Raw genomic sequence first — 141915 nt, 5'->3', positions numbered from 1 at the left:
TGGAGTGGTTATCTGGGTGACCGTGTTCAAGATGAAGAAAACTGCTTAACACTGTTTGGTTCTCAATCTCGCTGTGGCCGACTTCCTCTTCACGGCGTTCCTGCCCCTGGGTGTGACGTATTTGGCCTGGATAACCACTGGCCTTGGAAACTTCTTGTGCACTCAATGCCCTTGTACTGTCCTTGAACATGTTTCGCGCGCCTACATCCTGGTGGTGATCAGTGTGACAGATGTGTGTCTGTGGTGTGGTTCCGTCTGGTCCCAGAACCACCGAAGTGTACTTAAGTGGCCCTGCGTGAGTCTGGGTTTGGATACTGGCTCTGATTCTCGTGGCGCCCATCCTTCATCTTCAGGACACTGTCAAACCTCCTGACAATGAAGACATCATCTACTGCTACAACAACTTTGCCCTTCTGAATTTATTAAATGAAACACCATCAGTGAATCAGCTGCGACAGTTTCTGAAATCAGACCATGACCATCACCCGCTTCCCTCCTGGGATTCAGGGCTGCCCTTCACTGTCATCATGTCTTCCCTGTTATTCTGTGATCATCCATCGCCCAGGAGGAACCGCACTCTGGCTAGTGGGCCGCCAATCAAGTCGCCTTCAAGATCATCGCTGCCATCATCACCACTTTCTTTCCTTTGCTGGGCGCCGCTTTACTGCATGACTGTAATCTAGATGTTTTATCACATGGCGAATCGCCCGAGTAAAACATTGGGCCACGTCATCAGTATCGGCTTCCTATAGCAACCAGCCTGGCCTTTCAACAGCCGCCTGAACTCACTGCTGTATGTGTTCATTGGCAAAGATCTTAAGGAAAGTCCGGCAAGTCCATCCTGGAACCTGTTGAGACTGCCTTCCAGGAGAAGAGACACACTCTTACACTAACACAAAGTCAACAGACAGAGACAAGCTAGTATTACTCAAAGAAGCAGAATAATGATAAATTCTGCTGGAGAAAGCACATGTTTATCTTACAGAAAATAGACCTTATCACCAAACATCTTGAATTTCAAAATCACCCAGGAAGGTATTGCAAAATATGTATTCCATAAATTTATGGTTGAAAAACAGAAAACTGTGAGAAAAGGGAACTTAGTTTCTTCGTCCCTTCACATGCACGCGCGAATTCGTATGCATCCTGTGACAAATTCAGAAAATAGAGAATTATATTTGTTGTTTATGGTCATCATTTAGAATATATTAATAACAGTAAAAATAATATTTTGATGAAGAACACTATGTGTTTTTTCTGTACAATATAGTTATGGTTAAGTTGGAATATAAATCTTACAGTGTAAAATAGTGCTGTGAACAAACAGGTTTATAGAAAGTTAATTTCCCATCTTCCTCATACCCAACCCCACTCCACTGATGCCATTTTGTGTGTGTGTGTGTGTGTGTGTGTGTGTGTGTGTGTGTGTGTGTGTGTGTGTGTGTGTGTGTGTGTGTGTGTGTGTGTGTGTGTGAGTGTGAAAGAGAGAGATATTTTGACTGCTACATGTCCATTGCATGATTTAATAAACATGTTATTCAGCTTAAGGACTGATTCTGAGAGACAACACAGAAATAATGTACGTTACCATTAGATTATCATGAATAAAGTAGCAGCTGCATTGTAAAACTTGTATAGAACAGCTTCATTTGATCTTTAAATCACAAGCAAGTTGTTTTGGGGACGGGATGTCTTTTTTGGGTCTGTTGATGATGATGATGGCTGTTATTGTGACTTTGTTACCACCATTATTTCCATTAGCAAAATACTGTGACTTGACCACCTTTATCTCATCAATTTTATATAATATCACATTACACTGTGACAAATATGTTTTAATGCTGCAAATCACTTATTATAAGTTGATTTTATCATGATATAATAATTGAATGTCTTTTACATAGGAAAATACTTCAGTAGAATGGTTTTCGCATATGGGCAAATTTTGCTTAGTTTTAAAATTCATGTCAAACTTTTGACTCTTTGATTGCTTCATATTCTCCACTGATGCAAAGGACCACCTGTGAGCCTAATAAAGACAAATGTTTCTGACTACGACTTTGTCATTTTCTGAGGGTCTGCACCATCCTGAGAACATGTATGCTGTGTAAAATTTCTTTGATCTCTTTGTCTAGTGTCAAACACTACAATGTGCGTAGATTCAGGAAAATCCTCTGGTGTTAAAAGTCTTTTGATAAACTCTTCATAACATTTACTAGCAGAGGAGCCATTGTGGCACAACATCCAGTAATTTTCAGACAGGATAATTAACTGGAGGAGAAAATAAAGAATATCTTCTTGTATGTTTTTGCACCAAAGTCTGTAACAATCAGGAGGTTGTTCGCCTTCTTATTCCTGTAATGTATTCCCATGTGTAAATTCAAGTCCTGAAATGATTTTGAAGGTGAAGGGAAATAATGTGCCATTTAGACTTTACAATATATTGCTGTGGATTGGATAACTATTATAAAGTTGTGCCAGTAGTATTCAGGAAAACATCTGCACTCAGTTAACGAACTGTGGAATGTCTCCCTGAGGAGATCCATCGGGCTAACTCCTCTTTTAAATCTATTCTATTCTATCTATTCTATTATATAGAATAAGAATAAGAATAAGAACAAGAACAAAAATAAATATTGTGTTCAACTTTGTTGAGAAGGATATGTATTTTTTATTTTAATCTTCATATTTTGTAATTGTTTTTTTTAATTATTGTTATTATTGCCATTATTATTAGTATCCTTCTTTTTTTTGTCGTTATTATTGATTAATTCATATTGTGTTAAAGTTTGTTTATAAGGTGAAGTACTTTTTATTTTAATCTTCATATGTTTTATTATTTGGTATTATCATTATTATTGATAAATTCATGTTGTTAAAGATTAAAGAAGGGGGTATTTTAATCTTTATTATTATTATTTTACATTTGTGGAAAAAACGTGATGAACGTATGCAGAATGCGCCATGACGCCATTGGCGCTAACCAGTTTGATGTTCCCGTGGGACGGTCGAGGCCTGCAGCGTGAACAGACGGCGGCCCACAGAGTGAAATGTTTCGAGGGACAATAAAGTTTATTTGTGTGAAATAAGTGTCATAATCGGAGGGAAGTGAAAATTCCAGAAAAATCTAAGACAGAACAGGAGAAAATGCACACATATAACCGTTATACACATAAACACAAACATGCAGTCAAACTGAATGACATGTACTAAAAGCCATTCATTATACAGTAATTTCTTTTGTTAGCTGCAACATGACAGCTATAAGGGATGCACTGTGCCACTCATTGGAAACACTAATTTCAGAATAGGTATTACATTAGTTTATAGCTTAAATTTGTGCAACACAAACACGTATAGAGATGTTGTAACACAGGGTTGATAAAAGGGAACCCCGCTTCTTCCTGGGATTCGCCGTTCCCTTCACTGTCACTCGTCTCCTGCTATGCCGCTATCATCCATCCCAGCAGCAGGAACCGCGACTGGCCGGCCAATTGAGTCAGCCCCTTCAAGATCATCGCTGCTGTCATCAACACTTTCTTCCTGTGCTGGGCGCCGTATCACATCATGCACTTAATCCAGATGGTTAATCACACGCGATCCACTCGAGGAAACATTGGACCACGCTCACTATCGTGTCCCTATAGCAACCAGCCTCAGCCTTTCTCAACAGCTGCCTGAACCTACTGCTGTATGTGTCTATGGGCCAAGATTTCAAGGAAAAAGTCCTGCAAGTCCATCCTGAACGTTGGAGACTGTCTTCCAGGAGGAAGTGTCTCACCATATACATACACAAACTCAATGGTCACCAGTCGAGTAAAGAGTAGTTCATGTCTGATGCTGAGGTATAAGGTTGAACATGATATGGATAAATAAATACTCTAACTGTGTATAACATATATAACTGTATATAACAAATCATTTAAACAATTTTAATGCATGGACCTCAAGACAACCTGTATATATGATCTGAGACTGGAATATTCCTTATTATTTGATCGGTATTTGTTTTATGATTTGCTAGCAGTCATAGGTCTAAAGCAGATAGCTGTCTCCTTATGAAGCTGACACGTGGTGATACTGAACAACAGGTTGTGTGATGCTTTAGTGGGCTATGTATTTTGAAATGATGGAAAAGTGAAATGTTTCAAGGGACAATAAAGTTTTTATTTATGGTAAAATAAGTGTCATAATCAGAGGGGAGTGAATTTTCTCAGAAAAATCTAAGACAGAATAGAGAAGAAAAATGCACACATATAACTGTTATACATAAACACACACATGCAGTCAAACTGGAATGACATGTACAGTGCCATTCATTATACAGACTTTGTTAGCTGCACCATGACAGCTATAACGGATGCACTGTGCTACTTTATCGGAAACACTAATTTCAGAATAGGTATTACATTAGTTTATAGCTAAATTTGTGCAAATACAAACAATGATAAAGATGTTGTAACATGCTATAAAAGGGAACGCTAGTGTTTCTCATTCGTCTCATAAACTCCAGTTGCTGATTTTGATGTTCTCATCCGTATGTTGCATCAAAGACAGCATGCAATAAAACGAGGAGTTTATAAGCTACATCAGAGACTTCTTACTACAACACACACATGACCTACAAAACATAGTAATAAGGGACGTATGGAGAGGTTTAACTGGAAAATATCATCTACAGTGTTAAATAGGTGTTGGCTCATCGCTGAGGATTATACAATGTTCATTTCCTAACTTTCCTCGTACCCAACCCACTGACGCCATTACTTGTGTACATGATAAAATATATTCACAGTGTGTTTGTGTGTGTGTGTGTGTGTGTGTGTGTGTGTGTGTGTGTGTGTGTGTGTGTGTGTGTGTGTGTGTGTGTGTGTGTGTGTGTGTGTGTGTGTGTGTGTGTGTGTGCGGTGTGTGTGTGAGTTGACTTTTGACTGCTTACATGTCAACTGCATGCTTTGATAAACATGTTATTCAGCACAGGACTGGTTCATGAGGGCTTGACAAAGAACTATGTTACCATCAGATTGTTGTGGTTATTTTGAACTTGCATTGTAACGCTTCGCTTGATCTTTTGATCATTGTTAGTTGTTTTTAGAGGGGATACTTTAATGTCTGTGCCTCTAATTCTGAGTACATGCATGTTGTGCTAACTCTCTCAACTTTTAAAATGCATCGAGTCAGTTTACCTTCATGATGGACAAAAATACATATACTTACATTTCTGAAGCAAGAATCAATCTGTTCTCAAAGTTGTTGCAGATTAATTGAATGAAACAACTGTAATAGCACACTTTTCTATGTCATAATCTGAACCTCTGTATCAAAGATCAATTTAATAAACAGTGTGAATGATAAGTTTATTTTTACCTTTTTAACCCTACGGTGGAGAACCTTTTTACAAGTCCATAAACGATGATGATACCGTTGTTGATTCTTGTTGTATACCATTATTTATATTATTAACATATTATTTAGACTTATCCCCTTTCTCACTTTTAATGTTCATCTCATTATCACTTTAAAACGCTGTAATAATTATGTTTGTATGAGGAAAGGCTGCAAATCAGTGGCTACGTGGTTTCAGAAGTGGACAAATCATCAGGCATTTGTATAAATATTCTGAATCAGCTTTTTGTACTTTGATTATTTAATATGATTATCCTTTTACATGATGTTGTGTTATTAGTAATGAGCATATCATACATTTTTCTACCTAAAATGCAAATTATTAATGAATTAGTTCAGATATTAAGGTCAATTTTATTTGCTTGGAGATTAGTTTTCAATTTTTAATACACAAGGAAAACTTAACAGCTGGATTCTTCTGGATCCTTTTAAAATATTGTTTTATAGGTGTTTGGAGAGTATTGTGAAATCTCCATCATTATAAATTCTATGTTGGTGTAAGATATGATCTTAAGACATTTTGTAGCAGAGCTCTGGCTGCTTACAAGTAAAGTAGAGGAGTCAAGAACTGTGAATAATGGGAAGGTTTCAATCCGGTGCAAACTGGAGACCTAATTTAGTTAAGTTAACCCTTGAAGTCAGCTCTGTCATTAAATGAGGCAGTGATAGTAGTAGGTAAATTAGTCGGTTGAAATCCTGTGTATGTTCTTCCATGCATCACAAAACAAAAACAAGTGAAACAGTGCAGGGAATACAGGGACAGCAGGCAGTATTCATATCTGATAAATATAAAACAGGATGCATGACAACCAACACTTCCGTGCAGTTGCTCTCATCAGAATGTGTCAAATATAATTCTGACTTCAGATGTCATGAATGGATCTACAGATGGTCTGCATGTCCAGCTTCAGCACGGAGTCGGCTGCTGTTCCCAACTGTTTGGCAGCCTTGAGTTACTGACAGATGCTGATGTGAATTTCAGTGGTGCAGGGCAGGGTGAAGTGAGGGGATAGCAATGACAAGACTACATAGATGCTGTTTCACACTGTCAACACAAAACAACAAGGAGTATCATGTATTTTAAAGGCAGAACTGTAAGATTATCATAATATACATCATGCAGCCTGCATCATTGAAGACACTCATTTTGAAGACATGACATTTGCAATTACACAGTGCAAGTGTGAGCGTAGCATGAGATTTGATGGTGGGAGGAGTTTCAGGCGGCCACTTGTGGTTCCTCCCTCAGTGGCAGTGACATATTACAACACACAGGGCAGTTTTATATTGACTCCGTCAGAGTTTGATCAGGAAACTTCTGCTGCAGATTCATCCTCAGACCGCAGGGCTTAGAGAAAGGTAATGCTACATTTGCCAGATTACATGAGTTTGCTATGTGAAAAGGAACTATCACGACAAAATTATTAGACCAAGACCAAAATTCACGTTGGATTTGAAATAATAAAGCATTAATTATTTCGTAAATTTGCCGCCTTTCATTTGACAACTACTTCCAAAAAGATTTGTTTGTGAGCATATTACTTTATGTACATAGCCTGCTGTATGTGTTTGGATGTAAATGTGTTTACACAGTGACATCTATGGGGAATTGACATCTTATGAGACAAAAAAAAAAAAGATTCAATATTGAGGTGGAGAAATATGTTTCTAGTAGGGTAAAAAGGTAGAGTGTGTGTGTGTGTGTGTGTGTGTGTGTGTGTGTGTGTGTGTGTGTGTGTGTGTGTGTGTGTGTGTGTGTGTGTGTGTGTGTGTGTGTGTGTGTGTGTGTGTGTGCGCGCTCTAGGCTGCTTGTGAAGATTAAGAAGGATCCAGGTTATCAAGCTTTTTGACCCAGAAAACATCCCTGCAAGGTTTTAATTAGCTTTTTCATGTTGTTCTCGCATCAAAAACAATCTAAGTAATTACAATATGAAGTGATTTATTATCTGTGGTCTGGGGATTTTTTATTTTAAAGTTCTGTTGATCTGATGTTGATTTACTCAGGAAAACCCTGTGTGCAGTTTATATGTGGTGCAAGCTTACAGAGAAAAACGTTGTGTTTTCTTTCTTGCGTGTGGAAGTTGGTGTCGTATAAGATTTGTCTCATTGTCTACACAGAGTCATAAAAAGGCGAAGCAGCGGTCATGATTGTTGTTACCCCATGATAGAGTTCAAGTCATGCCCCGCAGACAGCATCCTCCCCAGGCCTTTAGAGGAACCGACATAAGTGAAGTCATTTTTTTTTGTGGAATGAATGTCCTGATTTTGAATTCCAGTTTTCAAATGAGGTACATTTTAATCTCATGTATTAATTATGGATTGTTATTGAACTCTAGGTTAACATTTAAATGCTTTGTTTTGATTCAGGTTCAAAGACAATGATGGAGCTAATGACTGATAATTCTCTCAACGCTACGAACACATCAGACATCACTGGAAGAAACAGCTCCTTGTACGAAGACTACGAAGATTATGACAACGAGGACGAGCACGCATTGAGCTGAGACAGTCCTCAACATCATCTCTCTCATTATTTTCTGCCTGGTCTTTGTTCTCGTGTGTTCGGGAATGGGAGTGGTTATCTGGGTGACTGTCTGCGATGAAGAAACCGCTAACACCGCTTTTTGGTTCTCAATCTCGCTGTGGCCGACTTCCTCTTTACGGCGTTCCTGCCCTGGGTGTGACGTGATTATTCTGGATAACCACTCGGCCTTGGAAACTTCATGCAAACCCAGCGAATTTGTACTATCCTTGAACATGTTTGCCAGTCTACATCCTGGTAGTGATCAGTCTGGACAGATTTGTGTCTGCAGTGGGTCTGTCTGGGCCCAGAACCACTGAAGTGTACGCAAGGCGCCTTGGCAAGAGTCTGCGTTTGGATACTGGCTCTGATTCTCAGCGCTCCATCCTCATCTCAGGGACACTACGCCTGGACAACAAACGCTTCATCTTCTGCTACAAATAACTTTGCCCTTTCCGACGACTATGAAACACCATCAGTGAATCAGCTGCATAGCCTCAAATCAGACCATGACCATCACCCGCTCTCCTGGGATTCGTCCCTTCACTGTCATCGTCTCCTGCTATTCTGTGATCATCCATCGTCTCAGGAGGAACTGCACCCTGGCCAGCCAATCAAGTCGCCCCTTCAAGATCACTTCGCTGCCATCATCACCACTTTCTTCCTTTGCTGGGCACCACTTACTGCATTACTGTAATCGAGATGTTTTATCACATGGCTAATCCGCTGCATAAAAACATTACCACGCCATCACTATCGGTCTCCCTATAGCAACCAGCCTGGCCTTTTCAACAGCTGCCTGAACCCACTGCTGTATGTGTTCATTGGCAAGATCTTAAGGAAAAGTCCGCAAGTCCATCCTGAACCTGTTGGAGACTGGGCTTCCAGAGAAGAGACACCTTTCCGCTAACACAAAGTCAACAGACAGAGACAAGCAAGCTAGTATTACCGAAGAAGCAGAATAATGTATAAATTCTGCTGAGAAAGCATGTTTACTTTACAGAAAATAGGATCTTATCACTAAAACATCTTGAATTTCAAAATCACCCAGAAGGCATTGCAAAATATGTATTCCATACATTTATGGTTGAAAAACAGAAAAACGCAGAAAAGGGAATTTAGTTTCTTAGTCTTTCACATGCACTGCAAATTTGGGCGCATCCTGTGATCTAATTCAGAAAGATAGAGAATTATATTTGTTGTTTATGGGTCATCATTTAGAAATATATTAATAACACAGTAAAATAATATTTGATGAAGAACATCATGTGTTTTTTCTGTACAATATAGTTATGGGTAAAGCTGGAATATAAATCTACAGTGTAAAATAGTGCTGGGACAAACAGGTTTATAGAAAGTACTTCAACTTCCTCTGTTACCCAACCCCACCCACTGATGCCATTGTGTGTGTGTGTGTGTGTGTGTGTGTGTGTGTGTGTGTGTGTGTGTGTGTGTGTGTGTGTGTGTGTGTGTGTGTGTGTGTGTGTGTGTGTGTGTGTGTGTGAGTGTGAAAGAGAGAGATATTTTTGACTGTTACATGTCCAGCTGTATGATTTAATAAACATGTTAATCAGCTTAAGGACTGATTCCCTGAGACTAACACAGAAATAATGTACGCACATTAGATTATCATGACAAAGTAGCAGCTTACTGTAAACTTGTATAGAACAGCTTCATTTTGATCTTTAAATCATTGCCAGTTGTTTTGGGGGATTTCTGGGATGTCTTTTTTTTGGGTCTGTTGATGATGATGATGGCTGTTATTGTGATTCTTTTTTGTTACCACCATTATTTCCATTAGCAAAATATCATCAGGACTTGACCACCTTTTATCTCATCATCACCTTATAATATCACATTACACTGTGACAAATATGTTTTAATGCTGCAAATCACTTATTATAAGTTGCTTTTATCATGATATACAATCATTGAATGTCTTTTTACATAGGAAAAAGACTTTAGTAGAATGGTTTTCGCATAAGGGAAAATTTTGTTTAGTTTTAAAATTCATTTCAAATTTTTGGACTCTTTGATTGCTTTGATATTCTCCACTGATGCAAAGGACCGGCTCCTGTGAGCCTAATAAAGACAAATGTTTCTGACTACGACTTTGTCATTTTCTGAGGGTCTGTAACCTCATCCTGAGAACATGTTTGCTGTTTAAAATCTCTTTGATCTCTTTGTCTAGTGTCAAACATTTCAATGTGCAAGATTCAGGAAAATCCCTCTGGTGTTAAAAGTCTTTGAAAAACTCTCTTCATAACATTTACTGTGCAGCAGAGGGAGCCATTGGTAGCACAACATCCAGTAATTTTCTCAGACAGGATAATTAACTGGAGGAGAAAATAAAGAATATCTTCAGTATGTTTTTGCACCAAAGTCTGTAACAATCAGGAGGTTGTTCATTTTCTTATTCCTGTAATGTATTCCCGTGGGTAAATTCAAGTCCTGAAATGATTTTGAAGGTGAAGGGAAATAACGTGCCATTTAGAGACTTTTTTACAGTATATTGCCGTGATTGAGAACTATTATAAAGTTGTGCCAGTAGTATTCAGGAAAACATCTGCGCTCACATAACGAACTGTGGAACAATCTCCCTGAGGAGATCCATCGGGCTAACTCCTCTTTTAAATCTATTCTATCTATTCTATCTATTCTATTATAAATAAGAATAAAAAGAATAAGAATAAGAATAAGAATAAGAACAAGAACAAGAACAAGAATACATATTGTGTTCAAGTTTGTTGAGAAGGATATGTATTTTTTATTTTAATCTTCATATTTTGTAATTGTTTTTTTTAATTATTGTTATTATTGCCATTATTGTTATTAGTATCCTTCTTCTTCTTCTTCTTTTTTTTGTCGTTGTTATTATTGATTTATTCATATTGTGTTAAAGTTTGTTAATAAGGTGAAGTACTTTTTATTTTAATCTTCATATGTTTTATTATTTGGTATTATTATTATTATTGATTAATTCATGTTGTTAAAGATTGTAAAGAAGGGGGGGGGGTATTTTAATCTTTTATTATTATTATTATTATTATTATTTTACATTTGTGGAAAAAAACGTGATGAACGTATGCAGAATGCGCCATGACGTCATTGCGCTAACCAGTTTGATATGTTCCTGTGGGACAGTCGTGGCCTGCAGCGGTGAACAGACGGGGCGCCCCACAGAGTGAAATGTTTCAGATGGACAAGCCAAAGTTTATTTATGTGAAATAAGTGTCATAATCAGAGGGGAGAATGCTTTCCAGAAAAATCTAAGACAGAACAGGAGAAAATGCACACATATAACCTCCGTTATACACATAAACACACACATGCAGTCAAACTGAATGATATGTACAGTGCCATTCATTATACAGTACTTTGTTAGCTGCACATGACAGCTATAACGGATGCACTGTGCCACTTTATCGGAAACTCTACTTTCAGAATAGGTATTACATTAGTTTATAGCTAAATTTGTGCAACAATAAACACGATAGAGATGTTGTAACATGTGGTTGATAAAAGGAACGTTGTGTTTCTCATCTGTCTCACAATTCCAGTTTTGATTTGATGTCTTCATCCGTATGTTGCATCAAAGACAGCATGCAATAAAACGAGGAGTTTATTAGCCATGATCAGAGACTCTTTATCATTAAATACGCCAAGGTCACATGACCTACAAAACATAGTAATAAGGGACGTATGGAAGAGGTTTAACTGAAAATAGCATCTCCAGTGTTAAATAGTGCTTTTCGGCTCATCACAGATTATACAATGTTCATTTCCTAACTTTCCCTCTTCGCACTAACCCACTGACGCCCATTACTTGTGTACATGATAAAATATATTGACAGTGTGTGTGTGTGTGTGTGTGTGTGTGTGTGTGTGTGTGTGTGTGTGTGTCTGTGTGTGTGTGTGTGTGCGCGTGTGCGTGTGTGTGTGTGGGAGCTGACTTTTGACTGCTACATGTCAACTGCATGCTTTGATAAACATGTTATTCAGCATTAGACTGGTTCATGAGGCTTGACAAAGAACTATGTTACCATCAGATTGTTGTGGTTATTTTGAACTTGCATTTTAACGTTTCGTTTGATCTTTTGATCATTGTTAGTTGTTTTTAGAAGGGATACTTTAATGTCTGTGCCCCCCACCCTGAGTACATGCATGTTGTGCTAACCTCTCAACTTTTTAAATACATCGAGTCAGTTTACCTTCATGATGGACAAAAATACATATACTTACATTTCTGAAGCAAGAATCAATCAGTTCTCAAAGTTGTTGCAGATTAATTGAATGAAACAACTGTATTAGCACACTTTTTCTATGTCATAATCTGAACCTCTGTATCAAAGATCAATTTTTATGGAAACAGTGTAAATTATAAGTTTATTTTTGCCTTCTTTTTTAACCCTAGCAGGAGAACTCTTTTAGTCCATAAACGATGATGATGACTGTTATTGTGATTCTTGTTGTATACCATTATTTCTATTATTAAAATATTATTTAGACTTAACCCCTTCTCACTTTTAATGTTCATTCTATTATCACTTTAAAACGCTGTAATAATTATGTTTGTATTAGGAAAGGCATGCAAATCAGTGGCTACATGCGGGTCAGGAAGTGGACAAATCATCAGGCATTTGTATAAATATTCAGAATCTATGGAAGCGTATTGCATTCACTTGAAAAAGAAAATGCCTGTTTTTCTGAGATAATTATCTCGGAAATTCCAACCATAACAATATAATAACGTTTTATAAATACTGCACGCATGATTATGTACAGTACCTATTATGAATTTTATGGGGATAAGATAGATAAAGGAAATATAGTTTTCATTTTTGTCCATAATTCAAATATTTCGTTTGTTAGTCTTTTGTAGTTCACTGTTATTTATACAGAAGGAGAGTCTGACAGTTTAAAGCGACGCTATACGAGTTAGTTTTTTTTTAAAGTGAATGCAATACGCTTCTGTACAGGCACAGCATAATGTATTCATATCTGATAAACAGTGCAAAACAGGATGCATGACAACCAACACGTGTGCAGTTCCTCTCATCAGAATGTGTCAAATATATTCTGACTTCAGTTGTCATGAATGGATCTGCAGATGGTCTGAATGTCCAGCTTCAGCACGGAGTCGGCTGCTGTTCGAACTGTTTGGCAGCCTTGAGTTACTGACAGATGCCTACATGCCTACATCAGATGCCTACATGTCTACATCTTGTGGTGGCAGTTTCTGTTTAATAATGATAATTTCATTGTATAATAATACATAACATTGTCCTCGAAAGTTCAATTTAACACCTGCAGGTAAATTCTACCCCACACAGCCACCTAGTGTAACGTGCATTGAATGAGCACAGAGCAGGAGAATCACTTCACTTATACAATCAGAAGCCCCTCCCTGCGAGGAGCCAAAAGGTATTCTTCAGCCTCTTGATGTCTGACCAGGTTGGGCAGAGTTCCTGTCTCAGATCACCCCAGACCCTGGTGTGGCTTCTGGGTGTGAGACAATCTGTCTCTGAGATCCTCTATCTTCATTTACAACATCAAAAGACCCAGTCCTGGGTATACAATGCAGAGTTCCCCACCCATCTCTATCAGACACACCCAAAACTCCTGCAGTGAAGCATTTGCTAAGACACACATGTGGGGGCCATAAACACTTCCTTCTGCAACTTCCGTAGTTAAGTCACAGAAAACACATTTGTTATCTACTTCTTCTAAATACATATCTGTTCTTCTATTAAACATTACACAAATGCAAAATCTGCCATTACAATCTCAGGTGATCTGGAGGAGTACAGGAAGCCCAGGTACGTGCTCCGGAGTGCTATTAGCAGTGCCAAGAGACTTTACAGGGACAAGGTGGAGTCTCACTACAAGGGCTCCAACACAAGGAACATGTGGGCTGGACTCAAAACCATCTCTGACTACAAAGGAAAGACCAGCAGTGCTGATGTAGTGTCTGCATCTTCTCCCAGAGGATCTGAATACCTTTTATGTACGCTTTGAGAGCAACTCTCGGCTGTGGAGATTCAAGAGGCCCAGGAGGACCGCTGCCCCCTGTAATATCCAGGCAGACGTGTGAGATCTCTTAACCGGATCAATACACGCAAGGCACCTGGACCTGATGGCATTCCTGGCCGAGCTCTCAAGGTGTGTGCAGATCAGCTGGCAGATGTGTTCATGAGACATTTTCAACCTGTCACTGCTCCAGTCTGTAGTCCCTGCACGTTTCAAGGAGACCATCATCATCCCTGTTCCCAAGAAAACTAAAATCCTCTGCCTGAACGACTACCGCCTGTGCAGCACTCCACCTCCACCATCATGAAGTGTTTTGAGCGGCTAGTCAAACCCTTCATCACCTCTCCCTCCCCTCCCTGACTCTCTGACCTCTTCAGTTTGCCGACAGGCCAAATAGGTCAGACTGCATGCCATCTCCCTCACTCCTCCTTCACACTGCCCTCCTGCACCCGGACCAGAGGACACAGAGAATGCTGTTCATTGACTACAGTTTAGCATTCACCACGTGCCCCCTGTGAAGCTCGGGTCACCAAGCTCAGAGACCTTGGGCTCAACATCGCCCTCCGTGAGTGGATCCTGAACTTCCTGACGGGCAGACCACAGGCGGTGTGGATAGGCAGCACCACATCCTCCACCCTGACTCCAAAACACAGCCCTCAGGCTGCGTGCTCAGTCCTCTCCTGTACTCCCTGTTCACGCATGACTGCGTGTGGCCACCCACAGCTCCAACACTATCATTAAGTTTGCTGATGACAATGCTCGTCACAGGCCTGATCACCGGCAACGATGAGAAGGCCTACACAGGAGGAGGTCAGAGCCCTGACATTCTGGTGCCAGGACAAATAAAACCTCCATCTCAACGCCGCAAATGAAGGAGCTTGATCGACTACAGGAAGAGACAAGGAGTAGAACACGCCCTCTCCATCAACGGGACTACGGTGAGCGAGTCAGCAGCTTCAGGTTCCTTGGGGTCCATGATCAGTGATGACCTGACCTGACCCATCACACAGACTCCATCAGGAAGATCGGCCTGACAGCTGCTCTTCTTCTTCCAAAGAGGTCAAGCGGAGGCTCAACATGATGCCAGGATCTCTGCAATTTCTACAGGTGCACTACAGAGAGTATCCTGACTGGCTGCATAACTGCCTGGCATGGCAGCTGCACCCGCCTCAACCTAAGCTTTACAGAGGGTGGTGAAGTCTGGCCCAGCACATCACCAGGACGGAGCTGCCATCCATGGAGGACTCCTCACACCCAGCAGTGTAGGAAGAAGGCCACCGGATCATCAAAGACCCCTATCACCCCAGCCATAAACTGTTTTGCCTGCTGCCATCCGGCCGACGACCGCAGCATCCGGGCCTGCACCACCAGGCTCAGAGACAGTTTCATCCCCAGGCCATAAGACTTTAAACCTCCAATCTGGCCAACTCCACTAAACCAGCACTCAGCATATTTGCACTATTGCACATAATTGCACGATTGTTTTTCTTTAGGTGTATATATATTTAGATATATATTTATTTTCTATTTTAAATTTTTTGATATTCTATTTTATATATTTATTCTATATTTTTGTTGTAATATTCTATTACATAAGAGAGTACTGTGACCCAAGCATTTCATTAGTGATTGCTTAATGTAATTGTTGTGTATTTGACAATAAACTTTGAATCTGAATCTTGAATCTTGAATCTGAATCTTGAATCTGAATCTTGAATCTGAATCTGATGCTGATGTGAATTTCTAGTGGTGCAGTGGCAGGTGAAGTGAGGGGATAGTAAATGATGTAAAGACTACATAGATGCTGCTCACTGTCAACACAAAACAACAAGGAGTATCATGTATTTTAAAGTTGCAGATGTAAGATTATCATAATACATCATGCAGCCTGTGGTGTCATTGAAGACACTCATTTGGTCAACATGACACCCCCATGACACCCAAGTGTGAGCTTGGTGCATGAGATTTGATGGTGGGAGGAGTTTCTGTGTGTGCGGCCACTTGTGGTTCCTCCTCAGTGGCAGTGACATATTACAACACACAGGCAGTTTATATTGACCTGTCAGAGTTTGATCAGGGAATCTTCACATGCAGATTCATCCTCACAGACCGCGGGCCAGAGAAAGGTATCGTTACTTCCACAGATTGTTGCTTGTTTTCAAGTTGTGAAAAGGAACTATCACGACAAAATTATTAGACCAAGACCAAAATCTTACATTGAATTTGAATAATAAAGCATTAATTATTTCCGTAAATTTGCCGCCTTTCTGGCTTGACAACTACTTCCAAAAAAGATTTGTTTGTATATACATTGTATATACAGAGTTTTTTTTTTTTTCAAGTGAATGCAATACGCTTCCATACAGGCACAGCATAATGTATTCATATCTGATAAACAGTGCAAAACAGGATGCATGACAACCAACTCTTTTACAAGTCCATAAACGATGATGATGACTGTTGTTGTGATTCTTGTTGTATACCATTATTTCTATTATTAAAATATTATTTAGACTTAACCCCTTTCTCACTTGTAATGTTCATCTCATTATCACTTTAAAACGCTGTAATAATTATGTTTGTATTAGGAAAGGCTGCAAATCAGTGGCTGTTACGTGGTCAGGAAGTGGACAAATCATCAGGCATTTGTATAAATATTCGGAATCTATGGAAGCGTATTGCATTCACTTGAATAAAAAAAAATGCTCTGTTTTTCTGAGATAATTATCTTGGAAATACCGACCATAACAATATAATAACGTTTTATAAATACTGCACGACATGATTATGTACAGTACCTATTATGAATTTTATGGGGATAAGACAGATAAAGGAAATATAGTTTTCATTTTTGTCCATAATTCAAATATTTCGTTCGTTAGTCTTTTGTAGTTCACTGTTATTTATACAGAAGGAGAGTCTGACAGTTTAAAGCGACGCTATACGTCATGGCGCTAATACAAGAAACGTTGCCAAACAAAAGACTGTCTAAGAGTGCAACAGTTACATGTAGCACGCTGAACAAGGGCTCTATGCGAAACCTCCATGCAAAATGTAACTTCATCAAAATACTAGATAACAATTATCTCAGAAAAACAGAGTTTTGTTTTTTTTCAAGTGATGCAATACGCTTCCGCACAGGCACAGCATAATGTATTTATATCTGATAAACAGTGCAAAACAGGATGCATGACAACCAACCCATGTGCAGTTCCTCTCATCAGAATGTGTCAAATATATTCTGACTTCAGATGTCATGATTGGATCTACAGATGGTCTGCATGTCCAGCTTCAGCACGGAGTCGGCTGCTGCTCCAACTGTTTGGCAGCCTTGAGTTACTGACAGATGCTGATGTTAAAGGGGACATAGCGTGCAAATTCCACTTTGTTAGTGCTGTTGTTATGGTTCCTCTAAGTCAGAAACGTCATGCTTGAGTGACTCGATTGAGCTTCCTGGGTTTTGTGTCGTAACAACACACTGGAAGTCTCCCTACATGGCCTTGGCCCACCCCCCACCTCCCCCTGTCCCCCCACACTCGTTACGCCGGGTTTACACCGGAGGCTGCGAGGCTGCGAGGCTGCGAGGCTGCGCAGCGCCATTCCCAAGCACGCAGCCGCCTGGCTGTTCACACGGGACGAGCATTTCTCCACGCTGGTCAGCCCGCGATTCATTCACATGTGGCATTTGTCTGGATCGTTGGGACTGGGAGGCTGCAGCAGTTGCTCGGGCGCGACCGCTCGCTCTTCCATGCGTGAGCTGGAATTTGTGTCAACGCCACACAGCCAGCAGTGTGGAAGACTTCCGCAGTGTTCAGCACTACTGTAACACTGACACAAACACACAGAGCCCCCCCACTCGTTACGCCGGGTTTACACCGGACGCGGAAGCGCCGCTGCGAGGCAGCGCAGCGCCGTTCTCAAGCGCGCAGCCGCCTGGCTGTTCACACGGGACGTGCATTTCTCCGCGCTGGTCAGCCCCATAGACTGTATATATAAGGTCAGCCCGCGATTCTGGTTTCTCCGCTTGTTGTTGTACCCGTTGAATGTCGGGGTTCGGGGGTAAATGATGGTCTTCATAGCCCCCCCCACCCCTCTCTTTCTCTCTCTGTACAGGCACTCAAAACAGGTCACTCTGTGGAGGGCTGTTTTATACAGGGTAAAAAGGGTGCTGTTTTAAATGATCCTTGTGGTATTTTGACCAAAGTATGTTACAGACATTTCATTAAGACCCCAAGGAACCATATGAACTTGTGGTAAAATGGGCATACAATGTCCCCTTTAATTTCTAGTGGTGCAGGGCAGGGTGAAGTGAGGGGATAGTAAATGATGTAAGACTACATAGATGCTGTTTCACACTGTCAACACAAAACAACAAGGAGTATCATGTATTTTAAAGTTGCAGAACTGTGAGATTATCATAATATACATCATGCAGCTCATGTATCATTGAAGACACTCATTTAGTCGACATGACAATTTCAATTACACAGCGCAAACAGTGCAAGTGTGAGCTTGCATAAGATTTGATGGTGGGAGGAGTTTTTAGGTAATGGGCTACTTGTGGTTCCTCCTCAGTGGCAGTGACATATTACAACACACAGGGCAGTTTATATTGACCTGTCAGAGTTTGATCAGGAATCTTCTGCTGCAGATTCATCCTCAACAGACTGCGGGGCTTAGAAAGGTATGTTACATTTGCCAGATTACAAGAGCTTAAGTTGTAAAAAGGAACTATCACGACAAAAATTATTAGACCAAGACAGAAATCTTACTGGATTTGAATAATAGAGCTTTCATGCTCGTAAATTTGTCACTTGGCTTGACCATTCACTTCCAAAAAAGATTTGTTTGTATATATGCTACTTATGTACATAAGCTTGCTGTATGTGTTTGGATGTAAATGTGTTTACACAGTGACACTATGGGGAATTGATATCTTTATGGAGACAAAAAAAAATCATTCAATATTGTGGTGACAACATGTTTCTAGTAGGGTAAAAGGTAGAGTGTGTGTGTATGTGTGTGTGTGTGTGTGTGTGTGTGTGTGTGTGTGTGTGTGTGTGTGTGTGTGTGTGTGTGTGTGTGTGTGTGTGTGTGTGTGTGTGTGTGTGCGCGTCCTCAGGCTGTCAGGAAGACACAGAAGGATCCAGGTTATCAAGCTTGACCTAGAAAACATCCCTGCAAGGTTTTTAATTAGCTTTTTCTCATATTGTTCTCGGCATCAAAACAATCTAAGTAATTAAGTACATGCATGGGATTTATTTTTGTGTTTATTGTCTGTGGTTCAGATTTTTTATTTTAAAGTTCTGTTGATTCGATGTTGATTTCACTCAGGAAAACCTGGTGTGCAGTTTATATGTGGTGCAAAAGCTTACAGAGAAAACATTTTGTTTTTTATTTTCTTGCGTGTGGAAGCTGGTGTCAGACAAGATTTGCCCTATTGTCTATTGTGGGTCAGTAAAAGGTTGTGAAGCAGCGGGTCATGATTGTTGTTAATTCCATGATTACAGAGTTCAAGTCATGCTCCCGCAGAGCAGCATCTCCTGTGCCTTTTAGAGAACTGACATAAGTGAAGTCATTTTTGTTTTGGTGGAATGAATGTCCTGATTTTTAATTCAGTTTTCAAATGAGGCATTTTAATCTCATGTATTAATTATGGATTGTTATTGAATCCCAGGTTAACATTTAAATGTTTTGTTTTTTTATTCAGGTTCAAAGACAATGATGGAGCTAATGACTGATAAATTCTCTCAACGCCACGAACACATCAGACATCACTGGAAGAAACAGCCCTTGTACGAAGACTACGAAGATTATGACTACAAGGACGAGCATCAGCCAGCTGAGATAGTCCTCAAATTCATCTCTCATTATTGTCTGCCTGGTCTTTGTTCTCGTGGGTTCGGGAATGGAGGGTTATCTGGGTGACCGGGTTCAAGATGAAGAAAACCGCTAACACCTCGCTTTGGTTCCTCAACTCGCTGTGGCCGACTTCTTCTTCACGGGGTGTTCCTGCTCCCTGGGTGTGATGAACTTGGCTCTGATTACCACTTTCGCCTTTTTGGCAACTTCTATGTGCAGACTAATGCCCTTGTACTTTGTCCTTTTTTGAACATGTTTGCCAGCATCTACATCCTGGTGGTGATCAGTGTGGACAGATGTGTGTCTGTGGTGTGGCTCGCCTGGGCCCAGAACCACCGAAGTGTACGCAAGGCGTCCTGTGTGAGTCTGCGTTTGATACTGGCTCTGATTCTCAGCGCTCCATACTTCATCTTCAGGGACACTCACAAACTCAACAATGAAGACATCATCTACTGCCACAGCAACTTGCCTTTCTGACGACTATGAAACACCATCAGTGAAAACAGCTGCGACAGTTTCGACATCAGACCATGACCATCACCCGCTTCCTCCTGGATTCGCTGCCCTTCACTGTCATCGCCTCCTGTTATTCTGTGATCATCCATCGCCTCAGGAGGAACCGCACCTGGCCAGCCAATCAAGTCGCCCCTTCAAGATCATCGCCATCACCACTTTCTTTCCTTTGCTGGGCGCCGTTTTACTGCATTACTGTAATCCAGATGGTTTATCGAACGATCGACTTCCGAGTGAAACATTGGGCCACGCTATCAGAATCGTTTCCTATAGCAACCAGCCTGGCTCTTTCAACAGCTGCCTGAACCCACTGCTGTATGTGTTCATTGGCAAAGATCTAAGGAAAAGTCCAAGTAAGTCCATCCTGAACCTGTTGGAGACTGCCTTCCAGAGGAAAGAGACACACTTTACACTAACACAAAGTCATTAGGACAGAGACAAGCAAGCTAGTCATACCCGAAGAAGCAGAATAATGTATAAATTCTGCTGGAGAAAAAGCACATGTTTATCTTTACAGAAAATAGGATCTTATCAACAAACATCTTTGAATTTCAAAATCACCCAGAAGGCATGTAATATGTATCTAGAAATTTATGGTTGAAAAACAGAAAAACTGCGAGAAAAGGGGAACTTAGTTTCTTCGTCTTTCACATGCACGCGAATTGTGATGCATCCCAGACGAATTCAGAAAAATAGAGAATTATATTTGTTGTTTATGGGTCATCATTTAGAAGATAGTTAATGGTAAATAATATTTTGATGAAGAACATCATGTGTTTTTTTCTGTACAATATAGTTATGGTTAAGCTGGAATATAAATCTACAGTGTAAAATAGTGCTTTGAACAAACAGGCTTAGAGTTAATTTCCCATCTCCTCATACCCAACCCCACCCACTGCTGCCATTGTGTGTGTGTTTGTGGGTGAGGGAGAGAGAGAGAGAGAGAGAGAGAGAGAGAGAGAGAGAGAGAGAGAGAGAGAGAGAGAGAGAGAGAGAGAGAGAGAGAGAGAGAGAGAGAGAGATTTTGACCGCTAAATGTCCATTGCATGATTTAATAAACATGTTGTTCAGCTTAAGGACTGATTCCTGAGACTAACAAAGAAATAATGTACGTTACCATTAGAATATCATGAATAAAGTAGCAGCTGCATTGTAAACTTGTATAGAACAGCTTCATTTGATCTTTTAAATCATTGCCGTTTTTTTGTGGGATTCCGGGTTTGTCTTTTTTTTTGGGTCTGTGATGATGATGATGGCTGTTATTGTGATTCTTTTTTGTTACCAATTATTTCCATTAGCAAAATATCATCAGACTCTGACCACCTTTTATCTCATCATCACCTTATATCACATTACACTGTGACAAATATGTTTTAAGGCTGCAAATCACTTTTTATAAGTTGCTTTATCATGAGGTACAATCATTGGAATGTCTTTTTACAGATTTTAGTAGAATGGTTTGTGCATCAGGGCAAAATCTTTGTTTAGTTTTAAAATTAATTTCAAATTTTGGACTCTTTGATTGCTTTGATATTCTCCACTGATGCAAAGGACCGGCTCCTGTGAGCCTAATAAAGACAAATGTTTCTGACTACGACTTTGTCATTTTCTGAGGGTCTGTAACCTCATCCTGAGAACATGTATGCTGTGTAAAATTTCTTTGATCTTGTCTAGTGTCAAACACTTCAATGTGCAAGATTCAGAAAATCCTCTGTGTTAAAAGTCTTTTGAAAACTCTCTTCATAACATTTACTGTGCAGCAGAGGGAGCCATTGTGCACAACATCCAGTAATTCTTCTCAGACAGGATAATTAACTGGAGGAGAAAAAATAAAGAATATCTTCAGTATGTTTTTGCACCAAAGTCTGTAACAACTGTGGAGGTTGTTCATTTTCTTATTCCTGTAATGTATTCCCGTAAGTAAATCTATCCTGAAATGATTTTGAAGGTGAAGGGAAATAACGTGCCATTTAGAGACTTTTTACAATATATTGCTGTGATTGACAACTATTATAAAGTTGTGCCAGTAGTATTACCAAGAAAACATCTGCGCTCACATAACGAACTGTGGAACAATCTCCCTGAGGAGATCCATCGGGCTAACTCCTCTTTTAAATCTATTCTATCTATTCTATTCTAATCTAGTCTATCTATTCTATTATAAATAAGAATAAAAAGAATAAGAATAAGAAAAGAATAAATATTGTGTTCAAGTTTGTTGAGAAGGATATGTATTTTTTATTTTAATCTTCATATTTTGTAATTGTTTTTTTTTATTATTGTTATTATTGCCATTATTGTTATTAGTATCCTTCTTCTTCTTCTTTTTTTGTCGTTATTATTGATTAATTCATATTGTGTTAAAGTTTGTTAATAAGGTGAAGTACTTTTTATTTTAATCTTCATATGTTTTATTATTTGGTATTATTATTATTATTGATAAATTCATGTTGTTAAAGATTGTAAAGAAGGGGGGGTATTTTAATCTTTTATTATTATTATTATTATTATTATTATTATTATTATTATTATTTTACATTTTACATTTGTGGAAAAACGTGATGAACGTATGCAGAATGCGCCATTACGTCATTGCGCTAACCAGTTTGATATGTTCCTGTGGGACGGCCGAGGCCTGCAGCGGTGAACAGACGCGGCCCTATGAGTGAAATGTTTCGAGGACAATAAAGTTTATTTATGTGAAATAAGTGTCAGAATCAGAGGGGAGAATAAGGCAGAAAACCCAGTACAGAACAGGAGAAAAAAATGCACACATATAACCGTTATACACATAAACACACACATGCAGTCAAACTGAATGACATGTACAGTGCCATTCATTATACAGTACTTTGTTAGCTGCACCATGGCAGCTATAAGGGATGACTTTAGCACTTTATCGGAAACACTAATTTCAGAATAGGTATTACATTAGTTTATAGCTAAATTTGTGCAACACAAACACGACAGAGATGTTTAAATATGGGTTGATAAAAGGGAACCCGCTTCTTCCTGACTATTGCCCTTCACTGTCATCGCCTCCTGCTATGCCGTCATCATCCATCGCCTCAGGAGGAACCGCACCCTGGCCGGCCAATTGAGTCGCCTTCAAGATCATCGCTGCCGCCATCAACACTTTTTCTGTGTTGGGCGCCGTATCACATCATGGCTCTAATCCAGATGGTTAATCACACGGCGATCCACCTGAGTGAAACATTGGACCACGCTAATGTCTATCGGTGTCCCTATAGCAACCAGCCTGGCCTTTCTCAACAGCTGCCTGAACCCACTGCTGTATGTGTTCATGGGCCAAGATTTCATGAAAGTCCGGCAAGTCCATCCTGAACGTGTTGAGACTATTTCCAGAGGAAGTGTCTGCCCATACATACACAAACTCTGAAGGCTACCAGTCGGAGTAAAGAGAAGTCTGTGTCTGATGCTGAGGTATAAGGTTGAACATGATATGGATAAACAAATACTCTAACTGTGTATAACATATATAACTGTATAACAAAATGATGTTTTTATTATTTTAATGCATAAGACCTCAAGACAACCTGTATATATGATCTGATATTGGAATATTCCTTATTATTTGATCGGTATTTGTTTTATGATTTGCTAGCAGTCAGGTCTAAAGCAGATAGCTCTTCTCCTATGAAGCTGACATTGGTGATACTGAACAACAGGTTGTGTGATGCTTTAGTGGGCTGGGTGTATTTTGGAAATGATGGAAAAGTGAAATGTTTCAAGGGACAATAAAGTTTATTTTTATGTAAAATAAGTGTCATAATCAGAGGGAAGTGAATGCTTTCCAAGTAGAAAATCTAAGACAGAATAGGAGAAAATGCACACATATAACCGTTATACACATAAACACACACATGCAGTCAAACTGAATGACATGCACAGTGCCATTCATTATACAGTACTTTGTTAGCTGCAACATGACAGCTATAAGGATGCAATGAAGCATTTATCGCAAACACCAATTTCAGAATAGGTATTGATTAGTTTCGAGCTAAATTTGTGCAACACAAACACGACAGAGATGTTGTAACATGTGGCTGACAAAGGGAACGTTGTGTTTTCATCTTCTCATAAACCCAGTTGTTGATTTTGATGTCTTCATCCGTATGTTTCATCAAAGACAGCATGCAATAAAACGAGGAGTTTATAAGCCATGATCAGAGACTCTTTTTATCATTAAATACGCTTCTGTCACATGACCTACAAACATAGTAATAAGGGACGTATGGAAGAGGTTTAACTGAAAATAGCATCTACAGTGTTAAATAGTGTTGGCTCATCGCTGAGGATTATACAATGTTCATTTCTAACTTTTCCTCGCACCCAACCCACTGACGCCCATTACTTGTGTACATGATAAAATATATTGACAGTGTGTGTGCGCGTGTGTGTGTGTGTGTGTGGTGTGTGCGCGCGCGTGTGTGTGTGCGCGCGTGTGTGTGTGTGTGTGTGTGCAAGGCACGCGTGTGTGTGTGTGTGTGTGTGTCTGTGTGTGTCTGTGTGTGTGTGTGTGTGTGTGTGTGTGTGTGTGAGCTGACTTTGACTGCTACATGTCAACTGCATGCTTGATGTAACATGTTATTCAGCATTAGGACTGGTTCATGAGGGCTTGACAAAGAACTATGTTACCATCAGATTGTTGTGGTTATTTTGAACTTGCATTTTAACGCTTCGCTTGATCTTTTGATCATTGTTAGTTGTTTTAGAAGGGATACTTTAATGTCTGTGCCCCCCCACCTGAGTACATGCATGTTGTGCTAACCTTCAACTTTATAAATGCATCGTGTCAGTTTACCTTCATGATGGACAAAAAATACATATACTCACATTTCTGAAGCAAGAATCAATCAGTTCTCAAAGTTGTTGCAGATTGTTCGAATGGAAACAACTGTAATAGCACACTTTTCTATGTCATAATCTGAACCTCTGTATCAAAAGATCAATTTTTATGTAAACAGCGAAATGATAATTGTTTATTTTTTGCCTTTTTAACCCTACAGTGGAGAACTCACAAGTCCATAAACGATGATGATGACTGTTGTTGTGATTCTTGTTGTATACCATTATTTCTATTATTAAAATATTATTTAGACTTAACCCCCTTTCTCACTTTTAATGTTCATCTCATTATCACTTTAAAATGCTGTAATAATGAGTGTTTGTATTAGGGAAAGGCTAAATCAGTGGCTGTTACGTGGTCAGGAAGTGACAAATCATCAGGCATTTTGCAACATTCGGAATCTATGGAAGCGAGATGTATTCACTTGAATGAAAAAATGCTCTGTTTTTCTGAGATAATTATCTCGGAAATTCCGACCATAACAATATAATAACGCTTTATAAATACTGCACGACATGATTATGTACAGTACCTATGATGAATTTTATGGGGATAAGATAGATAAAGGAAATATAGTTTTCATTTTTGTCCATAATTCAAATATTCTGCTCGTTAGTCTTTTTTGTAGTCTACTGTTATTTATGCTAGAAGGAGAGTCTGACAGTTTTAAGCGACGCTATACGTCATGGCGCTAATACAAGAAACGTTGCCAAACAAAAGACTGTCTAAGAGTGCAACAGTTACATGTAGCCCGCTGAACAAGGGCTCTATGCGAAACCTCCATGCAAAATGTAACTTCATCAAAATACTAGATTACAATTATCTCAGAAAAACAGAGCCTTTTTTTTTTTTTTTTTTTTTTAAATGATAATTTATTCCGGAATTTCCGAAATAATTATCTCAGAAAATAAAGCTTTGTGAATAAATTTTTTCTGAGAAAAAGATATGTTTAAACTTATCTCAGAATCAGATGCTGGATGTGAGTTTCTCGAACAGAGTTTTTTTTTTTCAAGTGATGCAATACGCCTGTGATAGGGACAGCATAATGTATTCATATCTGATAAACAGTGCAAAACAGGATGCATGACAACAAACACTCTGTGCAGTTCCTTCATCAGAATGTGTCTGAATATATTCCGGCCTCAGATGTCATGATTAGATCTACAGATGGTCTGTATGTCCAGTTTAGCACGGAGTCGGCTGCTGTTCCAACTGTTTGGCAGCCTTGAGTTACTGACAGATGCTGATGTGAATTTCTAGTGGTGCAGGGGCAGGGTGAAGTGGGAGGGGATAGCAAATGATGTAAGACTACAAAGATGTTGTTTCACACTGTCAACACAAAACAACAAGGAGTATCATGTATTTTAAAGTTGCAGAACTGTGTAAGATTATCATAATATACATCATGCAGCTCATGTATCATTGAAGACTCATTTAGTCAACATGACAATTTCAATTACACAGCGCAAGTGTGAGCGTCTGCATTAGATTTGACAGGGAGGAGTTTTGTGTGCGGGCCACTTGTGGTCTTCCTCAGTGGCAGTGACATATTACAACACAGGGCAGTTTATATTGACCTGTCAGAGTTTGATCAGGGAAACTTCTGCCGCAGATTCATCCTCAACAGACCGCGGGCTTAGAGAAAGGTATGTTACATTTGCCAGATTACATGAGCTAAGTTGTGAAAAAGGAAACGACTACGATAAATTATTAGACCAAGACCAAAATCTTAAGCTGGATTTGAATAATAAAGCATTAATTATTTCCGAATTTGTCACTTTTCTTGGCTTCACAACTTCTTCCAAAAAGATTTGTTTGTATGTACATTTATGTACACATAAAGCTTGCTGTATGTGTTTGGATGTAAATGTGTTTACACAGTGACACTAGGGGAAATTGATATCTTTATGGAGACAAAATGATTCAATATTGTGGTGAGAACATGTTTCTAGTAGGGTAAAAGGCAGAGTGTGTGTGTGTGTGTGTGTGTGTGTGTGTGTGTGTGTGTGTGTGTGTGTGTGTGTGTGTGTGTGTGTGTGTGCATGTGCGTGTGCATGTGTGTGTGCAGAGCTAGGCTGTCAGGAAGATCAACACAGAAGGATCCAGGTTAATGCTTGACCCAGAAAACATCCTGCAAGGTTTTTAATTTGTTTTTCTCATGTTGTTCTCTTGCATCAAAACAATCTAAGTAATTAAGTACATGAAGTGGATTTATTTTTTTGTGTTCTATTATCTGTGGTTCAGATTTTTTATTTTAAAGTTCTTGTTGATCTGATGTCGATTTCACCAGGAAACCTAAAAGTGCAGTTTATATGTGAAAGAAAGCCACTGGAGAAAAACGTTTTGTTTCTTTCTTGTTGTAGTTGGTGTCAGATAAGATTTGTCCTATTGTCTATTGTGGGTCATAAAAGGTTGTGAAGCAGCGGGTCATGATTGTTACCCCATGATTACAGAAACTAAGTCATGCCCCTGCAGACAGCATCCTCCCCCAGGCCTTTTTAGAGGAACTGACATAAGTGAAGTAATTTGTTTTTGTGGAATGAATGTCCTGATTTTGAATTCCAGTTTTCAAAATGAGGTACATTTTAATCTCATGTATTAATTATGGATTGTTATTCAACTCTAGGTTAACATTTAAACATTTTGTTTTTTATTCAGGTCTAAAGAATAATGATGGAGCTAATGACTGCTACTCCTCTCAAATGTCACGAACACATCAGACATCACTGGAAGAAACAACTCCTCAGACGAGCACGCTGGATCTGAGACAGTCCCTCAAAATCATCTCTGCGTTATTTTCTGCTCGGTCTTTGTTCGGGGTTCGGGAACGGAGTGGTTATCTGGTGACTGTCTAAGATGAAGAAAACCGTTAACACTGTTTGGTTCCTCAATCTCAAGGTGTGGCCGACTTCTTTACGGTGTTCCTGCCCCTGGGTGACGTACTAATTTGGATTACTACTGGCCTTTTTGGCAACTTCATGTGCAGACTCAATGCCCTTGTACTACCCTTTGAACATGTTTGCCAGCGTCTACATCCTGGTGGTGATCAGTGTGGACAGATTTTGTGTCTGTGGTGTGGTCTGCCTGGGGCCCAGAACCACCGAAGTGTACGCAAGGCATCCTGCGTGAGTCTGGGTGTTTGGATACTGGCTCTGATTCTCAGCACTCCATCCTTCATCTTCAGGGACACTACGCCTGACAATGGAACGATCATCTACTGCTACAACAACTTTGCCCTTTCTGGACGACTACAGAAACACCATCAGTGAATCAGCTATTAGCCTAAATCAGACCATGACCATCACCCGCTCTCCTGGGATTCGCTGCCCCCTTCACTGTCATCGCCTCCTGTTATTCTGTGATCATCCATCGTCTCAGGAGGAACCGCACCCTGGCTACAGGGGCCACAATCAAGTCGCCCCTTCAAGATCATCGCTGCCATCATCATCACTTTCTTCCTTTGCTGGGCGCCGCTTTACTGCATGACTGTAATCGAGATGTTTTATCACACATGGCGAACCACAAGAGTGAAGCATTGGGCCACGTCATCAGAATCGTTTCCTATAGCAACCAGCCTGGCTCTTTCAACAGCTGCCTGAACCCACTGCTGTATGTGTTCATTGGCAAAGATCTTAAGGAAAAGTCCGCAAGTCCATCCTGAACCTGTTGAGACTGCCTTCCAGGAGGAAGAGACACTCTTCCACTAACAATAAAGTCAACAGACAGAGACAAGCAAGCTAGTAATATCAAGAAGCAGAATAATGTATAAATTCCATGGAGAAAGCACATGTTTATCTTTTACAGAAAATTGACTTTATTTACCAAACATCTTGAATTTGAAAAAATCACCTAGAAGGCATTGCAAAATATGTATTCCATAAATTTATGGTTGAAAACAGAAAACTGGTGAGGAAAAGGGAACTTAGTTTCTTCTGCCTTTCACATGCACGCGAATTTGTGATGCATCCTGTGACAAATCTAGAAAAATAGAGAAATTATATTGTTGTTTATGGGGTCATCATTTAGAATATATTAATAACACAGTAAAATAATATTTGATGAAGAACATCATGTGTTTTTTTCTGTACAATATAGTTAAGGGATATTGGAATATAATCATATGCAAATAGTGCTGTGAACAAACAGGTTTGAGAGAAAGCCACTTCCATCTTCCCCTCATACCCAACCCCACCCACTGATGCCATTGTGTGTGTGTGTGTGTGTGTGTGTGTGTGTGTGTGTGTGTGTGTGTGTGTGTGTGTGTGTGTGTGTGTGTGTGTGTGTGTGTGTGTGTGAGTGTGAAAGAGAGAGATATTTTGACCGCTTAAATGTCCATTGCATGATTTAATAAACATGTTGTTCAGCTTAAGGACTGATTCCTGAGAGACTAACACAGAAATAATGTACGTTACCATTAGATTATCATGAATAAAGCAGCTGCATTGTAAACTTGTATAGAAACAGCCTATCTGATCTTAAATCATTGCCAGTTGTCAGGGCTGGGATGTCTTTTTTTGGTCTATGGATGATGATGATGGCTGTTATTGTGGATTCTTTGTTACCATCATTATTTCCATGAGCAAAATATCATCAGGACTTGACCACCTTTATCTCATCATTACCTTATAATATTACATTACACTGTGACAAATATGTTTTACCATAAGGCTGCAAATCACTTATTATAAGTTGCTTTTATCAAGGATATACATCATTGAATGTCTTTTTACATAGGAAAAAGACTTTAGTAGAATGGTTTCTCGCATAAGGGAAAATTTTCTTGTTTTGTTTTAAAAAATTCATTTCCAAATTTTTGGACTCTCTTTGGATTGCTTCTTGATATTCTCCACTGATGCAGAAAGGACTGGCTCTGTGAGACTAATAAAGACAAATGTTTTGACTACAACTTTGTCATTTTCTGAGGGTCTGTAACCTCATCCTGAGAACATGTTTGCTGTAAAATCTCTTTGATCTCTTTTTGTCTAGTGTCAAACATTTAATGTGCATTCAGGAAATCCTCTAAAAAGTTAAAAGTCTTTTGATAAACTCTCTTCATAACATTTACTGTGCAGCAGAGGGAGCCATTGTGCACAACATCCAGTAATTTTCTCAGACAGGATAATTAACTGGAGGAGAAAATAAAGAATATCTTCAGTATGTTTTTGCACCAAAGTCTGTAACAATCAGGAGGTTGTTCATTTTCTTATTCCTGTAATGTATTCCCGTGGGTAAATTCAAGTCCTGAAATGATTTTGAAGGTGAAGGGAAATAACGTGCCATTTAGAGACTTTTTTTACAGTATATTGCTGTGATTGAGAACTAGTATAAAGCAGCTAAGTCGTATTCAGGAAAACATCTGCACTCACGAATTTAACTGTGGAACAATTCCTTCTGAGGAGAACCATCGGCTAACTCTCTTAAATCTATTCTATCTATTCTATTCTAATCTATTCTATCTATTCTATCTATTCTATTATAAATAAGAATAAAAAGAATAAGAATAAGAATAAGAACAAGAACAAGAACAAGAATAAATATTGTGTTCAAGTTTGTTGAGAAGGATATGTATTTTTTATTTTAATCTTCATATTTTGTAATTGTTTTTTTTAATTATTTTAATTATTGCCATTATTGTTATTAGTATCCTTTTTCTTCTTCTTCTTCTTTTTTTTGTCGTTGTTATTATTGATTTATTCATATTGTGTTCAAGTTTGTTAATAAGGTGAAGTACTTTTTATTTTAATCTTCATATGTTTTATTATTTGGTATTATCATTATTATTGATAAATTCATGTTGTTAAAGATTGTAAAGAAGGGGGGGGTATTTTAATCTTTTATTATTATTATTATTACACACATATAACCGTTATACACATGAACACACACATGCAGTCAAACTGAATGACATGTACAGTGCCATTCATTATACAGTACTTTTGTTAGCTGCAACATGACAGCTATAACGGATGCACTGTGCCACTTTATCGGAAACTCTAATTTCAGAATAGGTATTACATTAATATAGCTAAACTTGTGCAAACACAAACACGACAGAGATGTTGCAACATGTGGTTGATAAAAGGAACGTTGTGCTTCTATCTGTCTCATAAACCCCAGTTTTTGATTTTGATGTTCATCTGTATGTTGCATCAAAGACAGCATGCAATAAAAAAACGAGGAGTTTATAAGCCATGATCAGAGACTCCTTTTTATCATTAAATACGCTGTCACATGACCTACAAACATAGTAATAAGGGACGTATGGAAGAGGTTTAACTGAAAATAGCATCTACAGTTAAATAGTGTTGGCTCATCGCTGAGGATTATACAATGTCTATTTCCTTAATCTTTCTCACACCCAACCCACTGACGCCATTACTTGTGTACATGATAAAATATATTGACAGTGTGTGTGTGTGTGTGTGTGTGTGTGTGTGTGTGTGTGTGTGTGTGTGTGTGTGAGCTGACTTTTTGACTGCTACATGTCAACTGCATGCTTGATAAACATGTTATTCAGCATTAGGACTGTCTATGAGGGCTTGACAAAGAACTATGTTACCATCAGATTGTTGTATATTTTGAATTTGCATTGTAACGCTTTGATCTTTGATCATTGTTATTGTTTTTAGAAGGGATACTTTAATGTCTGTGCCCCCCACCCTGACATGCATGTTGTGCTAACCTCTCAACTTTTTTAAATACATCGAGTCAGTTTACCTCTGCGATGACAAAAATACATATACTTACATTTGGAAGCAAGAATCAATCAGTTCTCAAAGTTGTTGCAGATTAATTGAATGGAAACAACTGTAATAGCACACTCTTTTCTATGTCATAATCTGAACCTCTGTGTCAAAGATCAATTTTATGGAAAACAGTAAATGATAAGTTTATTTTTGCCTTTTTTAACCCAAGTGTGGAGAACCTTTTACAAGTCCATAAATGATGATGATGACTGGGTTGTTGTGTTTCTTGTTGTATACCATTATTTCTATTATTAAAATATTATTTAGACTTAACCCCTTTCTCACTTGTAATGTTCATCCTATTATCACTTTAAAACGCTGTAATAATTATGTTTGTATTAGGAAAGGCTGCAAATCAGTGGCTGTTACGTGGTCAGAAGTGGACAAATCATCAGGGCATTTGTATAAATATTCAGAATTTATGTAGTTTTATTGGGTATTTACTTGGAAAAGAAAAAATGCTCTGTTTTTCTGGAGATAATTATCTCGGAAATTCCAACCATAACAATATAATAACGTTTTATAAATACTGCACGATATGATTATAAAAGAAAATTTTATTATGAATTTTATGGGGATAAGATAGATAAAGGAAATATAGTTGCCATTTTTGTCCACAATTCAAATACTTTGGTTTGTTAGTCTTTGTAGTTCACTGTTATTTATACAGAAGGAGAGTCTGACAGTTTAAAGCGACGCTATACGAGTTTGTTTTTTTTTAAAGTGAATGCAATACGCTTCTGTACAGGCACAGCATAATGTATTCATATCTGATAAACAGTGCAAAACAGGATGCATGACAACCAACACGTGTGCAGTTCCTCTCATCAGAATGTGTCAAATATATTCTGACTTCAGTTGTCATGAATGGATCTGCAGATGGTCTGCATGTCCAGCTTCAGCACGGAGTCGGCTGCTGTTCGAACTGTTTGGCAGCCTTGAGTTACTGACAGATGCCTACATGCCTACATCAGATGCCTACATGTCTACATCTTGTGGTGGCAGTTTCTGTTTAATAATGATACTCTATTGTATAATAATACACACATAACATTGTCTCTCGGAAAGTTCAATTCTAACACCTGCAGGTGGGCTCACCCCACACAGCCACCTAGTGTAACGTGTATAGAATGAGCACAGAGCACAGGAGAATCACTTCACTTATACAATCAGAAGCCCTCTGCGAGGAGCCAAAGGGTATTCTTTGGGGCTCTTGATGTCTGACCAGGTTGGGCAGAGTTCTGTCTCAGATCTCCGTCCCAGACCCTGTGTGACTTCTGGTGTGAGACAATCTGTCTCCGAGATCCTCTATCTTCATTTACAACACTCAGTATCTCAGTCCTGTATACAATGCAGAGTTCCCTCACCCATCTCTATCAGACACACTAAGTAAAACCCTGCAGTGAAGCATTTGCTAAGACACACATGTGGGGGCCATAAACACTTCCTTCTGCAACTTCCGTAGTTAAGTCACAGAAAACACATTTGTTATCTACTTCTTCTAAATACATATCTGTTCTTCTATTAAACATTACACAAATGCAAAATCTGCCATTACAATCTCAGGTGATCTGGAGGAGTACAGGAAGCCCAGGTACGTGCTCCGGAGTGCTATTAGCAGCAGAGACTTTACAGGTGTCACTCACCATGGCTCCAACACAAGGAACATGGGCTGGACTCAAACCATCTCTGACTACAAACAGGAAAGACCAGCAGTGCTGATGTAGTGTCTGCATCTCTCCCAGAGGATCTGAATACCTTTTATGTACGTCTTTGAGAGCAACTCCCGGCTGTGGAGATCCAAGAGGCCCAGGAGGACCGCTGCCCTGTGGCCATTCAGGGCAGACGTGTGAGATCTCTAAACCGATCAACACACGCAAGGCACCTGACCTGATGGCATTCCTGGCCGAGCTCTCAAGGTGTGTGCAGATCAGCTGGCAGAGGTGTTCACAGACATTTTCAACCTGTCACTGCTCCAGTCTGTAGTCCCCTGCATGCCCAAGGAGACCATCATCATCCCTGTCCCCCAAGAAAACTAAAATCCTCTGCCTGAACGATCACGCCAGTAGCACTCACCACCACTGAAGTGTTTTGAGCGGCTAGTCAAACCCTTCATCACCTCCTCCTCCGACTCTCTGACCTCTTCTGTTTGCCGATGAGGCTAAGCAGGCTGATCAGGTGATGCCACTCCCTCACCCTTCACACCGCCCTCCTCCCACCTGGACCAGGGACACATAATGTGAGAATGCTGTTCATTGACTCAGTGCTTTAGCATTCAACACCATCGGCCCCTGAAGCTCGTCACCAAGCTCAGAGACCTTGGGCTCAACATCGCCCTCCGTGAGTGGATCCTGAGTCCTGACGGGCAGTGACTCACAGGGCGGTGCGGATAGGCACATCACATCTCACCCTGACTCCAACACTGGTGCCCCCAGGCTGCGTGTCTAGTCCTCCTGTATCTCCCTGGTTCACGCATGATCAGCGGGCTACCCACAGCTCCAACACCATTAAGTTTGCTGATGACACGACGCTGGTAGGCCTGATCACCGCAACGCATGAGAAGGCCTACAGGAGTGATAGGTCAGAGCCCCGACATCTTGGTGCCAGGACAACAACCTCCATCTCAACGCCGGCAAAATGAAGGAGCTGGGATCGTGGACTATGGTGAAGAGACAAGGAAGTAGAACACGCCCTCTCCATCAACGGACTACGGTGGAGCCAGCCAGCAGCTTCAGGTTCCTTGGGGTCCACATCAGTGATGACCTTTGACCTGGACCCATCACACAGACTCCATCAGGAAGACGGCCTGACAGCGGCTCTTCTTCTTCGCAGGCTGCGGAGGCCCAACATGGATGCTGCGATTCTCTGCAATTTCACAGGTGCACCATAGAGAGTATCCTGACTGGCTGCATAATTGCCTGGCATGGCAGCTGCACCGCCTCAACCGGGGCTGGGTTTACAGAGGGTGGGTGAAGTCTGCCCAGCACATCACCAGGACGGAGCTGCCATCCATGGAGTGACCTCTACACCCAGCAGTGTAGGAAGAAGGTCGACTTGATCATCAAAGACCCCTATCACTCCCAGCCATAAACTGTTTTGCCTGCCATCCGGCCTGATTGTACCGCAGCATCCGGCCCGCACCACCAGGCTCAGAGACAGTTTTGTCCCCAGGCCATAAGACTTTTAAACCTCCAATCTGCAATAACTCCACTAAACCAGCACCCAGCATATTTGCAATGATTGTTTTCTTAGGTGTATATATATATTTAGATATATATATTTTATTTTCTATTTTAAATTTTTGATATTCTATTTTATATATTTTATTCTATATTTTTTGCTGTAATATTCTGAGCATTGCGATAAGAGAGCCTGTGACCCAAGCATTTCATTGCCAGCGATTGCTTAATGTAATTGTTGTGCATTTGACAATAAACTCTTGAATCTTGAATCTTGAATCTTGAATCTTGAATCTTGAATCTTGAATCTTGATGCTGATGTGAATTTCTAGTGGTGCAGGGCAGGGTGAAGTGAGGGGATAGTAAATGATGTAAGACTACATAGATGCTGTTTCACACTGTCAACACAAAACAACAAGGAGTATCATGTATTTTAAAGTTGCAGATGTGTGGGAGATTATCATAATATACATCATGGCTTCAGGTGTCATTGAAGATACTCATTTGGTCAATACACAATTTCATGACAACGGAAGTGAGCGTGTGCATGAGATTTGATGGTGGGAGGAGTTTTTGTAAAAGTGGCCACTTGTGGTTCCTCCTCAGTGGCAGTGACATATTACAAACACACAGGGCAGTTTATATTGACTCATTGAGTTTGATCAGGGAAACTTCTGCTGCAGATTCATCCTCGCCGAGACCGCGGGCTTAGAGAAAGGTACATTACATTTCCACAGATTACATGAGCTTAAGTTGTGAAAAGGAACTATCACGACAAAATTATTAATAGACCAAGACAGAAATCTTACGTTGGATTTGAATAATAGAGCATTAACTATTTCCGTACATTTGCCGCCTTTCTGGCTTGACAACTACTTCCAAAAAGATTTGTTTGTATACATTTATGTACATAAAGCCTGCTGTATGTGTTTGGATGTAAATGTGTTTACACAGTGACACTATGGGGAATTGATATCTTTATGGAGACAAAAAAATCATTCAATATTGTGGTGACAACATGTTTCTCAACAGGTGAGAACATGTTTCTAGTAGGGTAAAAGGTAGAGTGTGTGTGTATGTATGTGTGTGTGTGTGTGTGTGTGTGTGTGTGTGTGTGTGTGTGTGTGTGTGTGTGTGTGTGTGTGTGTGTGTGTGTGTGTGTGTGTGTGTGTGTGTGTGTGTGTGTGCGTCTCAGGCTGTCAGGAAGATTACAGAAGGATCCAGGTTATCAAGCTTAACCCAGAAAACATCCTGCAAGGTTTTTAATTAGCTTTTTCTCATGTTGTTCTCTGCATCAAAACAATCTAAGTAATTAAGTACATGAAGTGGATTTGTCTCATTGTCTATTGTGGGTCATAAAAGGTTGTGAAGCAGCGGGTCATGATTGTTGTTACCCCATGATTACAGAGTTCAAGTCATGCCCCCGCAGACAGCATCCTCCCCAGGCCTTTTAGAGGAACCGACATAAGTGAAGTCATTTTGTTTTTGTGGAATGAATGTCCTGATTTTTAATTCCAGTTTTCAAATGAGGTACATTTTAATCTCATGTATTAATTATGGATTGTTATTGAACTCTAGGTTAACATTTAAATGTTTTGTTTTTTATTCAGGTTCAAAGACAATGATGGAGCTAATGACTGATACCCCTCTCAACGTCACGAACACATCAGACATCACTGGAAGAAACAGCTCCTTGTACGAAGACTACGAAGATTATGACTACGAGGACGAGCACGCTGAGCTGAGACAGTCCCTCAAAATCATCTCTCTCATTATTTTCTGCCTGGTCGTTGTTGTCGGTGTGTTCGGGAATGGAGTGGTTATCTGGGTGACCGGGTTCAAGATGAAGAAAACCGTTAACACCGTTTGGTTCCTCAATCTCGCTGTGGCCGACTTCTTCTTCACGGCGTTCCTGCCCCTGGGTGTGACGAACTTGGCTCTGGATTACCACTGGCCTTTTGGCAACTTCATGTGCAGACTCAATGCCCTTGTACTGTCCTTGAACATGTTTGCCAGTGTCTACATCCTGGTGGTGATCAGTGTGGACAGATGTGTGTCTGTGGTGTGGCCCGTCTGGGCCCAGAACCACCGGAGGTGGCAAGGCGTCCTGCGTGAGTCTGGGTGTTTGGATACTGGCTCTGATTCTCAGCGCTCCATACTTCATCTTCAGGGACACTGGGTCAAACCCTAACAATGAAGACATCATCTACTGCCACAGCAACTTTGCCCTTTCTGACGACAATGAAACACCATCAGTGAATCAGCTGCGACAGTTTCGACATCAGACCATGACCATCACCCGCTTCCTCCTGGGATTCGTCGTCCCCTTCACTGTCATCGTCTCCTGTTATTCTGTGATCATCCATCGTCTCAGGAGGAACCGCACCCTGGCCAGCCAATCAAGTCGCCCCTTCAAGATCAGCACTGCTGTCATCATCACTTTCTTCCTTTGCTGGGCGCCGTTTTACTGCATTACTGTAATCCAGATGGTTTATCGAACGGGGATCGACTGAGTGAAACATTGGGCCACGTCATCAGAATCGGTTTCCCTATAGCCATCAGCCTGGCCTTTCTCAACAGCTGCCTGAAATCCACTGCTGTATGTGTTCATTGGCAAAGATCTTAAGGAAAAAGTCTGCAAGTCCATCCTGAACCTGTTGGAGACTGCCTTCCAGGAGGAAGAGACACACTCTTACACTAACACAAAGTCAACAGACAGAGACAAGCAAGCTAGTAATACCGAAGAAGCAGAATAATGTATAAATTCTGCTGGAGAAAGCACATGTTTATCTTTACAGAAAATAGGATCTTATCACCAAAACATCTTGAATTTCAAAAATCACCCAGAAGGCATTGCAAAATATGTATTCCATAAATTTATGGTTGAAAAACAGAAAAACTGCGAGAAAAGGGAATTTAGTTTCTTCGTCTTTCACATGCACGGCAAATTCTGATGCATCCTGTGACAAATTCAGAAAAATAGAGAATTATATTTGTTGTTTATGGGTCATCATTTAGAACATATTAATAACACAGTAAAAATAATATTTTGATGAAGAACATCATGTGTTTTTTTCTGTACAATATAGTTATGGTTAAGCTGGAATATAAATCTACAGTGTAAAATAGTGCTTTGAACAAACAGGTTTATAGAAAGTTAATTTCCCATCTCCCCCCTCATACCCAACCCCACCCACTGCTGCCATTGTGTGTGTGTTTGTGTGTGTGTGTGAGTGTGTGTGTGAGTGAGAGAGAGAGAGAGAGAGAGAGAGAGAGAGAGAGAGAGAGAGAGAGAGAGAGAGAGAGAGAGAGAGAGAGATTTTTGACCGCTAAATGTCCATTGCATGATTTAATAAACATGTTGTTCAGCTTAAGGACTGATTCCTGAGAGACTAACAAAGAAATAATGTACGTTACCATTAGAATATCATGAATAAAGTAGCAGCTGCATTGTAAACTTGTATAGAACAGCTTCATTTGATCTTTAAATCATTGCCAGTTTTTTGGGGGATTTCGGGTTTGTCTTTTTTTTGGGTCTGTTGATGATGATGATGGCTGTTATTGTGATTCTTTTTTGTTACCACCATTATTTCCATTAGCAAAATATCATCAGGACTTGACCACCTTTTATCTCATCATCACCTTATATCACATTACACTGTGACAAATATGTTTTAAGGCTGCAAATCACTTTTTATAAGTTGCTTTTATCATGATATACAATCATTGAATGTCTTTTTACATAGGACTTTAGTAGAATGGTTTGTGCATCAGGGCAAATTTTGTTTAGTTTTAAAATTAATTTCAAATTTTTGGACTCTTTGATTGCTTCGATATTCTCCACTGATGCAAAGGACCGGCTCCTGTGAGCCTAATAAAGACAAATGTTTCTGACTACGACTTTGTCATTTTCTGAGGGTCTGTAACCTCATCCTGAGAACATGTTTGCTGTTTAAAATCTCTTTGATCTCTTTGTCTAGTGTCAAACATTTCAATGTGCAAGATTCAGGAAAATCCCTCTGGTGTTAAAAGTCTTTTGAAAAACTCTCTTCATAACATTTACTGTGCAGCAGAGGGAGCCATTGTGCACAACATCCAGTAATTTTCTCAGACAGGATAATTAACTGGAGGAGAAAATAAAGAATATCTTCAGTATGTTTTTGCACCAAAGTCTGTAACAATCAGGAGGTTGTTCATTTTCTTATTCCTGTAATGTATTCCCGTGGGTAAATTCAAGTCCTGAAATGATTTTGAAGGTGAAGGGAAATAACGTGACATTTAGAGACTTTTTTACAGTATATTGCTGTGATTGACAACTAGTATAAAGTTGTGCCAGTAGTATTCAGGAAAACATCTGCGCTCACATAACGAACTGTGGAACAATCTCCCTGAGGAGATCCATCGGGCTAACTCCTCTTTTAAATCTATTCTATCTATTCTATTCTAATCTATTTTATCTATTCTATTATATAGAATAAGAATAAGAACAAGAACAGGAATAAATATTATGTTAAAGTTTGTTGAGAAGGATATGTATTTTTTATTTTTATCTTCATATTTTGTAATTGTTTTTTTATTATTGTTATTATTGTTATTATTGTCATTGTTGTTATTAGTCTTCTTCTTCTTCTTCTTCTTCTTCTTCTTCTTCTTCTTCTTCTTCTTCTTCTTCGTCTTCTTCTTCTTCTTCATCTTATTATTCTTTTTGTTGTTGTCGTTGTTATTATTGATTAATTCATATTGTGTTGAAGTTTGTTAATAAGGAGAAGTACTTTTTATTTTAATCTTCATATGTTTTATTATTGGTATTATTATTATTATTATTGATTAATTCATGTTGTTAAAGATTGTTAAGAAGGGGGGGGATTTTAATCCTTTATTATTATTATTATTATTGTTATTATTGTCATTATTGTTATTAGTATTCTTCTTCTTCTTCTACATCTTATTATTCTTTTTGTTGTTGTCGTTGTTATTATTGATTAATTCATATTGTGTTGAAGTTTGTTAATAAGGAGAAGTACTTTTTATTTTAATCTTCATATGTTTTATTATTGGTATTATTATTATTATTATTGATTAATTCATGTTGTTAAAGATTGTTAAGAAGGGGGTATTTTAATCCATTATTATTATTATTATTATTATTGTTATTATTATTTGTATACTTATCTTATTATGATACATTTGTGATGAACGTATGCAGTGTGCGCCATGACGTCAGTGCGTTCACCAGTTTGATATGTTCCTGTGGGACGGTCGCGGCCTGCAGCGGTGAACAGACGGCGGCCCCAGAGCGGATACTCTCTGGACTCTGCTCCGGAGCTTCACTGTCCGGAGATGTGGCACGATTCACGGTAAGTCGAGTCTCAGTTCACCATCCCAGCTAACCGGCTAACACCTATATGTCCGGTTGTGTCAAAAAACTAAGTTCTCCCTTTGCTGTGCAGCGTTAGTAAGCAGCTGCTAACGTTAGCTTTCGCGTGACCACAGTATTAGCCTTCAGCTTCACATTGCGTTTGTGGGCTGCTTTGCGCTTCTCTGCAGCTTTTGTGTCGTACAAAGAGGTGTCACTCCAACGTGTTATTTCAATTTTATTTAAACTTTAGCTTTGATGTAGGCTAATCCTAACTAGCTACAATGGTAGCCTACAATAGATGCATGTTAGTGCTTCAGTCTCCCCCTGGCGGCGCGCATCTGCATATTAAACACACTGTTAACGAAAAATGTGAATTTCTTTTTAAATGACAACCTATAATTTTGGTTTTGGTCACAGCACTTTCTCTAAAGCAAACGTTTTAGGAAATAAACAAATCCGTCCCCATTTAGTGTTCATTAGTTTGTCATTTTGTTGAGCCATGTCTTTTATGAATGAGTGCTCTATTCTAGATAACAGTTTTTAGTATAGTAGTGGAGTAATGTATCCTTCAGTTTGATTTATAGTACATATCATGACTGCAGTAACCCACCATTCAAATGAATTGCATCAAATGAAAGAATCTTGATGTCTGGGGGAAACTCTGCATCAAGAAAGTGCAACCAGCGGTCACTGGGAAACCATCAATATGTTTGTAAGTTAAATATTATCTGTGGGACAAAAGCATGAGGCTTTAGCAGGGTTTAGACATTATGTGCCCACAGAGGTCAAAATGCAAATTTCAAACAACAGAACCCAAGAATTTAGTTTTACCTTACCATGTCATTAAAATGAACAAAGTCACAACCGAACAACTGATACTGGTTGTCATATGAGATGAAAGTGCCAGCCACTGTTAATAATTCATTTGCAGTTTGAGGTTCAGTCACTCAAAATGATTTCAACTTATCAAATATCTGTATCGGCTCTGGTGCATCCCATTTGTTTGCATCATCCCTACTTTGCAAATGTTCACTGTTTTTGCATGTTTTCCTCACTACAATCTCTGTAATATGTCAAGCAGTGTTGTTAATGATGATTTTCTTTATGATTTTTTTTGTCATGGGAACATGATGGATATGTGAACAGTACATAAGCAGGTCTTTTTTTTATCTTTTACACATGCATGCTATGGGCCCAGTTGCACCAAGAAAGACTTTACATTTTCACTAGGTCTGTCCTCTTATGGCTGTATTGTCTTTGGTAGATTCCACTCAAAAATTATTTGGATCTGTTGTTCATCAGCCTAATCCTACTCACATTAGCATGTCCAATTTGAGATGACTCCAGATGACCATTAGCAGCAGCAAGCTACACAAGAGCTTGAGAAGATGTTTCCTCAATACTTACTGGAAATAAAGTCCACTAACGCTCACTAAAACATTACTTTTCCGTGCAAAACGGTACAATCAGCATTAATTCCTGGGTGAAATTACTTTCCAGTAGTCATGTGTATTTACTAGCTCCAGCTCCTGTTAACAAGGATAGAAACCTGACTACTGTGGCATGCTCCTTTTTTGACAGGATGCTATGACGCGTGTCAATGAAGGCTTATTGCTTCCATTAGTAAAGCCTATCCATCTGTTTTAGCAGTGCCCTTACATCATTAAGCCAGAGTTAAGTGTGAGGAGACTAGTACAAGATAAAAACGTAGTAACTGCCACAACATAATCACTAGCAACTGTGGCAATTCCTATTGATTAAAGAGCAAAGTCAATGCTGGTCTTCCTGAGATTTAATTTAGTATCTGCAGACGGACTCGCCACATATCCCAGCACGACATCTAGCAAATGAGTGAGATGAAAACCTGAACTGGCTCATACATTAACATATGTATTACTGAGTCATACATAATACTTTGGGATGCATCATACTGATGCTGACAGGCAGTGACAAACACTTATATTTAGTTATGTCTTGTCCTTGGACATTTGGTGATGTGTTTTCTGCAAAGATTGTCAAAGCATGGTGTAAGGTCAGAGGTTGCAAGAAGATGAGCAAATGTGTGTCAGCTCAGAAGGCCACTTATTGTTTAAGTATGGGAAGAAAATAAATGAATAGTGTCGAAGCAATTAGAAAAATAAGGGTCTAATACACCACGATAGTTTTTTAGATGCATCACGATTCAGATGTGGACGACTCTGCATCGATTCAGAGGTTACACATACTCTGTGCCAAATATTTAATATTTATTTTAGAGCAATTTTTGTTAAGAGAGTCAGAGTCCATTTTATTTATTATTTTCATTGTATGTGTGGTTTACTTTATTTATGGTTTATTAATTGAGGATATTATAATATTTTTAATTCGAATTCAAATGTCAGACTGAATATTCTTAAGAATTTAAAGTTCATTGCTTTTGAAAGGGTGTACTTGCAGGATTATGATCTTATATTATATTTTGAGCGGTATGAAATTGTTTCAAAATATGACAATAATATAATTTATCACAATAATTTCTGGGACAATAAATCATCCCAAAAAATTGTTATCATGAAAGGCCTACGATAATATTTTCAATAATGCACCAAGTTAGAGGTTTCCATGCACAGTTTACAGTTTAAGAATAATATATGACAGGATTCTCCGCACAGAAGAGGATTAAATCTGATGTCGGCGGGTCCCTGCATGTGGACACAGTGATTAGAATAAGTCTTTAGGGAACTAGCTTGGAGGAGGTTGATGCCAAGAAGGCTGAACAGATGAGGTTCAGTCAGGGCAAAAGAACTAGAAGGTCCAACTACAAGGGTTGGCCTTCAGAGGTGCCAGGCCCTAGTGGTCCTCAGGGGGATGTGCTCTAAGGGGAGGGGAAGGAGAGGCATTCTGTAAGACAAGTTCCATATTTACTTGTTTTGTTGTGGTTGTTATTTAGTTTTATCAGTAAAACAGTTAAGATGGGAAAAAACATGAATGTGTTGCATTGTATGCCGTTAAAAGTAGGGATGCACCATATGGATTTTTCCAGCCGATAACCGATTATTACATGCTTCACATGGCCGATACCAATAATGATTTCACGTTTCTTAAAAAGAAGTTCATAGCCTGTAGTTTATGCACACCTGAGGGTAAAATTGCAAAATATAGTAAGCAAATATGGATGAATACATTTTACATTGTTAACACAACAAAAACAGTTCTGACTCAGTGAATAGTGTATACGTTTATTTTTTTAGTGAAGTACATCAGGAAAATTTCTCCTTCAAAAGAATTTAAATTCAATATTTTGACATCTCAAATAAGACATGTCAGTGTATTAAAATAGTAATTCAGATAAAATACTGAGCTGCAAAGCTAGTCGCCAGCAGCTTTAAGTTTATGTTTTCACCTGGTTAATTTAATAAAGATGCTGAAAAGGCCCAGTACCGTCTCTGGCTGTGTGTGGGAGACCCCGTTGGCAAGGTCTATTGCCACAGTGGTGCCCAATGTGGGGCCGCACAGAGCCATAGATGTGGACCGGTAAGCGGATATGGCGCTGGTACAGTTGGCGGAGGACTTTGCAGCCGTGTACCAGGACCAGGCAGCGGAGGCTGGAGGCTCTCCAGAGGCAGACCGAGAAGAAGATGGCGCTAATGGAGCGTCTGCTGGCCCTGGTCGGGCAACATGTCAAAATAGCTGCTCTCACCGGAGGGGCTTTATGTGTGACTGCAAAGGTCCAAATTAGAGCCTCCCGACTTCCTGAGGACTTTCTCCAGCCAGTTGAATGAAAAAGTGGTGATATACACGTAGAAGACACCAACAAATATGTTAGGAGAGCTCTTGGTGGTAAGGGCCGATGCTAGTGTAAATGGGCTGAAAACAAAATCACACGATCTCAGCAGCAGAATCAATATTATATCCTTCCTCTTGTGCTCACATTTTTCCACCAGACATGATGACCAGAGAGATTTTAATATGTTAGACTTGAATATATTGTCCTTGTAAAAGCACGGTAATTACTGCACAACAGAGACTAGTTTTAACAGAGACTAGTTTTACTTTACATGACATGTGTAAATTATCACTGAGCTCCAACTCACGTACAGGAGTATGGTGTGGGCTGGTTGAGTGGAACTGAAGGGGGGTGATTAAATACATTTCTCATATTTATAAGTGTTGTGATGGGAGAAAAAGACACCACTATCTCAAAAACATAAATCTGCCACTCTGTTGGCACTTCTCTGTGCATTGGTATGTGGCTCTTTGTTGATGGGAGAATAGGATCAAAACCTGGATCATGTTTTCTGGATCAACAGCCATGACAGATGTTCACTAGTAGTTGGTAGTCTACAGCACACAAACCTACTCAGATAAGCCTTTACCCTCTGGGCTCTCTTAATGATTTGTAATCATCAAATACTTTCAGGACAGTGATGGGTGTGCTATTCCAAAATTAATCAAGGTATCAGAGTAGCATTATGGTTTCCCATTAATTACCAAGACTGTGTGCAGCCCTCTTTGTCTTGCACTGTATCCCACACTCTCCATTGGCAGCACCAGGAGAAATCATGCAGTATTGGTGGGCGATCAAAACAAGATTTTTACTCACCTCGCGGGCAGACAGACCATGTCATGGTTTTGGCTGTAGCTTTACTTGGGTAGGTCCATATGCAAAAGTTTTCCAGTCGGCCACTGTCAGCCCAGCAACCAGCGATTGACGGTATTTTGGCACTTGATGCATACATGCGGGGAGCGTGCTAGTATCGTCGGATTCAATTATGGAAGAGCTGTGACCACTTGGGATGGCATCTCACTTCACCACTCTTACTTCAAACAAACACAAGATTTGTGTTCATGAAGACCAAATTATGTTGTTTTTACTTGGTCTGCGTTAACACATGTCTGATGACAGTGTGTGTGTGTCTGCGTGTCAGTGCGCGAGAGAGGGGGGTCGATTTTACTCATTGAAGAAAAGTCATTACAAAATCAGTGGTTAAACTGTAGCTGGTCAGAGACGTCAGCTGAGTCTGTGCGTGTGTCTCTGCATGTCAGCACGAGAAAAAAGGTGTCAGGATAGTGAATGAATGTTATTATTATGATATGTATAATAATCGCCAGTTTTTATTAAGATCTTTTTGTAATTTGCTTGGGATTTGTCTATTTGCATGTGTTCTCTTTAGTTGCAGTGCATTGAGCACTCAGGGCCAATGTAATGTCAAACTTACCTTGGCAATTATGACACTGCTCATTCTGATCTTGGTCTAACTCGTGACAGTCAGTTTGTAATTGGTCAACACAAGTCATCTGACTGAGTAAAGGTTATTTGAAATCAATGCAAAGTAGAACTGAATAGTCATTTGGCATATATTCTGATATGTATGAAGAACTTTGGCTTTGATGGTGTGATAATTCATTTTTTTGTATTTCCCCACAGGTGATGATACAACATGTAACCGTTGAGAAGAGAGGTCAACATACAGCTCATGAGGACGTCTGTTGAATCCATCTCAGTGTGGACATTATGATTCCCACATGGAAACCAATTTTGTTGGTGTCTGGATTGAGTTCTACTCTAGACTTGCTGATTGAATGATATTGAAATGATGCCATCAACACTTAAAGAAAATATCATGGAAAAGCAGAAATCTGGAGAATCAAGTACCTTTATCTGCACCGAGTGTGGTGATGGATTCAGGCAGTACTCTAATGTGCTGGCTCACATGACTGTTCATGGACCTTTGGAGGCATTTTCTTTTGATGGCTCTTCCAATGGATTTGAAGTCCCCCGAGAATATGTGCTACAAGAAAATGGTACCCTGACAGTTGTGAACGAGTTAGCACAGACACATTATTCTGTGAAACCGGTATCTCCAGGAGTCCTGCCATCGCATTTGCCATCCCCTATTAAACCAGTGTCTCCTACTTTAATTCCACAGCCGTCCCCTCACAGAGATGTGCTTAGACCAAGGCCCTCAGACTTGACCCTGGACAAGTCTCGTCAAGGCAACTACCGATGTGAAATATGTAGCAGATCATTCAACAGCCTGCAGAGTTTACATCGTCACCAACAGTATCGAAACACAGAGCGGGGTTATAAGTGCACTTTGTGCTGTAAGATCTTTGAAGAGAGACATGATCTTAAGAAACACCTCCAGGACCACGCCAATGAAAGCTTTCACTACTGCAGTCATTGTGGTAAGCGGTTCCTCAAAATGGATGCACTGAATGCTCATCAAAAAGAAAACCACTTCTCCCCCAATTCTACAGCTTTGGGTAAATCCGAGAATATGCTGGAAAAAAAGACTGAGAAAGCATTTTCTTGTAAGAAGTGCATGTTGAATTTTTTCTGGATGTCAGATTTTCAGACACATTCACTCTACCATTGCAAAGGAAAAGAGCCTGATACCACCTTTGCATCTGAAGTTGAAATGGAAGTGAAATCTAAAACCCTAGAAGACATACCACTTGAAAACTTCCACAGCAATGGCACATCTATTGATGTCGAGAATGGGGATCATAAAAACTTAATGGATGCTAAAAACTTAAGGGATGCTAGGGATAAGATTATTCCAGAATACTCGTTCACACCATACAGATGTGGTTTATGTGGTGATCGTTTCCATAAGTTAACAGATCTAAAGGAGCATCATCTCACCCATCAGACTCAGGAAGAAATTGATCGGTTGAATCAAGAATCACAAAAAACTTCAAAAAGAAAAATACAGTCTAAAGGCAGTCGTGGAAGAGGGAGTAATCCCAATGGCAAGCTGCATCCTTGCAAGCATTGTCATCGTGTCTTTAATCATTCTAGTAGTTTATCTCGGCACATGAGATACCATAAGGGGACTATGCACACATGTGTATTTTGCGGTAGACATTTTCCACAACGCTGTGATTTGAGAAGGCATGTGGTCATGTACCACAAAGCTGAACTAGAAAAGAAACCAGCTTTGAAACTCCTGTATACAACTCCAAAAAATGGGCCTCCCCCAAATTCTCTTAATGGTGAAACAAACCCAAGTTCTCCAGATGAGAAAACAAAGAGTTCTTCTGATAATGAGCAAACCACATCTCCAGAGCAGCCCTCAAAGGAGAAACAATCAGGAAAAGCTGGGCGAGTTAACTACAAGTGTCAGGAATGTGGAAAGAGATTTGGGCTACTATGTGTGTACCAACGGCACTTGCGTTATCACAAAAAGGAACCTACTAATTGCCCTCAATTCAAGAATTCTTCGTCTCTTGAGCTTCACCTTCAAAATCACCCAAGAACTGGAGAACGAGATGATGTTGAACAAACTTCTCACTGTTATGGCACCAACAAGGACCCTGTCCAAGAAAAGGGAGATGCAGAGGACATTGAGGATGAGTGTATGGACCATACTCAAAATGATAAAGGAAATTCTTCCGAGGTTCTTTACGAATGTACTGAGTGCACTGAGACATTCACATGCTTGGAGACATTTCTTCAACACCAGACCTCCCATGGCTCCGAAAACAATGGGTAAATACCATGTCAGACCCATCGGTCATTGTAATTTCCATCAGTCAAGTGCTCAGGAGCATTGGTACCTATAATGGTATAGGGGGGAAAAAATATATGGAAAACTTTGTGATGGTTATTTTATTGAACTAATTTTATACTCTTTCTCTGGCATGAGGAGATAATTTCTGTTCATTGGTCAATTTGAAACCAATGGAAGCAGGAAGTACGGCTTGGGTGTGGAGCAAACCAAATAACTTGAATGAATCTCAAATTTATAGGATATGATCTACAACATATGTCTGACATAGAAAAAAGCAACTTTAAACATTGTATTCATCCACAGGCAATGATTGTAGATAATTTGAAAGTCCCACCAATTGTTCCTTAGCTAGTACATTGTTTTTATTGTATCTTTTTAATTAGCTACCCATCGTGTCAATCGTATTGCTGCATTTTTGTATATTGTTTACATATTGTTTGAGATTCTCTTTAATATATCGTATCTTTGTATCTTCCTTTTTAAAGAATTGCATTTTCACTGAGTAGATTATTAACCATGCCAATAAAATTGAACAGAGAAATGACTGGGCTATCAGTGTTGCTTTTTAACAGTAGGAAAGTGTTCTTTCTATGTGTAGCTCAGGTGTCCTATTTCCAATTTTTAAGGAATTGGTGTAGCTGGTGGTTTAACTTGGTATAGCATTTCAACGGCAACTGGATGGAGAGGAATCCTTCAGTGGGTTAAAGGGTGCCATTGGTAGCAAAACAGCTGTTTATTTAATCAGCTGTGTTTAGTAAGCATTTCAAGTTCTGCATCAAACTTCATTCCTTTACTTAACTACTATCCCCAGCATTAACCTTAACTCTTGCTTTGTTTATATTGTCACTGTCACCAATTGTGGTTCAGAGATGTAGGCAATTATATTAGGTACTCAGTTTTAGGTTGGTAGACAAAGTTCTTAAGATTTTTGTGACACATGGCTACAGTTCACTATTCCTATGGTTGATTCAACATTAATACTTGCAGGACCCACTGGATATTTGTGTTAGGTGACTACTAGTGGCATTTCAAAAAAGATTTCTCTGTGCAAGAGTGGAAGATCCCTGGGTATTTCATCACAGATAGAACCAGAGACAAGTTTAAGTTTCCCTTTCCATGGCTTGCCAAAGTATGGGTCATCATGGGTAAATTTAGACCTGTTAGAAGGCGTCATTGGAAAGGTCCCCTTGGTAACCTATACCAAAATTCATGGCAATGGCGGTTTGGCCAAATGAATAGTTTCCAAGTTGGCAAACTACTGCAATAAGAAAAGGTGGACTAAGGACATTAATACCTGGTCTCAATGAGGTCTGAGTGATCAGATGACAAGTGGTTAGCGCTAAGTACAGATTTGAATCCACCCTAATGTGCTGACATCCAATCACTCAGACCCCACTTGAAGGTAATGTGGGATGAATATAGCGACGCTTTGTGTGAATACAAATGCTTCCTGGGCCACATATGAAGGACCACCTATTTAGCTGATGTCCTCAGACTCACTACAGTTTCACAATGAATCAAATGTACTTTTAATGCTTCTCAACTTCTTTATTGTTGATGTGTTTTTGGCCACTGCCACAATTTCAACACTGATCACTACGTCACGATTTATTCTTTTCTTAAATTGGTCAAATCTGTCCTCACAGCAGAGCTGTATAAGATTCATTCTGGCCCTCACTGCCTCTCTAGCACCAACACACAGACACACACCAACACAAGCACGGTAACATCAGACACATCAGTGAATCAGAGCTCACAGATTTGTTATAAGTTACATGGTACAAAGACATAAAGCCTCACATTTGATCGTTACCATCTACAGAACCCACACCCCCTTCTCAGATGGTCTGTTGTCAAGGTTGTCTGCTCAGGACGGATCTGCTTGCTTGCGCCCTTTATTTTCATAGCTAAAGAACATAACACTTAAAGGGGACATTGTATGCCCATTTTACCACAAGTTGATATGGTTCCTTGGGGTCTTAATGAAATGTCTGTAACATACTTTGGTCAAAATACCACAAGGATCATTTAAAACAGCACCCTTTTTACCCTGTATAAAACAGCCCTCCACAGAGTGACCTGTTTTGAGTGCCTGTTCCTTTAAATGCTAATGAGCCAGCTCCCCCCTCCCCCCTCTCCCCCCATGATTTTAAACAATATAAATTACATATTTTATATGATATAAATTATCAAATATGCATCCCATACTTTGTATTCCCCTTCTGTTGTCCTGGAGTTTTAATTTTCCCAATCACATAATTAAATGTCCCCCTCTGCCCATCCACTACAAGCACACAAGCAGACAGACAGAGAGAGAAAGAGAGGGGGGGGGGCTATGAAGACCATCATTTACCCCCGAACCCCGACATTCAACGGGTATAACAACAAGCGGAGAAAGCAGAATCGCGGGCTGACCTTATATATACAGTCTATGGGGCTGACCAGCGCGGAGAAATGCTTGTCCCGTGTGAACAGCCAGGCGGCTGCGCGCTTGAGAACGGCGCTGCGCTGCCTCGCAGCCTCACTGCGTCCGGTGTAAACCCGGCGTAACGAGTGGGGGGGCTCTGTGTGTTTGTGCCAGTGTTACAGTAGTGCTGAACACTGCGGAAGTCTTCCACACTGCTGGCTGTGTGGCATTGACACAAATTCCAGCTCACGCATTGGAGAGCGAGCGGTCGCGCCCGAGCAACTGCTGCAGCCTCCCAGTCCCAACGACCCAGACAAATGCCACATGTGAGTGAATCGCGGGCTGACCAGCGCAGAGAAATGCGAGTCCCGTGTGAACAGCCAGGCGGCTGCGCGCTTGGGAACGGCGCTGCGCTGTTCAGCCTCGCTGCGTCCGGTGTAAACCCGGCGTAACGAGTGTGGGGGGGGCAGGGGGGATGAGGTGGGGGTGGACCAAGGCCATGTAGGGAGACTTCCAGTGTATTGTTACGACACAAAACCCAGGAAGCTCATTTGAGTCACTCAAGCATGACGTTTCTGACTTAGAGGAACCATAACAAAATGCGCGAGTGGTTTTTTTCCAGAGTTTTTGGGTTGGTAGACATGCCAGATACCCACATTAACGTGTAGAAGCACTAACAAAGTGGAATTTGCATGCTATGTCCCCTTTAAAGTATTGATTAGTCAAGAGAGCATGCGATCGGCCAAGCTGACAGCGATCACCCTCTGTTGGATCAGGAGACAAACTACTTCAGGCAGTCTGATGCGTTTGTAGAAAAAAGTGACAGCGCTACTTTCCACTTGTGATCAGATCTCTCTGGGCAGATGTTAATACCTGGTCTGAACCTCTGAACAGGGCGGTAGCAAACCCTTGGCAGGCATTACTATCTATAGTGGCCTTTAAAAGTTGTATTTATTTCCCTTACAGAGTGTCCATAGTACAATTTAGACTTGAAAATCCTTGTTTTTAAATTTTTGAACCTTAATGTATCCATATTGATTTTTTTTGTGACATAACAGTGTATAGTAATATCTAGACAGAATCAATAATCTAGGCTGTCCCTGATTGTTGGCAATGAGACGTTTGAGCTGAATTTAAGATGATGGCATTGTTTTCTCACAGGCCTATAGTAATGTGGTGGTGCCCCCCAAATATGGGAGGCCTGCAAGTCAAACATTAATTGCCTACTGCTTAGGTCAGATGATGCCTTGTGAACAATGCCGTTACTTAACAGTTACATCATTAAAATTCTTCCTCCTGAAGCACAACCCTGTAATCCCTATGACAACGCATGGTTCTCCACTGTAATGGTGTCTCGTACCCTTTTTTTCCTCGTTATCACTTTGCTATCCATTATAGCCCAGGAAGCATAATACCCCTCTACAGGGCAGGCTAGTATTGTTTTGTTTAACTCTCTTGGCCCAACCCTTATAGACATCAGTATGTTTAACTGAGATCAAGAAAGCCATGACTTGCCATTGGTTTACATTATATAGCATGTGAGTTTTCAAAAATCCCCAAGAGGTAGACCATACATCTGTTTAAAAAAGGGAAGTGCCTTTCTTCTATAGTTGGCCACCAGCACTGGCCTGAATAATCTTGGGTAAATATTACTAACTATCCTTCTTAATGAGCAAACATCAGATTTGGCAACCTTCATATGCCCTCCTACCAATGTCAGGCTCAGATGCATCACTTGCAGTGGGAGCCCCTCAGTTCTTGGATAAAGATGGCAAGGAGATTTTGGTAACACTGATGGGTGCATATTTATGAAGTAGAACATAAATGTCACACTCAATAACCTGTCATCAAGAAGAGGCTAAGACCAACCAATGTAAGAATGAGTGTTGAGTGATCAGTCTGAACAAGGCTAACAAAAGGCTTGTTCAAAGGCCCAGATCAAAATACATTTAGCAGAAAGTTACAGGTAAGTTGCTCAGTATGCTGTGGGTAAGCCGGTACGATCTGAAAAAATGGCACATTCTCACATGCTGACTCGGAATATCCTATCCTGAAAGTTAAACTAAAATATCCCACTTACCAAGGCTGCCATCGTACGCCAATGACATAATTTGTCTGCAACAGCGATTGAAGAATGGAACCACAGTATTGAGGTCTCACTGATACATGTGTTCGACCAATCACGAGTCTGTCTTAGTTGTCAGTGATGACATTTCATCCTGATTTAATAGCATCAATAAACTGACTAAAATTTAAATTACTGAAAAAATTTGCCCTTGAACATACATCAGTGTGATAAGAACTACCTAACTTTTTTGGGAAAATATTTAAATAAAGTATACTTTGTCTTTTTAGCCTGGCCCATGCCCCATTTACTATTCACTAACATGGAGGAGGTGGAGTATATGACCTATACTCCAGCCAGCCACCAGGGACAATCGAGATGCTTTGGCTTTACTGTTTGGGAGCTGTTGTGTCATACAATCTTATGTACAGTCTAGGGTTGACTCCTAACTATAGTTGGCATGTGAACAGCGGCGATAACTTCATATAGCAATAGCATCAGATCTACCTCCATTATCTTAATTTGTGCATTTTCAGACAATGTGCCTGAAATGGCTGCCTCTGCCAGCCCCTGACAGGGGCGGTTGCACAAGTCCTTCCGGATGCACTTGCTGCAGTTTCCTCATTGCTGTTGCAGCTGCTCTTGCACTGCCTATGTGCTGTAGCAGACAGGCAGCTCTATCTCATCCAGAAATGGCTGAACTGATCGTCCTCAGTGTTCAGTGTTCCCATGTGCAGATTCAGTACCGTTCTGCTGATGTTGCATGAGAGAATCCATTCAATGATTTTCTGGAGCATCCAGAGGGGATCCCATTGCTCACCAATTTAGCAAGATATTTAAGGGAATGGAACTTGCAATTCTGCTGTGGTGGGCAACTGTTCTGTGTGGGTATCCAAAAGGTCCAACCTATTATTAATTATGGATTTATTTTGGAGGCCATTTTAACTAAGCTTTACAAAAGCAAAGGGCAAGAAAATGGAAAAAAAAAAGGAAAAAAGGTTGGGTGACCGCCATGACTAATTGATGGATCATCCTAAGGGAAGGGTCATATACACTTCTTGGATGCTGTATTCAATTTCAAGAAAGTACTAAATACTAGGCTGTAAGAACTGGATGAGTACACAGAATATGTCAAGATAATATGATATACTCACAGTGGATATTAAAATATGATGAGGAGTCATTTTTCAACTCTTGCCCATGGGTGGATCATAAAAATCTGTATAAAGTGGTGCCTTATTATATGAAAGTTTCTCACCAGCCACATACCCTGAAGAGGTATCTGGGGCCTTGGAGCACGAACACTCATGCCCCTCTCCTCCCATTGCACATGGGGCTAAGTCATTTTAATAAGTCTGTGTACGTTATGTGGCAATACCAAACATGGCCACTATGCTAAAGTGGGCTCACACACTAATGCTGTTCCCAGGAACTTGCTCTTACTACACCACACTAAATTGTATGGCAGCTAATCACTCACCCACAACCAGCAGCTGTTCTATGTCTTCCAACAAACTTTGACTGTATTCTTGGGCAACATATTAGAGAATCATGTTGTTTTGAAGTTCTGGACTTGAGTCTGAAACAAAATGGTAAATGGTCTTTTCTAGTCTAAGCAACCACTCAAAGTGTTTTACACTATAACCCCCCACACACACGCACACAACCATACATTCATACAGCGCTATAATATATACTATACTCTACCATATGCTGCACTTGATCTATCACACACAATTCACACACTGGTGGTATAGCTCAAGGCCAGGCATGACTGGAGGAGCCAGGGATCAAACTACCCACCTTCCTGTTAGTGGACAACCCCCTCAGCCTGCTACCCTCCTTTGATCTTCCATTTGATCCATTACAACATCTCCATGCATGACCCAATCTATGACAGTAGGTTTATTATCTCGTTCACAATTGTTGTAAGCACTTATGTCTCAGGCCATGGTTGGACCTGCTCTTCAAACTAGTTTGCTTCAGGCCTTGTAGAGGCCATTTCTTCTAAGCATTGATGACATCCAGGAAGTGCTCAGAGCAGCTACATTTCAAGTTATTTAATTGCCTGTTGCTGAGGTTTCAGGTAGCACAGGGGCAGCAGTACATTGTACTGGATGAGGCTGGTTAACATTTTAAAATTGGGAAGGATTTGTGTTGTTTTTTCATATCCTATTTTTCATATAGTATGCTGACAAAGAGCTTGAGCTTTAATTGGGGAAAGTGTGATATTGCTATCAATGGGGGTGCAGACAAGGTCAGGGTCCAGTTTGTAAAATGGATCTTAATGTCAGGGCTTGGTTTTGAAAATGGCGCAGTAACTAAATATGTAAAACTAAACATCATGCCTTAAAGAAGCATTTAGGGGGCAAACCCCCATAATAAGGAGACCAAGTGAGTGTTGCAGAGGATCCAGAGAATTATTAGCTGCATCAAATCCAAAAAAAGGAGGCTATTATTTTAATTTTTTTTGGGGGGGAGGGGGGTTTATGGTGAAAAAGGGGTAACAAATCAATTTGCTAAATATTATAGTTCACAGTTATACAAACTGAGTGACCTTAGATCAGTTACTTTGTACTTTATGAGGTAACACCAAAGTAATCCAGATGGATGCATAAATTCAATGGTTAGAGGAAGTAAAGTAATGGTCTCACATTACCAAACACTTACTGAAGTCCCTGTTCATGCCAAAAAAATTACAGGTTTGGGGTTTCCCCTCAATATGTATACAACAATGTGTCCACCCACTGGTTAATGGTTCTTCCCCCTCAACCTAGGGGGTTATGGAGCAGAACACAAGGGGGTGGCGCCATTTTGAAGCAAGTCCTGCACACAAAATGGTTGTGTGGCACTTGTTAACCCTTTAAGGACCGACCACGTCTGACTTAGTGCCCCAATAACTCTGATGATACTGATGCAACATCCACAGTGTGGTACTGAGCCTGCACATTGGAGCCCTGAAGCCCCACTGAGGACTTCGTGGCTCAGCACAACCACTGTCTGCAGAGGTAAAGCTGCAGGCAGCACCGAGGCAGCTGCACCAGCAGAGAGGGAACCGCGGGACTGTCGACCGGAAGGACTCGTCCTCCGCGTCAGGCTCTGGCAGTGACGAGCACAGAACACGGAGGGGGCGGGCTCTCCCGGGCTCTCTGCACCTTGTTATTGGTCCCAATCAGGCGGTTGTGTAATGTACGTGCAACTCCGGGCACATTGTGTGAAAATGCGCAAATAAAGATAATGGAGGCGGATCTGTGGCCATCGCCGCCGTCCAGAGCTGAACGGACTATATAGGCCACACTGTGCGGTAAAACACGAGGCTTTTTGGAACAAACCACCCTCCACTTACGGTACAGAAAGGGGAAAGAAAGGGGGGTCTCCTGTGAGCGTTTCCCGGAGAAGACGGAAGCCATCTGCAAGGAGGACAACCGCTTTCTCTGAGGACTGGTAAAGAAAACCGAGACGTGGTGTCTTTGAAGGAACTCTGCTAAGTGATTGTTAACAACTCGGACGATGTAGCCGTGGAGCCACGAAGGAAACCCGGCGGCGAAGCACTCCGGAGCGACACGCAGCACCTATCTGGTAAGGTCCTCTCCCCAAGACCAGCTTCTGAGAAGCCATTAGCTGCTTGTTATTCATGCTAGCTAGCATTGTGTTAGCCACTAAGACAGCTAGCTTGCTGCTCTCCGAGCACGAACCGCTGGTGTAAAATGATCTAACACGTGGCTGACCGCAGTGCTGTTGGGGATGTTTGAGTGTTTGTTGAGCTCTCTGCCGTTTTCTTCCTCCCTGCTGTCCCCAGTCCAGGTTGGCTTAAAAGTGCAGCATCACACAATAACACAGACAGGACATGGGCGACACACCGCTTCCCAGTGGCCGTTTTGTATTAAGAAGCACTTCACATCGTGCAGTAAAACTAATCTCTGTATGTTTATTTTATTTTGTGGTGGTTTTGTAGTGCCTTGTTTTGTTTGTCTGACATACTTCCCCTCTCACGTTAGATACGTATAATACAGTCCACTCCAACAGCACAGAGAACTTGTTCTAATGACCATATACTTAAACTAATACCCTGACAGTGTCAAATCTGCAAAGGTAGAATTTATGGCTGATCGGTATTAATGGATTAAATTAAATGTTATTTTTGTACAAGTGGCCACCAAGTTTGTTAGATACCCACAGCAAGTTTTTTATTAATTCTGAATAGGTATTAATATTTTGGATTGTCCCCACCTGGAAATTAAAAGAAATCATGTTCAGATTACTGGGATCATTTATACAAAATGACAAAAATGAGCTACAGCCATGTAGCTATAAAAACAACACTGTAAATTGTAAACTATTGGTTTTCATGTTGGCTTATAGTTTAACGCAATAAGTATTTATTACAACTTGTTTATCATACACACGCACCCCTGCTTCTTGCAAAAGGGTGAGCATCTCACTGTAGCTGTGTAAACTTCTGACCCCCAACAGACACACACCCAACAAAATGCTCCTTACTAGTCTGGGTATTGTACAAATTGTACCCTACCAGAATCATAATTGCATATCCGCAAATAAATACGTTCACACATTGTAGGTTTTTTTTTTAGGTCCACTCTGTTGAACAATTGAGCATAAACCTTTAGTTAATGTGCTGATTTAATGGCTTTACATCATATTGTCCTCCCCACCACCACACTTAGAAGTGTGTCCCCAAGCAGTTTGTTCCGGTTGGGTAACGAACCCTGTACTTTGAAGGGTACCGACCGAATTATGTTGGTATGTAGTATGTTAGTATGTATGAGTGAGTAACATTAAGAGAAAGAGAGAGTATACCTTGGATGAAGAGAGAGAGCAAGACCATGTCACTTACCCCTGGAACTTGATCAAGCCAAGCTCATTTCTGATCAGCGCACACAGTCAAAACAATGGCGAATCAATGGTGCAGACACCCAGGGAGCCATGCACGGTGCTAGGGCACGGACCCTGACCCAGACCCAGGTACCGTCAGAGTGCACAAAGCCTGGCCCCAGCATCATCAAGGCAGACATCCAGGGAGCCAGGCACATTTCCACTATGTCCACTTACAGTGTTTATTTGGGTCTTTTCACCTGTACATGTTTGGACCATAACATTTTTATTTTTTATAGTTTTTACCTGCTGTCAGTAATTTACTGCTCCTCTGTGTTTCTATCATTCGCACTGTGCTCTACCAATCAAATCGAGCCAAACTGAGCACGCCCAACCTTTGCCTCCGGCTCTCCAAACATTGTCTAAGTTTACAAATTCTGTCATTTTTGGTCCAGACTGAGTTTACACATGTGTCCGATCCCACTGTTTGTGTGTTCCAATGTACTAGAATTTTGTCAGGGGTGGAGGTGGCATGAAATTTGATGGCCACCTCCATGCAGGAAAAACCCTAGTTTTGTTATACAGAGAGAGTAAAGTACTGAAAGAAATATAGTTGGGTACAGTAACCAAAGTCCTGGTACTGGTATCCGTTCAATTGTGAACGGTACCCAACCCTACTTATCTTGTACAATTGCACTCCACAGATCCAACATCATAGCCTACGTAAGTCTACTAGGCTTTTGTGAGCATTTATACATCGCTCTCTTTTAAAAATAGTATCCGACACATAACTGATTAAGTTGAAATTTTGGAGCTAATAAATGTTGAACAGCGCTCATAAAGAAATTATTGCCACGAAGGAGAGAAGATTTTGGAGGGGTTGGTGTGTATGATGGTGAAATTCATTGAGGGAGAAGTAGGGGCAATTTTATTGGCTTGTCCAGCCACTGAGAGACAAGACATGCTACCAAGTAGACCAAGAATAGAACCATTCTTATGGTCTCTGTCAACATTGGGAAATGTACATACGCAAAATTTTAAGGTGCGGGCGGATCTGACTCCTGTTGAGTCAATGTGTAATACCTGGTAACACAAAATGGTGAGAAAATCATAAAGTATGAAGAAAACACCTGCGTTTGCCTCACAGTAACTAAGGTACAATTATCAATTGACGAAAAAACAGTTTCATAGGTAAACACTGTGTATTAAGGTCCAAAAAAATTTAATCTAACCCGACACGGTCGGCACTTTAACATCAAGGCCTGTCTGCAATATATTTCATACAACACAAAACAGGTCACACAAAAGCACAATAGTTCCCCGGGTTAACAGAAAGTTAACATTTATAAATTAGTAGTCCACTGAATGATTGTCCAAACTAAGGCGAAATAATATATAGGGGAAAACAATGGAGAGACGCAGCGATACTTGCGCGATTGGAAACGCACAGGCTCACCACAGTCTGTTCGGCATTAGGGATCCATGATTTGGTAATCCTGTGGAAGTAATCCAATTTGGTATAATCCGCAGACAATTGCAAGATTCCTTGACTGTAGTCCCACGTTTTGAAAGCCACGATATCCCCCGAACAAAAAGCAGACTTCCCTTTTTTCTGCAAAACCATAGTTTTTATTTGTCCTCTATCCTTGGGCCTATAAATTGTTCCTAATTGTCCATCCTATGTATTGTTGGTTGACACTTTCTGTCTTTTGTTTGTTCTGTTTGCTGTTGAGTATGCGACCTGCTGGCCCCTTAAGCAGAGAACCCTGGTGGTGCAGTACCCACAAGTCACTAGGTCTAAATGGCACGCTACAACTAGAGGGAGGAAATACAGTGTCCTGCCACCATGGCACCCAGTACTCGCCTTGCACACTGAGGTGTTTTCATTTGCTGAAGACCAGTCAGTTGCCAATAGAAGCTAAGACGGCATATTTTACAGCCTTGAGTTGAAACTAAAGCAGAGTGAAGAGGAATAAGAGACAGAATGTTCTCTTTGGGTAGTTTCAAGTCCACCACATATTTAGGTATTTTGACTGTCAAAAGAGATTGTGAATAAAGCATTACTAAGATTTATGTGCATGACCAGAAATTTTAATTACTTTTTAGAGTGTTTTTTTCAAGTTTGTTTCCAGAGTTCCATTCCAGTGCTACGGTCATCCACATTTTAAGGGCCATGGCAATCCACTGTGTATAACGGCCTATATATCACCATTTGCCAGTAGTAAATCGGCTGCTCTAACAGCCTCATCATGAAAAATCTCCCCCTCTGTGTAGCATTTGATTTGTGTCACATGTAACTCCCTATGTTGCCTTTAGAGGATAAGATCTTCCTAAGTCTGTCTTTAAAGAATACGTCTAAAATATAGAATGAAACTGTATATGGTCACTCTCATTGATGTATCCCTTTCTGATGAAGGATATTTGGGGTTAGAGGTTGAGGAAACATCCACTTTCCTTTTTAAGTGCAAAAATCTATTTTGAAGTTCAGATTCCCCCTGAGCTTACTATTGTCTGGCAAGAGTCAAAAGGTTGAGTGGGAGGAAAAGTAAAAGCAGCCTGACAAGGATTTGTCACAACATTGCTCCTCCGTTTTCTGGTTTTTCTGTTGCTTCACTTACACCTTTACACTTAGGATTTTCAAATTGTTACATATTTTAAAAACGAGCTGTTGACACACTACACACAAGCTCTCGCCCAAGGGTGCGTGCGGGGTGCATAATAGCATCGTGCGGGGTGCATAATAGCATAGTTCCGGTAGCGTCGCTACTACCATCATTTAGGCTAAAAACATGGTGTGAATGAGAATTTGGCTGCAACACTGTTGTAGAGAAGAGTGAATTTAAATTTTATTAGTGAACTATCCCTTTAAGTACAGGACGAAAGAAAGCTGTGAACAGACATTGCTGCAATTAAACACAACACTCAAGATTATTTTTATTGTACAGGTGTAATTCATTTCAAATATGTTCACAAAAAAACAGTTCCACAGCGTGCTGTGCTTTAGTAAATAGTCAAACTGTACACGAGATGCTTTAGCTTGGTTGTACTCTGTAGTGTTTTGATTTTCCAACAGTACCTGAAGGCAGCAGTAAATGCTCATTACAAACGCTGCTCTCTCCTCCTCCCTCCTCACAGAACCCCTTAGGTTTTGCTTTGCCGTTTTAGTTGGGGGCTTGTTCGACTAGCCGCTTGGCATATATTATGCTATTGATCCCCATTTTGACGTAGAGATGTGGCGGTTGTAGTTGAAAACTCTGCTAGGAGCCGTTTCACCACCCTCTACTAAAGTGTTTACTGTGAGAGAGAGGAGCTCCGTCTGCTGCGAACTTTGTTATTTCGAACCATGCACACCTAACACATTCACAAAACACTGAACAACCCATTAGAGGACAAGGAATGACTGAAAAAGCATAATGGGTCCCCTTCAAATATTTACCAGCAAGACAAGTTGCCATAGACATAACCCCTGAAGATCCCATGACCTGAATGACTGAGAATCTTCATAAACATTACTGCTGTTGTGCTGTTGGACTTGTCGCTGGAAAGCTTTGGCTCTGTTGGAGTTGTGGTGATTCCACATCGATGGTTAACGTTAGTGCACTGAAGTGTAGATGGACATGGTTGGTGGGAGGTGGCCCAGGAATAGAAAATTAAGGTTCGGTAGATGCAGGAAGTTAATGTAATGATTGCTTTCTTCTTATTTAGTGTGCTTGCAATGTTTTCCAATTATCCAGCATGAATGATACCCAACTAGTCAGTTGAGAGAGCAATAAAGCATTACTTCTTTAATTCTCTGGAACACAGTGATGACAGTTGTCTTCTTACAGTCATTGAGCTATACCTGATAACTGAAATCTCATAGTTTTCCTACATACCACTGTTCTGTTTCTTTTTATTTATTACTTGAAGGTAGGGCAGGGCGATATGGAAAAAAAGTCTTACCACACATTTATTTCAAATCAGTCAATATCGATATACACTGCTCAAATTTTTTTGTAGAATACTTAAATAACACATCAGATCTTGATGAATGAATTATTTAAGTTGAAAGTCTTCACTGATGTACATTGTATCATTTGTTTAGAACAAAATTATGTAACAAAGGCCACTGGAAACCAAAATCATCAACCCACTGAGGGCAGGATTCCACCACACAGAAAGTCTAAATAAAAAGTGAAATCACGGGCTGATCCAACTGGTGTGAATTTCATCACGGCACCTTTATAATGTGACTCAGTACTGTGTATGGCCTCCCAACAACGTCTGGGCATGCTCCTGATGAGTCGGCCGATGGTGTCCTTGGGGATCTCCTAACAGACCTGGATCAGGGCATCGTTGAGCTCCTGGACAGTCTGTGGCGGTACTTGGCGGCTTCGGATACACCGATGCATAACGTCCCATAGGTGCTCAATTGGATTTAGGTCAGGGGAACGTGAGGGCCAGTCAATGGCATCAATGCCTTCGTCATCCAGCAACTGCCTCACACTCTGGCTACATGAGGTCGGACATTGTCATGCATCTGGAGGAACCCAGGGCCCACTGCACCAGTGGGGTCTGACAATTCCTCTGAGGATTTCATCCCGGTACCTAACAGCAGTCTGTGCAACCCTCGCAGGATATGCCTTCCCAGACCATCACTGACCCACAGCTGAACCGGTCATGCTGGATGATGTTACAGCCAGCATAACGTTCACCACTGCGGTTCAGTGTAAACCTGCTCATCTGTGAAGAGAGCTAATTCTGGTGTTTTCTGGCGAATGCCAATAAAGCTGCACAGTGCTGGGCTGTGAGCACAGGTCCCACTAGAGGACGTCGGGCCCTCATGCAACCCTCATTGAGTCTGTTTCTGACAGTTTGGTCAGAAACATGCACAACAGTAGTCTGCTGCAGGTCATTTTGTAGGGCTCTGCCAGTGCTCCTCTTGATCCACCTTGCACAAAGGAGCAGGTACCGGTCCTGCTGCTGGGTTGATGCCCTTCTACGGCCTTGTATAATGGCCGGTCTCCTGGCATCTCCTCTATTCTCTTGAAACTGTGCTGGGAGATGCACCAAACCTTCTTGCGACCGCAGGTATGGATGTGACATCCTGGAGGAGCTTGACTACCTGTGCAACCTGATCGGGCTGCAGGTACCTCCTCATGCTATCAGTAATGACAGTAGCAGAACACAAAACTAGAGAAGAATCAGTCAGGAAGGATAAGGATAGAGCAAAGTCTGTGACTACCACATGCAAAAAAACATTCCCTTTTTGGAGTTTGTCTTGCTTTTGCATCTCCCTTACACCTGTTGTCACTTTTAATTGCACCAAAGCAGGTTAAATTGATTCACAATCAGTTGTGCTTTCTAAATAGACAGATTGATATCCCTGAAGTTTAACTGACGTGATGTTATACTGTGACGAGTAAGTGTATAATTGTTTCGAGCAGTGTATATCACGATATCAAATCACTACTTCTGACATTTCTGCTTCAGATGGTAAGAAAGATGAGTGGTTTTACCTGTCTTTGTGGGAACATGCTTTCGACACAATTTGCATTGCACGCTACTCTGCTTCTTGTTCGACTTTAAATAGCCAAAATATCTTCACACTTCCACATTCCTCTGATCCTTCTTTTCAGCAATGTCTTCATCTTTTGAGCCTTGGGCTGTGTCCGTTTAGGTGTCTCCTTTGGTCACGCTGTCGCTCAAGTTTTCGTTAACTTTTTCATTTTTCTCTTATCTCGCTCCCACTCCTGACATACTGGTGTGCACGGCTACAGTTGCCAAAACATTAGCACATGTGCTGCTGCTGGCTGCAGATGTTTGTACTCTTTTTGCTTTTGCGTCTGTCGCGTGTTAGAAATGTCATCAACATGCCCACTCTCTCGCGGTGAATCCAGCAGAGGATCTCCTGCTGCTCCTGGATCTGCTCCTCTGCACTTTCTGCTAGGGCTGGGCATTGCCTACAACCTCACGATACATATCACGATACAGAGGCCACGATACGATACGTATCACGAAACACGTTGCTTTTGAATAATGACCATGTCCTGCACAGAATTTACTACACCAGCTGTTCTTTATTATTCCATATAACAACAAAGGCAAAGCCAACAAAGATCTTACAAGTAAAATAAAATAATTATCTTTCTAATCCCAGAGTTATTGATAAATGCAAATAAAATATTCCTTAACTTTTAAACTTAAAATAGCCATAATATTCTGGTTTCACTTGACTTAAGTGCACTTCTATTTGCTGTAAGAATGTCCACAGAATATATCAGTTCTTTTATAAAGACAAAATTATAATAAAAAAACGATGCACAGAAAGGATCTGTCTCTCACGTATCTCTTCCCAAGATCCCTGGAGTGTTTTAATGTCCCTCGTAAGTGCAGAGTCTGTTGCTTGGACATGAGCGCCGTTGCACAGCTGGGCATGCAGCGGTGCTATAACAGGCAGCGTAGGGGTCTTTTCTTCTGTCATTACGAGTGTTGCAACTTTTAGCGGCTTCAGGGCTTTAGCCACATCTTCAGCACAGGCCAGGTCCGCTTCAGTTAAGGTCCACAACTCCTTGGCATTCTTCCGCACCTCAGTGGAGAGTAATGCGGCGCAAATTGCTCTAAGAAGCGTCATGAGCTTGTGCTCGGGGAGATTAAGTAGCTTCTGCTTTTCATTCAGGGCATGGCTTGCAATTGTGCTTTTCCTAAAAAAAAAGCCATGATGCTGCGAGTTCTTCCCAGTTTACAGGAAACAGTGGGCGTCTTGAGTGCACTTTGAGCGGCCAAATTCAGACTGTGCGGAATGCATTTCACGTGCAATAACTCTGCCAGTTTTTCAGTGTTTCCTTCCATGTTTGTTTTGAATTGAGACGTGTGCTGTTTTTGCTTATGCTGCCACCTATTGGCATTATTGTGCACTGCACCATAGGTGATGTTTCGTTTTCAAGACTACCGTCACAGCATTTGATGCCATATCGATACAGTAGCATCTGCATCGATACATACATCAGCAAGGAGGACGTCACGATGTATTGCCATATCGATTTTTTGAGCACAGCCCTACTTTCTGCAGACTTTATACAAGGGGACTGGCTGGATGTAGTCGGCAGAAAATCCGGAGGCTGTCACTGGGACATTTGTTTTCACAAATGCAGTCCTTCTGGAGAATGTCCAGGGGATCTCTGGAGTTCACTGCATGTCTCAAAGATACTTACGAGTCCACCCAAAGGCTCCATGGCGTTTATTGAGCCTAGCTTGGACAGGCAGAAGTTTTTTGTTTTGGTATCTTGTAATGTTTCCATAGTAATAGAAAATATATATTCTTTTTTTTAGATTTCCACTCAGTTGTAACTTCTGATCATCCTGGACTGTCCTTATATATTGAAGAAAAGGTCAGATATTTTTTCCCCGTTCTTGTCTACATTTCTTAACTATATTTCTTAGTTACTTTTTTTAAATAATTCTATGCTTTTCTGTGTTTTCAGGATTGGGTCGAATAAGCCCCATCTTCTGGTCCATGCAGAGAATGGCTCATGGGTGGGATTCATACCTCCATAACATCCCACCACTATCATCTGATCCAAGGACATCAGAGGCAGAACATTTGGAGAACTTCATTGAACATGACTTCACTGACGCAGTGGATTCGTATGAGGCCCCTGCCACCAACTCAAACATCAACACAAATCCCAGTATTGAAAATTCTCGTTCAGACTGTGCCTATCAAAAATACTACGAAGAAACGCAATGGCAAGCTGTTAAAGAACAAATGGAAAAAGATTTGCCGAGTTGTGGAACTGGGGAAATCACAGACTTTGGCACAGATGGATTATCAACATCAGGAACTTTTCCTTCATCTCTTGAAAAGGATTTACAAGAACTTAAGCAAGACTGTGAAATCCTAGCTACATCATTACTTGAGGACTACTCAGATGTCAGTAACTGCTCGAATGCAGATGTCATTGAAAATAGGCCCTCTTGTAAATTCATGGCAAGTAATTCGGCTCCAAACTCTGCAATTGGTGTTGGTAGAAAACACTCCCCAGAATGGCCATTCACCGATACTGGAAGTATGCTTCCAACTGAGAGTCTGTGTACTGACATGTTAGAGATTAATGCACATTTTCCAAATGCATCAAATGTTAAAGCAGAAGAAAACCTAGTAAAGTGTTCAGAAGAGAAGGTGGAAAGTCCAGAAAAAACAGTCAAATCTTACACAGGACACAATAATATATCCTCCTCCTCTTCACACACAGGTGCAAATATAGGGAATGAGGATAGGAGCGACAGTGATGGCTGTCAAGATCAGAAACAAGAGGACGATATGGAGAGAGAGCTCATACTAGGAAATCCTCCAGTCATCTTGATAAATGGCCTTGAAAACGTGACTGGCAATAGAATCGAGGAGTACCCAGAAGCCAATGAGGAGGAGCAGGTCACTTCTCCTACTCCAAATATTGTGACTACAGAAGAAGTACCAAAAGAGACAATGACAGAATCATTAAATAAAGAAAATGAGGAATTGGGTAATCTTAATTCCACAGAAAGTCAAGACAGAATTATGAAAGAGGATAAGCAAGACAAAAGTCAAGTCTTAAAAATGGAAACAAAAGAATCGGCTTTATTAGGAATTGAGATCTCTGAAGAGCAGAATGCCCCAAATTCCAACTCCACTGACAGTCAAGATGAAAATATACAAACTGACTGTAAAAAGAAAGGTATTGAGTCAAACACCTGTCAATCTTCAGAAACAATGGTCAGCAAGGTGTCAGATTTGAAAGATGCTATTCCTGAACTGAGTGAATGCCCTATTGGGCAAAGTGTTTCTAAGAGTGTAGAATCCTGTTCACAACCAAATGCCTCAAACACTCAGAAAATGGAGCAGAAAAGTCCAGCAGAAAATACAAATGCAACCTCTTCTGCAGATCAGCATCAGTCCCAGGATCAAAGTCTAGGAGGAGGTGTTGATGAAAATGCAGGAGAGTCAATTGAAGAGTTTGACAGATCCACAGAGGAAGACTCCATGCTTGGCATGCTGTATGGTGAACCTCTATCAGGAGAAGACTCTTCATCTGACGATGAAACTAAACTTGCCACAAGTAAAATAACAGTGGCCAGACCTGACAGTTACAACATGGACCATTCAGAAGGACAAACGGTTCAGTTAACCTCCTCGAGACAACTGAGAAAACATCTGCAGCCCATCGTAATATTGGAGCCCCTGGAGTCAGTAAATGGAATGAGCAAATCGTATCGTTGCAGAGATTGCCAGCACACAACCCCCAGTGTAGATCATCAATTTGAACACCATCATGGTTGTCATTCAGTACCCGATTTTCAATTTTGCGGAACTTGTAATCTCTATTTCATGAGGAATGAGCAAGCAGAAAAACATCTGTGTGGTGTCACAAAAAAATTCCCTCAGCTCTCTTCTGACTCCAGATTACAGAAGAAAGTAAAACGCCATGGCAGACACAGGTGCATTAAGTGCAAACTCAGATTTTCAAAATTTGTTCAGTATATCAGCCATATGCGGACTCACACTGGCGAAACACCTTATAAATGCAATGAATGTGGAACATATTTTGCACAAGGTGGTACCCTGCGGAGACACAACAAAATATCTGGTAGGTGCTCACGGGCAAGGCGTCGAATTTCAAAATCTGCCGAAACACCCAAAACTAAAACACCACCACAAAAGCAGTTGGTACAGAACAAACCATATACAAATCTGCCCAACTGTTATGTAAAGCTTGTTGATATCGCCAAGACCAACCTGTGCAGATTATGTGGTAAAAGTTTCGTAAGTGCAAAGAAGGCCAAAAAGCACTTCTACAACTTACACAAGGGAAAGGGTTTAACAGTTTCCTTAAATCAGTGTACCACAAAACCCATTGGTGAGAAAACTCAAAAAGCTGAGAATGAGATAAGTAAAAAATATAAATGTCCTCTTTGTCCACGGCTTTTTAAGTACTCTTATAACAGGGCTCGACATTTGCGTGACTGTGTTAGAGACTCTGTGTGGAATGGCAAGGGAAAGGTTGGCAATAAATATCCGTGTCCCTTGTGCCACACTATCTTTACTTCACCATCCAACCGATTTAGACATATTAGGCAGGCAGTTTGCCTTAAAGAATGTCTTTCTCGACTCGCAATAGAGAGGGCAAAATTGTTCCAAGAGGTTGAACAGAAAAAAGGAGGAAAGGAAACAGGAACGGAGCAGAAAACACAATCAAATGAAAATAAGGACAAAATACTGTCAAAGGAAAATGAACAGAAAAAAGAAAAAACCCATGCTACAAAAGCCTTCCAGACTGCCCTACGGTACAAATGCAATCTTTGTCCCGCAGTTTTTTGTCATTCTTCTGGGAAATACAGACATATGAAGAAACATGAGTTGTTTAAACTCACTGGCAAAATGTTCAGATACAGGAATTCATTTTTCTCCTCTATGTCTAAACCAGAAACTCTAAGAAGTACACAAGCTGAAGAGAGAGAGGATGGCTTAACATCAATTGAAGAAAATGTCACTCTTTCCCTGAGCTGTACATTTTGTGGAAAATATTTTGGCACATCACAGTCACTGAAGTCACATGAGCGCAATCACCGGGGTGAAAGACCATACTGCTGTCTGGAATGTGGAAAAGGATTCAAGAAACGTACTCATCTGATTTGTCATAAAGCTGTACACCAGAGGAGGATACAATGCACTGTCTGCAAAAAGATTCTTCCCACTATTGGAGAACTTATTCAGCATAGAAGCTCACATCTTAAAAAGGGAAAGCTTCAATGCCCAGACTGTGACCTACAGTTCGAGTTTCCTGTATATCTCCTTAGGCACCTAGAAACCCATAAAAATAAAGAAAAGAAGGCATCCCAGCTTGAGGAAAGACCATCAGTGCAATTGCAGTGTTCCTTATGCAAAAAAACATTTGATGATGCTCAAGTACTCAGAAAACATTGTCTTACACACATAACTAGGTCGTCGTCAAATCAGTGTCCATTCTGCAAACGCAGGTTCGCTTGTCGTCGGAATTTGCTGCGACACATGGTCCAACACACTGGAGAAAAAACCCTCTCCTGCAGAAACTGTGGAAAACTGTTTTTGAGTGACTTGTACCTTAAACGTCACAGTCAGGAGTGTTTTCCTCCTCAAACTGGACCTCCAGAGTCTAACACTGAGACAAAGAGACCATTCAAGTGTTCCTATTGTCCACGGGAATTTTCTAGAAAGATTCGACTAAAAGGTCATCAGCAAGGCCATAAGACAAACACACTCGTTCTATGCTCAAGATGCGGCGAGTCCTATGGACGTACCAAGATAAATCAACATCAGAAGAAATGTGGGGTGCCTACAGAGCTAAACACTGACTCTCTTAGTAACGATTTCAGTAGAGGCACTTCTCAGACAAACCAGAGTGTCCATGATAGACTCCTTCAGTCAAATGCATCCAAGTTGCATCAGTTTAAATGCCCTCACTGTAAAGAGAATTTCAGGTACAGATCAGTTCTCTTGAGACATCTTTTTAAACATACTGGTGTGCAACCCTACGGATGCGTGCACTGTGGCCACGGATATAGAAGTAAGACCATGTGTTTGCAGCATGAAACTCTCTGTACCGGAGTTTACAAAGAGGGGCTGTCGAATGTCAAAAGTAATGCTGTAGCAAACTCATTAACCATGCCAGCTCTCAGAGTGGGGGCACAGAGGAGAGCAGAAGGTGAAAATGAGTACAAGTGTAGATTCTGCACCAAGACTTTCATGAAACCACGAAACCTGAGACGTCACATTTTGACTCATAATGAAGTGAATCCTTATCGCTGTAAAGCCTGTGACAGCTGCTTTTCCAGGCATGATCATCTGAAAGTACATCAGACTCGTTGTAGAGGGAAAAAACAGCGACTGGAAGTCTGTATTCCCAAAATCAGTTTGGAGGATGTTGGCAAGGGTTGGCAAAATAGGTTTGGCACCGAGCCTTCTGAAACGCAAGAGATTTTTAAATGCAAAGTCTGTTCAAGAAGCTTCCCAAATCAGTCTAAACTTTTCCGACATAACCAGATGTTCCATCTTGCTAAATTATTCAAGTGCACACGATGTGGCTCTTCATTCGCTCATGAAACGTCTCTGAAGAAGCATCAGAAGAAGAAGCGGTGCAAAAAGGTCCCCACTGAAACAAATGCTTCTCCACCACTTAGAACTAATCCAACAGAAAATGTGAAGGAACTATTTCAGGGGTCGAGAAACCGAATAATCCAGAGGATTCAGCCCTGTTTTAACAAAAAGTACAAATATGTATGCAGCTTTTGTCCCCGTACTTTTGAAAACAGCTGGCAGTTATCCGTTCACAACCGCCTCCACACAGGAGAGAAGCCTTTTGCCTGTGATTATTGCGGGGAGAGATTCATAAGGAAGGATTATGTGCAGCGTCATCTCCCAAAATGCACCAAGATGGGAAAGCAAAAGAAATTGCTCTGTGATAAATGTGGTGGATTTTTCTCTAAAGCCAATATTGAGAATCACAAAACAAACTGCACCACAAAACCAAGTTTATCGAAAGCAACAGTTTGCCAAAGCAAACAGTCATCTTCGCAAAGCCCACCAAAAGGCTTTTCTTGTGCATACTGTAGTTCTCGGTTTTTGCTATTTTCACAGCTACAAGAGCATTTTTTAAATGCACACAAGCTGGAAACAGTGGTTCCACCAGCATCTACAGCACCCCTACAACATCACCTGTCAAATATCCCAAAGATCAAAGAAGAGCCTTTGGATGAGACTTGTGACCAAAAGCTCAATGATTCTGCGAAATTTACCTGTAAATTGGATTCAGCTCTAAATAGGGGATTTGTCTGCCCAGTGTGCAATATGTCCTTAGTAAATAAAGCTGGACTAACTGGTCATCTGCGTGTACACTCAATGGAGCACCCTTTTAGCTGTAAGATATGCAAGAAAGGATTCTGGAATAGAAGTCTTCTCCGTAGTCACTTCAGGAAATGTAGATCAGGACATATTGCAGAGAGCAAAGCAACCCAACAGATGGAGGTACCTCTGAAAGCTCAGATTGACTTTGCACTGGATGACTCTGTTCTAGTTTTCAAAGAAGCCTCTACAGCAACTGGCAGTGGGGTTTTGCAAACCAATTTTTCCTGCAAAGAGGAATTCATCGAAAAATCCCCACAAGATTTAGATGGAAATCAGGTACAAAGCAGCTCAAGTAAAGAGAAGAAAGCTGTGCAGTACCAATGTTCAGAGTGTGATAAGAGCTTCACAGATGGCTTATTGCTCATTAGTCACCTTGAAGACCATGGAAGAAAGGAACAAGAGAAAATGCGTAATACATGTTCTAAATGTGGACGGGTGTGCTCTAATCCAGGAAATCTTACAAGACACATGTTGATTCATGAAACTAACCACAACTTCTCTTGTCCTGACTGCCCCCAGATATTTTTCACCGCAGCTGATCTCGAAATACATAGAACATGTCATGACTCAAATAGACCTTATGCTTGCAAACTTTGTAATCTAAGGTTCTGGACGAGACCGTCTTTATCTAATCATTGCAGTGAAGACCATCCAGTTGATGTATTCTCATGCCGTTTCTGTCACAAGAAATATTCAGTCAAAAAATCACTATCAAGGCACTATAGAAAATGGCATCAAAAAGAGCAGAAGGAACTTGCAAGTACTTTGCAGGAAAAGAGCAGCACTGAACCACAGTCAAGCAATCAAGTTAGTACAGCTGATGAAAGTGATGAGGATGAAAAAAATGGCAGTGAGGACAGTGATTCAGACTCTGCACCCTACTTTCCGTGCCATGTCTGCGGCAAGACATTCCCAACATCAGAAAGCCTTGAGGATCATCAACGGTGTCACCTGGGAGAAAAGCCACATGAATGTGAAGAATGTGGAAGATGCTTTTTCCAGGCATCTCAGCTGCAGCAGCATCAACGAATGCACAAATCTGAATTTCAGTGTCAGGCATGCGGTAGAGGATTTGTCTCTCTCTTTGCGTTGCGTAAACATAAGCATACTCATGGTAAGAGCCGCCCATACCGTTGTGCCAAGTGTGACTGCAGTTTCACAGGACCCTCTCAGTTAGCAGAACACATGACCACCCACCGTGAAGAGAGCTTTCCATGTGATATTTGCAATCGTGTGTTTCTCTCCAAGAGTAGCAGAGCTGAGCATCGGAAAAGCCACTCCAAGTCAGGCGACCATCCCCCACCTTCATTTGCGAGGGCAAAGCAGGAAAGTTCTACTTCACCTTCAGAAAGATCCTCAGTATTCACAAAAGAGTTTAAATATCGTTGTGGTGTTTGTAATGAGCGCTTCAAAGACCCAGAGCAGCTCTCAGAGCATGGCTGCTTGGCCGCCAAAGAGCGACCATACGCTTGTTCAGACTGTGATAAATACTATCTGCATGCATCTCACTTGAAAAAGCACAGGAACACTCATCACTTATCTTTGTCAAAAAGTGAATATCCATGTAATCAGTGCAACAGTAGTTTTTCTTCCTCTCAGCATTTCCTAAGCCATCTTAAAACCCATGTTGATCCCGCCGCAGCAATTAAACGCAACGCTGAAGGTAAAGATAAAGACAGTTTCATTTGTCCAGTTTGCCGTCAATCTTTTACCAGTGCCATTGAATTGATTGGTCATTTCCCCATACATCTTGATAGTACATTTGAATGCAAAATTTGCAAAATGAAATTTCCCTCTGGGCGCAAGCTTGAAGAACATGAACAAACTCACCTGACAGCAGCGACTGAATTTGAATGCACAGAGTGTGGCCAGAGGTTTTTGGGAAGCAACACTTTCCTTCAGCACCACTGTTCCCAGCAACAGCATGGGATGAAGGAGTCCAACTACTCAAATCCATCAGTTGAGGCAACTCCTCCAACTTATCAACCAGCAGCAGAAGAGGAGGAGGTTGACGTTACTGGAGAGGACTTGTTCAATTGCCCTCATTGCTCAATGCAGTTCTCCTCCAAAAGTGTTCTCTTAGAGCATCAAAATAAAATTCACCTAAAGGAGAGGCCATTTAAATGTGAGATCTGTGGAAAAACCTTTGCAGTGCAGCGGTATCTAAGAGAGCATTTGCGAAGGCATCGTTTGAAATTGGATGCAGCTCAAAAACGGTTTGCGTGCACCCAATGTCAGAGCGAATTCAGTACAGCACAAGATCTGTATTTGCATAGGAGACTGCATGCTGAAAAAGAAGTTGGAGGCTTCCGATGTGACATGTGCTACAAGTCATTCAGTCGGTGGTCTCTCCTCAAGCAGCACCAAGAAAGTCATGTTGGTGAAGTTGTTTATGAATGCACAGAATGTGACAAAGCCTTTGCTTTTCCTCACCTGTTGGTCGAACATCAACAGACTCATGCTGGTCCCTCTCAGTAAAGATTGTTAGATACCATCTACCTTATCTCCCCTTTGAATAACTAAAGTAACTTGAAATCCCTTTCATGCCTTACATCTGACTGCATACCTCCACTTTCTAGATCCAGATTGTATTTGTGGCCCTTGTTAGATACTTAGAAAGCTCTTGACTTATGTCACAATGACAGAACATTTTCTCCCAAGTTTGACATTGTGTACATGTATGTATATATATTTTTAGTTCTACTATTGGGATTTGTATACAATAAGTTAGTAAAAATAGTTTCCTGACAGTGTTTGAATATCTAATGCAGAGGTTATGTAAAGCTGTTTAAGATTCATTGATTAACAATGCTGCATGAAAGGATAAGATTTTTTTTTGATGTCTTGAATAAGGGATGAAATTTCTGATCAACTAAGCTCATTTCTGACGTTTGATGTTTATTCTGAAATTGTTTTTTTCTGTTTCGTTGCCAATATGTTAAATAGACTAAAAACTGGTTGTTTAATTAGCTGATATCTTCTATGGTATGATAGTTCATGTACTATAGAAACTTTTGTAATTTTCAGTTTACCATCTCCCTGTGTTTATATATTTTTTTGATATTGATAGGTTTCTTGTATAGATATCCAAGACGAGTTATTGAATATCCTTTTCACAACATGAGGCTGTGACTTTTCTTAACAATGTTAAAGTTGATTAATTCAGTAAAGACAAATAAAAAAACAATTTGTGTGTTTAAATCTTTTCCACATAGGAGGCAAACAGTAGAAGGAAATGTTGATTCAAGAAGTTCCACAAACTCATATCACATGATTTGTCGAAGTGAAGGTACATTGATCTAAATCACAGACCTGAATTAGTATGACGAATGAAAGTACTGTTGTGAGGGAAATCTCGCAGGGTGAATGAAATAATTTTTTTCTGGAGATGGATGGTGTCTCAACTAGAATTTAAATATTTTTTCTCTCTACCAGATGCTTCAGGGAGACCAGGCTGATGAGCCATACAGAAATTTAACAAATTCACAGTTGTATTGTCATCACCAAATCTGAGCTGTCCCAGCATAAAAACGTAAACTTGACAAGTCATAATGACCACAAACGATTAATGTAAACTAAACCTTGGTTCAACTTGCCAAACCACTGTTGTCTCCTCTAGCTGTTTGAGCTGCTGAGACAAACAAAAGAACTGGATTCTCTGTCAGAGGTCACCATCATTTTTTTTTCCATGTGTGAAGCATGTCCTGATACACAAACGTTTTTTATAATATACATCAACGGAAAAAACGAAACTGCCTGCGTCTGACCTGGAATATGATCAGAGAGGCAGGGGACCAACAGCTCACTCTTGCCCTGAACCATTATCTGACGAATCAGGCTCTGTTAATGTTTCAAACATTAGTAGGGTCAAGTGCAGCTTATTTCCCAAGTAAATATACTAGCTCATGAGGTCACTGAGTGAGTGAGGTCTGCAGTTGGACATTTCTGTCACCGGGAACCGATGTACAGTTCATGGACTTACAGGTACATGTGGAAGATAATGTCATGTGCTTTGGCATTTTTAGCATCCCCGGCACACACTAAACAAAAAATACTGAAACATGTCCAAATTATGATCATGCAAAGAGGTAGTTGCAGGACGTTAAAAAACTGCAGTATTTTTTTCAGCATCTTGCCTTTACTTTATATTTATAAATTAAAGATTTATGTGGGACAGGGGCTTACGTGACCTGCATTACCGACTGTAGCCACAGCACCTCATCGTGGCGCAGCTCCAGCGCAAAACCCCGCGGTAGGTAACACGAGTACATCCCGATTTGACTGCGCATGCGCCGGTATCGCTCCGCGCCTGCAGCCGCTGCAGCTCTCGGTGCTTCTTCCCCCTGCCACAGCTGCATGACGTCTGCTCTCCACCGAGCCGAGCTCAACCGCCTTTTACCCCCGAGATTTGATGCCTCTGGACGGGCAGATGTGTGTGGAGCCATTGCTTCTCCTCCCGCTCAGCCCTTGTGGCTCCGCCGTGAAGGATATCGCACAGTCTCCTGTGGCTGGTGAGTACGTGAAGATGCGAGCGGTTGTGTATTGTGCTCAAGCCGCTTCACAGGTCACGGTAACTAGCTCGCTAGCGTTGCTTCTTCCTCCCTCCTTCGTCCGGCCTTCAGCAGGAACGTGGTCTGCCACCTCCTCCTCCTCCTCCTCCTAATTAGCTTTCTCTACCTACCCCTGTGAGGTGTTTGTGTGCTGGGGTCAGACACCGGGCTAGCAGACGTGTGTTAGCTGAGTGAAGCTTATGATATTAGCTTGTTAAAACCGTACTGCTTGTGCGTAGCGTAAGTGTGTATTGTTTAGTGAAGCAACATGACTGTTTGTTTAGCCCACCATTAGCAAGCTAACACACACATTTAGATCCGCAGTGTGGTGGTGTTTTCTTCGCTGCGGGGCTGTGTTGTGTTCCCGTCCACTATGTGTTTGGTGGCTCACTGATGCTCCTCGTCATTTGAACGTGAAGCGCGAATGAACCTCGGGTGTTTATTGTTTACTGTGATAAGTGCATGTTGTGGTCATTTTCTACACGACTGACCAAACATCCGGTTTAGTGTTGTATCATGTGTGTCCTGTATAGTAAAGAGAGGGGTCCAATAATGCTCCAAAATGGCTGACATCTTCACTAAAGACAAAAAGTAGAAAAAAACGTCTTATGATGGATCTAATCAATCACTGCCTCCAGTGATGGATGGTGAAAATCCTTATGTATTCGTGGTACATGTGGAGTGGTCAATATAACCACTAACAAGATGTTGTTTTTCAATATCTAAATTATTTTACATAAGATATCTGAGGTTATGCAGAGGATTAAAGAAACGGATGAGAAATTAGTCAAATTTTATTCTCACACTTGCTGATTACACCCAGGGCTCTGATTTAAGGCTGGATAATTTAACACTGATCCAGCAGCACAAATTGTTTTCTACTGATATACCTGCAGAAGTCCTTCTGATTATACAAACTTGTAGATTTGCCATTTTTCTTTGGCATACCTACTGTGGTCATCTTCACAAATTATGAAGTTATTCCTGACCCTTGACTATTCTGATCCCCTTCCAGTGTTATTGCCTCAGATAGGCCCTGTTCATACCTGGTATTAACATCTGTCTCTGGTGATCTGATTCAAACTCTGACTACTTTAGTTCAGACCTGTCATTAGAATGCATCTCTACCGGCCTCTCTGTCATGTGCAAATACCTAGGTGTGTCATTTCTATTCACAAAGACCAAATGATGTTGGTTTTAACTAGTCTGATCATGGCCCTGTTCAGACCTAGTGTTAACGTCCGTCCTAAGAGATCTGATTACAAGTGGAGCGCTCCAAGTACATCAGTGCACACCTGGCATTAAAATGCATCATGTGTGTGTGTGTGGAAGAGAAGGAAGGATTCAGGAAGCGTAGCATCCAATGAAAAAATCATTTTACTAATTTGGGGAAAAACATAAACATGCGGCGATCAGTGTTACTATTGTAGAGGTGACCTTAAATATATCAGTGTATGGGGAATATCAATAAGTGTGAAGAGAATTTGATATATTTTGAAAATGTATTGTAGGCATTGTATTAAGCCTAGGATACATTTGGGTTCACACAACTAAAGGCATGTGGTCATGCGCATCCCAGACCACTTCCCTATGTGGTCTGAGTGATCAGATCTCAGATTCCTCCTCAAGGCATTTTGGGTGTGGTCACGCATGTACTTAAAGCTGTCCCCTTGTGATTAGATCATTCAGTACATGTCTGTGTGCATGTGCTTCTAATCTGAAATTGTAAAAACTGGTTTTATGCGATGTAATTTGTCTCACTTCCCAACTTGCTTGTTAACATCAGTGCATTAGCTCAAAGAGAAGGGAGCTTTGTTTTTGATGTAGTTTTAAATTCTCCTTCCAGGATTTGGTAAAGACAAGAGTTTTTTTAAGACACTGTCGTTGGGTGGGACGGAATAGGAGTAATTTTGTGTGACTGGGATGAGACAGGAGTGTCCACTCCTCTGGCTCAGTATGGCACTGTTGCAGCTTGGCCATACCGGCTGAAATCCAATCAACAATGTTTTTTGGGAATGGGAAATTTGTTAATATTTTATTGTGTAAACAATATTATTTATGATTTTAAAACAAATTGACAATTTTCTGTTTTCCTTTTGCATTCGTATCCATGTTTGAAATATTTTCCTATCTTCAACAATGAAATGAATGAGAACAAATATTTCAGCATCTACAAGAATGTCATTAGAACAAGTAGAACTATTTTATTTTAATAAATATTCATGAAAATCATGGGTTTTTAGTTACTGACGCCATTGTGTATGTGTGTTTTACAGGAAATTGCCTCGCTTGACCACAACCCCAGGATCGCCTTGTACATTCAGCTCCCATGATGCTTGGCTTGCAGGGAAATACGTCGTCCTCCAAAGTGTATCGTTGTGTGGCGTGTTCAGCCACCTTCAATGGACTAGCCTCCTTGTTGGTGCATCAGGCAACCCATGCAAATACACTCTCCAAGGTCTCTGGCGCCCCTCAGCAGCCTGTCATCAGCCCACATGAAACACTGTTCCCGAGTATGGACTCGTCCAGTGAGCGGGCTGGTCCAACACCACTCTTGCCTGAGAGCTCTTCACCATCTTTTTATATTTGCGATTGTGGAGAGGAGTTTCTGGACTTCAGTTTAATGCTGGAGCACAAGCGTTCACATGTCTCTCAAATTCAGCTTCTCGATAACAATATTGGCAATCAGGGTTTTCCAAACCAGCACGTGTCATTCAGTTCTACTGTAACCCAGCCAGGTTTAGGCCTTGGTTGCCCCTCTACCTCAAGGTCCTCACCCGTCGAACTGCCCACATTACAAGACCATAAAACAGATGTTTGCCTGGGGGATGACATTGCCAACACAAAGCCTTCTCAAGGCCAGTGTAGACCCCCCCAAGATAACTGTGAGAAACAACTTGACAACGTGTCAGCCACAGAGGAGGAAATACCAGAGACTCAAGATGTGCATTTCCAAGACAACACAAACTCTGTTCTTGACAGTGACAAGGGTGCGAGTTTGCCTAACAATAACGCCCTAATGAAATTGCTGGCATCAGCGTACATAAACCGCTTCCCACCTAGTCAGTCTCAGAATAACAATGATCACACAGTTACCCCCAAACAAGAAGTTGTCCCTGTTGATATAACACCAGGAGCAAAAACTGAACTGCCCTCAATCAATGATCCCTCTATTGCACAGTTGAGGCGACTGCTTGCAAAACCTGGTATGAAGACAAAAGCTCCACCCATTAGCAGAATTCTTGAGTCCAGTAAGAAGAGGGTTGTCTCTCTGACTAAGACATTCTCACCTGTCGTGGTTCTAGAAACGCGGCAAAAGCTGATGGATACTGTGGGTAATGGCATATATGGGATATATCAATGTGGCCGCTGTCGTAGGGTCTTTCAAAACTTGGACAGACTGACAGAGCATCATTTGTTGCACAAAAAAGAGAGGATTAAGTGTTGTCGTCGCTGCAAACAGCTGATCATTGGGCGACCACCTTTACCTGACAATCATGTATGCCCTCAGTTGGGAAACAAGACCATACAGTCCTCAAGTTCTTTTAAAAGCAAGTTTCCATTTGCTCAAAAAATAGTGCCATTCCATAGGCTCAACAACACAAAAAAGGTTTTCTTTTGTCCTTTGTGCAAGCACAGCTATGCACGGAGGTGGAACCTCAAAATGCACAAGTGTCAGGGGTCAGCTGTGTCTCAGCAATTCAATCCCCCCCCTCAGAAAATGCTAGTATTGAGATCAAACAGTACACCCAAAACAAATACAGAGGTTAAAGCTGGCTCTGAGGTTGTCAAGAGTATTGCTGTGGGCACTGAAGTTACCGGTCGTATCAAGGTAGAATTGGCTTCTTCTAATTCAGACCAGACTGCAGTCACTCAGTTGGCCTGGACTCCTCCAGCAAAACGCTTTTCACCATTTTCCCCCAAACCTCCAGTGATGGAGCAGCACAAAGACACCTCTCTGTGTGGGACTTCACTCCAGCAAGAAGAAGAAAAGAGCTGGGATGCAGTTGACAGTGATGATGGTAATAAAGGGCAGTGGACAGTGCCCTTGGATGATGAAATGGAGATGCTCAATACAGCAGTGAAAGCTGTTGATGACAGAGAGGTGAGCACATCTGTGTCAGTCAAACAGGGAGAGCCAACACCTGCCAGCCTGCGCTTTTTTGTCAGAGAGGGTTTCAAACGTTACCCATGCAACAGATGCCAGAAGACCTACAGCCGGGCATCTACTTTGAGGCGCCATCTACGGCTATGTGGGTTCAGGCCACGTGGACTCGGGGCTGTAGCCCAGGGTGGCAGTCACGGTGCCATTCCTCTAAATACAAACAGTATAAAACCGATGTTTTCTTGTTGTGTCTGTGGGAAGAACTTTAACCGCAAAGACAACATGATGGTTCACACTAGGAAATGCCAGTTACAACGAACAGTGCCTGATGTGGACAGAGGAACTGTGCAGCAGCAGAAGCAGAGTTTGCCAGGCAGTCCCGCAGATTGTCAAAAACAGGATGCTGATGGAGGCAACTGGGGCTTCATGTCACTGCCCTCTGTACTTCCAAGGAGGGTGACATGTGAGTGTGGGGTCGGATTTACATCTCCAAGGCTTCTCCTGGAGCATCTGCAGAAACATGCCCAGGAATCCTACACATGTCCAACTTGTGGAGAGACTGTTAATTCCTGGGCAGACTATGAAGTTCATTTGCAGATTCATATGCATCCTCATCACCAGCTGCTAAAGGGACTGCCGCAAAGATCTCAGCCTCTGTTACTTCGATTTCAGCAGCAGCCTCCACCCCAGCAGCCTCCTCCTAAGCCTCCACAGAAGCAGCCACGCCCAGAGCAGCTTCCAAACCCCTCCAAAAAGCAGCGGATTGGATGCACACGGTGCGGCAACACTTTTGCCACTCGCTGTTCCCTTCGAAGGCACGTGTCATGGAACCGATGCAAAGGTGCACGTGTGCCAAATCTACCCACAAATCCGCCAAAAGCCCATCACTGTTCCCACTGCAACTCTGACTTCCCGAACACTATCAGTCTTATATTTCACCAGAGGAGCGGGGCTTGCAAGCCTGCCATTAAGCCTGTCCGTTGCCCTGTTTGTCTCCGCTGGTTTAGCACAGTGGACAGTTTGCAGAAACACCTGCTCACTCACAAACAGTCTGAATCCTATAGCTGCGACATCTGTCAGGGTACATACCCAAACCTTAAATCACTCAAAAACCATCGCCGGAGGGTTCATCGTATCATGGCAGGAGACACTAAGCTTCCAACACAAGAAGAGTTGACATCTTAATTTCATTGATATAATGTCTAACATGGGAGTGGTGCATTAAGAACAAAGTACTTAGTATAGTATTATTATCTTCACATATTTTCTCTCCATATTTGCCAATTGTAATTTTCTTGTTTTTACTTTCCAGGAGAAATTTTACAGCTGCATATGTTGATGTTTTTTAAGCAGCTCTTGTGGCATAGTAGCTTACCACTGTAAAAATAGAAGCTTTGATATACTGTAAATTTGAGTTAATCCCTATAACACATAGTGTCATTAGCCTGTAAATGTTAGAGCATTTGTTATTCAAACTTGTATCACAGAGGTTGTGATGTAGCTTGTGATTGTTCCTGGTGTTAATAAACGTACCAGTTTGTGAACTGTGTACATTACATCATTTTGTGTCATGGGATCATTTATCTTACTAAATAAGGCAAAAAGTAAATGGTCAACAGAGGAACATTTTTATACATTGCGTGTAGAGCTTGTTTTTATATGAACCTGAATCTTTTTACTGATATCGAGGCTTCATGTCTTTGTTTTTCTCACTATTATATTTTTCTCTAATTGTAATTATTAAAAAAATTGGTTTGTTAATGTTGTTAATGTATATGCCACCTTGTGAAGTGTAGACTTATGATAAAGCAATCAAAATGAACAAAACCAAGTTCCTGACTAATGCAGCTCTATAGAGTTCTATGGTTCTAACCCGCTAGACACAGGTTTCAGGTGAAAGGCTAAAGTACATATAGATTTGCAGGTTGTGGTAATGTTGCAACATGTAGTTTACAGTGAAAATTTAAGAGCTTGACTGACAAATGTTATGGAATCTCAAGTCACTAGTCTCTACAGAGAGTAAATTTAAGGTTCAGTATTTTATCCAACCCTTCAAATGGCTCAGAATATTTCAGCTATTTAGGCAGGTGTAATGTGTTTGTTATTGTGTAATTTCCTGTACAGTTATTTACTGAGGGATATCATTAAAGGCAGCTTCACAACTCTGCGCTCCTCTATAATGAATTAATTTAGCAAGTGAGCAACTGCTGCAGAACTCCAGACTTACTGTGTCACGTGGATGGTGCCATTTTTATGAAAATTTTGAATAATGCACCACTAAAGCACATCAAATATGATCAGAGTGATATGATAGTGGCTCCTGCTAATTTTTCTGTGCTTGTGGCTGTGTCTTGAGGGAGTTCCAGTTCCAGTGTCAAAATTCTGCATTATGAAATGTTGCATATTTGCACAATTTCCACACAGCAAGTCGGGAGAGTAAGTATTCCACCATAACACTTCGCACAGCGAGTTTGAGGAACAGGGTTTAATTACTGCCCCTTGCACATTAACATTGTCAGTAAGATTTTAAGGAGATCTAGGGCATTCAACTTAGGAGTTGTACAATATTTGACCTTGCACACAAGGTTGTGGTGGATTTAAAGTAAGAGTATTGATGTGTCAAATATTTAAATAATATTTAAACTGAATTCAACATGTTTTAGATACTGTGTGCCAGTACCAAAGCATAATACTAATCCAACTCTTGTCCAGTATCCCTGAAACAAAAGTGTGCAACCATAAAACCGAAAACACTAAATGTTCTGTTTAGGTACTGGGGTCTGACTGACACTACCCTCTTGTATAATGATGGGGGGCTTAAAAAAATATTCCAGTGTGCACCATTTAGAAGATAAATTACACTATTAAATTAGAGATGCTGACTGGTTTGCACATTTCTTGAGTAGTTCGGGAGTTTTCGATTCAAATGAAATGTAACGACCGCCCCCCCCATTTACTTGAATTAAATCAAATTTTGCACAATTATTCCTTTACACTGACAAATAAAAATAGAAAGCTGAAGTCCCAAGGCTTAGATGCATACTTTGCCAAAATGCAAAACAGTTTGGGCCACAGCTCCTGATCAGCAGACTGAGGTGAGACTGTCTCCAAGGACAAGAATAAACTGTCAGGTTCAAACATGGAGAGTCCTGGAGGTGCTGTAAAACATCTGTGTTTCCATGGCAACTGGGGAAACTCCATCTGCTGTGCTGTAAGCCTGAACAGGCATGAGTAAGTGGGTATGTTGTTTCCCCAGTCAAGACTGAAGTGTCCTTGCTGGACAATAAAACATCCATATATGTCATAAGCAAGAGCACTATAACAAAAGTTCAATGTATGTTGTAATGCATAATGTATGCTGTAAGCATAGCGAGGGGGTATAACACATAATAGAGCTTCCTTAGATTTGTAAATGTTTATAAACGATTTGTCATCCTCTGCTCATAAAGAAGAGTTTAAACCCACAGCCTTCACTCAGGAGCTAAAACCAGCCTGCAAACCTAAAATAAATAATGTGTCATTCATCACTGATAAAAACATTTCATTCTAGATGTAATTTATTGACCATATCGTCCATCTCTGTGTCAGACTCATGGGTCGAGGTTAAAATTCACCTAATGTAACTAATAACTAATTAGATTCACGGTGAACTGACACCTCCTGTCGATAGGTGTCAGTGTCGCGCAGCAAGCCCGTGACGATTCCCTGTAGAAGTGCGCCATCCGTAGAAGAGGATTGAGGAGTTTCCGTTTTTCTGGCCTTCTATATTTTGCTGTGGCTAATGGGTTAGCTGCTGCCACTCGTGCTAAACGCCGGTATTTTGGCCCGACTCGGAACGTCTCGCTTAGCGACCATGGACAAGCTGTTTGCGGTTTGCTGCGGGGACATACCAGACTATTGATACGGCTCCAATTTGGTTTCCATGTGAAAGTAAGCCAACGTTATTGTCCATGAGCTAGTGGAGGCTAACGTTAGCATGGTAGGGTTGTAGCTTAACAAGGCAAGCGCGCGCTCCGCAAATTTACAACAATAATAAATATATAGCCTGACTAGTTCATTTATTTTACAAATATTAGGTTGCATAGAAACTAATTCTTATAACTATACTTGTGTTGGGTTAATACGACGCGTATTTCATTAGCTTGAGAGTGTATGACACCTGGTAGAGTTCATGGACTCGACTCAGAAGTTTGGACTTTTTAAAAGGGCAATAAAGAGCAAATAACGATAAATAGTACAAGGAGGCAATAAGGGATTGGGAGAAATATTGGTTTTGGCTAAGCATGCAGTTAACCGTGTATCTGTTTGGTTAACTTGGTCCTCAGAGCCAGATTGTGTCAGCTGCCAATAACATGTGGGGTGTTCCTGATTTTAATATTTGGTATATTCAAGTAAATTCTGCTGTTTGCATTCAGTATGATACATTATGATACTCTTTGCAGGAAGGGAGCTTCAGAGGGCTGCACATCATCAGTGAACACATCCATGCCCAGCCTGATCATGGAGAGAGAGCCGCAAACACTGCAAAATATCCTGGAGGATGGATTAGGCAGGGATTTGATGGATGCCGGCCGGTTTTGCTTCAACTGTGAGCAAATATTTTCAGATCGGAGATCCCTGGAGCAACATGTTTGTCTTGCTTCAACTCACATCTGCTCCTGTGGAACCGAGTTTACAAAGTACGCAGACATGTTAGACCACAGCACGACACATGAACCAGGGCACCAAGTCCTTGACCACGAAACAATAAGAAAGCGCAGAATTGAGAAGCTCATAGCAGAGGAAGAGCAGCTGATAAGATTACAGACCGGTGACGTCGTCTGGGAGGCACCGAAATTGAACATTGTGCCATCAAAATCCCTGGCAGTGAAGCCCATGCCGCAGGTACCCATTAAATCAGCTTATAAGCCACAAGTTCCCATGCAGTCTGCACAGATTTCACAAGTGCCTCAGTTGTACCCCTCTGCATCAAAAGCGTCCCTTCCCCAAAAGTCTGTCAGCTCTGCAAAGGGCGTGAAGAATATTTTTGCAGGTGTAGGTTCACCAACCGTGGATCTTTGGACACTTTACCAGCCAGTTGTTTTGCTTAAAACATCACGTCAGTTTAACAAGATAATGCCATATGGTTGTGGTAAATGTGGGCAGTGTTTTTCATCAAAAACTTCTCTAATCTCCCACCACGGCTCCCACGTCACAGATAAAGTTTCAGGCTGTATAGGATGTGGGCTGCTGCTCTCGAGCAAGAAAGTCGTGCCTCGCTTCCATGTCTGTAACTCGTCCAACAATGTTACCAAATTCAGACTCATTACTGCGAGACCGGTGGGTTTCAAGATGCCAAATGAAGCCCGTACAGAGAGTCAGAAACTGAGTGCCCAGGGGCCACAGGCTTCTACCTCTATACAGCTGAAAAGGCAGTATCCCAGTGCAACCAATAATGGCATCCGGAGACCTTTTGTCCCTTCCAACCTGCAATTAAAACACCAGGATATCAGAAAATACCATAAAAGCGATCAGGGGCGTCATGTCACTCCGTCGCTGCAATCAAGAATTTGGAGTCCTAGCACATCCAAACTTTACAACACTGTCTCCCTTCCATCTAAGAGTCAGAGTCCAAGTCTGACTGCATCCAATAAAAGCAGTCACTGGATTCCTCACTCCATGCAGACAAAGATGCCCACAAACATTGCATCAGCTGCATCGAGCAAACCTTCTCAGATGTCCCCTGCATCAAATGGGTTCAAATGTCGAGTCTGTCATCTTCCTTTTGAATCTGCTCAGCTCCTTCAGAGGCACAAGTGTATCAGAGCACGAGAGTTTATGGCACAGCATGGCCCGGGTGGCAGACAGCAATACAAAATAAAGACTGTGATACCAATGACAAGCCCAGTTCCCATTCAGATGAATGGTGAGAGAAGATTCCAGGTCCCAGCTGCTGGTAACATGAAGAAAAGCCAAGTTGTGGCTGTCGGTCTGGACCGAGAGCAAGATGCAGTTCCTGTGAATAAGAAAACAGGAGGGGCTATGGACGATGATTGTTATATTGTTGAAAGTGGACCAGACAAACCTGCTGAGATGATTTACCAAGTAACCTCATCTGTTCCTATTAAAACTTGACAAAACTATAGCGCTACATCCAGTTTGCATGTTACATTTTATGTTAATGATGGACCAAGTACAGGAACATTGCAGCCTCTAGGTTGAACAGCATCCACTGGTTTAAGTTTATCACAAAGAAGTACTTTCAAAGATTAAGTGTAGGATGTTTAGTGACAACAAACATGCATCTTGAGCTGGATTTCTCTCCTCAGCACAGTAAACGGGATTAACTACAGATTATGAAGTTGGTATCTCTATGGTTATAGAAGATGTACATCAACATTGCTCATTATTAAATGTTTGTGCATGGTTCATCCTTATATGATGGGATAACCAGGCACTGCGCTTTGCTTTTAAAATATGTTTTTGTATGATCAGATATTGTGTTGTGTGACTGGGAACTGACCACGATACCTTGTGTGTTCTTGCCAGTTCTGGGAAACTTCAAGAATACATTATATGTTGTATTAAACTGTATTTTTAAATTCCGTGTGTGTGTGTGTGTATGGGAGAATGCAAAAAAGATATTTGTGAGATTATTCACATGATCAATTGACTGAATGTATCGTGACTTTAACCCAAGAGCTATGCAAACACCTGAACTGATACCATATGTTATACAACAGGAAAGTCCAGTTTATGATGCATGACAAGCACAGTAAATGTAAGACTATCAAAATATTTTGGCAGATAAAACAAATTACATGAAATCCTAAAAGGAAGCCATGATTGGAAATATATTGATTCTGATTGTGGCAGAAAAATAAATGGGGCAAATCAATTTTTTTGTTTTTCCACAAATAAGTACTGATCTAGACTTCTGTAACTTATTTGAGTCATTTATATAGAACTATGCATCAATTCTATCTAATAATGTGGCTCCTCATCTGCCATGATGACATGAACCTCTTCCTCCGACTTATTTAGTTCATTCAGGTGCAATTATCTGTGCGTCCAGCAGATGGGGCCATTTCACAGAAAAACCACGGTGCTGAACGATGAGGTCGATATGCATCGTGGAAGAGGAACATTCTCTACCTGTGTCTGATTGGGTTGTATAAGTTGCCTCACTGGATGATTGGTTAAGGGTTTTAAGGGTAAGCCAATCAGAGACAGGGCAGGGACCGGTCTTCGCCCAACTCGGCTTCTATTGGGAAATTTGTGCATGCGGCGTTCAGGTGTGTTTGTGCGCTTGTAATCTCCATCACTTTGAGTAGAATCAGAGAGCAAGCGCCTTATGTCTGAAGAACATATAGACGAGGGTGAATGATGTTTGCACAGGTGGTGCGGACCCACTCTGCTTCAATCTGCAACCTGGAGGGATGTCAGGCCCATTTCTGGTAGTTTATCTCCCTGTCAAATCCACAACGTTGGTGCAAATCACATTTCCAGCAACCAAAGTGTATGTCAATAAACATTACATCTCATCAAACACACAACAAATACATAAATTAATACTTAAAGACACACTTATGGTTGCCAACCTTTACACTACTGGACCTCCGAGGGGGGGTTAGGGTTTAAAGGTAAATTTAAAGTCATTTATAACCCACACCAAGGAGGTTCTGTGCCATTTTGCCTCTTGTATTTATTTTTGGTTTATTGAAAACAACGGTTACAAATATGAACCTATTAAGACATATTAATGTATCTAGATTTGCACTGGTGTCGATGCAGTATTAAGGAGGAAAAAAAGAAAAACGCCAGCAAAAGTAGAGCAAAAGTTAAATAAATGGATAAAATAAATAAACTGAGGGGCTTTATTCAATCAGGATAAACAAATCCAGGAGAGAAAAATGTTTCAGGGCTTGTCTGTCATGCACTGAAGAGATTTTGCAAATGTCTTATGATATGGGGATCAACTTTTATTTTATTTTTATTTTTTATAATTAGTATTGAATGATATAATGTCAGTGTGTAAAGTGTTTCCTTAACAGAATCGGGTTATTTATTAAAAAAATAATCATATCCATATCTCTTTTGACTGGAGCCAACTCTCACATGAAGACCACACTGGAAGAAAACACGCTACAAAGCCTCAATGTCCTTCTCACAAAAACTACACAAGTTGTCATTCCAGTTAAATCGTTCACGTAGGATGGATACATATCATTGTAAATTTTAAATGCCTGCTTTAGGTTGGTTCTCGTTAGCTTAGACACGTTTGAAATCCGACCTGCAGCGAAGCGAAAACTTCCCACAGCCCTCGAACATGCTCGCTGAGCTCGGCGTGATGTTCTCCTCTCTCCGCATCGTCTGTGGATGTGGACTGTGCCGCTGCCGCTGTTCGCCCTGAGGCCAAGAGAGAAAACCGGGCTCAAGTGAACAACTCCCCGGTCCATGCACGTCTGGTGTCTTTTTTTTCAAGGAAAGCACCGTACCGACACAGCACGGCATACAGGAGCTAACTTGAGCTAGCTAGTCGCTAGCCAGTGCAGCAGCGGTCAGTGCATGGCTACGCAGAGACCCGCAGCCCCGACTCTCCCTCACAGGCAAGCACTTTGTGTTTACTTCCGCCCGTGTGCGCACCAGGGTCCAGGAATAGCCCACAGTATGTTTGAACTGCTTGAACAGACACACAGGAGCTGACATTGTGTCTAACGGGTTGTTCCGTGTGGCCTGTGATGTTTAATGAGCGCAGCTAGCATCAGGCCTAACGATAGATAGCGGCTACGTTGATATTTTGGTGCTGGTGGCTTTTTAATCAGCATTGATGGCTGTAGCTGTCAGATTAATGCTGTTTTCCAAATATACTCTGTTGTGTTTATGTTAGTTTTTGTAATCATACTCAAAAGCTCCGTTTTCCTTGTGTGTGCATGAGATGAAGAATGTAGGAGATATAACAGACAGGGTGATTATAGCCCAGTGCGCATTAGCTTTGCATTGTGTCTGTATTGCTTTGCAAACTGCACCAGACTACACAGGTGCATATTGTGTTGTCAGGCTCAGCACTGGTTCATGTGGGAACTTTAAACGTGTGTAGCTTGTGATCAGATCAATGCATACACAACTAAAAGTTTCCCAGTTCATACCAGACAATCTCTGTCAATCATAAAAAATAAAATAATAGTAAAATCTTATATTAAAATTCTGGGTCTAGCTCTACTCCATAAACTTCTTAACAATGCCATTTTAGAACTTGGGAGCTTAGTTTAACGTGATTCTTTGAGTGTTTGTATTCTTGGCCTCAAGAATTGCTTATGTTTTACAGGATCAGGTTTAAATTTGTACTCAACATCCAAGAAACCCTAAAGTTAATGTGCCGAGTTATTTTACAGTGATCAAATTCCTTAAAACCAAAATCTTTTACTCAAACTAGCTGCCACTTGTTTTCATTTTCTTGCACCCAAATGTTGATTCAGTGTTTTTAATATAGTTCTGTCACATCTGTGAGGTATTTATTCTTCTGTTTGTTAATTGATTTTTCGCAGATCATGCTTTCCCGGTTCAAATCCCGGGTCTTCTGTGAGGAGTTTGCATGTTCTCCCCGTGCCTGCGTGGGTTTTCACCGGGTACTCTGGCTTCCGCCCACAGTCCAAACACATGCAGATTGGAGTTGGGTTGATTGTAGACTTTAAATTGACCGTAGGTGTAAATGGTTGTTTGTCTCTTTATGTTGACCCTGTGATGCACTAGTCTGCCTCTCGCTCACTGTCAGCTGGGATTAGCTCGAACCTCCCAGCAACCCTCAAAGGATGAGAAGTATAGATAATGGATTGATGGATGGGCAGATCTTTTCACTCCTTCATCATTTAATTATTATTATCATATTACATTCAGTGGTTTTATTTCACGGGTAGATATACGTTTTTGTGTTGACTTCAAGGTTTTCCGTCTCTGTGTGATATCTATTGAACTTGGTTTTCATTGAGCTCAGGAAATGTGCAGGTTACAGCCTGTGATGGTTTACTTTGTTGGATTACGTGTTTGGCTTAGTTGGGAACTGACCAGGAAGTGGAGAAGTGGATGTTCTAAATTGACAGTTGATGCCACAGTTTGCCTGCATCACAAGTACTTTTTGGTCAAATAAAGCTTTCTACAGAAACAGGGCTGCAACTTGCATCCCAAAAGCAAACCGCGTCGCTTGCTGAGGATTATAAATACAGAGAATTCACAGATTTTACAGCTTGCACAGGGCAGTCCATCAGACCTGGACAGCAGTGGTGTCCCTTCACTGCTGGAACAGAAACAGATGTAGATTCACAGATAACTGAAATTAAAGCGCTCACACCAACATCTGCAGAAACCCCTTTTTCAGTAATCCGCCCAGACCTGTTTCAGGTGGGATTAGCCCAGACTTGCTTTACTGTTTTCTAATGCAAGCAGCTGACAATGTCAAAATTTAGTTCAGCAAAGTTTACAATTGGGAAAAAATGTCAACATTTTAAACCAAGAAACTAAGATTAATCCTTAACCTAGCTGTTAAAAACTGTCACTGAACCCAATGGGTCCAACAGGATCAAAATAGAAAACCTTGTACAGATATCTACCTATGGAATAAAACCACTGAATATAATGTTACAGCCTTAGTTATTTAGGAATTTGCTTTTAAACATGATGAACTTCTAATATAACATGTTTAATTTACTTAAATATCTGAGTTTCATGGAAATAGAAAGAATCCATGGGGAAATAAACAGTCAAAATATCTTAAGAAGGTTTTTAGCTAGATCAGTGTTTTTAAGTAGGACTAAATATATCATAAATGTGAAAGAACTATATTAATATCAAACAGAATCACAATTTGCTTGCAAGAAAGTGAAAACAAGTAGAGAAATTCAGGTGTTGATTAAGAAATCAAATCTTCCCATTTTTGCGAAAAACAAATAGTTTAAAAAAGAAACACATAGGAAGAAGTTAGAAACTGGTCCAGTGATTGTTTACATCAGGCCTCTGTCTGGTTCAGATTGACATCATGCTTCACTGTAGACACTTGTACTTTAATCACTGATTTGAATCAGGCAAATGAACTCCCTGCCTTACACCTCTTGTTATAGTGACCAGTGTGCAGAGCAAGCAGTTTATTCCCAGCTGTGATATTTCAGGGAATATTTATTTATATTTTATTGCAGACCATGTGACGTGATAACATTTTGCTGTAGGAATACATGTCACTGTATTTGTTTATTTTTTGCGTTCCAACCTTCTTGTCACTTCAATCCACAGACTTTTGACATGGGGAGTAAAATGTCCTTCAGCAGAGGAAGCAGTGACCAAAATACCGTCTCTGACCTAACGTCTGTGACACCTCATCCTCGCAGTTCCATTCATGCTCCTTCCGACTGCAAGCAGGTAGCTAGAGAGAAAAAGAAACGCGCATAATGCTCCAAAACTTTCGCCCTCTGTTACAGCATGAATCTTCTGCTTTTAAAACGTGAAGGATCTTGTGTTTGTGTAGGGCCTTTGGCATTTAAAGGCTTTACATGCATTTAAATGCAGATTCATTGGTATAGTTTATGTTTTGATGGATGTATAGTTATTTGCATTATCCTTTTTTTATTATACAGCATATGTACATGGGATTTTGTTCTCAATTTGGGCTAAAAATTCGTTTCACTTTCTCCTTTTATTAGCATGAATTATCCTTTTGTGTGTTTTTATATTTATATATATTCTAAGATACATACCGTTTTTACATTTGTGACAAACATTTATTTTTCTTCCACAGATACCTGAGGATAAGAGATGCAGTGACGAAGACCTGGACTCCAGTTGGAGAGAGGAAATGAAGGCGACAGAACCGAGTCAAACTGCCCCTGAGTCCCACTCATCGTGGACTCTGGAGTCTGACGGCCATGTTAACTCTGAAACAGGCAGCGGAGCTAATAGTCAGCAGAGTGAGCACATGCCATCACAGGTAGGGATGGAAGCAATGGCTCCTGCGATCGTGTGCAGCTCAACAACAGACACTCACAAACAGACTGTGGAGGTCTGCAAAAAACGCAGGCGCACTCGTAAAATTAAAACGCGGTTGACTGCGGCGGACAAAAACAATCCACATACCGCTGGGGTTGATGCCGTTCAGCACGAGGAGATCAGCACGACAATACCTTTGCCAGCATGTTTGGAAAACCACACCAGTGTTGATGTGCCTCACACTGTAGACGATCCTTTAATCAATAATTCTGCTCCTCGTACTGTCTCAGATGGTAATGTAGAAGACGGTGAGCCTGTGTTGACAAAGAGAAGAGGGCGGCCAAAAAGAGCCCAAATTACAGCTTTTAAAAACATCTTTACTGAGGCAGCCGACGCCAATACCCCCGCTGCTTCCGCTCATCTCAGCGACATTAACGGTCCTGCAAGGAGGCTGAGGAGTAGAGGAGAGAGGGAGCCTTGCACACAAGATGAACTCACTGGATCTGATGCATCAAATTTACAAGCCGTTAAAAGAAGAAGGAGTAAACTGGCTGATCAGCAGGTTCCAGCTAAAGTGTCCAGACTGGAGGGTTCCCAGGAGGTCTCTGCAGTGTTGGGCAACAACACAGGCTGTGGGGGGAGAGCGGAGACAGATAAGCAGGTGGAACTAAACACTGACAAACAAGAGACCGAAGCAGACACACGGGAACATCAGTGCTCCCCGCAGTCAAGAACAGGAGAGCAACAGACAGAGCAAAAAGCAGTTGCAGTACCACAAAGGAGACTGCGTTCCCAGGCAGCAGCTGAGCCGGAAGTTATTCCCTCAAAGGATTTAAACAGTCTAAATAAGATAGTGGGCATCACTGGCAGCGACAAGTCACACTCACAAAGCAGTCCTGACTCTCCAAAAGACACAAACATGCAGAGTACAGAGCTGTCCAGCACTGATGTTGTATTGTCTACAGAAGAATCACCCAAACTTGTCGGCAGCCGCCCTGCTGTTAAAACTGAGAATATAGAGGCGGAGCTGGATCATTTAAATCTTGTGTCAGAGTTGAACAGTCCTAAATCTTCACAACACAGTGCCACCACCACGCTTAAATCTAAGGGTCCGAACAGTCAGCAAAACATGTTAAGGCGCAAGAGAGGCGGCAAAAGGAGGAGGAGAGTAAGTAACGTGTTGATAAAGAGCGAGCAAGTCGTTGAGGGGCATGAAGGCGGCCCCGACACCCAACTCGCAGAAGACTGTGCAGACGTGGATAAGGAGGCCAAGTTAGAGGATGACGCAAATGTCATCTACATTAAAAGAGGAGGCAAAACTCTGATGAAGTGTGGCTACTGTGGTCGTGTATTTAAATTTCAGTCCCAGTTCGTCATCCATCAACGGATTCACACTGGAGAGAGACCGTTCAAGTGTTCCGAGTGTGGCAAAGGTTTTACCAAAAATTCCAACTTAAATCTGCATCTCAAGACCCACAGAAAGAGCAACATTTATCAAAAATGCCCATTTTGCAAGATCAAATTCTCCTGCTCTGAGTACACTTCTCATATGGAGATGCACGCACAAGAGATGGCCCAGGAATCCGAGAATGATAAATCGGAAAAACAGAGCAGAGGGGTTGACAATGAAAATGGTCAGGCACCTCAGACACCAGTTTCCCCAGGAAAGAAACAAAGGAAAGTGTGTCAGTACTGTGGTAAAACTTTCCCCTTTCAGTCCGCGCTTGTAAGACATGTGCGTGTCCACACGGGGGAGAAGCCTTACAAGTGTGATATATGTGGCAAAGCTTTTGGTCAGGCTTATTTCCTCCGGGTTCACGAGCTCACGCACTGGTCTGTGAAGCGTTATAACTGCACACTTTGTGAAAAATCATTCACTCATTACAGCAATGCAAAAAATCACACATGTCGACCCACGGGAGGAAACGACGATTCAGAACCCAACAGACGTGCAAGGCCTTCACTAACGTACACGTGCCACATCTGCAAGAATGTTTTTGACCATTTGCAGGAGTTCAACAGTCACATGAAAGCCCACACTGGTGCTAAGCTTTACCGCTGCTTGTTTTGTGACAAGCTGTTTGGGGTAATGTCTGAATTTAACACCCATCGCAACCAGTGCAGAGAGAGAAACGCCTCCAGCTCTGCTGTAAAGGAGGAAGACAGAATGTCGTTGATACAGTACACAGTGCCTGCTCTGAGGTGTTCATCAGCACACTACTCGGCTTCTCCCATCACAGCTGCAAACTGCGAAACACGGACAAAACAACCACAGTTGATCCACAAGAAACGCATCGCTAACCGAAAGAAACCGTTCCAGTCAGTCATACCGGCCCACCAGCTCTCACACCTCGTGTCCAAGTTAAACAAACTGGACAACAGGTCCGACCCCAGGAAATATCTGTGTCCGAGCTGCGGGCGACAGTTCAGACACATGGGCAGACTCCGAGCCCACATGCTCACGCACGCCCCGGGTCAGAGTTACACTTGTACTTGCTGCGGTAAGACGCTACAAAACTGGAGAAAACTGTGGCGTCACCAGAGAATCCACAGACAGAGACACGGTCGCTTCACTTGTCCTCAGTGCGGGCAAGGTTTTCGGTTTGCAGAGCCTTACAAGAAACACATGAGCGAGCACCAAGAGTTCCAGTGGGTTCAGTTCAGGCCTAAGAAAGTGTTTCTGCCTTATCAATGTGAGCAATGCAGGTGCAGCTTTAAGACTCTCGACTTGCTGTTCAGTCACCAGCTTTGCCATTCAGTATCGCAAGACACGCACAAGGACACTGCTTTTGATGTATACGATTTATCAGATGAGCATAGTACACAAGCAAACAAGATAACGTTTACCCCTTCTACTAACAACTATATTGCAACGGTACATGAACTTGAGGACAGCTTTTTTCCTCTGAGAACCTCTTCCAAATATCCAGATCCACTTCCTCCAGAGTCACATCTAGTGCCCGTGATTTCTCTTGTCGAAAATCCGGGTGTAGTTTTGGGTGAAACGTCCCCGTGTCCCAGCACCACGCACTCAATCCAAGACAGAGAAACCAGCCATGACGGAGAAGATGGAAATTCACTTGGAAAACCCATTACACCTTTGAGAACTGTGAAAAGATGCACGACCCCAAATCCCAGCGACTCAAACGATGGGTCTTCAGATGGTATTCAGTGCGCTGTGTGTGGTAATGCCTATCCTGCCATTTCAGACCTTTATCAGCACTATTTACAGCATGCTAGAGGCCAGGTGTAAGAACATGCATACAAAGATACAATTCCTCTATCAATTTGTTCAAACAGTGGGAAAAATACAAACATAGTCACTTAAATACCTGGAAATTATTTTTAAACTTATCATATGACAAGTTTCCAATTTTGAAGACGTACACTGAGGGCCTGATCTAAAGGTTAGTGTAAAAACGTGTGCAAACTAGATTTTACCCGCAAAAGAAACTGCAAGCTGATCTGCCAACGATGCGCACTGAGGATTGCGTTCAGAATAACATACACTGTCCATTTAGTACGTTTGCCTTAATGAATATGCAGTATTGGGCATTTCTACCCGAGTGCGCAAAATATTGGGAGGAGTAGATGCAAATACTTGAATTTAGCACACACACTGTGATTTACAAAGCCTGAAAATAATTGCGGTGACTGTGTCTACATTTAGGGCCTGATCTACTAAGATCCCAAATAAGCAGTGCTAAATTGCGTGTGAATTATAACAGATTGCACATTCGGTTGGTTACATAATTGCGTAAATGATAACAGGTGCAAACATGTTAGAGGCAGTAGTATTTAGATTAGTGTTTTTTCTTGCGTTACTGGTTTCCGCCATGGAGCATTACGGAGAGCAGAGTGAGCACAAGCACAAAGCGAAATTGAATGCCATGGAATGGGAGGTGTTAGTGGAAGAGGCAAACAAACATGTTGCTGAGCTACAGCAAAGAAATATTAATATAACTCAAAGAAATGCGATATGGGAGAGTATCTGCGAGAAAGTAAATGCTGTGGGTAAAACAAAAAGAAGATTACAGGACATATGAAGAAGAGCAAAAGAAAAAAAAGCTCATAATAAAACCGTGGCAAATAAAACAATAAAACTCCTTCCATGCTGTCTCCTCCTCACCACAATAACTCCAGCCATCTGTGCTCATCGCTGTGCCGATTAGTACCTACCTTTCAAACGTATTCAATATAGACTCAGTCACAATCACCGCAATTATTTTCAGCCTTTGTAAATCACAATGCGTGTGTTAAATTAAAATATTTGAATCTACTCCTCCCAATACTAATAGGCACAGCGTCACTCTTTATTTGGGATCTTAGTAGATCAGGCCCTGAATGTACAAAAGAATAATGAGACTACATTTTCAACTTTACACTGAAGCCACTACGTTTACTTTGGTTTTTCTTTTGGTTTGCTTTTTTCTTTGAAAGAAGCATCCCTGCATTCATGTGATTGGCTAAATAGCAATACATTTCAACAGGAATTATAACATTTGTGAATGTTCGAACATAAAACATCAGAAAAAAAATAGCTGAAGCATTTTGAATTTGTGTATTATCTTGTTGCTCTGAATCATTGTGCCAACTTTTTTATTTTCACTGCCAAGTCAGTTTGCAAACAGCTGATCAGATTTCAGACTTAATTTATTTATAAACTCCTTGAGTTTCTTTAATTTAAAGTAGTTGTAACTGTAAAATCAAGTTTTTCTCATCTAGTCACTCAATATTATGAGCAATTACGTGAATGGTCCATATAATTTCAAATTCATTTCATTAATTTACTGACAAAAATGTTACTTCTGAGGATTTAATATCAATATTCTGGTCTGTAAGTCAAACTGTAGCTAAAATGTTTCAGAGAACACGTTGAACCAATTCCAAATTAGTTTTCCTGTTGAAGGACATGCGGCTGCTTTTGTGTTAACATTTTTAGTTATTTTCAGTGTCGGCACTTATCACGCGCATGTTTGTCAAAGAGTTTGTGCTGCTGTGGATTTGTGATGTGTTGGCTGAATCAAATGATGCTAAATTTCTTTTAGACACCTTCCACACCTTCAGCACCAAGTTCTGTCAAACAGCCATGGTTGTTCACTACTGCTTTTTCATGCTTATTTCCCACATGGACACCCTGATCGGTTGTAAATAGTTTAATCTACAGTTTGTCTTAAAAACAATAAAGGTCACTTTTGTATTAATTTGTGATTGTTTGTGTTATTTCTAGGCAATAATGTGTCACCATGAAGTGAAACACCTTTTCTCCACATTTAAGAAAGCCTTGAGATGCTGCTGCTGCTGAAATCTCTAGTGATGAAATTATGCTAAATGTTAAGACGAGAAAATATTTTAATATATCGATTGATGAGAGAAGTATATTGTGAATGAACATTTTAAGTACAGTAAGTCAGATTTAATACTAGGAGGCTCATAATGGTTGGTTTTAAATGTCCAGTACTGTGAGTTTGAGTGAAATGTCTTTGTTCTCTCCAGAATCCAAGCAGATGAGTTTGAGTTTTTTTTTATTTATCAAAGGGATGAGCAAAAGTGACTATGAAGTGACTTTAGTTGGCGGACATGGTGCTGCGGATCCAGGCGTTGTAGTTGCAGACCCTGGTGTAGACTCCAGGCCTGTTCCTCTCTGCACAGCCGTAGCCCCAGGACACCACACCCTGCAGCTGACCGTCACACACCACGGGGCCACCAGAGTCTCCCTGATAGGACACAGACAGAGAACAAGACGTGAGCAGAGGTGTCCTCAGGTTTGATACGTCCACCTGAAGAAACAGTGAAGATGACTTTAGCTGGTACCTGGCAGGAGTCCTTGCCTCCCTCGAGGAATCCAGCACAGAACATGTTGGAGGTGATCTGTCCAGGGTAGGATTTCTTGCAGCTGCTGTCGCTCAGGATTGGGGCATCCATACACATCAGGAGGTCAGGGTAGTTGTCTGGAATAGAAAAGGCCAGTTTAAGTTAATACTCATATACCATCATGTACCTAAAACCTTTCCTGTTGTGTTTGCAGTGTTTCACTGACTTCCAGTGCCGCTCATGTTGCCCCATCCAGAGATCAGACAGCGGGTGCCAGCGCTGGCACAGGTGGAGGGCAGGGACACGGAGCCGACGTAGCTGTTCAGGGTGAGGGGCTTGATCAGCTTGATCAGCATGATGTCATTGTCCAGGTTGCGGCTGTTGTAACTGGGATGACGGATGACCACTTTAGAGCTGACGAACTGCTCGGTGCCCTCTCTGACAGCAATGTTGTGCTCACCAAAACGCAGCTGGAAGCGGCTGACAGAGAGGCACATGGGTAAAAAAGTGTAAGTCATGTGTTTGGAGAAACAGTTATTCCAGTTAAACAAGTGGTTTTGAATGTAATTGTCCACACTTACGGCTTGTAGCAGTGAGCAGCAGACACCACCCAGGTGCTGGAGATCAGGGAGCCTCCACAGAAGTGGTAGCCAGAGTTCATAGAGACCTGGTAGGGCAACGCGTTCTTTCTGCACTCGTAGCCTCCAACAATCTTGTCATCCTCATCAATGGGAGCAGCATCTGACAATAGAATAACAGAGTTCAGGTTTTCCACAACAGCAATTTTCAAAGAAATCTCACTGTGAAAACCCATCAGTCCCACCCTGTCACAAAGTGTCCAAACCCACTTTAAAGTGTAATTTAAAAGGTACGACTTGTTAAGTCTTCATACTCACGTGCCACAGCGAACAGAGCCAGAAGAATGAAAGCCTTCATGATGGAGTCAGTTTGAGCCTCTGTGTCAGCTCAGCTCCACTGCAGCAGCTTTTATACCCACTCTGTCCCTCTGATATCACATTGGCCAAGGACACATATTTCCATTTTTTTTTACTGTTATCTTCTTGAGTAACTTGTGTGAGAACACATCTGGAGGATGAGGGTCTACCTTTGACCTGGGCCCACAAATACCCTGACACATGCAAAAAACCTGAAGTACGGGAGACTCCATTCCATGTATATTTTAAGAAATATACCTCAGTTACACTATAACCTTCTGATTGGGTGATTCTCACTCTTTTGTTCTCAAAAGTATTTGACATTTTGAATTTGTTATTGCTTTGTGTTAATGCTAGACCAATTGTCAGGTGCAACATATGTCTCATATTATCATAGAAACATCAGTGTTCAAAGCCATGTTGTACTTTAATTATCTGTCTTATTTATTGATAAATAACATCGATACATGTCACCTCTGATCTTGGATTATTATGTACACAGAGAATATTTTATGACCTGTAGTTTACAGTCAGAAATGTATCCATGGTATTTATCATTACATGACACAGATAACTAAAGTACAACATGGCAGTGATAAACCTTGTGTCTTTGTGAAAAGAGACATGTGGTGCACTTGAGGATGATTTATAATCATCAGTGAGACAGATATAGATTCAAATTATAAAATATAAAAACTGAGGCCTAATTGCATTAAATCAATAATTTTCTAAAATGTGTCTGCCACTGTAAAGCTGCTCTCATGACAGTTCTCACCGTAAACTGCTGGTTCTTGATAATTAATGTGCACACAGAGAATCATCCAGAACCTGCAGTTTCCACTCAGAAATGTCATGACTGGGACTTTACAGTGGCAGATGCTTTTTTGAGAATTATTGTGGATTAGAAGCTAAAGGTTAAATTTACAAGAAGCATCTTTAAACAGATAACCCTAACTCTAAAACGGGGCGTGTCTTGGTGGTTGCAACTACAGTGGTATTTTTATGTGATCTTTTTTTTCTTGTATTAAAAATTGTGAAAACACAACACACACACACAATATACGAATAATAATAACTCCTTAAAGGAGACAATAAAGGGGGGAAACAAATACACACCCCACCCAGCCCATCCCCCAGACAGGATATCATTATAAAGGGTTTTTCAGGTTTATTGAGAGTGAGTACCAATCCTATATAACTGATTTCTTCACTCTGTGGGATCAAGCAATCAAAAACTCTGAGTGAACAATGTCCAGAGAGGGAGTTGGGATGTCGCCAACATTTGGCAACCAAGTTTTTTTTTTACTGATAGTTTTCGTTTTTTATTTTTAAAGTAAGGCCCAAATTTGAAAAGTCATTGAGAGTGAGTGTAACGGGCGAGCAGGGCAGCTTGATTTCAACCAGAGGTCAGAGACGACCGTCTTACAGAACCTGAAACTTCAGTGGCATTTGAGCTACGCACAAAATAAAGTAATGTTCATTTACACCCAAAAAAGCAAACCTCCCTCAATGACTTACTCAGGGTGTTCGATAAACACTGTAAATTGACAGAATACCAAAACAGAAATACTTTTTCAATTTACTCTAAAATAGATTTTATATGTTTTCGTCGAGGAACACAATTCCATTCGGTGATGTTCAGCTTTTTGAGCCTTAGATTGAATGTGTTTGTGTTATTTTGAATGACAAGATAATTTACTGAAGATGAACTAAATATTAAAGTATCAACAAATTTCTTTTTTTTAATTAATTATTTGATATTGATTGGCTCTACAGTAATAATTATACTGACATAATACACACTTTCCATAATTTGTTGACTGACCATTTTATTGTGCTGTAAATTTTCATTAGTTAAGATTAAAAAACAAAATGATTGCGGAGCCGTGAAATGAAACATGATAGAAAGCCTCTGACAGCCATGTCGATAGTATCCTAATCAATCATTTCAATAAGAATGTTGTTGGTATTTATATCATTGAAGTTAATTAATTTCATACATAAAAACAGAATGATCAATAATTGGGTATTGATCTGCCGATATAACAGACTTGGAGCCATTTGTCCTCAGGCATTAATATAGAGCTTTGTAGTAACTTCAGTTACTTTAGTGTTTTCCCATAAAAAGTCATTTTATGACCTAAATGATTTAATGTGTTGAAAATGTTCACGTGTTCTGAGCCTCCAGCAACAGAACCACAGTCATAAATGACAAACATATAGACTTTGACACAGACATCACAGGTGTTATTTGTACTGCAGAACTTTATAGGAACCCCACGTGGATATTTAATGAAAACATTCAACTGCAGAATCTTTAACTGCATCAAAATCTTATTTTATTTACACAAATGCAAACACTGGAAGTTATTTATGCTCAGTGACCTGTAGCTTTTTAAACATTCTGTACGTAATAATTCAAAAATCAGTTGAAAAGTCAAGCAAGTGTGTTTTTTATATATTTTTATTACACATAACTTCAGAATGTTTACACTGTGACTCTGGCTCTATTAGTCACATGTTATTATTAAAGCTTGTTTTCATCCATTGTAATGCAGGACTTTGTCTAGTTGGAGGACATGGTCCTGCGGATCCAGGCGTTGTAGTTGCAGACCCTGGTGTAGACTCCAGGCTTGTTCCTCTCGGCACAGCCGTAGCCCCAGGACACCACACCCTGCAGCTGACCGTTGCACACCAAGGGGCCACCAGAGTCTCCCTGATAGGACACAGACAGAGAACAAGACGTGAGCAGAGGTGTCCTCAGGTTTGATACGTCCACCTGAAGAAACAGTGAAGATGACTTTAGCTGGTACCTGGCAGGAGTCCTTGCCTCCCTCGAGGAATCCAGCACAGAACATGTTGGAGGTGATCTGTCCAGGGTAGGAGCTCCTGCAGCTGCTGTCGCTCAGGATGGGGGCATCCAGACACCTCAGGCGGTCAGGGTAGTTGCCTGGAATAGAAAAGGCCAGTATAAGTAAATACTCATATACCATCATGTACCTAAAACCTTTCCTGTTGTGTTTGCAGTGTTTCACTGACTTCCAGAGCCGCTCAAGTTGCCCCATCCAGAGATCAGACAGCGGGTGCCAGCGCTGGCACAGGTGGAGGGCACGGACACGGAGCCGACTTTGCTGTTCAGGGTGGCGGGCTTGCTCAGCTTGATCAGCATGATGTCATTGTCCAGGTTGCGGCTGTTGTAACTGGGATGACGGATGACCTGAGCAGAGTTGATGAACTGCTCGGTGCCCTCGTTGACAGCAATGTTGTGCTCACCAAGACGCAGCTGGACGCGGCTGACAGAGAGGCACATGGGTAAAAAAGTGTAAGTCATGTGTTTGGAGAAACAAGTGGTTTTGAATGTAATTGTCCACACTTACGACTTGTAGCAGTGAGCAGCAGACACCACCCAGGTGCTGGAGATCAGGGAGCCTCCACAGAAGTGGTAGCCAGAGTTCAGAGAGACCTGGTAGGGCAACGCATTCTTTCTGCACTCGTAGCCTCCAACAATCTTGTCATCCTCATCAATGGGAGCAGCATCTGACAATAGAATAACAGAGTTCAGGTTTTCCACAACAGCAATTTTCAAAGAAATCTCACTGTGAAAACCCATCAGTCCCACCCTGTCACAAAGTGGCCAAACCCACTTTAAAAGGTAATTTAAAAGGTACGACTTGTTAAGTCTTCATACTCACGTGCCACAGCGAACAGAGCCAGAAGAATGAAAGCCTTCATGATGGAGTCAGTTTGAGCCTCTGTGTCAGCTCAGCTCCACTGCAGCAGCTTTTATACCCACTCTGTCCCTCTGATATCACATTGGCCAAGGACACATATTTCCATTTTTACCAACCTGTGTGAAAACACATCTGGAGGACGAGCGCCAGCATATTGACATTGTGTGCTTTAGTCCCACCGCCAGTCACATACACTCTGTTAACAGTGAATTAAAAAGAACCAATAGCTTTTTTTAAGTGTTTAAAGGAAATCATGCTAATTTTGACTCTGCCCTTCAAATGTTTATTTTGCAGTAGATTGAACTACATTGGTTCATCTCATATCAACATGCATGAGATTCCACAATGTGGAGGAAAACCCTGACTTCCATCTTGAAATTAAAGGTATTTATTAGTTTTAAGGTATTTATCCGTTTTAAGGTGTTTATCAGTTTTAAGGCATTTATCAGTTCTAAGTCATTTATCAGTTGTAAGGTGTTGATCATTTTTTATGTGTTTATCAGTTTTAATGTGTTTATCAGTTTTAAGGTATTCATCAGAGTGTTTCTCGTGCTTTGACAGAAACCAACTCTGTCCAAAAACCATAAAACAGTGACTTAAAACAACATATGCTCCAACTGCTTTTTGAAACACATTCTAACTTGCAAATGTACAAAAATCTCCTCTCTCCCACATCATTACTAAATATATCAATACTGTAGGTGTGATTAATTTAGTTCCATATTTTATGTAGGAACACTATTTGCCTTAAGATATGTTTTGTGGATTTTTTGTAATGTTTCCTGTTTTTAATCATTAGATGTATCCTAAAGTAAAGTCTTTAATAGTATCCTCCTCAGTCACATTAGTGAACTGAAGCACACACGTATGTACACTACCGTTCAAAGGTTTGGGGTCACCCAGACAATTTCGTGTTTTCCATGAAAACTCACACTTTTATTTATCAAATGAGTTGCAAAATGAATAGAAAATATAGTCAAGACATTGACAAGGTTAGAAAAAATGATTTTTATTTGAAATATTAATTTTGTTCTTCAAACTTTGCTTTCGTCAAAGAATGCTCCATTTGCAGCAATTACAGCATTGCAGACCTTTGGCATTCTAGCTGTTAATTTGTTGAGGTAATCTGTAGAAATTTCACCCCACGCTTCCTGAAGCACCTCCCACAAGTTGGATTGGCTTGATGGGCACTTCTTGCGTACCATACGGTCAAGCTGCTCCCACAACAGCTCAATGGGGTTGAGATCTGGTGAATGCGCTGGCCACTCCATTACAGACAGCATACCAGCTGCCTGCTTCTTCCCTAAATAGTTCTTGCATAATTTGGAGGTGTGCTTTGGGTCATTGTCCTGTTGTAGGAGGAAATTGGCTCCAATCAAGCGCTGTCCACAGGGTATGGCATGGCGTTGCAAAATGGAGTGATAGCCTTCCTTATTTAAAATCCTTTTACCTTGTACAAATCTCCCACTTTACCAGCACCAAAGCAGCCCCAGACCATCACATTACCTCCACCATGCTTGACAGATGGCGTCAGGCACTCTTCCAGCATCTTTTCACCTGTTCTCGTCTCACAAATGTTCTTCTGTGTGATCCAAACACCTCAAACTTTGATTCGTCTGTCCATAACACTTTTTCCAATCTTCCTCTGTCCAATGTCTGTGTTCTTTTGCCCATATCAAGCTTTTTTTTTATTGGCCAGTCTCAGATATGGCTTTTTCTTGCCACTCTGCCTAGAAGGCCAGCATCCGGAGTCGCCTCTTCACTGTAGACGTTGACACTGGCGTTTTGCGGGTACCATTTAAAGAAGCTGCCAGTTGAGGACCTGTGAGGCGTCTATTTCTCAAACTAGAGACTCTAATATACTTGTCTTCTTGCTGAGTTGTGCACCGGGGCCTCCCACTTCTCTTTCTACTCTGGTTAGAGCCCGTTTGTGCTGTTCTCTGAAGGGAGTAGTACACACCGTTGTAGGAAATTTTCAGTTTCTTTGCAATTTCTCGCATGGAATAGCCTTAATTTCTAAGAACAAGAATAGACTGGCGAGTTTCACATGAAAGTTCTCTTTTTCTGGCCATTTTGAGAGTATAATCGAACCCACAAATGTGATGCTCCAGATACTCAACTAGCTCAAAGGAAGGCCAGTTTTATAGCTTCTCTCACCAGCAAAACAGTTTTCAGCTGTGCTAACATAATTGCACAAGGGTTTTCAAGGGTTTTCTAATCATCCATTAGTCTTCGAAGGCGATTAGCAAACACAATGTACCATTAGAACACTGGAGTGATAGTTGCTGGAAATGGGCCTCTATACACCTATGTAGATATTTCATTAAAAACCAGACGTTTCCACCTAGAATAGTCATTTACCACATTAACAATGTATAGAGTGTATTTCTGATTAATTTAATGTTATCTTCATTGAAAAAAACAGTGCTTTTCTTTGAAAAATAAGGAAATTTCTAAGTGACCCCAAACTTTTGAACGGTAGTGTATCTCTAGGCAAAATTCGTTGTAAATATCCAAAGTATGATGAACAGTATTTATATCTTTTATATCCAACGTGACTGAGATCTCCTAAATTGTAAAGTGTATATTTTTTCTGATTTGAGCAACATGCAGTCAGTTTTTTACCTTTATTTATAAATGAAGGATTCTTCAATAATCATTCACTTAAAATCCCTCCAATGCCATAATTGTTTTTGTGGAATCCATAAATGTTTATTTGTCAAATACTGAACACTGCCTTTTCAACCTGTTATCTGTGGATGTGCAGAAACATATAAGTTAACCAGAGTCTCCCTGATAGGACACAGACAGAGGTGTCCTCAGGTTTGATGCGTCCACCTGAAGAAACAGTGAAGATGACTTTTTAATCTTGTCATCCTCATCAATGGGAGCAGCAACTTCAATACAAACAGAGAGTTCTTAACAATTTTAAGAACTCAAACTTACTCTTGTTTAAGAGCAACAAATTAACAAAATATGCTCGAACTTACAAGCTGCAGCAAACAGGGCCAGGACTATGAAGTACTTCATGATTATATTATGCAACAGGAGGAGATGCAGAGTGTGAATATACAGCACTCCTCAGCTTTTTTTCCTGACTATCTCTCAAGGATTTTTCCATGCACTGAGCGCTGGGAAACAGCAGTCTGGTGTACACATGTGTTGTGTACACTTACCTTTACATAACTACCTGTGCATTAAATACTGAAGAGAGATACTGAGGAGGAGACGCAGACAAAAATAATATGTTGTGTTCAAGTGTATATTTGCAGTGGTATTAGACTTTAACAAGTATTTACTTCTAAGGACAATGTGCCACAATGAATATTTAGCCTTTAACCTACTGCTTTTTAGATTATTGTTGTCGCAAACTCAATAAAATCTTAATCTTGGGTGCATTCCTGATCATTTCTGATAGTTTCTGAAAGATGTTATGTAAAATGATGGGGATTATAAAGGGAAATTGACACAAAATACTGAGACAGATATTTGTTAATGCATCATTAATAGACTTTATTGTAAATTCTCCATATTCAGCTGATCTGCTTTGACTCTCTAGGTGTAACTGGAATGAGCTTATCTGAGGTGAACAGGTGAACAGTGTTAGTCAGATCCTTTCTTTGAGTTTACAGCTCCATATCTTTTTCTTCTTTATTGATGTACAGATTTACAACGACAAATGGCAGTTAAATCGTGTCTCCTTTAGGCCCTACACAGACCAGAGCACATAATGTAGACAGTTATATAACAATAAATAAAATGAATAATAGTTAAGGGGCTTTTAATAATTCTAAGGCATCAATAAAGTTGTTTTCTTCTCCATGTACATCAGGGATTTGTACAACAATAAAGTGTCTTTTAAGAAACACTGTAAATAGAGGCTGTGTTTTCATACATTCAAACTTATAGATGAAAACAAACCGCTTCATTTCAGAACACAAACACACATGAAGTCCATTTGTTCAACATGTCCGACCTTTTGATTGGGCCCGAGCGTAGCCCCCTCGGTGACGTCATCGGAAAGCGCCGGTGGTGGGTTTGTGTATCGGCTGCTGGGCGAACAGCTGCTCCGCCTGTGTTTTGCTGTTGTTTTGCCGCCCATGTGCTGTTATCACGAGGTAAGAGACACACAGCAGTGTCCGCTTTCTCTTCGTCTGCGCACAGCTGACGCTGACACCTCACATAGAGCCGCCGCTTCATCCGAGGCTAACAGCTAACAGCTAGCTCCATTGCAAGATCAGCACCTAATGTATGCGGAATGCGCAGCCGTTGCGGACGTGGTGCAGACGAAAATGCGCATCGATGCGACAGAATAGAGAAGCCGGCGTCGCCGAGAAATGCGAACGCGGCTGTGTGACAATGCGACGCGGTTGTAAGCAGTGTTATGTTTTGTTGTTGCATTTCAGCTCTGGAGGCGATGCTCTGCCTGGATGATGCTTCTCACTGTAGAACAGCTGCACGGTGAGATGTAGCTCGCCAGCCCGCTCCAGGTGCTTTTAAAACTCGGTGTGCAGATGTTTTCAGTTGCACATCAGCATACATGAAGATGACTGAAATGGATTAAAGTGGCTGCAGCTTGCCAGAGGACTCACTGCTCCAGTCATACACTACATGACTGAACCTCCCTCTGAGCTGCAGCCATGAATTGATTCACATGAAGAAAAGTTAAAAAAAAAACATTAACAGATACTTTGCTCATCATAGGCAGTCACAGCCCATAACAGTTTGATGCTGTTCACTGTAGAGTCATGTCTCCAGCAGCAGGCTCAGTTAGACCTTGAACTCGTGTGGATGGGGAGGCAGCTGTCCCAATCAGAATTGGCCCACCAGTCAGTTCTGCTGTAAATCAGGTCTGACCCATGACTGAGTACTACGAGGAGGGGGGGCTGCTGTACGAGCAATCACCTCCCATGCACATCAAAGTGGAGTCTCCAGAGGGACCCTTTGGAGGGGGAGGCTCAGAAAACGGCTTCCCCAGGGAGGATGACGACTCGGAGGGCAGCTGTGACCAGAGCACTGGATTACCTGGGGGGCTCCCGTTCAACGTGGTAGTGGTGCATCCGAACATCATGGCACCTGGCATGTCCTCAGACGACCTCTTGTCCATCGAGCAAAGTAAGCCTGAATTGGATTCAGAATATTATGGGAAACCAGCATCAGCTATTTACCATGTTTATTTGTGGATGTGGATCCAAATGAGAATAGTGTATATAATATATACACTTTATTTAATGACAACAGAGGTGTACAGAAGACCCACTATAATCCCTCAAGGAAGACTATAAGATAAATACATTTTTTCTTAGTGGTCCATGGCAGGCAAAATGTTAGGCTCAGCACAGTTAAAAAAATAAAACTCAGAAGTTAATTTCTCTTCCACACATGGTATATTTAGCCTCACTTTGTATTTTCCTCTCCCTTTGGGCTGTCATCTTACCCATCTCTCTACAGACAGGGCTATGTCAGCTGCACTGGCTGCTGGTGGCTCTGGGAAAAGAAAGAGTCGTTTCAGTGGAGCGGAGCTGGAGGTGTTGGTGTCAGAAGTCACTCGGTGTGAGGGAGAGCTCTTTGGTCCTGCGGGGAGGCTCCGGCGGCGGGAGCGAGAGCGCATCTGGGCAGGAATCCTGGAGAGAGTCAATGCTGTATCCAGAGTCCCGCGCACTCTCCGTGAGGTGAAGAAGCGCTGGGATGACTTAAAGAGGCGGAATGGCGGCAGGCTGGCAGATGCCAGGCACCGAACCTGTTACTTGCCATCCAGCAGAGGGGCCTCAATGCTTGGACGTCCTTCGCAGCAAAGCTCCAGACTTCAGCAAGCCAGACAAAAGCAAAACACCCGACCAAAGCCCAGTTTCCCATGTTTCCCTGACTCAGATACAGGTAAAAATAAGTTTTCTAATTACTCAACTGAATGGCTTTGTAGAGTCTATCCATGCAACTAATATCCACTGTGCTTCTGTCCAATTAAATGTTTGTTTTTTTTCAGGTGTAGGAATGGAAGGATCAGAGAGAGATGGTTTAGAAAAAGACGAGGACAATCAAGAACGTGAGAGAGACATGGGAGAACCTGAATGTGAATCAGTAGAGAACAGCATGGAGGACAAATTGGGATTAGGACTGGGTCTAGGAATTGGGCCACCCCCTCCATCCGAACGATGGCTGCCTCCTTCCCCGCTCTACAGTGCTCCTTTCCTCAATGGCAGCCCTCAACCCAGTAGTCCTCAGCCATCGCTTGGAGCCCAGCAGGGTCCTCTTGAAGCCCCTCCACGCACCTCCTGGCTGGAAGATGAGCTGCGAGGTTTAGGGGAAGCAGCAATACAACTGGGAAACAGGGTTGAAAAGAGTCTGCAGGATTTTGGGGAAGGTTTCAGACAGGACATGAGGACACTTGTTGCTTCACAAGAGGCATTAACAGTGAGCCTACAACAAAACAATGTCCTCTTACAAAGGCTGCTAGGAGTGCTTGAGGCCCAGCAACAACCACAGCAACATCGGGTACAACAAGTGCATCAATCACAAACATCGCAACAGCACTTACAGGCACAGCCAGCTCTGCAGCAGCTGGAACCTATAGAACCACAACAGAAGCAGCGTATTGAAACACCACAGCAGTCCCATGTACAACAACAGCCACAAACACAAATACAGCAGCAACCGCAGGTCACCCAGCATCCAAATAATCAGTCAGCGTTAGCGGTGGCACCTGCTCCATCGTCCCCTGACATACGTGGCACTTTTCCTTCTGATCCACCCACAAACACAAACGGTAGTGTGCAGAGGCCGCGGCGAGGCAGAGCTGTCGATCACAGACGCAGAAGACGACGTTGAGAACAAAGTACTTAAAAACTCAAAGTGCACATTAAGCTTATTTGGAATTTCAAAATGTGACAAGAAAATATGCTCTTTTTCTACTGACAGTATTTCTGTAAAAATGAACTGAGTTGTTTGGAGTTTTACTGCCTGCTCCAAACCAGTGATTCATCTTGCACTTACGTTTTGTCTTTGAAGGACTAAAACTGAAAAGAAATTTACATATGAGATAATGGTATGGCCTTAACATTATCTTGGTTCCTCTTACATATGAACATGTGCTGAAAGACTTCTGTGGAGTGACAGCCTCACTCATGACTTTCAATATTCTGACAACATAATGTAGGTGCTGTTTAATATGCATGTCCCTGTACATGATTTGCAGAAGTGCTGCAAAGCTCATGATGCTCTTACTGGTTCAGTACTGTCTCAACTCTCCTGATACACTAACTGCATTGTCATAAAGTACTTATAATCTGCAGTTGTTACCATACATTGTAGTTATACAGCTGTTGTAATGACCTGATAATGTATGCTTGTGCTTTTTTAACAGTTTCATGATACATACTTTTCCAGCTTTGGCTGGACAATAAAGTTAGAATGTGTTCTGTTCAGTGCGTTTTGAGACACAAATGCTACATTAAAAAAATGACAGATTGGCTGATAAGAAAGACAAAATCCATCAGACATCAAACCTCCTAGTAGGCTTCAGACTAACCTTCATATGTTTCTAGTGGACTTTAAAAGCATACACATGTATGTAGGGGCTATTTATTATTATAATCTTGCATGCAGTATGATGGATGTTTCTAGATTGTTGCTAACAGCATATGGCCATCTACATAGTTTTGCACAAGCTATATTTTGTAGATAGCCAATGTTCTGATGAAATGTAACTCAAATTTAATAAAAGTCAGAAACTGACTGCAAGTAAATCAACACCTGACTTGTGGATTTGTCATTGATCAAGTAAAACAAGTTAAAGTATTGTTAGTGGTTGGGCTGAAAAGTTTATGTATGTTTGATTCATTAAGTGGTGAGGAAGGTGTTTGGTGTGTTAAACAACAAAATCACAGCAGGAGCAGAAAAGGAAATAATCACTTTATGTGTCCAATTATATTTTCTGAAATAATGAACCGCAGCCAACTGTCAGTAGAGACCGTCTTATTTTGAAAGTCTCGACCGGAAGTCTGCTTCCTTGTTCGGCTGGTTAGCATCTAGCATGATCTGTGTGCTCTGGACGAGGGGGTGCATGGGTGAAACATGGCCGCCGCAGACCCGTCGGAGTCTCCCATACGACAGAAATACCCTGCGGAGGATGTGGAGACTTGTGCGGAGAGGAGCGAGGCGGCGGAGCGCGGACGCAGCCTGAAGCTGAAAGACGAACCCACACGGAGCGAAAGCACCGAGAGCCGCGACGATGAGCGGAGAGTCGGTGCGGGCGAGGACAGCGGCGGTGTCGCCAGCCATTCTGAGGTTAGTGTCGAGTCCGGTGCTGGAGCAGACAAAACGACATGTAATTCACCGGAGGACCAGAAGACGGCCGGAAAAATGGCCGAGGTGACGGGGAGCAAGCAGCGGGATTTCGACTGGTCGGAAGCCGAAGACGGCGAGGAGGAGGAGGAGGCGAAATCACACAAGGAGGGAAATGAAAAGAGTGGTATGCTAACGTTGATAATGTATTTTACTATTAGCTTTAGCTTTCCGGCTAACCTGGGATGTAGCCCCCACTAAAGGTTCATTACACCCTGTCTACTCTGCTAACGTTACTTACCATAACAAACCCAAGCTAGCACTAGCATCCTGCAGTGTTATCTGTACTTACGGGGGATACATGTGTTAGCTGCACGCACTTTGTTTTGTTATCAACATTGAGATTGATGCATATGTTTGTTTGTTATTAGTTATTACTATTAAGATGGTTTTTTTTCCCTCTTCCAGACCCCAGTAATGTTACAGAAAGGGCTGATAAGGTGCAGCAGGATGCACATGTTGGTACTGTAGCCGCTGATCCGAAGGAGGTGCCTGAGGAGGAGAACCCACAGAGGAGCACAGAGATGGTGCCTGAGGAGCAGAGGAGCACAGAGAAGGTTCCTGAGGAGCAGAACTCACAGAAGAGCACAGAGAAGGAAATGCCTGTGGTGCAGAACTCTGAGAGGAGCACAGAGAAGGAAGTTCCTGAGGAGAAGTTAGGAGACGCAGACGGGACGGAGGACGCGGTTGAAGACGAGGAGGAGGCAGACCGAGGGGAGGACGCTGATCTGGCAGCCAAGCAGAAAAAGTGCCGTCTGGTGTGTAAGGAGTGCGGCATGAGGTTTAACCGCCGCGAGACTTTCAACCTTCACCGCCACTTTCATGCGCACGAGGACGAGCTCACGCCCCTCACCTGTAAAGAATGCGGCCTTACCTTTCAGCACCGCAGCAGCCTCATCAAACACAGAAATGAACATAAAGAGAAGGAGGAGGAACTTGTTACTCCAAAGAAGGAGGTGCAAACGAAGGAGGAGGGTAGTGTTCAATGTGCAGAATGTCGAAGGATCTTCTCCACAGTGGATAAGCTGAGGGACCACAGCTGCAGCAATACAGTCGAAAAGCCTTACCACTGCCCCCTGTGCCGCCAAGATTTCCAGTTTAGGATGTCTATCACAAAGCACATGAAGACCCACTCCCAGGAGAGCATGTTTACGTGCCAAGAGTGCAATAAGACCTTTCCAAACACCACCGACCTGCGCTATCATCAGCGATGTCACACCGCCCTCAAGCCCTATGAATGCCCAGAGTGCGGCTTGGTTTTCAAACACTACTCTGTCATGGAAGACCACCGTCGCAAGCACACAGACAGCACACGCTCTCACCTGTGCACCATCTGCGGCAAGACCTTCAAGTATAGCAGCCTCCTCCATCAGCATCAGTATCTTCACACGGGCCAGAAGCCCTTCCGCTGCCCTGAATGTGGTAAAAAATTTGCCTTCGCCCAGAACATGAAGGCACACTGCCGCCAGCATAGACTAAGTGAAACCAACTCCCCCATTGAGCAGCCCTGCAAGCCGACGCCAGTACAGGAGGAACTAAAGGGGCTAGGAAAAGAGAATTCACACCAAAGTGAGGAAACAAAACGCACATTCAGATGCCCTCTTTGTTCGCAGACCTACAGCTCACCAGCTAACCTGAGAGCCCACATGCTCATTCACGAGGCCGAGTATGAAACGCTGGACAGAATACCCAAACCCCCAAAGGACATTAACAAGCACTGGGAAACAGGACACGCGTGTCCACACTGCCCGTGTGTTTATCGTGATGAATCCAGTTTAAAGATACACCTGTTAAGTGTCCACAAATTGGTAGCATATTTAGAAAAGGTGGCAGCACCATCTAAAAATCAATTGAATCTGCAAAGTAGTGATAATGTGCAGGAAAAATGGAGAAGCGATGGCATAGGTATTAAGACACACAAATGTTCTGAGTGTGGAAAAACGTTCCGCCATCGCTCAGTGTTAGAACTGCATATGCGCATACATTCCAAGGACAAGCCTTACCAGTGCAAAGTATGTGGCAAAGGCTTTAGATTCAGTAGCTACTTGCAGCAGCATGTTATCATTCATACTGGCCAAAAGCCATACAAATGCCCCGACTGTGGGAAGGACTTTGCCTTCCTGCAGAACATGAGAACCCATCAAAAGCTGCATCAGGAGAAACCATTCCGCTGCACCAGCTGCCGCAAAGGCTACAGCAACGAGTCCCAGCTGCAGCAGCATATGCTGTCGCACAATGGTGACAAACCTCACAAGTGTCACCTGTGTGATAAGAGCTTTGGGTTGGCCTATCTGCTCCGTGATCACATGAACACACACACAGGAGAGAGACCTCATCGCTGCGATGAGTGTCACAAAACCTTCTCCTGGTTTAGTAGCCTGCTAGTTCACCAGAAAATTCACACTCGCAAGCGCCAAGGTTTCAGCCAGTATAATTCTCTCGCGATTAGTGCTAGGATGAGAGGAAGGGGTAACAGGGGGAGGAGAGGGGGGAGGCTCATGTTGGGCTGGTCCAGACCGTTAGGGGGCTCAGGGATGCTTAATTCTCTGCCAACTCAATTTCCAGTTTCTGCACTAAGTGACCCTGAGTTGCACAGAAGGGCAGTGCAGCCACAGTCTTCCATGGTCTTGTCGCACATGGATTTACAAAGCAGGCAGATGAAGGAGCCGTGGATGTCCGAGCTGCAATCTCAGCCGGTGCAGTGGAAGGTGGACGGTGGAGAAGTCATGCCTGTCCCATCGTCACAGCAGCAACACGCAGCTCCACGGCAAGCGCAGTTTGATAGTCCGCTGCAGGCAGGTCTGCAGCAGCACCATCAGAGGAGTCCATGCTGGGCAGACAGCCCTCTGATAACTCAGCCAGGCCCTGCATCGGCTCAGAGCTTAGAGTCGTCACACATGAAAGAGAGCACAGCTTCTTTTGTCAGCTCCCACCTGGCATCTGTGCCAAAAAAATCCAGTCCATTAGCAGTGAGTGAGATGGAGCAGCACAGGCAGCCCATGCCTATTACATGGAGCATGGCACCCATGTCCACAGTGGTAGCTTCCACAAGCTCCCTGCAACATGATTTTTCTATTCCCTCCTTCATCGATGGGGCGGCTCTGTGGAGCATCAGACCCTCTGCAAATTCACAAAGCATTCCAAATAAGCTTGGTCAAGAGCTAATTTGGAGAGCAACACAAAAAGAGCCTTCCACACCTCCTAAAAAAGAGGACAATAGAGTGTGGGATATGAGTAATCTTCAAGTAATACCGTCGACTGTTAGCCAGCCGGAGAAGCCGTGGGCCTCGGGCTTAGCAGGTGCATCAGCTCAAAAAGACCAAAGCAGTGCGGTGCCAATTTCGACTCCTGTTTCTCTTGCAGTAGGTAGCACCTTGTGGGACATAAAAACAGCACCAGGAATTCCAAAGACTATAAATTCCACTGAGAAATTAGTAAATCAAGATTTTCAGCTGCAGCAGAAGCAGGTGTCATCTGGCTGGACCAATTTACAAAGTCAGACAGCGACACAGAAGCTTCCCATCTCCATTCAATACGATCCACATCGTTTTGGCCAGGGGATAGGGACTTCAATATGGGGCTTCCAAAGTAATCCTGTGGGTCCCCAAACGCTGATCACTGGGCAACTCAAACCAGGGAATGGACCAGAGCTACAGCAACAACCAATTGTAACAGGCACTCAAATAATCATTAATCAGCCCTCGCCTTTTTTCTCCCAGTCACTTGCTCCCCTCCCTCCTCTTGCTTTGCCTGGCACCCACCCTCTTCACTCTATCGCAGTTGGTGCACTTCCAAGACCTCCACACCCAAATATTTTTTTCGCACCACAGGCAATTATGAGCGAGAGGCCCCACATGCCACAGACCCTGCCCCTACCTCAACTCACCCCTCGGACAGAACCTCACAAACTCGGGACCCGTTTGCCTTTTGCCCCAGAACGACTTCTCCAGTGCATGATATGTGGGTGCTCTCTCCCTCGAGAGCTGGATCTACAAATGCATTACTTGCAACATGCACAAGGAGAGATTTGAAATTTTTACATTAGCAAGACTTGGTTAGGTTTTTTTATATATAAGTATATATATATATCTATATAATTTTTAATCAATGGAACCTCATTTATTTGACCCTCAGTTGTGCCATATTACAAGTAAGTGGATGGGCATTAGAGACTAAAACATAATGATATCGTCCGCACATTTGATGCACCTTTTTATAGTGGTTCAGCTTCACATTAGGCTGTTTGAAACAGAGGGTGTATACACGTGTCATTAAATCAGTTTCCGCTTATTTTTTTCCTTTTTCTTAATTGTATTTAAGTTATTCAAATATTTCCATGATTTGAATAACTTCTGAGCGGTGGAGATGAATGAGGTTCTGTGATCTACATTTCATTCATTGCCAATGACAGTTAGATTTAGATAATATTAGTACTTTTTTATAGTTCCGCTCATATGTCCTGAACCATTTGAACTGTGTTCCTTCATGTACAGTTTACTGTGTGCCTTTTATGAGTACAGTCTGCATGTCTGCTGTCTTGGTATTCTAGGCCTAGTTTGTGCTTAAGGTAGACTCAACAATGTGACCTCACTCCCAAAACACAGAGCAACATCTTTGAAGATACTGCAAAGAAACTCAAGTTTTTGCTCTTGGGGCGGAGCTGTGCCGGGGCAGTGGGAGTTGTTGTGCTCACATGTGTCAGAATATACAACGAAAAGCTGACTACACAGTATAATCCTGAGAGGAAGCACTTGTATTCACAGGGCCGTTGACTGGGTCCAAGTATGTTGTAAGTAAAGTTCTCATTGTGATAATTTGGTCAGAGAAAAAGTGTCTCAAAAAAACTCAATTGTGATGGTTACACTTAAGGTCATTTCACAGTGAGCATTTCCTGTAAATTAAAGTTTAAATATTAAGAGTAATTATTGCAAAGAGGGAGAAACAGCTGTCAGTTCACAATTGTTTCAATGGTGAATTCCGTAATAAATTAGATTTGGATTTATGTGATGTTTTGTCATTAATAATTTTTTACAGTGGCAAGACAAACACCAAATTAATGATCTGAAATGTATGTTTTGCTGTAATCGATTCAAAGTCCACTATTTTTTTGGCAATTCATCATCACTGAAACGTGATAATTGGATTTTACACTGATGCTGGTTGACAGTGTTTAGCACCTTACAAGAGTTACTATTTCAAATTGGAATGTAAAAAACATTTAAATCCACTCGAGTACAATTCAATGTATTATTTGTGAATACTGAATGATTTCATTACACACCCGTAGATTTAGATCAGTACAGTACAGTATCCCATCTCCATTATCAAACTGGGTATTTGAGTAGCTCTGGTTGCACTATAAGTGACTGAAAATCTTCATTACTACTGTAAAATAAACACAAGGTCCATTTGTTAAAAAAAAAAAGAACTGTTTCTGTGCGTTTTCACATTCAGCGTCTTAACATATAAAACATGTGCCCTTCTACCTCTATCCACTGTTTTGGCATGGAAAGAAATAGAAATTTCCCATGATGTCTACATATAAAATAAAACTTGCCTTTGATATTATAATTTTGTGTTGAGCAGTACTTGTTAATGAAATCTGAAACATGGTTTAACATTTATAAAATATAAATCAATCATTCAGGCTGACAAACTTTGGAAGGTGTTCATATACTGAGGGATTTGATTTCTGAGATGATTGTATTTAATTAACAGGTTTTTGGCCATGTTGTTGCAGTGTTCTGTGCATCGCCTATTGTAGGATTTAAGGAGGTTCTCACAAAATTGTTGTGTATTAGTGAGCCATTGTCAGGGGCTCCCTCTCAGCTCGGGTCTCCAGGTAATTACCTGCTTTTACCTTCCCTGTTGCAGTAGATTTAGATTTATTCTTTATTTGAAAAAAAGGACTGTACATTAATCAACATTCATACAAATATAAATGCACCTGAATAAGCTGAAAGACTAATTTTCATCGACATTCCCTTTGTCAGATGGTAATAGGCATCCTGCAGTGATTCAAAAATAAATAGATAGAGAATTAATAAAACAAAATAGTAATAGTTTAAAGGCATACGTACATCATTCTGAGTATTGTATGACTGTAGTCCTGGATAAATATTATAAGTGATGAATCTGTTGGTTCTCAACAAGCCGGTAGAGAGCATGTATGCATCAAGAATTATTACTGCTCTGTAATTCAATTTTTTCTACTTTACTTTAACTCAAGAGTGTTACTTTCATTGATCACGCAAATGCATACAGTCACCCTGAGCCAATTAAAAACAATTCAGTCTGCCTGACTAAAATGAGTCTGTCACATCAAATTTGTGGGTTGTGCTCCTGTCAGTGTCTGAGCCTGTGTCTGACACTTTGGTTGGTAAATGAGAGGTTTTTAAACTGAATTAAGGACTGTGCACTCTCAGTGGGCCTGCATGGCCGAGAGCAGCTAGTTCATATGGTAAGTAGAGCCATACCGTGCTGTGTGTCGCACATAGACTGTATACAAATAAGATATAGCCAGTGGTGGACAATGTGTTTTTTAAAGCAGGTGGGAGGTGTGTCAGCATTGTTTATTTTTTTAACACTTCACAGACGTGTAAAGGGCGTGTTCATCCGGATGCCCATGTTCACATCTGGAGGAGGTCAGGTTCATGTGGACAACATGAACACGTACCCAGGCGGGCTGTCAAAACAGTGAACAGAGACTATTCATGTGTTTATTTATGATATATTGTAAGGTGTCCTTGGGTGTCTAGCGAGGCCTATGAAATGTATTATTATAATTAAAAGCAAAAACATTCAGTGCAGAAAATGGCCCCATGCTGATGTAAGTAGTTGGCTACAGGCAACTATAACAATTTATGTACTGATGCGGATTATAAATGTTTTAATTAACCCATGAAACCACAGATTATTAAAAAGTTTATTGAAAGTGCAAAAGAAAAAAATGTGAAGCTATCTAATAGAGTGCATTTAAAGAGCTTATTAACCTCTGAAATAGTGGAATACAATCAAAGTATTATGAAAAATATTCACGCTGTTGCCTACTTATGAACTCGAGTAAATTGACTTTAAAATGTTTGCTTTTAGAATTGGCGAGAATTTTAAATAATCCCATAACTATGTTTAAATATAATTTATTATCTAAACTGAATCGGAATGACTTGTGTATTTACATCTGTTTACAAGCTGAACCAGTTCAATCTTGGCTGTTTACGTTCAGAAAACGAGTCACTGCAGGTCCACAGCTACGCCACCGGGGGGAGCCAGAGCAGAGGAAGAACAACATCAACAGACAAGAAGAAGAATCCACTTCCGGTGGTAGACGCAGCGCCGCACTGTACAGGTGTGAATGCTACACAGTTAGTCACCTTGTTTATTATCACTCGCCTGAGGGAAAACAGTCAAATATTCCGCTGCTGTTAAATGTCAACGAGCTAAATTATCTCACGCACAGTTTCCATTCATTTCCAGTCAGGCTTTGCGTCAGTAAGGGAAACTGAAGCCGCCGTGGCGCTGCTCGGTCACCGAGCTCGAGCTAGAGGAAGCTAGCGCCACCGAGCAGCCACACCGCCAAGATGGACGGTGCTGCTGCTGCGACGACCACAGAGGAGGAAGCTGGAAACAACCCGCCCGATGGACACCGAGCGTCGGAAAACGATGTCCATCCCCCGACTGAGGACCCAGCAAATGACAGTAAGTATGCAGCAGCTAACTTTGTTAGCATCGCCAAGCTAAGGCGTCGCCATCTCCAACACCAAGTCCAGAACACGAACATGAAATTATATTAAATGTCGATAAATAACTACATTTATTTTACTGCAACCGCAGATGATTAAGCACAAAGTTGCATTAACTTGCTCTAATCTATATTCATGTAAGGTTGATATAGCTTCGTTTGTTTTTAATATTAGCAATGCTAACCGTCAAACCGAATTTACCACGTGGAAATGAATAGCCGGCTAATCGTGTTTTATCAAGCATGTTTGCATTAAGTATGATGTTTAGGATGTTCAAATATAACATATTTTACACGTGTTTACTGATGGGAAACAAAATGTTAGAACTGCATTCTTATTGATCAGCGATCAGCAAGTGACCAGGCCAGGACCAGGAAACCATTCAGATTAAAGCACACGTGCAATTATTGGTAGCATAGACTGCGTGAAATCTGCTTTTTTTTTTTATATGTCGACATTTAAAATCTGATGAGATAAAGAACATTGTTGTGAGTGTGACTAATGCACATTATGTCAGTTTGTGTAGTTTTAGTTGTATGGACAGGCAGTGACACATTTAAATGGAAAACCTGGATTATTTAATCGAGAAACAAATGCCTCCACTTAGGCAACGAGAGGTCACTGAATGATTTGAGTAAAACACTGATGTGAGGGATTCGCTGGCGCCTTTGCTGTGGCCATATCTCAACCTATTCGAACACTTATGGGAGATGCTAAAGCATCAAATGACGGAATATATTTTATAATGTCGTTGCCTCCTCCAGCAGAGCTCCAAAGCATAGAGGCAATGCTAAGGCACATTGAAGCTGTTCTTGCAGCTCATTGTGGGCCAACAACAAGGTCACCATGTGTTAGTTTTTAACCTAACCCCTCTGTATGCTGGCCCTACGTTCAGTCTATGGCATCATTTAACTCCCACTATGCCTTCCTTTACTTCGTCAGTATTAGTCACCCAACAAACAAAGACGCTTTGAAAACCTTTAATCTACTGCTTCTAATGTAATGTGATACTGAATAACAGAAACATAATTAAAATGTATCCATAATGTAGTGATACTGTATCTAAGCTCTGTTATACAATGCACTTTTTAGCAATGGTAGAATCAGCGGAATATATATGCATCTGTTTTTCCTTGGCAGAGCAAAAGCAAATATTTACTGACATTGAGAGGACAATTTCCAGATTTGTGGTGCCTATTTCTTTTTTTGTCCACCAACTTATTCGCAGTTTTTAACTTTGTGCCCTCAGTTAAAGCTTATAGTCCATTTAACTAGTTTTTTGGGTGGTAAAGTCAGTGTGTAGTGTGCTTCTGTGCACATTTCCTTCAGATGTATCTGCAGAGTGAGCGCTATTCTCACGCTGCTCTCTTAGCCTTTTAAAAAATAGAGCTGAGGTTTTCCATTAAACTTTAATTGTGAAAGTAGTATCAGGTTCAAGTCAGTTTCTTTCATTACCACCACAATCTCTTGCAGTGTGTGCTTTGGCCTATTTAATAATGCAAATGTCTAAGTTTGTTCGAAGGTCACAATAGTCTCTTGGCTCAAACACTGTATTTATTAGAACCTCTGTAATTTGATTTTCTAGGGTCAGTGTTATTTATCCATAATCATTCATGTTATTTGGAAACCCTTTTGTTTTATTTTACTGTAAACTCAAATTCCCCTTAAAATAAAAACATTATTTGCACATGTGTTTTTGTGATATTTTCTTTTTCTTTCTATCTCTGGAAACAGGAGTGGCTTTGACCTCCTATTTTCCCCTTTCTATTTCTAGGGCTTGGGGTTTTCTGCTGTCAGGATTGTGAAGAAACCTTCAGAGAGGAGCCTGCCTACTTGGAGCATCGCCAGCAGCACCTACAAGAAAACGTGTATTTAGATGACCAGTTGGATGGATTAAGCAATGGCGAAAAAGACAAAGGAGCAGCTAATTTTTGTACTTCATGTTCACTGTCATTTGTTGAACCGAGTGAATTCGACTTGCACATGGAGAAGAACCACGGACAAACCTCCCAAAAGGAGTCTGGTGTTCAGACAAAATCTGGCACAACGAAGCAACCTGCCTATGAATGTCCAGACTGTGGGAAATGTTATATGTTGCTTGGACACTTTCTCAACCATCAGCGTTCACACTTACAAGCCTCCAAATCAGTTTTTCGTGAGCTTGAAGATTTGAAAAAGAAGTCATTTAAGTGTGAGACTTGTGGTCGGAGTTATTCCCGTGCTTCAGCTCTCGATGCACATCGTCGTTGTCATGAGGAAAAGTTATTCAAGTCACGAAACAGGAAGTCAGGAGATTCATTACCCACTGAGGAGTTGAAAGTTGAAGCCAAGCCTCCTAAAAATAAGGCAAACGATGCCCCTGAAAAAACTTTTCAGTGTCCTTGTGGTAAAGCCTTTCCGGCTCTGTCGCGCATGAAAGCTCATCAGCGCTTTAGCGGCAAAAGTCAATGCTCCACAGATGAATTCAAGCCGAAACCAAAGAAGAACTGTGGTGAGTTTCATTGCAGTGAGTGTGAAAAGACTTTCACTGGCCACATCGCCCTCTTCAACCATCAGCGATGGCATGACAATCGATCAAAAGACTCTGCAAAAAGGTTTTTATGTGAGCAATGTGGAAAAGACTTTATGACACTGGCATTCTACTATAGGCATCAGCGTATGGCGCACAGTGACCAGGCCCCAGCAAAGTCATTCCTCCATCAAGTTTGTCAGCTACAGAAGAAGGCATTTGAATGTAAGGAATGTGGGCTAAAGTTTTCCAGGGCTTCAGCACTTCAGTCTCATCTGCTCCACCACACAGAGGTTTTTAGACAAACAGAGAAGGGGATAAGGATACACACTTCTCCCCTATCTCAACATAAAGAATTGGAAAGTGAAGGAAAAGACACTGAGAACATGGAAGTAAATGTGGAATCAGAGAGGCTGCTTCCCACCAGCATTGCTGCAGAAGACTCTCAAAGAAATGAGAGTGATGAAGACATGGAGAGTTATGAGCCTGGGGACTTTAATGTTCAGGTGATCAGTGCAAGTGAATCTGAGGACGAGTCTGTCAAAGACCACAATCCTGATCTGGAGCTGCTGTGTGAGTCGGATCAGGAATCAAGAGACGACGGTGACACAGAACCTTCCTCCAGTGGTCTCGTTTCCAAACCGGAGATGGACTTGAAAATTGTACAAGTCGACTTCGAGCAGGCAGACGAGCAGTGTGCACTGGTAGCGAGCATGGCCGAGAATGAACCCACAAAGAAAAGATTTAATTGTCCAGACTGTTACCGTTGGTTTACTAGTGCTTCATCACTGCGCGTTCACAGAATGTGGCATGGCATTCATAAAAGACGCCAAACTCAAGGTCAGTCAGCGGCAGTTTGCACATCTGACACATGCGGCCATGACGGCAGCAGCTATGCAGCACACTGCAGTCACACACAACAACACAAGATACAAAACACAAGCAACAATGACTTCGATCAGGGAGAAGGGTTAGAGAAGACAAACCTGACTTGCAATGAGTGTGGTAAATGCTTCTCACATTTGTCTGCTTTAGTCTCTCATCAGTTACATCATCCCAAAAGAAAACAATTCCAATGTCCACAGTGTATGATGACTTACTTGCATGCAGCTAGCTTGTTTAACCATATGAAAAACTGCTCCGCTCAAAAGAAAGAGAATACAAAGAAAGAATACAATCCAAAGAAGACTCTTCTAGGCCCAAAGATTTATCATTGCGAGCAGTGTGAGAAGGGTTTTTGGTCTTTAGGAGCTTATTCACACCACAAGCAAAATCAGACAGTGTGTGCAGAATTGAGGCAAAGAAAAGGTGACGGGGGCTCTTCGCGCTCTTTTAATGGCCGCCCACGCTCTAGTGTTAAGGTTGCATGTCCAGTGTGTGGTAGGAAGTTTCGTCACAAGGGCATTATGGCGTTGCACATGCGAAAACATGAAAATGGAAATCATAAATGTGAACTCTGCAACAGGTCGTTCCGTCTTTTTTCCAGCCTCCTCAGACACCAGGTTGTGCATAATGACCAGTTACTCCCACCACCTAGTAAGTCTTTTCAGCATCAGGTGGAGCAGTTGAAAAAAAACACATACAGCTGTCCTGACTGTGGGAAGCTGTTTTCGAGAGCCAAAGCGCTTCAGTTTCATATGAAAAGCCACGGGTACGAGACTGGGCACTCCCAGCCGTCACCCAGATCTAACGTAAAGCTGGAAGATCTCCAGTGTCCAACATGCCTCGCGCATTTCAACAACAAGGCCTCGTTACGAGCTCATAAAAAACTTTGCATTAAAAGGGACAGCGGAGCAATTGATTGTAAGATAGAGCCCTTAGAAAATGTTTATACTCACAAGGATAGTGTGGAGGTCAGCACACAGAAAATCTCTGATCATGCAACATTTATTTCTGAAGTAAAGAAAGAAATGGAAAGTGGAGAGCGAAAGATAGAAGATCCATTTGGAAAAACTGATCTGAAATACAAATGCAATAAATGTGACAGAAGCTTTTCTGTGGTCGGGGCTTTGAATCTTCATAAAAGAATTCATGCTGATGGTTACAGAAGGGTAGCAAAAGCAAAATTGGCCATACATACGAAACCTCAACAGGAAGAGGCCAGTAAAGGGCTGTTTCACTGCTCAGAATGTGGGAGGCGCTTCATGTCTAACTCTGCCCTCGGCGCCCACAAACGGTGGCACAAAGGAAAGATATTTTCACTGTCTTTGCTCAAAGAGGATGATTTGAAGTCTGTTAGGTTAAAGGCGGAGGATGGACCTTTTCAGTGCAACACGTGTGGCAAACAGTTTTTTAACCGCTTTGTTCTCCAGCGCCACCAAATGTTTAATCCTCAGTGTCAAACCAAATTTCAAGCACAGCCCGATTCAAGTAAAAATGCAGAGAGCAGCAGCTCACTGGAAAAGTTCTCATGTCCTGAATGTAACGAGACATTTGTGCAAGGTTCGCTCCTGGCTGCCCACTATGAAAATGAGCACAGTAAACTCTTGGAGGCTGCAGATCCTGAAGGAGACGGACTTGTCTTAGTAGACTGCGTTCCAGCACAGATAGATGTCAGTTGCAATGGGAGTGAGTTCACGCCATCGACAACAAAGGGAAAAACTTACCAGTGTTCAATCTGTTCTATGACCTTTGCCAAAGCAAGAGGTCTGCACGCCCACAAATGGCAGGCCCACTTAAAGAGAACAAAAGGCAAACATACATTTCCTTTGAGTACAAAAATGGATTCCATTGCCACGAGCAGTGAAGAAGATTCATCATCTGTAGACAACAGTAAAGTGGTGAGCAGTCATCTTCCTGCAAAGAAAAGTAGCCCTGTTGGCACAGAAAAGAAGATCATCATATCTGCCTCTTCACCTGTGAAATCTGTCACATGTCTGGACTGTGGGAAAGAGTGTAGATCTGCACACCATAAGAAAGAATGCATGGACGTTAAGCATGAGTTTAAATCAGAAGTCCAGACTCCAGAATCCCCCGCTGACGTTTCCTCGCCACCCGGCCCTCTGTTCGAGCAATCAGTCAAATGCCTCTTCAAGTGCGATAAGTGTGGGAAAGCTTTTCAAACAATGGAACAGCTAAGAACCCATAAGACCAAGGCAAAGAGTCGGCCTTTTTGCTGCGCTCTGTGCTGCCATGCCTTTTGGACTGAGAATCAGCTGCAGCAGCACCTCACCTGGCACGATGAAGTCCGCTGCCGTCTCCCAAATGAGGTCCGCTACAGGCTCAGCGCTGCTATGACTCCCAAGCCTCTAAAAGCCAACAAGTCCCTCCCTTCTTCTACACTGAATCAACCTACGCTTAACCCAGACAGCCAGTCGCAAAGTAGCCATAAGTGCCAACACTGTGGGAAAGCCTTTCTTTCACCAGCTGCATTACAAAAACATGAAACTCAGCACTGTAACAGTGACTCGTATCATTGCTCCATTTGCCCCAGGACCTTCAGTGCAATACAGGACCTTATTGATCATCACCAGGAATGTATTGGTGATTACATAGGGCAGAGTGAAGCCCCCGCTGCTGTCTCATCAGGAGATACCCATGGTCTTACTTGCCTGGAATGTGGAACTACTTTTAGTCAAGAAACTGATTTGCACCAGCACTATAGTGAACATACCCGTGGAGTGTATTAGATTAGACAAATGGAAAAGATCTGACACTAGATTGTAGATATTTGTTTTTCTTAAGATAGAATTATTTGTTGGACCTTTAGTGTAGCTAAAGTAGACATGTGCTTTCTCTATTTGTTCAGATATTATTTGAAATTATTTGTATTTAAAAAAGCAGCTGCTTAGGTTAATTTCCTGTTCTCGGGATTTCCCCTACACTGGACTGATATTTCAAATGTAAAAAAAAACCTCTGAACTTACATTGAGATGTCTCAATTGTGTTTATGTAATTTTGAGCCACCTGATGCTGAAGGTCCAGATTTCTGCATGTACGTTTCTGTCCTCTTGCATTTAAGATTCACAGAAAAAAGAAAAATGCTGTTGACGCACTATTTACTGCAAATTTCTCGTACTTTGCTGCTGTCATTTTAAACACCTGAGGTTTGGCTATTTGCAAATGTCAGATAAAGAAAAGAATAACATAAAAAAATCAATGTGCAACGTTTACTTGAATCTGTAAAAGATGTTCTGATGTTGGACATTACAGCCAGTTACTACCGTAAAACGTTATGTTCAATACAGTTTGCATTAATCGATTAGTTTTGTTGCTAGTCAGTGTTTCTATTTTGTGGAAAGACTATTCATTTAACTACAATAGTGCTTATGTCGATGTAGGATAGTTGTTAGTTCACTGTAGCATTTGTGTCGTGGCAAAACTATTTGTATTGTACAAGAGACGTTACTTTGCTATATTAACTTATGAAAATGTAGATGACAGTATACTCTTCTACTCCTTGTCCTGCCATTTCTGAAACTAGGAAGAAAAAGATCTCTGAAAAGTCACAAAATAAATTAATCGATATTTGTGAATTATTGGACTGTGTGATTAATCCAGACTCAGTTTAGTCATTCTGCGTGTGTGTGGACTTATCAGTCTGGTTTGTGCTCGTCTTCTGACTCATTCATCGTAGGTGTTTCTTGGTAACACTGTGTGAGTTTACTCCGTCTAGTGTGGCAGTATTAAGCTTGAAAATGAATTTAGTCATGAATTACAACCTAATCAGATAGTACAGAATACTTTTAGCTCCAAGCTATGTGACAATTTAAAAACAAATTCTTGTTAATTCATCACTGAAGAATAGCAGAACTCCTCATACCAAAATGATTTGGTGCATTAAATACAGATCGTATAATAAATATGGAGCCTGAAGTATGCCAACAGAACTGCAATGCCATATTAACTTATAATCACTAGAAATTTCGATCAATTAGGAAACACTTATGGATTTTTCAGAGTTGAACATGTGCACATAGGCCACTGGACTCGCTTGTTGTATTTAGGAATTAATTAAATTTGTTAACTGTATTAGAACTAAAATGATTAATAAATGAATATAGTAGAAATTGATCAGCTATTTTGATAATAAGCAGTAATATCAAACGTGTCCCTGTTCTAGCTTGATAAATCTGTAGATTTTCTGCTTTTCTCTTTTCCTAAAAGTAAAGTAAATGTTTAGGGGGTTTTAACTGAGTGTTGGACAAACCTTGGCCTCTAGGCACTATTTTACACATGAAATTTTAAACCAGTTGATGAAGATAAAATACTACAGAACAGAAGTAGCACCATATAGTATCATATTCCTATGAAGGAATATGAAGATAATCTGCTTGGATTACACACATGATGAGCAGTACAACATAGAAATACTTAAAACGTGCACTGCTCTGATACTGAAAGCTTCTCTGGAGATTAAGTTGAGACGTTCTGATTGGCCGTGAACGAAGATCAGAGCCACAACTCGGACTCAGTTTAGTTTCACCTGCTTCAATTTAACATTGGTGACTTAACCAGTAATCACCAGACTTTCTACCAAACTGCAGCATATCAGGCGAAACATCACAGAATAACTGACACATATGATGGACAGAATGCTTTTAAGATTTATTGTAAATGATTGAAATCATCATTCTCTCTTTTTCTTTTGTAGACAACAAGTGCAGCATTGACTGTGAGGAATGTGGATTGAAGTTTACGGACTCTGAAGTGTTCAAGACTCACCTGCACCAGCATTCCCTGGAGGAGGAGGAGCAGGAGCAGGTGGAGGAGGTTGATGTGGAAGAAGCTCTGAAACCAGACAACAGCAACCCTGCAGCAGAACTGCTTCCTGGGAGAGAAGACGAAGGTGAAAACAGAGATGAAGACGATGAAGATGAAGAGATGGATGGTGCTGACAATGGGTGCGACACAAGCAGCTCATCAACAAAAAATTCGGATTTAGCGGAAACTGCTGAAGACGCCTCGTCGATTAACAAAGGTCGACACGAGTACTGTTGTAATTTCTGTGGGAAGCTTTACACGTACTTGGTTTCATACAAAAAACACCTCCAGCAGCATGAACAGAAGCCTACTTCGTCAAAACCGACTGTCCTGACTTTGAGTAAATACGAGTGCCCACACTGCGATATGTCGTTCCACAGGAGGACACGGCTACGCAGTCATCTGACAGTTCACGCATTACGCAAATCTTCCAAAAAAACACCTTCCAGATGTGACCAGTGTAACAAGGTCTTCCTTTGTCCAAAATTATTGCTGCGTCACATGGATCTCCACAAAAAGAAACCATTTTGGTGTTTGAGTTGTGCCATCGGCTTCAGAGACGAATTGTCACTAGATAAACACCTGCAGAATCACAGTCTGAGGCAACACAAGTGTGACGTTTGCCAGAAGAGGTTCCAAATGTCCTCTGAGCTCATGAATCACTCCAAAACCCACACTGGAGCAAAGCCGCACATGTGCTCATTGTGTGGGAAGGGTTTTTCCTACAAGCCAAACCTAATTAGACATCAAAAGGAGCACTTTTGGATTTTCTTCGGGTCAGGTGAAAGTTCTCAGCTTATCAAGAATTCTGAAATGAAGAGACCCGCTCCCAGCAGTGGCACAGGGGAGCTGCTCGAGAAGGAAAAAATTGCGCAGCAAAGTGAAACTCGGAAGCCATGCGAGGTTGCTGATGAGGCAAACTCTGAAGAGTCAGACTGCGGAGAGCCTTTACATTACTTATCTGGCATGGCTGATCCACTCGATTGGTTGAAAACAGAAAGAGTGCAACCACAGGAGGGACAAGAGACAAATGTGCACAGAGAGCATAAATACTGGGAATGGGAGTGTGTTGAATGTGACATGGGCTTTGATGATGTGGCAAAGCTGCATTTGCATTATGTAAAACATGCTACAGGGGAGCTGCCGTTTCCACAGTTTGATGTTGAGGGATGAAGACTAACAGTGGCCTTTATTTTCTCACAGTGGGGCCCTTCTTACTCCTGGTAATCTGACACTGGGGTAGTTATTTGCTTTTTTCTTACATTTAATTTTATTTACAATTTCAGCTAAGAAAGAACGTCTCCTGTAAAAATGTCTACTATGCTTTGAAATTTTTAAACTCTAATTGTCACACACTGTCACTGTGATACTCTACGTTAACGGCAAATATCTTGGGAGATTAACTGATTATCTACAACAACCTCAACTGTCTGATGCTTTGAGATTATATTGCATGTTTTCAGTGTATATTTTTGATATGTAAACTGATAAACTAAAAGCTAAACGTTGGGTTAGCGAGTGAGAACATATATATAACTGTAAAGCTACCACATTCTTCTTGTAAAATGAAATAAATTGGAATATATACAAATGTCTATCCACCTGTGCCTTCATGTTCAGGGGTACAATATTAGATTTTCGAGTGTTGTACACGATAAACTGAATGTACTAACCAACTGTCCCATTGCACTAGAGTGACATATTTGGGAGATGTGTGATTAGACTCATTTTGAGATGACATACCCATGCTGCATCCAGCTAGTTTTAGCAACAATATTAATCCTGAGGGCTGAGTGGAATCTTTGAAAATATCAAGGAATATTTATTTTTACATTGTTCCTGAAATCAGTGAACACTGAACTTTTCATCCTAAAACTACCTCTTTTGCCAAAAGTGTGACAAACTAAAAGACTAATAAATAATGCATCTAATAAACTATGCTGAGAAGTATTTTAAATTTAAAGCCCATACCTCCTCCATGTCCCCTTAAAGTCACACACTCATAAATATCTGTTTTTAAATGGGTCCAATTTATTCTCTAGGAAAATGTTGAACAGCACCCTACTTTACGATGTAGAAGAATGTTAAAAGAAACATTCCTTGATTGGCACCAAAATTTAACCGGCTCCTCCCTGATCCATAACACATTTTTCTATTAAGTCTCATGGTAATCCCTGCAGTTGTTTTGGTGTAATTTTGCTTACAAACAAATCCAAAGGAACGGACAGCGGTGAACACAACCTTGTTGGTGGAGGGAATAATACAACTGCAAACCGACATCAGCGCTTTGAGTGGAGATTGTGGTTTAAGTAAAGGTTGAGTCATTATGAGAGCAAACAGCTGATGGGAATTTAATACAATCTCATAAAAGATCAGCTGTGTGTCGTTTGTCTGTTTTCCACACCCGTTGTGTGTCCGCTACTGGCGTCTGAGCTGCTGGTTTATATCCTGCATTTCCTTCAAGAACAAGTTGGTTTATGTACGAAACTAACTGTCAGGACTCTACGGTATGAAGATGCGCATCGTTCGGTCTGTCGATAACAATCAAAGCCCCGTTTGAACAAATGAGTGGATTCAGAATGTGAAACGCTGGAGTGCTTTTACTTTGAAACGGGTTCAGAAAGTGTTGTAAATACATTTGTGTCATAAACAGATAAACATTGTCGTTCACAGCAGAATAAACAGAGAAAATGATCTTACCTGAGTTTTAATGTTTTTTCTGATGAATTTATGTCACAAACAAATGGTTGCAACATTTCTGTATGCCTTTTCAAAATAAAAGCACTCCAGCGTTTCTGTTAATGGAATCCATTCCCTTGTTTAAAAAGGTTTTATTGGGAAATATTTGCAAGAGCGGAAGATGCACGGCTACACTACTATGTAGTACTGGTATTTATTTTAGTAAGGGACTTCTTTCATACAAGGCAATAATTATATTTGTGGCCATATTCAAATCAAAGCCTATATGTAAAAACATTGTGCTGCAGTAGCAGCTCCTCTGCAGAACATGTGGTGGAACTGAGAAGCTACATATTTTGCATTGTAAATATGAATTGATATTAATTTGAATATTGTGCATTGAATAGAAAAAGTTGCACAACTGCCTCTCTTTGTGTATATATATTTCTTGTACATTCAGCCTTTAACACAAATTGCAAAAAATAATAAATATGACCCTCCTAAGTGGGTTTTTTGGAAGATATCAGGGTGGTAGATCTCGGCTTACGTTTGGAATTAAAAAGTGATCTTGGGCTCGAAAAGGTTGGTGACCACTGGTCTACAGTAACCTGTGTACGGTCACAAATAAACCTGTAAACGAGGAGAGCTGAAGTCTCGTGTCGTCTTTACCGTGGGAAGCTACAGTATTATCATTATCATTATCATTATGATTATTATTTTTGTATTTATAATAATTATTGATGTTTTTATTATTATTGTGGTTGTTGGTGGTTTTATTATTGTTCTTGTAATTATTATTTATATTATTGTTTAATATTATTATTACTGTTTAGTATTATTATGGTCGTTTTTATTATTATTATTGTTTTTATTCTTCTTGTAATTTTTGGTATTATTTGTATTATAATCATCATTTGTATTATTATTATTATTATTATTATTATTATTATTATTATTATTATAAAGGGTAGTATAGTTTCAGTCGAGCACAAAATCCTATGAAGGATGGACCTGGAAAAAACAACAACAATACAACTCCCATGATTCCCTTGCGCGTGTCGTCAGCCCTGACGTCACGCTGTCTGCAGCAGTGCTGAGCTTTGTGCGACGCGGAGATGTTGGTGCGGACGGAGCAGCTCAGGTACCCTCACATCTACATCCCTGTATATCCTCACATCTACATCCCTCTATATCCACACACACACACTCCCGAGGGCGTGTTTACTACCGGACTTAGGAGAAGAGTGGTTTTTTAGCAGCTTTCGGTCGGAAATGCTGAAGGTTTCCAACCAGATTTGACCGCAAACCGGTGAATTTAGGCTAATCGGGCATGCTAATAGCGTGTTTTTAACATGTTTGCATGCTACAAGCCTCTGCCGGCATTTTATTTACAGAAAGTTCATTGTTGAATTGGGTCACAGCCTCCACCGGCTGCCTTCCATGTCCACCAGTCTTCCTTTGTCATACAAATGTTGTGAACCCATTCATTCTCTGCTTCCCCAGCTGTCGCCTCGCAGATAAACAAAGATGTAGCTCACCGCTTTTTACTTGTGTAAAGATGCCTTTCCCTTAACAAAGTCCTGTAGGTTTAACTGATGCAAAGTAAAGAAATAAATCGTGTGTTTCCTGTAATTGTTGATATGTTAGTTGTGGTTTACTTGTGTAATTAACAGTCATATGTGTTTTTCTATAGGAACTGCTTTTATTGAAACATATGAACAATTTGAGAGGCCAGGAGCGATGCAGAGTCCTACCCGGGCAAACAGCGGGCCAACCCCTGTGACCACAGCACCCACAGATCAACCACCGGACACAGGCACAGAGGCTCAGCCAGCACTCAATGAACAACATGCACGAGAGGAGGGGGCTGCATCTGAGGCTCCGGTTGAGACTGACACAGTAATCCCACCACAGGAAAATGAGGCGGGGGTGCTAACTCCAAAAACACCTGCCACTGTGGCAGTCGTGCAGGCAGTGGAGAACGAGACTGCTCCTCTGCCGCTGAGTGAGACCTCAGAAAAGCCTGGAGGGATGGAGATGGACTCTGCTTTAAAGACACGTGCACCCACAAAATGTGACACAAACACAAATCCTCTGTGTGTCGGGCAAAAGGCAAAGAAACAGGATAAAGTTGTACGTGATGGGAGGAAATATGTTCCTTCCAAGAAGGCTATGATCGATCCTCTGAAAATGGACATGTCCAAACCACTGGTCATGCCTCTTACATGTGAGTACTTTGTACTGTATGTGTGTGGTTCTGCTTGGGGTTTGATTATTACATTGAATTTAGGACTAAAGGTACAGGATTCATACGCCGTTTTCAGACATGAACTCTCGTCCTGGTCAGCTACTTTCAAAAGAACCAACAACAGAAAAATGTGCAGAGCATTCAGGCTTGGAGGGGCATCTGAGTAGAGAATGCAGGAGGCAGGATATGACACATAAATTCTGCTAGGGAAATCACAGGGTTTTTGTTTACAGCACATCGAAACCGGCATTGGTCCTTTTTGCTAAAAGCTCTTGAAAGTCTTTCCAAATTGACACCTTCATCTGCATCCTCTACATGTGTGGCACCTCTTTTTTATCCTGAGGTAATTGTATTCTTCAAGTTTAGCGTGCGTTGCATGTTAGAAACGTCATCAAAGCGTTCACTCGCTCGCTGTGAATCTTTCTGCTCCATTCTCACATGGGCTCACTCCGACATGACATTTCACGAGGGGGGCTGGCAAGATTAGTCCCTGAAAATGTCATTTGCATTCTCACATACAGCCCCACCTGAAAAGTTCAGTACATAAGAGTTCAGTACATAATTGAAAGCAGCTATACTGCCTAGTTTGGAGATTCAGTGTTTATTCAAAATCCCAGTTTACAGTGCAATATTCTGTCAACAAAGTAAACACAAAGAGAAATATGTTGTGATACATTTTTGCAGCATCTTGAATTTTTGTTCAGTTGCAAATGGGTTATTGTGATTTCTACGGCATTTTGTTGATTGATTTTAGATTTAGTATACAATATTACATACTTTAAAATATTTACTGCACAAACATCACTGCGGAGATTATACAATTTTTACAGTGTAAATACTTACTCACAAGATGGCATTCTTTTAAAACCCTATCCTGTTTTGTAATACTACATACATACTATATATAATTACACTGGACACAATATCCATCGTATTATATGTAGTATGTATGTAGTATTAAACTTAATGAATGAATAGCTTCTGGTGCTCAGCAGCAGCCAAACAAAACACTGCAAGTTACAGACTAATAATTTGGCCTATATATATAAACCAATATTAGCATCTCACTGATATATTTATCTGCACATACTGCACTGTATGTCTTGGTCCACCAGAGAGCGCTAAAAATGTCCTGCTCATTTTATATTTTTGTCTTAATTCATCAAAAAAATGAAAGGTGTTTGTGTTATACGTTTTGAAAACAATCCACTAAAATATCATTATCATATTTTTTAAACTCTCATATATTTATATTTAGTATCTGCCCTAAAAATCCAGTTTTGGTCGTGGCTGTTTTCCCTTTTTAGAGGATGCTTTATACTTCATGTACTTGTCTCTGTGCTAACAATATGAATGTATGCTACATTTTAACTCCCTCTCCTGTTTCCTTCCAGCATCACAGCTCTCCCTGCAGTGCATTGAGTGCCACATAATATTCAGTGACCACAAGAGCAAAGAGCGCCATCTGAAGACGAGCCATCCAGCAGAATATGAGCAGTGCATACTAAGGAACGCCCTTTTTGCCTGTTACGTTTGTGACCGCCATTTCACAAACTCCACAGAGCTCATGGTTCACCAGAAAGCCCACATCGAGAAGAAACCCTTCAAGTGTCAGATCTGCGGGGTGGCCTTTAAAAAGTCATCCGAGCTCACCATTCATAAAAAAATTCATTTTGGCCAGGACGGCTATGCCTGCACTGACTGTGGCAAACCTTGCAAAACGTTTACATTGCTCAAGTATCACCGACGCAAACACACTGGAGAAAAGCCGTACGTTTGCAAGGAATGTGGCCAATCCTTCCCCATGTCCAAAACTCTGCAGAGACATATGGTGTCACACCTGCCAGAGGGAGCGGAGCTGGATGAGCAAGCTGCCGCAGCTAAAGCAGCTAAAGCACAAGTGAAGAAAAAGGATGGTGAGAAAACAATTTATCTTATAAATATCCTGTCATTTTACACATTGAAAAGGTAACACACTTTTTGTGGTCTACTACAAGTCCACCACCTTGGTCCAGACTAAAATATCCACTGTTTTTTGGATTTCCATCAATGTTTGCACAAACATTCTTGGTTTGCAAAGGATGAATCCTCCAGTGTAAACATGAGGTTCACATAGTGGTTTGGAGCAATTGAATAGATATCCATGAAATATAGCATCCAGCAAGCAAGCAAGTATCCTTGTCTTTCCCTGAATGAATCTTAATAACATTTCTGATTCCCTAACTCTTACAAAACTATTGATATCCCCATCCTTCTTGTCTTGTTGCATTTACACTTACTTAGTAAATGTGAGGCTTAACTAGCATAAGCCGTTTTCAGACATGAACTCTGGATGTCCGCACAATGGGTCCTGACTTTCTCCGGACTTTGCATTTCGCATGTGAAGAACGCAGCAGGAGATTCTCCGCTCAGATACATTCACAACAACAAAATCTCTGGAGTGTTCAGTGACAGGATGTAACAGCACATCAACACGGGCATCGGGCCTTTTCATCAAAAGCTCTCAAATCTAGCTGTCTTTCTAAGTTCACATCTTCCATTCCATCTTCTTAGTAAATTATGGTATGGCTCCTCTTTTCATCCTGAGATATTGCTGTATTCTCACATGGGCTCATTCGGATATTATCCAAGTTTTTTTCGGGGGCTGGCAATAGATACTCCTGAAAACTACAAACTGTTGAGAGAGTCCTTTTTGACTTTCTGCTATTGACTCTGCCATTTGTGTTCAATATCAATAGATAGTGGAAACACTATACGTGCTCACTCAGCCGGTTAGTTTAAAGTGCCTGAGTACATCCGCACAGAGCTACTCAAATGGCTACATACTCAGCTTTAGTCCCATTTTCTGATCCAATTATAAATATACTGTAATACAATAATATATATAATTTAAACTGTAATGGTGTGTTCACACAATGCAGCACAAGTTTTCCCGGGATCATTTGTGTTTTTATTCGGGTTAATCGTGTGTAACACACATAACGAACATTTGTGGTGAACACACCATAAGGGTGCTGGAAATATGTTTTGCTTTTCATAGTATACAACAATACCTTACAACCTTTTTTCTTTTATTATTTTCAGGTGCCTCTACAGTAAAATATTCTTGCCCCATATGCAAGGCAGTTTTCAAGACTACCAAGACGCGGCAACATCACATGAAAACTAAGCACAATTTGTTGCCTGCTGCACCCAGAAATGCACCACCAGCTGGGCAGCAAGTGAAGCTAGGTACACCCATCATAACTCCGATATCTATTTGCCAACCAGGACTATTACAACTGGAGTCCATTGGACCTCTGCAAAAAGTTGATTCCAATATTGACACAGAGCAGATTCGCAGACTGATTGAGTCTTTAGGAAATGTGCAGAAAGTGAACCAAGTTGTCATATTGGGGCAGGTGCCGTCTCATGTCACACCACTGGAAATGCAGCAAATATCACATCTGGCAGAACCAGTAAACGTCAGTCCCCCTCAGATAGATTTTATAGGACAGTCAGAATCAAAGACAATTGAACTGGACACTTTAAACCACCAATGTGATCCAATGGAGCAAACAATTATACTGGAACCTATTACACCGGACGGCCAATTGGAAAACCCTCATTTCTCAGAATTAGGTTCCCACATGACCATAGGTGAAAGTATAGAGCTGACATTTGTTCAGACTGAACAAACAGAGAGACCCGAGGGAGAGGTGATGCATCAGATCCTTCAACAGCCTGAGATTAGTGCAATTCAATCTGACCCAGTGAATCAAATGGTTTGTCAGGATGAGTTCGCTGACCTCAAACAAAACCTTGAGCAAACGTTCATATTAGAACTTACTCCTGCTCTGATGCCAACTTTGGAGCTGGAGCAATCCAAAACTTTGCCAAAAGAAGAAATCCCGTCTTCCTCTCTTGTGCCAACCACTGAACTGGAGAAGATTCCAGATCAGACTGTGATAGATGAGCAGGAGACCGGCCTCTCAGTCCCAACATTTATGTCAACTGTTGAGTTGGAGCTGACACCTTTACAAACAGAGCAACAGGATGTCACTACCTGCCCTTTTGTTCAATCAGATACACTTACAGAAACCCCAAGTGAATCTGAAAGAAACGTCAAAGAAGATGTTGAGTCACTTGTGCAGACAGAAAGTCTAGATCTAATCCACAATGTGATGGATGGAGGTGCAACACAAGAGATGCAAGAAAAAGAAGTGCAGGAGCCATTTGAACAAGAATCATCTGAGAAATTGCTAGTTGATCACAAGACGGGTCAGAAACAGTTGTCTGAAGTTGAGGACGCATCTGCTCCAAAAGAGGTTCCATCACAATTGGAGCCCAAGCAGGTGCCACAGATTTCAGAGTTACCTGTTAATGTAATGTCGGCTCAAGAGCTAGTTAAAGTGCGGAAAAGAAAGCCAGCCAGGGCGTTTATCTTTCAAGGATATATACAAGAACAGGTCGGATCCATAACAAAGGATGATTTACAAATTGAAGCCAAACCTGCCAAACGCCAAAGAACAAAAAAGTCTCATCTTGTTGTTAAATTTGGTCCACCGAGCAAAGAAAAGAAAATCAAGAAACAGAAGAAGCCATCACAGGAGCATCAGCCAACACGGGAAAAAGAGATAACATCAAATCTCTCACCAAAAAAAGCATCACAGAAGAAGGGAAGAAAGGGAAAAAAAGAGAGGGAAGTGGGACACTTGCTATCTACAGCTGAAATAAAATCTCCCTCATTAAACCAGGAACCACAGGCACAGCAAATCAAAGAGCATACGAAACAAAATAAAATAAAAAAGCCAAAGGAACAACCCAGGGAGGGTGTGATGACAGTAAGTGAACACAAAACTCCTGCTTTGCCTGTTTTTAAAAAGAAAAAACAAACGAAAATAATGCGAAAAGATCAGCCCAAGAAAGCAAAGGATGGGAAGAGAAAGAAAAACCGAGCAAAAAAGGAAGACGTTAATACAAATACAGGCACATCTTCAACAGAAATACAAGGACCACACACAACACAAGACCCGCTTGTTCTACTGAAAGGTCACAAACAGCCCCAGCTGAAAGTTTACAAGTTAGACCCATCAAAGGCATCAAGTCAGACACAAGAGGCTTCAGCTCAGGACGCCCAAACAATGTCCCAACAGAGTAAAGACAACAAACACCCAACAAGTGAGTCTGCGAATAATCTCACAGCAGAAAACAAGAAGAAAGGAGGAAGACCAAAAAAGAAGCAGAAAGCTCTTTCGTTGTTGTCGTCGCTACATGTTTCCCGTCAACCATCCGAGACACTACCCACCAAGCCAAAGACCACCAGGAAGCGCAAAGCCTCCTCGAAAGTAGAGACCGAGGGAGTTATAACTTCCTCTCATTCCAAACGTGCCTTAGAGTGTAAGGACTGCGGGGAGAGATTCAGTGAACTCTCGTCCCTTCAGAAGCACAAAGCGACGGTGCATATCGTGGAGAGTCCCAGTCTCACGTACACCAATGGGAACATCTTTGAAGGGGTTTCCAGGCTGGATCTTTACCAGCTTCCCAAACAGAGTGATAAGGTTGTTGGGGTGATAAATGCAGCTGCAGACTGGGATACGGAGCCTGAGATGACAGAGTTGGCTTTAGAAGACCGAGAGCGGAGTGTCTGTTTTCCAGCTTTGATTCCATCCCCGTCTTTACCTGTTCCTCCCTCAGATGTTGAAATGAGTGCCCATGGAGATAAGCATGGTAGTAAAACAGGAGCAGATGTTCAATTTCATACCTCTCCAGACGACTGCTCGTTATCTGATCAAGTGAAAAACAGTGAGAAGCCTCGAAATTTCACATCTGAATCCGGTTTAAGTACCTCTACTCAGACAAAGGATTTTGAGACTGGGGAGCCTTTAGAATCAGATGAAGCAGAGCAAGAAAACGGTTTGCTGAAGCATCCCAGCCCAGACTCTGAAGTTCAAGCTAACGTGGATGAAGACGTCAAGGAGGATTTACTTCTCGAGGTAGATATGGTCACTGTTGGGGAGCAGAATGAAAAAGATGAAAGCGACCCAGCTTCATCGCAAGAAAGTGTTGCTCAAGATGAATCCAAGGGAAATTCTGAGAGTGGAAGCACTGAAACAGCCACAGCACCTGGGCAAGCTGATGAAACAATAATGGAAAAGAGTTTAACTTGGCAAACAGTTTCGTGCTCCACGCACCAAGTGGTGATCAAGGAAGAAGAGGAAGAAATGTTAGTCCAGAGAAAAAAAGTTGAAGGGAAAGGAGCCGCAAAAAAGAATGCTACAAGGGGCAGGAGACGAGGAAGGGGACATCTAAAAAGGGGCATGATGGCTAAGACATTTTTAGGTGGGGATACTGTCAGAGGAACAGAATCGGAGAAAGAACAAGATGAATGTCAGGTCGTTTATGAAAAACATACCATCACCACTGATTCAGAAACTCACGATGAAGTTGAGACTGGCACAAAGACTTCACAGCCAGAGACCAATCCTGAATGTGAGGCCATAAAAGCTACTGCTCCTGCCGCATGTTTGCCTCTCGTGCCCCCTGCGATAGAGGAATCTCCTGAAGAGCAAGTCGTGTTTGAGCTGGAGTCGGTCACCACGAGTGTGGAGGAAGTAATGAATGAAGGAGAGGAACATGACCGGGAGGTTGACCAGTCTCCAGGCATCATACTGGAGAAATTCCTCACCTCCAGACAGAGAGAGACTGCTGACAAAGAGCCGTGCCTGAGGAGGATCAATCAGAGACAGGTTAGATATGAACAAACACTGTACATTCACAATGAATTAAGTACTGCTATTTTACCCAATTTTTTTTTTTTTCTTTCCAGGGTTTGAAAAACATTACTGCGAATGTATTTCAAGTCCCTGGGAGCCAGGAGATCAAGGTTGAAGAGAATATCTCAGACCCGCTGCTGGTTGCACCCTCCAGTCAGAATAGGCCGAGGTTAAATGTGCAGCCACATCACCATCGTGACATCAGGACCGTTCTGGTGAAAGAGGAGAGCAGCCTCGTGCTGAATGAGGCTCAGGCCTCACAGGGCAGCAGACACATCAGATGGAATGTGGAGCCAGTGGACAATGAAAACACTGCAACTCCATGTGAGTATGAGCACATACTGTTTTAGCATTTCAAAAACATTGCAAGAATCTGATTGTTTATTATTATTTTTTGGCCTTTATTTGATAGAGACAGGAAAAGGGGTGAGAGAGTAGGGAGATGATTCATAGAAAATGGTCCGTCCAGCATGGACATGAACGGTTCTTATAATCCACTATAGATTATAAAATAAAAACAATCAATAGAATTATATCACTTACATGGTATAGGTGATTTTCCTGAAGTAAGGTGATAAATAAATAAGCCGTATGTGTTGGTAAATTCAGTGTGTTCTGCCTCGTCAGAGATGGATGAATCATGTTCCTGGACTTGTGTTTTCAGTGATACAGACTGGGGAGACAATAAACGACAGTTGCATCACACCAGAGTTCAACACCAACCAGTGTATCTTCTACCCGGTTAAAGAGGAGGAGAGGGAGCTTCTACTCGGAGCCACTCAGACCAGCAGAGGGAGTTTAACACCGGAGGGATCCAGTGTTGCACATCAGACAGAGCTTCAAAGTGCTGATCCTGCTTTATGTGAGTGATTATCTAGATATATATCCTCAGTATATTGAAGAGTATAGTAAAACCTTTATTAAAAAATGCCCCCCGCTAACAACAGATGAAGGGAGCCACGCCACACAAGACTACCAGGAGATAGCAGTGAGAGGGCTGTCGTCAGAACCAGGGGTCAGTGACTTCACACATGGACAAGGTTTGTTTTCCGTTTCAAAAAACAGAAGCAATAGTAACAACTTTATTAATGAGCTATTTATCAAAATTGCTGAACATTGATGTCTCTGTAAAGTAACCAGTCTTTCAGCAGAGGCAGATGCTGAGTGGCCTCATCCGCCAGACGTCCGGGACTTTCTCCTCCGGAGCTCTGATGAAGAGGAACGAGGTGAACTGTCTGAGCCTCAGCTTGACTCGGAAGCAGAAGTGATGGCTTATTTTTACAAGAACATGACCATTGGTGCACGGCAGTCAGATCAAACATCTCTATGGTACAGTATTCACAGGCCTTCACAGAACACTGCTAAAACATGTTGACTGTCCAACTGTGCAAAAATTATAATTAATTATCATTACAATTTGTCTTAACTGATAGAGTCATGGGCAAACTCTTGGTTGTAGATAATAATATGTTGAAAAACTGAAAATGTGGCACTTGCATAGTCATTGCAAATCTATTGAATGTTATCTGTGTGTGGTGCTCACCTGTTTGTTCAAGGTGTTTTTTCTTTTTCTTCCACAGTTTGTCAACTTCAACAAACCAGCTCCTTGCACCAAGAGATGAAAACAGGAACAGGAAGCCTATTGATTACTTCTCCAAATATTTCGGTTGGGATACCTGGAAAGAAATTGCCAATTGCACAAATAAACTATCCAGCATGTCGAACCCCTTCACAGCACGAGAGGTTGCACAGTTTGTTGGGATCCACGTTGCAATGGGAACTTTGAAGGTTTGTCCTATTATTTGATTTGCTTCTTAAATTATTGCTTGACTCTGGTAAAGGTAGGGTTGCTTAAGTTGTTTCTGAGACACCTTTTTATATTATTTGTTGAAATCCTCTTCACGTCCTGATAGCCATCAATAAATGAAGTTGTTTGAAAAAAATAAATGAAAAAAGCCTGCATCTGTTTGTGGCCCTCGCAGGACTGTAGTAAACCCGACTAGCTAGCGTAGCTGTCTGCCACTAACTGATGTGCTTGCCTGCGTGCATCCTGCCAATGCTCTCACTCTGCATGACCATAGTCTTCTCAAGCCAAAGAAACACACACCAATCAAAATGAGACAATGGCCAGAAGTTAGCGAGCGAGTCACAAAAGCCGGCTTCCAGCAGTTGTCAGGCAGTGCACGCTCATGTGTTTTAAAGATGTCACTGTGGTAAGAGGGCTTATGGGAGGTTGACATATCGGTTGCATTTTTTTAAAGTGTTGTTTGCACTTGCTAGCTTTTCCAGGCTTACCAACCCTAGCTTTAATTAGATTCAAGGCCCCCAAAAGTTATATATTCTGTCTCTTTTCTTTTCAGTTTCCCAGTCCAAGGCTCTACTGGGAGGACTTGACAAAGGTTCCCTTAGTTGCTGATGCCATGCCACTTTCACGTTTCCTCGAGCTGACTTGCAGGTTGAAGTTTGCATCTCCTGCAAAAGATCCGGTCAACAGTATTATTCAAGAAGAAAGGCTCGATGTTGACTTTCAAAATGGACAGCAAGGTAAAACTCTGCCAAGCAGTCAATGTGTAATTTCTCAGCAAAGTGACGGGGAAAGCCAATGTGACAAAACAAATGATCCGAACACTTCCGAAACACAGACTGATCCGATGTGGAAGGTTCAGCCATTACTGAGCCGCTTCAAAGCAGGGTGCCAGTCCCTGAGCAGAGAGGGTGATTATGCAGTTGACCAATATCTACTTCCTTTGACCGGGAAGCTGCACAATTACAAAGTGTCTCTCTACTGCACTACATTAATTGGATTTGGGGGTTTACTCCTACATGTGGATTTTAAATTGAATCTCTCAGACAAAGAAGATGCTGTAGAAAAAATGGTCCCCAAAGGAAGTATGGTGTTTCTTTGCAAACAGGAACTCTCCACCCCAGCAATGCTGGAACGCCTGCTGGTTGCTGGAGTTCATGGTGCAGGCAGGGTGGGTGGAGCACGAGGGCAGATCGGGGATGAGTTTGTGAGCTCAGACGGGAAGCTGATGTTACGCAGATCACACTGCGGCTTTATTCTTTCTACTGCGGGGAATGGCCAGAGGAGCATGGCTTCTCTCACCGACAACTTTGAGAAGGCCCAGATGTCGGCTCTTCTCAACAGAGATTTGCGAAACCTTTACCCTATTCCCCTCACTGCCTTGGCCCCAACCTGCTGGCCTCAAGCGGTGCTCTGGTACCTAACGGATCTGGCTTTGGTCAACTCCTGGCTCCTGTACCGGGAGGATCACCAGGCACCTTCTGCACCTTTGACTCTCATGGCCTTCAGACTGGAGGTGTCCAAGGCTTTAATCCTTTCCAGTGGCTCTGATACACAGGACTCTGTTCCCCCCCAACCCCCTGTAGAGAAAACACACTCAACAAGTCAAACCCCCAATCCCACCACAGTGGAGGAATGTCCTCTGCCGGATGCAGCCACGCGGTACGACGGTTCGGGCCACTGGCCAGAGCAGCTTGGGGAGGGAGAAGGGGGCAGGTGCCGTTTTGGGGACTGTCAGCGAACATCTCGAGTGCTATGCCTTAAGTGCTGTGTCTTTCTTTGTATCTCACGCAACCACAACTGTTTTTTGAATTTCCACAGTCAAGGCAGTTTCGGAAAAGAGTAGTGTTTACCCATTGTTTTTAACATCTGACTTTCTGTTCCAGGATGTAACTGTGTTCAGCTGATATCCTCTGTCCTTACAACGTTCCCATGATGCCTTTCACTGGCAGTGTCTGTTCTTTTGTAAGATTATTGTGCTGCAACTGCAACTTCAAAAACAAATGCTTTGTGATATGGCTTATTATATTATTGAGGAAGTGTAAAAATGAATTTGTCTTCAGAAGGAAATGTAAAAAAATTAACTCATAGCCATACACGTTTTCTGTAAAAGAGATAAAAATGAATTTGAAATTGAAATGACCATGATATTTTTAACTATTTATTTGAACTTGACTCAGTTTACGTTCCATGATGAGCTTGATTTTAGCTCTGTGATTGTAACATTATTTATTTGAATTCCATGAAACAATAAAAAAGATTTGAATAATAAATGCATTGTTGATTTGCTTAAAATGTTGGTAAATAGGTCCTGTATAGGTTTGTGGACTTGTCATACTAGGGAAAAAACTCAGGAGTTACTCTTATCAACTGACTCTGAACTAATGTTCAGCTGTCTAAGCTAAGACGGGTTGACAGGGAGCTGGCGTGCACGGTAGCCGGACCCTGAAACGGACGCTTCAAGATGGAATTCAGGCATCGTTTTCATTATTGATAATCAGGGTGGTTGGATTGATCCCAAAATATTGATGCTACCAATGTAAAGTGTTTTATGTGTATCAGTAAAAGCTTCATGAGGAATAAAAAAAAGAGATACAATAATAAACATTAGATGCATTGCTAGATCACATTACCAGAACCCTAATTAATGCTGCAGTATTTTACATAATAAATGTATTTGTTAAGATTTACCTTAATAAATATGTTTTGTTAAAATTTGTCTTGTGTATAAACATGTGCAGAGAATAATATAAATGTCCTATATTGGCATGTAATTTAGTGATAGTTGAGTAGAATAAAACCATATATATTAAGACATCTCTCCTTACCTGCTGCTAACAATACAATATAATACATCTTTGAT

General features: G+C 41.3%; 10 protein-coding genes and 5 pseudogenes across 18 annotated transcripts; 13 read left to right on the top strand and 2 right to left on the bottom strand.

The window, feature by feature from the left end:
- Positions 1–3876, top strand: part of LOC124852268 — a 4129-nt pseudogene extending 253 nt beyond the window's left edge.
- A 3708-nt stretch (positions 3877–7584) lies between these two features.
- Positions 7585–14264, top strand: LOC124851136 (annotated as a pseudogene).
- A 448-nt stretch (positions 14265–14712) lies between these two features.
- Positions 14713–23782, top strand: LOC124852267 (annotated as a pseudogene).
- Positions 23783–27775: 3993 nt separating this feature from the next.
- On the top strand, positions 27776–28909 carry LOC124852266 (annotated as a pseudogene).
- Positions 28910–36529: 7620 nt separating this feature from the next.
- LOC118113133 lies at positions 36530–39021 on the top strand (annotated as a pseudogene).
- Positions 39022–40352: 1331 nt separating this feature from the next.
- Positions 40353–48526, top strand: si:dkeyp-84f3.5 (uncharacterized protein LOC334144 homolog). The gene is made up of 2 exons (XM_035162521.1): positions 40353–40484; positions 45894–48526. The coding sequence occupies exon 2, from the start codon at positions 46060–46062 to the stop codon at positions 47962–47964; it is 1905 nt and encodes a 634-aa protein (XP_035018412.1). The 5' UTR covers positions 40353–40484; positions 45894–46059; the 3' UTR covers positions 47965–48526.
- Positions 48527–55493: 6967 nt separating this feature from the next.
- znf1035 (zinc finger protein 1035) lies at positions 55494–73372 on the top strand. Of its 2 annotated transcripts, XM_035162513.2 has the most exons (3): positions 55494–56033; positions 64599–64657; positions 64751–73372. In XM_035162513.2, exon 3 carries the CDS (start codon positions 64783–64785, stop codon positions 72661–72663), a length of 7881 nt encoding a protein of 2626 aa, XP_035018404.1. In that variant the 5' UTR covers positions 55494–56033; positions 64599–64657; positions 64751–64782; the 3' UTR covers positions 72664–73372. The 2 variants fall into 2 exon arrangements, with proteins under 2 accessions (XP_035018404.1, XP_035018405.1); XM_035162514.2 differs by lacking the exon at positions 64599–64657.
- A 1082-nt stretch (positions 73373–74454) lies between these two features.
- im:7147486 (zinc finger protein 628) lies at positions 74455–80401 on the top strand. The gene is made up of 2 exons (XM_035162520.2): positions 74455–74696; positions 77012–80401. The coding sequence occupies exon 2, from the start codon at positions 77065–77067 to the stop codon at positions 80023–80025; it is 2961 nt and encodes a 986-aa protein (XP_035018411.1). The 5' UTR covers positions 74455–74696; positions 77012–77064; the 3' UTR covers positions 80026–80401.
- Positions 80402–82529: 2128 nt separating this feature from the next.
- On the top strand, positions 82530–95996 carry si:dkeyp-84f3.9 (zinc finger protein with KRAB and SCAN domains 5). Of its 2 annotated transcripts, XM_035162517.2 has the most exons (4): positions 82530–82770; positions 83283–87428; positions 90103–90228; positions 90605–95996. In XM_035162517.2, the coding sequence occupies exons 3-4, from the start codon at positions 90112–90114 to the stop codon at positions 94043–94045; spliced, it is 3558 nt and encodes a 1185-aa protein (XP_035018408.2). In that variant the 5' UTR covers positions 82530–82770; positions 83283–87428; positions 90103–90111; the 3' UTR covers positions 94046–95996. The 2 variants fall into 2 exon arrangements, with proteins under 2 accessions (XP_035018408.2, XP_035018407.2); XM_035162516.2 differs by lacking the exons at positions 82530–82770; positions 83283–87428 and adding an exon at positions 87595–88521.
- A 363-nt stretch (positions 95997–96359) lies between these two features.
- Positions 96360–97542, bottom strand: LOC118113138 (trypsin-3-like). Its single transcript, XM_035162546.2, has 5 exons — positions 97503–97542; positions 97188–97347; positions 96833–97086; positions 96607–96743; positions 96360–96509 (listed from the first exon to the last, which is right to left on the bottom strand). The coding sequence occupies exons 1-5, from the start codon at positions 97540–97542 to the stop codon at positions 96360–96362; spliced, it is 741 nt and encodes a 246-aa protein (XP_035018437.1).
- Positions 97543–100060: 2518 nt separating this feature from the next.
- Positions 100061–101570, bottom strand: LOC118113136 (trypsin-3). Of its 2 annotated transcripts, XM_035162543.1 has the most exons (5): positions 101234–101280; positions 100919–101078; positions 100581–100834; positions 100355–100491; positions 100061–100257 (listed from the first exon to the last, which is right to left on the bottom strand). In XM_035162543.1, exons 1-5 carry the CDS (start codon positions 101271–101273, stop codon positions 100108–100110), a joined length of 741 nt encoding a protein of 246 aa, XP_035018434.1. In that variant the 5' UTR covers positions 101274–101280; the 3' UTR covers positions 100061–100107. The 2 variants fall into 2 exon arrangements, with proteins under 2 accessions (XP_035018434.1, XP_035018433.1); XM_035162542.1 differs by having other exon boundaries at positions 100919–101570.
- Positions 101571–105266: 3696 nt separating this feature from the next.
- On the top strand, positions 105267–109018 carry si:ch211-261d7.3 (PAX-interacting protein 1). The gene is made up of 4 exons (XM_035162524.2): positions 105267–105390; positions 105679–106387; positions 106724–107149; positions 107256–109018. Exons 2-4 carry the CDS (start codon positions 106132–106134, stop codon positions 108095–108097), a joined length of 1524 nt encoding a protein of 507 aa, XP_035018415.1. The 5' UTR covers positions 105267–105390; positions 105679–106131; the 3' UTR covers positions 108098–109018.
- Positions 109019–109125: 107 nt separating this feature from the next.
- zgc:66448 (uncharacterized protein LOC327401 homolog) lies at positions 109126–115183 on the top strand. Its single transcript, XM_035162515.1, has 2 exons — positions 109126–109739; positions 110021–115183. The coding sequence occupies exons 1-2, from the start codon at positions 109343–109345 to the stop codon at positions 113641–113643; spliced, it is 4020 nt and encodes a 1339-aa protein (XP_035018406.1). The 5' UTR covers positions 109126–109342; the 3' UTR covers positions 113644–115183.
- Positions 115184–116856: 1673 nt separating this feature from the next.
- si:ch211-261d7.6 (zinc finger protein 501) lies at positions 116857–127161 on the top strand. Of its 4 annotated transcripts, none has more exons than XM_035163583.2 (3): positions 116857–116960; positions 117089–117310; positions 119129–124338. In XM_035163583.2, exons 2-3 carry the CDS (start codon positions 117193–117195, stop codon positions 123490–123492), a joined length of 4482 nt encoding a protein of 1493 aa, XP_035019474.2. In that variant the 5' UTR covers positions 116857–116960; positions 117089–117192; the 3' UTR covers positions 123493–124338. The 4 variants fall into 4 exon arrangements, with proteins under 4 accessions (XP_035019474.2, XP_035019475.2, XP_035019476.2 ...); XM_035163584.2 differs by having other exon boundaries at positions 116902–116976; XM_035163585.2 differs by adding an exon at positions 125457–127161 and having other exon boundaries at positions 116919–117310; positions 119129–120703.
- Positions 127162–129304: 2143 nt separating this feature from the next.
- LOC118114307 lies at positions 129305–141325 on the top strand. Of its 3 annotated transcripts, none has more exons than XM_035164686.2 (10): positions 129305–129386; positions 129939–130472; positions 131888–132409; positions 133578–137221; positions 137302–137572; positions 137913–138110; positions 138196–138288; positions 138400–138577; positions 138829–139036; positions 139609–141325. In XM_035164686.2, the coding sequence occupies exons 2-10, from the start codon at positions 129986–129988 to the stop codon at positions 140896–140898; spliced, it is 6891 nt and encodes a 2296-aa protein (XP_035020577.2). In that variant the 5' UTR covers positions 129305–129386; positions 129939–129985; the 3' UTR covers positions 140899–141325. The 3 variants fall into 3 exon arrangements, with proteins under 3 accessions (XP_035020577.2, XP_035020576.2, XP_035020574.2); XM_035164685.2 differs by having other exon boundaries at positions 138397–138577; XM_035164683.2 differs by having other exon boundaries at positions 138382–138577.
- The last annotated feature ends 590 nt before the right edge of the window (positions 141326–141915 follow it).

Source organism: Hippoglossus stenolepis, chromosome 8, assembly GCF_022539355.2.
Source record: "Hippoglossus stenolepis isolate QCI-W04-F060 chromosome 8, HSTE1.2, whole genome shotgun sequence".
NCBI classification, from domain to species: Eukaryota; Metazoa; Chordata; class Actinopteri; order Pleuronectiformes; family Pleuronectidae; genus Hippoglossus; species Hippoglossus stenolepis.
Note: the sequence above shows the minus strand (reverse complement) of the source record. Positions and strands in the feature narration are given on the sequence as shown.

What these genes read in the sequence shown, in the direction of transcription:
- si:dkeyp-84f3.5 (XM_035162521.1), top strand. Translation starts at nt 46,060, where the DNA reads ATGATGCCATCAACACTTAAAGAAAATATCATGGAAAAGCAGAAATCT.
- znf1035 (XM_035162514.2), top strand. Translation starts at nt 64,783, where the DNA reads ATGCAGAGAATGGCTCATGGGTGGGATTCATACCTCCATAACATCCCA.
- im:7147486 (XM_035162520.2), top strand. Translation starts at nt 77,065, where the DNA reads ATGATGCTTGGCTTGCAGGGAAATACGTCGTCCTCCAAAGTGTATCGT.
- si:dkeyp-84f3.9 (XM_035162516.2), top strand. Translation starts at nt 88,480, where the DNA reads ATGCAGATTGGAGTTGGGTTGATTGTAGACTTTAAATTGACC. An exon ending in TTGTAGACTTTAAATTGACC is followed by an intron (nt 88,522 to 90,102) that starts GTAGGTGTAAAT and finishes TTCAATCCACAG; the next exon opens with ACTTTTGACATGGGGAGTAA. An exon ending in CTCCTTCCGACTGCAAGCAG is followed by an intron (nt 90,229 to 90,604) that starts GTAGCTAGAGAG and finishes TTTCTTCCACAG; the next exon opens with ATACCTGAGGATAAGAGATG.
- LOC118113138 (XM_035162546.2), bottom strand. Translation starts at nt 97,542, where the DNA reads ATGAAGGCTTTCATTCTTCTGGCTCTGTTCGCTGTGGCAC. An exon ending in GCTGCTCACTGCTACAAGCC is followed by an intron (nt 97,087 to 97,187) that starts GTAAGTGTGGAC and finishes CCTCTCTGTCAG; the next exon opens with CCGCTTCCAGCTGCGTTTTG. An exon ending in CAACATGAGCGGCACTGGAA is followed by an intron (nt 96,744 to 96,832) that starts GTCAGTGAAACA and finishes TTTCTATTCCAG; the next exon opens with ACAACTACCCTGACCTCCTG.
- LOC118113136 (XM_035162542.1), bottom strand. Translation starts at nt 101,151, where the DNA reads ATGGGTTTTCACAGTGAGATTTCTTTGAAAATTGCTGTTGTGGAAAAC. An exon ending in GCTGCTCACTGCTACAAGTC is followed by an intron (nt 100,835 to 100,918) that starts GTAAGTGTGGAC and finishes CCTCTCTGTCAG; the next exon opens with CCGCGTCCAGCTGCGTCTTG. An exon ending in GAGGCAAGGACTCCTGCCAG is followed by an intron (nt 100,258 to 100,354) that starts GTACCAGCTAAA and finishes GTGTCCTATCAG; the next exon opens with GGAGACTCTGGTGGCCCCTT.
- si:ch211-261d7.3 (XM_035162524.2), top strand. Translation starts at nt 106,132, where the DNA reads ATGACTGAGTACTACGAGGAGGGGGGGCTGCTGTACGAGCAATCACCT. An exon ending in CCTCTTGTCCATCGAGCAAA is followed by an intron (nt 106,388 to 106,723) that starts GTAAGCCTGAAT and finishes ATCTCTCTACAG; the next exon opens with ACAGGGCTATGTCAGCTGCA. An exon ending in TTTCCCTGACTCAGATACAG is followed by an intron (nt 107,150 to 107,255) that starts GTAAAAATAAGT and finishes GTTTTTTTTCAG; the next exon opens with GTGTAGGAATGGAAGGATCA.
- zgc:66448 (XM_035162515.1), top strand. Translation starts at nt 109,343, where the DNA reads ATGGCCGCCGCAGACCCGTCGGAGTCTCCCATACGACAGAAATACCCT. An exon ending in GGAGGGAAATGAAAAGAGTG is followed by an intron (nt 109,740 to 110,020) that starts GTATGCTAACGT and finishes TCCCTCTTCCAG; the next exon opens with ACCCCAGTAATGTTACAGAA.
- si:ch211-261d7.6 (XM_035163583.2), top strand. Translation starts at nt 117,193, where the DNA reads ATGGACGGTGCTGCTGCTGCGACGACCACAGAGGAGGAAGCTGGAAAC. An exon ending in TGAGGACCCAGCAAATGACA is followed by an intron (nt 117,311 to 119,128) that starts GTAAGTATGCAG and finishes TTCTATTTCTAG; the next exon opens with GGCTTGGGGTTTTCTGCTGT.
- LOC118114307 (XM_035164683.2), top strand. Translation starts at nt 129,986, where the DNA reads ATGCAGAGTCCTACCCGGGCAAACAGCGGGCCAACCCCTGTGACCACA. An exon ending in ACTGGTCATGCCTCTTACAT is followed by an intron (nt 130,473 to 131,887) that starts GTGAGTACTTTG and finishes GTTTCCTTCCAG; the next exon opens with CATCACAGCTCTCCCTGCAG. An exon ending in ACAAGTGAAGAAAAAGGATG is followed by an intron (nt 132,410 to 133,577) that starts GTGAGAAAACAA and finishes TATTATTTTCAG; the next exon opens with GTGCCTCTACAGTAAAATAT.